This window comes from Lepidochelys kempii, chromosome 3 (genome assembly GCF_965140265.1).
Source record: "Lepidochelys kempii isolate rLepKem1 chromosome 3, rLepKem1.hap2, whole genome shotgun sequence".
Lineage (NCBI taxonomy): Eukaryota > Metazoa > Chordata > Testudines > Cheloniidae > Lepidochelys > Lepidochelys kempii.
The window spans coordinates 73,021,991-73,166,169 of NC_133258.1; the positions used below are offsets into that span (position 1 = coordinate 73,021,991).

Sequence of the window (144,179 nt, forward strand, 5' to 3'; positions counted from 1 at the left end):
TTGAGTGGCGTAGGAGAAGCATTCATGTAAGTGTAGCTGGCTGTGTCCCTGCCTATGTAAAAGTCTGGGTAAATACAGGATCAGGAGCGATCTGCAGCTTGTCACAGCCGCACAGTGTGAGAGGTGGCCTAGGCTTTTGAGAGAGACGGCTCAGCAGTACCGCAGTTCCAGGTTGCACCCAGAGGGGAGAGGGATGACCCGCCATACCACCATCTTGCCACCTCTAAAGAAAGAAAAATGGCTATTATTATTTTTATTTTTATATTTTTTATTATTATTATTTCTTTATTTACGTGTTTTATCAGAACACCTAGGAACTCTGTCATGGACCAGGACCCGTTTGCTAGGTGTTGTACAAACACAGAACAAAAACACAGTCCTTGGCCCAAAGACTTTACAATCTGAGATAAGAGAAAACCGATGGATGCAGACTGATAAATGGGGGAGAACAAGGAATCAATGAGACAATAGTGATCAGCATGCGAGGTATGCTGCACACCAGCAGCCTAACCACTAATTGTTGTAAGAAAATATACATTCCCCAAGAACTGTCAGTTCTTAAACTGGTCTGTCTGTAAGCCCTTTCTCTTATTTTTCAAGTTAATTTAATAAAGCTTCCCCAGCAATAAAGGCACAGAGCTAAATAAAGGATTAAAATAAGTATAAAACCTCAGGTTGACACAAGAAAATGCACCATAATTCACTCACATGATCCATGTCCTGTTAGGAGGTGTAAAGAGCATGCATTCTAAAGCTAATTTTGTTCATTTAATCCTCATATCAATCTCCGGCAGCAGCTTCCCCTATGCTTTTTCATTAGTCTGATACTGTATTAAAAAAAGATGAATGCCATAAAGAAAGAGTTAATTATGTAATGCCAAACATTCCCGCGGGGACGTGACATTATGTGTGAGAAACAGAGAGTAAAATGAAGATCTCTACAGATTAATTTTCTGAGATTCAAATCTTATAATATTGCTCACCAGAAATATTGTAATATTGTGCAGCATACAGTCATGGAGACCTTTAATGGTTATCTTTCTCACTTAAAGACCTGTTACAGTAGCTTGACTAACTACCACTCGGGAAGTATTTTGCGTTCCCAAAACTAATATTTGTCATCATAATTTTGGGAGAGGAGGGCATGAATTTATTTATTGACTTATTTGGTGAGTTTGTTTTTACAGAAGGATTAACTTGTTTCTCATCGTGAGTTGGCATTCCATAAAGATCCACCTAAAAACAAATTGCTTGCTAGAGTTGTTTTTTTATCCTAGCGCATCCGTGCTACTTGCAGTGTGTGTAACATGTAGGCACCCTTTAATAAAATGTTACAGAATGGAATGGGTTAATATGTTGGCTAAAATAGGAAGCTATTGTTCTGCTTGAGAATGTGCGTAATCCCAGAGAGTTGATACAGGATTGAAATGCAGCTACACAAAGAATGCCATGTAAAACTCGCATTAGCCCATTGGATGCTGCAGACACAATGCCCAAGTCCCTTCATGGATTCCACCCTAAGGCTACATCTACACTGGCTATGTCTACACTTGTGCAAATACCTGAGTACTGGATTATGTTCATGCTTGCATGTCTCCCAATACATGCACCCGAGAGTCCACATATGCTGGGCTGGACATGGGTATAATGCCATTTACATGCATATACCCACGTCTACACTGCCGCTGTAGGTACACAATTCTTAGAGCTCCATTTCAGGGGCTATATCCCAGGGCTCTGTGCATTTTAGGAAGATGTTCTAGGAATCATATTACTTTGTTTTGTTGGTACTATACCTGCCTTTACACATTTGTCTATAGCAGTTCCTGATCATGGTACCCCTCACTGTTATACCCAGGAAAATTGGGTGAAAGTCATGGAAAAAATGGGATGATGATCTGGTTCTTCTCCTGCTCCCTAGTGCAGGACAAATGCTTATGCGGTGGAGTAGGCAATCAGTGATATGCTGGATGGAATTTGGGCAGCATTTTCTAACAAGTCAAAGATGGCTGACCTCGAGGGTCTATGGCAATTTATTCAGCTCACACTGTGCAGATATAATGAATGCCAATATTGCCACAGTATGCCCTTGGGTGGACCATCACTTCTGGTGCAGGAGAACCAGCACTGTGTGGGGAGATCACATAATTTTGGAAATCTGGCAGGAGGAGCTTCCCTCACCACCAGACTCCATATCACCTACCTCACAGTTTGAGGGTTATCCCTCAGAAGAATTCATTTCAAAGATTCAATGGACTATAAAAGAAAGTGGTATGATTGAAACTGATCCCCAGTATAGTTGAAACTGCTTAAGGTTCCGGGGGGTGGGGATTCTGTACAGGGTACTGGTGGACGCTGTTATTGCTGGTATGTTCCCTCTTTCTTTGTTATTGTTCTTTGGTTTTGATTTTCAGCGTGTTTAATAAAGCCAGTAAGATACTAATTTAACCCTGTGTCAATCTGCTGTCCTGAAAAATAATGCTTTTTAAGGCATTTAACACATACACATACAGTTTTCCCATCCCTCCTGTGCATCTGTGGGACTTAAGATATTTCTGAATTTTAGGGGAGAAACTCAAACATATTTGCACTATGATGGCACCAGATTTTTACAGACCATTCCATTACAGGAGGAAGGAAGCTTGCAGACCATTCAAGAATGAAAAACCATGTTCAACTCATCATTAGGAAGGAGGACCAACACATAGTTAAAGCATAACATTTATTAAAAGTATGAGGTAGAAGGTTTAATGGGAAGATTTTGAACTCAGAACAATATATTGTTACCAAAGTAACTGTTCACAATGGAGAGTGCTGCCCACTGTTTAATAGCTTTGCACCCATCATCAGAACGGATGACTGATGAGAGACAATGGCTCTCTGTGACAACTGGGCGCATCTCCTCCAAGGGGTTTTGGGAGCCAGTACATGGTGGTGTTCCAAGACTCCTGGAACCTCAATGTTCTCATCCTGGTTGGTCAGTGGAGTTGTGATGCTGACAGAGCAGGTGCCAGCTCATGCCAAGTCCCCTCGGTCTCACTGCACACTGGCAAATGCATAGCTGGAAAGACTTGAAGAAGACCTGGAAGAGCTCTTTTCAGAGTAGCAGCCGTGTTAGTCTGTATTCGCAAAAAGAAAAGGAGTACTTGTGGCACCTTAGAGACTCTGTGTGGCTTTAAAGCTTGCCTCTCTCACCAACAAATGTTGGTCCAATAGAATATATTATCTCACCCACCTTGTCTACCTGGAAACCAGTGTGGCTCGTCTGTGTGTTAGTATTGTTAAGATAGATATTGGAGTGAAAAGAATGAGTTTAGCGTTTAGACTTTATGGAATGCTTGTAGGATGCTGCATATATTATTCTTATAATGTCTGTGTCCCATGTTGCAAGGTAATATTTAAGTGTTTGCTCTCTAAGTACAAAAATGTTTGCTAAGACTGGAAACCCCCACAGTCAGGGGACAAGCATTACCAAGTGTGAAATACTAGTTTACCACAAGAGGTGTTATCTACTCCCCCAAAAAGGCCTGTAGACCTCAGACAAGCCATTGTGGAACATCAATGGACAAAAGGCTTTAATTGCTTCCCCCATACCCCTGAAGAGGGTAAGTGCACAGAGCCCTCCTCCCATCACAGCCTGAATTCTGGGGGAAGGGAATAAAAATCCCCGTGAAGGAGAAATTGTATCCCTGTGCTGCTTGAACTCTAAAAGGTGATGATTTCTAAGCATAAGCAAGGGATCCCCAGTTGTTTAACTTGAGTTAGCCCTAAAGGACATATAAACGGTACATATTATAGCAGCTACCACTATCTTTTGGAACCTAAAACTGTATCTCATTTGTGTGTGTATGTTTTAACCTTGTAAATAGCTCTTTTATTTATTTTTTCTGGGTAATAAATCTTTAGTTAGTTTATTACAGGATTGGCTACAAGTGTTGTCTTTGATTTGAGACCTGGGGTACCATAGACCTGGGTTAAGTGACTGGTCCTTTGGGACTGGGAGTAATCTGAATATTGTTGTGATTTTTGGTTTAAGGGACCATTCAGCAAAAAGGTGAGCTTGCCTGGGTAGCAAGACAGACCAGCGTGCCCAAGGGGACTGTCTGTGACTCCATGTTAAGACTGTTAAGTGCTTGAGGAGTTCACACTTGATGCTTGGTTGGTGAAATCTAATGATAGAACACACAGCCAATTTGAGGTTTGTGCCCTGGTTTGTGGCAGTTTGAGTCACCCACATTCATGAGTCACTTCAGACAGCTTGACAAGGGTCACTGCAACAGGATCCTCAAGATCAGCAGCACCCCAGGAGGCAGCTGGAGGAGAAGCAGGAGGCAGTGGCAGTCGATGGGCTGGTTCTGGGCTTCAGCAGCAGCCAGCCACCAGTTCAATTAGCCTCTCTATTAGGAAATGCTCCCATTCTTTATGGTGTATCTCCATGTCCATGAAATGGTTCATAAGTGTCTCCTTCTGTAGAGGATACCACTCCCATTCCCTAAGGAATTCAAATTGTGCCCAGTTTCTCCTGTCCATCATTATGAGCATCTCCTCTAGGGTCCGTCTTTATCTACCTGTGCCCTCTCTGGGGGTCTGCTCCTCCTGTCCTCTTGGTGGCATGATTTCACTCTCAGGAGACATAGGTCCTACCAATTCAAAGAGAAGGAGAGCATTATATTTTGGACCTTTTTGCAGAAGCCAAGAAATCTCCATACAGAACATAACTGTTATACAAGGCCACAATTTTGATCCTTTTCAGCATTCCAGGAATGTAGCTGTCTTATTATCCTAGATTCTTAAACAAATTTTGTAGCCCATGAGAAAAGAGCAGAGGCTACTAAAGGTTTGAAGATTGGACCAGTGTCTTTAGCAATTTAAAATATTCATACTTTCTAATTGTTAGTGGAGAGCAGTAGATTAATTCTTGCCTGGGGCTTTGTTACAAGTTTATATTTTTTTCCCATACGGCTGGCCAAAATGTGGAGAACACTGAAGTTTTCAAAGTACCAGAGCAAAAAAAAAAAAAAAAAAAGTGGCATTCCAATCACGTGGAGGAGATGCCAAAGAGAAGTTTCTGCTAATGGTCACCCCTCTATATATTGCTGGATGGAGGGGTTTGGTCAGCTATGAAGGTAGACCAAGCAGATTTGCTCTGCCGGTGAACTTGAAGAACCAGCTGGAGTTTTTGCTGTGACAAAAATTTGCTGAAATATGCTTACAGGATTGGGAGGCAATTTGATTACTATTTTCTCAGCTTGCACACAGGAGATTTCATGCAAGAGGAAATCTGAACCACCAACCACAACCACCCAGCTTCACCAGAAAATCCTGCCCCTGTGCCTGCCTAACAACAGAGAAATGAGTAGGGAAAGAAACAGATACACTGTCACTTCATTAGGTTTCCTGATGATTTGGCTCAGCACCACAAGCCCCTTGCCTCATGCAAGTGGAAACAGACTCTGCACCATTTTTATCCAACTGCCAGACTGGATCCTTCTCCCACCCCCACATCTCCTGGCTTGTGCAGCATGAGTCTGTGCAGGGAGAGGGCAGACACCTGGGACAGACAGTGTAAAGACTTTGAAATCTTCCAAGGGAGAAAAGACTGCTATGACTAACTTTTCCTTAGACGACTGACCGTATATGTTCTGCAACCATGTTCTGGCACCTTCCCCATCAGAGACCTTCCTCCCCCAAACCCCTCCTCCACATGCTTCAAATGCTTCATGCATTCACGGAACCTGCTGAATGCCTTCTAGGTGTGTGAAATTTCCTGGTGCAGGTGGATGTTCTTGCTGTTCTGGCCAAACTCATGGAGGACAGTGTATTCAGTCCACACATTGATCAGCATCTGGGTATGCTTGGAGCTGGATCCCTTGTCACCTGTAAGAAATATAGCAGAAAGCTGCTCTGTTGCGGTCAGTGCTGCACACTGTACAGGTGCACTTGGGGGCAATGGCCTAGCTTGTGTAACAGTCAGGAAGGAAGGGGTTCAGTGTATTGGGAAAAAGGGGGTAGAGGACTATTGTAACTCCAGGTACACAACCCTTAACCCCCAATCCAACTGCAAACTGACACAGGTATGGGGCCATGCCACAGCTGGCTGTACTTACAAAACGATCTCAGATGTGCTAGCTTACTCTCCCTCCTCCCCTTGAGACGTGTTTCAGGGGTTTAAGTGTGGACAATAGGGAGGCTACGGCACAAGTCCACGCATGGGCATGTGTACAGTTGCGATTGTAGATGTACCCTAAGGGTATGTCTACACTGCAATTCAAAACCTGTGGCTGGCCTGTGCCAGCTGACTCAGGCTGATGGGGCTCCGACTGTGGGGCTATTTTACTGCAACTCTGGGACCCTCCCATCTTGCAAGGCCCTAGAGCCTGGGCTCCAGCCAGAGCTTGGAAGTCTAACTGCAATAAAACAGCCGTGCAGCAGGACCCCACGACCCCTAGTCAACTGCAGTGTAGACATACCCTATGTGACTTGCCCAAGGTCACATAGGAAGTCTGGGGCACTATACGGGCAATCCTCTAATGAAAGGTACAAATGCAATGTATTATTGTTAATTAGCAGTTTTATGGATGTGAGATGCATGCTGGAAATGACATGGAAAGGTTACAGCTGCAGCCAAAGGGAGTCAGATTTCTCCCAGGGGTTTAATAGGGTGTGTCCACCTCAGCAGTAGCAACACCATCCAGAGGAAGAGTGAAATCTGTTCCGCACCACACATCCAGCTCTGCTGGATGGTGCAGAAAAAAAGGCCATAAACCTGCCACCCCTGCCCTACCACCTTCAGACAGCTAGCATACAGGGGTATTTGCAAGGAGCAGAGCCTTCATCAAGGAGATTTTGACAGCCCTTGTCCAGGAGTGCAAGGTGAAGAGAAAATGTCTTGTCATGTTCCATTCCCTCTTGCAAACCCATAAAAGGGTAGGTCAGAATCTGGCCCTGCATATATATTGCAACAAATATTGGTAGGATTGCCAGGTTTCCGGTTTTTGACCGGAACACCCAGTCGAAAAGAGACCCTGGTGGCTCTGGTCAGCACTGCTGACCGGGCCATTAAAAGTCCAGTTGGCAACACAGGCAGGCTCCCTATCTGGCTCCATATGACTCGTGGGAATCTGCCGGCCTCTGGCTCCTAGGTGGAGGGATGGCCGCGGGGCTCTGTGCACTACCCCCACCCCCAGTACCAGCTCAGCAGCTCCAATTGGCCAGGAACCATGGCCAATGGAAGCTGAGGGGGTGGTGCCTGTAGGTGAAGGGCAGTGCACATAGCCACATGGTCATGCCTCCAACTAGCAGCTGGAGGGAGTTCTCACTGCTTCCCAGGAGACACCTGAGGTAATCGCCACCCGGAGTCCACACCCCGAACCCTCTCCCATGTCCCAACCCCTTGCCCCAGCCCTGAGCCCCGTCCTGCACATTGAGCCCTTCATTTCTGGCCCCATCCCGGAGCCCACACCCCCAGCCCAGAGCCTGTACCACCTCCCACATGCCAACCCCCTGCCCCAGCTGAGAGCCCCTTCCTGCACCCCAACCTCTGCCCCAGCCTGGAGCCCCCTCCTGTACCCAAACCCCTCATCCCCAGCCCCATCCTAGAGCCTGCAGCCAGAGCCCTCACCTGCTCTCGCACCCTGCCCCAGTCCAGTGAAAATGAGCAAATGAGCAAGAGTAGGAGAGAGCGAGTGACAGAGGGAGGGGGGATGGAGTGAGGGGGCGTGGCCTCAGAAAAGAGGCAGGCAGGGGGTGGGGTAAGGGTGTTCAGTTTTCTGCAAATAGAAACCCTAAATATTGGGCCAATTTTTTGGCTGTTGTAAAATGGTGCAGCCCTACTGAAGTTAATAAAGCTACACCTGTTTATATAAGCCAAAGATTGACCCAGGTTTCTTACACTGTCTTGTTTTAGATGCCTGAATAATCCATAATGTATGAATAATTGTTACATTTCATTTAGTATTTCTTCAGGTGCAGAGATTTGGGCAACAAATTGACTTGGATATTTCAGTTTTGAAAATTACACTGTACTAGTTATGAAGCAACAGAGAAACATATTATTAGCCCTTACAACACAATAAATAGAAAAAAATCATAAGAGTGTCTACTGTGAAGGAAGAGTGAGAGACATATTTGGAGAGAAATTGGTGTCCCTCTGTTGAAACTGGTGACTTGACTGTAAAATGTGTTCTAACATCACCGGTTTTAAATGTTACATTGGTATATAATATTGCATGGCTTGTCTTACTGCATATAAATGAAAACAAAACACATAAACAGATGCACAGAGGGATGTCATATACTAAACACAAATATTGGATTTAATTGGATGCATAACTGCAAAATATTGGAAGGCCATAAGCTATTTCATCTGCTGCTCCATACTAGAGAAAGCAAAAAATGAACCACTGGCACCACAAGTAATGATTCTTGGAATTACATTGGACGATTGAGCTAGCTCTTCTCTGGGCTTGTCTACACTTACTGGGGGATTGATAAGTGGAGATAGATGCATCAATGGTCTATTTAGTGAGTCTAGTGAAGACCCGCTAAATCAATAGCAGATCACTCTCCCATCGACTCCTGTACTCCATCAGATCGAGAAGAGTAGGGGGAGTTGATGGGAGAGCATTTCCCATTGACATTGTGTAATGTGGACCCCACGGCAAGTAGACCTAAGCTATGTTGATTTGAGTTATGCTATTAATATAACTCAAATTGCGTAGCTTAGATCGAATGTCCCCTTTAGTGTACTCAAGGCCTCAGTTGACAAATCTGATCTGCTTTCTAATCCCTTTTCAAGAGACTGGCATTACAACGCTATGGTAATCCCAAGTCCACTGCTGGTCTAAGACTATAAATGACATTTCAACTGTAACACAAATTTAAAATCAAAACCAATGAACTGAAACAACATTTAAAAACTATTGGGGAAAAGTATTCTTAGAACATAAATGTCTGAATTACATTGTGTGTGTGTGTGTAACTCAACTTTAAATTATATAAAAAAGAGAACCACACCTCTGTATCATCTTTACGAGCTGCATGTATTTCTATTATTTTTAGTTGCTATCCTAGTCCTTGCTTGATGTTGGATTTTGTGACTTTTACTTCTGAACATACCATTTTAAATAGTTGAACTATTACCTTCCATAGTACAAATGTATGTTCGTTTCAGCAACAGCACATATATATTGTTTGTAATATTATCTGAATGCTTGTGTTTTGTGTGAATAAAGCCTTTATAAATTTTTCAATGCTCTGTTTCATTGCAGCTAGTATCTAAGGGTAAGAAATATTTGATGTTTGCTGTAATGTAATCAAAGTTGTATCTCACCATGGTGACATGTTATGCCACAAATGATAGACTGGTCTTGCTTCTTACATAAGTCAAATATTCAGTTGCATGGCATGATGTGGGTAGTGTTGTATTTGTTTTGATGGAACAAAGGGTTAAAGTGTTAACATGACCCAGTCACTGTCCAACATTAGACAGAGTTAAGCAAAGCTTGGGGTTCAATGTACAGAGAACACAGCCTGCTCAGGACCATGGCAAACACACCATTAATAATCTTTTAAACTTTTTAGTAAAGATACAGAAAAGAAGGAAAAACAGTAAAAGCATTTGAAATATAGAATGTTAAATAAGGCTTTAATTAGCTTAGGGAGTCTTTAAAAGAAAACAATTCTACTGTTTGGCAGCCTTGTAGATGATAATAACTGTCCCTTTGGGAAAGAGAGAAAAAGTTAGTTAAGAGAGGCTGGAGCTTCTTTTGTTGCTGTTCTTGTTAAAGACCAATCCTGTTGCCTAGAAGCCCAAACTAGACAAACATGCACAAAAGGGGAAAGCAAAGAACAGCAAAGATAAAAAATTCAACTTCTGTCTCTTGTGTTGACTTTCACTTGCAGCCTCACAGATGGGAAAAAATAATGAGACCTGGCAAACTTGTACCAGTGTTGGGCTGCTTAGGGCATTGCTTCTAATTGCTTCCTGGTCACAGGTAGGGTTGCCAACTTTCTAATTGCACAAAATTGAACACCTTGCCCCACCCCTGCCCAGAGGCCCCACCCCTTATCTGAGGCCCTGCTCCCCACTCATTCCAACCCCCCTCCCCCCATCACTCACTTTCCCCCAGCCTCACTCACTTTCACTGGGCTGAGGGGGTGCAGACTCTGGGGTGGGGCCAGAAATGAGGGGTTCAGGGTGTGTAAGGGGACTCCGGGCTGGGGTAGGGGGTTGGAGTGTGGGAGGGGGTGTGGGTTGCAGGCTCCAGGAGGGAGTTTGGGTGCAGGAGGGAGTTCCAACCCGGGGCAGGGGATTGGGGTGCAGGTGGGGGTGCAGGCTCTGGGAGGGAGTTAGGGTGCCGGAGCAGGTTCCGACCTGGGATAGGGAGTTAGAGGTGTGGGCTCTGCCTGGGCAGTGCTTACCTCAGGCGGTTCCCAGTTGGCAGTGCAGTGGGGCTAAGGCAGGGTTCTGCCTGCCCTGGCTCCGCACTGCTCCTGAAAGCAGCCGGCATGTCTAGCTCCAGGCGGAGGCACCGTCAGGCAGCTCTGCGTTGTGGGACACTGCCCATGCCCACAGGTGCCACCCTTTCCCATTGTCCCCAACCAATGAGAGCTGTGGAGGCGGCTCTCGGGGTGGGGGCAGCACCAGAGCTTCCCTGATCGCCCCTGCCCCTAGGGGCTGATGAGACATGCTGGCCACTTCTGGGAGCTGTGCAGAGTCAGGGCAGGTAGGGAGCCTGCCTTACCCAACCAGACTTTTAATGGCTCGGTCAGTGGTGCTGACTGGAGCCGCCAGGGTCCCTTTTGACCAGGCATCCTGGTCAAAAGTCAGATGCCTGGCAACCCTAGTCACAGGCTTACAGCAGCATTGCAAAATATACAACATTGGGCAGCTAAGCAAGACTCTTATTAGACAGAAGGCAAAAGGAGAGAAATAGGAAAAAAGAAAGAAAGTGGGAAAGAAAAAAGACACTTTGGCAGGTGGGAGATGGGGTTTGACCTAGTCTCTCATCCCAGACGGGGCTGGATTTAGCTGGAGCCAGTGTAGGTGGAGGTAGTGATATCATCTAGGTTCCTCTCTTTCTGGCCTGCTGTGGTTAGGACATCTCTCAGGATCAGAATAATGAAGGCCTAACTTTGTTACAGTAGATCCCAGGGTGCCAGGAGATGACGAAGGTTGTAGCCATGATGGTAAAGCTTGCTGTAGCAGTTGTTGGCAGAGAGCTATTGCTTCTTCTTGATTTTCTCTCAGTCTTTTCTTTTAAGACCCCAAAAGAGAGTGATGGGTGGAATAGCCCATCCCCTCATTATTTTGTTTATCAGTTAGGTCTAATTTTCAAAACACCAATTTGGGTTAATTGATTTCAGGTCCCACACTTCTCTTGCTTACGAGGCAAGCTCTTAACACAGTCTTTGAGTTACATCAGTTGGCCTTTTGGGGAGACTAACTCAATCTTTGTCTGCCTTTTACACCTTTTCCCTTCAACATTTGTTGTAAGTTATTGTAACGTTTTATTGTAACGTTTTATGAACTTTCACTCACTTTTTACAATTCAGCTCACAATTAGAGTAAATTTGTCGGGCCAATTATTACAACAGTAGCTAATCTTCGATTCTGTTCAATTTGTCGTGCTACTATGTCAGTTCATTTGACTTAAAACTGAATAAGAGACTGAAAATGTTCAAAAATATGTCTCTCCTCCCCTCACATATTTTGCATGATATTCAAAGATTGGGTGAAACAAATGATTATAGCAAACCCCAGGTAGTATATTTCATAGTCTTCCTGAAGGAAGATCAAAGAGGCTTAATTCAACATACAGGGTGGGAGTTTATTCATTAAAATGCTTCAATATATTCAGTTTTCCAATTCAAATGGAGAAAAACATCATTCGCAAACAGGATAGAATTTGGTCTTCAATATTCTGAGATAGAAAAGAATAAATAATCCCTATTAGATGTAGCTACAAAATAAATTAATTGTTTAAAATAGTCATAGAGACATAAATAGGGTTATACTTTCAATTATAGGTGTCTAAATTACATACATAAACCATGTATTTGTGCACAAATCAGACAACTGCGCATGGAATTAGCATTTTACCCGGTACAATGTACAAATACAATTTCACATTTGTATGTGCTGTTGCAGGGATTGTACAATCATTAAAGCTTTGACCTAGAAAGGCATCATTATTGGAAAAGCCACATTCCCTGCTAAGGAAGGACTGAATCTGTTTTGTTTTTTGTTGTTGTTGTTGTTTTTTTCTTTCCACAGATAGGTAGGAAATCTGACTAATTAATTGCAGGTTTGCTGTTTAGTAACCAAAGAAGTTATGTTGAAAAGGCTACCCGAGGTTGAACTAAGTGCTGTCTCATTAGCATTCAGCACAGCTGCTAGCTCATGAAGGAAAGAGAAAAGCCAGAACATAAGAGGAGAAAAGTACAGTGAAAAGGAAAACATATTATTTATAATTTTGCCTTGATGAAGAACAGTGATGAAGAAAGGGACTGCATCTATTCATGACACACTCAGCCAGTGTAGTATGGTTGCATTAGGTGGAGGTATTAATGCATGTTCCATATCCCAATTAATATTTTTAAAAGCCTACTCAGAGCACACGTGAACACCATTTGTAGAATGCTCTGTATGCACAATCAGTACTGCCATCCTTTACATATTACGTTGACATTACTGATAAAATTTTTCCTTATCATCCTATGGACTTTTTCTTGCTAATGAATTAATCATCCATTTTACGATGTACAGTGTATATGTCAAGTCACACACAAACATTTCAGCTTATATTTCCTAGCTGTTCAACAGCCAAAATGTTACACACTAGTATTAATAACTCTTGTTCGTAACAGGTTCAATGCATGGGTCAAGCTACTTTCTTACCCTCCATATAACCGTAAGTAACTATTGTTACTTCTCATTTCTTGACAAATGAATGGCAGGATGGGTTGAAATTAGTTGAGCATAAGTGGTTTTGCATGTGTTAGCTTTTGTGCATAAATTATTTTAGTAGCACCCACATTATGCTAGACACTGTCTATATATACACAGTCTGTCCTGAAGAGGTCTTTCCCCCTTCTTCATTCTTCTGAAAGCTCACACTCTTGGTCTTGTTTTCTAACAGTTTGCTCAGTGGAGAATGAGACATTGGGACATTCTTGTTGGATCATAAATTATCTCAAACAGCCCCTATGGTTTGTTTGCATCAATATACTGCATCATTTTAATTATTTTTATGTAGTCCTTTTCAGTAATAAGAACATGAAAAAAGGGAACTACACTGAGGAATATAAAAGCACAGCTAAAGTGTGTGTGAATGCAGCAAACAGAAGGGAAAGTGGAAGAATGCAAACACACCTGATTTTGGATAGCTTCTGCATGGGTGTGGAAGGAAGAAGTAGCTTCCTCCTATGTAAGGTTGGCCAGAATTATAGTGAATGTTCCCCTGTAAATCCAAGGACGCCTCCTAGTTGTCAAAGTATGGAAAATATGGGGCCATGATCCTGCCCCTCTTTCTATCCAACCCAGCACAGCTGGCCAACCATGAAGAGATGTGTACACTGCATCCCTTTAAGGAACACCACAATGGACAATTTTGGGTGTAACATTAGTCTATCCCTGACTATTAGACTAGCTGTATTGTAATTAGTGCAGCAAGTGTTTTAGCTCTTTACAAGATGTGATTGTTCAATAGACTTATTATTGGCTATTAATTGTATAATTTCTTTTTCAGGCTGGCAGCCAGCAGTTACACTGTGCAGTTCTTCAGGGATTGTTCCTATGATAAATAATGCCTCAGTACCTCAGAGCAGCAGCAGCAGCAGCAAAAATGATGACATGTTCCTTTAACTCATGCTTGGTTGATGAACTAGAAGAACTTTCAACTCCTATAAGAATGGAATTTAGAGTAGTCACTATGAACTTTTCTGGGTATTATAATAGGAAACTTTCAAATGTATTTCATGTCACACGTACAGTATTGATTCATTTTGACAGCACTAATATCCCCCATCATTTGTTTTCATTGTTCATAATAAAGATGGGGATTTGATGCTCCCAAAGTGAATCAATAGGATACTGTTTGTGGATCATATAACACATTACAAACTTGCATTCATCATGAAATATGACCATCAATCCATATTACAATATTAATATAAAGAACTTTGAATCAATTACTTCCATTAAACCCATATAAATCTTTGTTTTGAGTGTACATTGCCTGAAACAATTGAATAAGTCAAATTTTGTGACATTCATGACTCTGGAATCAGTAAAGCTCAGAATAATAGAGAGAAATGAAATGTGTACCCAATAAACACTATCTATATCCTGTGTACCTACTGTATATGTCTCAGTTTCCAAGCAGCCTCTAATAATATCACAGTTCAATTCACTGTGGTTCTACTGTGTATATATGAGATAATTAAAGAAATTTTTACTACTTTTTCTTAACCATAAATAATTTTACTTGATTTGAATAACACCTTGACTTGTATAGTAGAAATACCTATGTTTATATAAATAACATTTAGATGTAGAAACTGTCAGGGGACAAACTGTGTATACACAGAGTTGTTGTAGGCATGTTTATCCCAGGATATTAGAAAGACAAGGTAGGTAACATAATATCTTTTATTGGACCAATTTCTGTTGGTGAGACAGAGACACTTTTGAGCTTACACAGAGTTCTTCTTCAGGTCTGGGAAACCTACTCAGCATGTCAGCTACATTTAAGGCATGCACACACATATACAAAAAGAGAAAGACATTTCTTGTTTAAAAAAAACTATCTTTGAGTAGCAAAGAGTCCTGTGGCACCTTTTAGACTAACAGACGTATTGGAGCATAAGCTTTTGTGGGTGAATACCCACTTCGTCGGATGCATGTAGTGGAAATTTCCAGAGGCAGGTATAAATATGCAAGCAAGAATCAAGCTAGGGATAACCAGGCTAGTTCAATCAGAGAGAATGAGGCCCTCTTCTAGCAGTTGAGGTGTGAACACCAAGGGAGGAGAAACTGCTTTTGTAGTTGGCTAGCCATTCACAGTCTTTGTTTAATCCTGAGCTGATGGTGTCAAATTTGCAAATGAACTGAAGCTCAGCAGTTTCTCTTTGAAGTCTGGTCCTGAAGTTTTTTTGCTGCAGGACGGCTACCTTTAAATCTGCTATTGTGTGTCCAGGGAGGTTGAAGTGTTCTCCTACAGGTTTTTGTATATTGCCATTCCTAATATCTGATTTGTGTCGATTTATCCTTTTACGTAGGGACTGTCCAGTTTGGCCGATGTGCATAGCAGAGGGGCATTGCTGGCACATGATGGAGTATAGTACATTGGTGGACGTGCGATGAATGAACCGGTGATGGTGTAGTGATCGGGTTAGGTCCTGTGATGGTGTCGCTGGTGTAGATATGTGGGCTGAGTTGGCATCGAGGTTTGTTGCATGGATTGGTTCCTGAGTTAGAGTTACTATGGTGCGGTGTGTAGTTGCTGGTGAGAATATGCTTCAGGTTGGCAGGTTGTCTGTGGGCGAGGACTGGCCTGCCTCCCAAAGCCTGTGAAAGTGAGGGATTGTTGTCCAGGCTGGGTTGTAGATCACTGATGATGCACTGGAGAGGTTTTAGCTGAGGACTGCATGTGATGGCCAGTGGAGTTTTGTTGGTTTCTTTCTTGGGCTTGTCTTGCAGCAGGAGGCTTCTGGGTACATGTCTGGCTCTGTTGATCTGTTTCCTTATTTCCTCGTGTGGGTATTGTGGTTTTGAGAATGCCTGGTGAAGATCTTGTAAGTGTTGGTCTCTGTCTGAGGGGTTGGAGCAAATGCGGTTGTACCTCAGTGCTTGGCTGTAGACAATGGATCGTGTGGAGTGTCCGGGATGGAAGCTGGAGGCATGAAGGTAGGCATAGCGGTCGGTGGGTTTTTGATATAGGGTGGTGTTAACGTGACCGTCATGGTGCAAATAAGTGATGGTCACGTTTACACCACCCTATACTGAAAAACCAGATCAGCCACACCATCACCGGTTCGTTCACCTGCACGTCCACCAATGTAATATAAGCCATCATGTGCCAGCAATGCCCCTCTGCTATGTACATTGGCCAAACTGGACAGTCCCTATGTAAATGGACACAAATCAGATATTAGGAATGGCAATATACAAAAACCTGTAGGAGAACACTTCAACCTCCCTGGACACACAATAGCAGATTTAAAGGTAGCCGTCCTGCAGCAAAAAAACTTCAGGACCAGACTTCAAAGAGAAACTGCTGAGCTTCAGTTCATTTGCAAATTTGACACCATCAGCTCAGGATTAAACAAAGACTGTGAATGGCTAGCCAACTACAAAAGCAGTTTCTCCTCCCTTGGTGTTCACACCTCAACTGCTAGAAGAGGGCCTCATTCTCTCTGATTGAACTAGCCTGGTTATCCCTAGCTTGATTCTTGCTTGCATATTTATACCTGCCTCTGGAAATTTCCACTACATGCATCCGACGAAGTGGGTATTCACCCACAAAAGCTTATGCTCCAATACGTCTGTTAGTCTATAAGGTGCCACAGGACTCTTTGCCGCTTTTACAGATCCAGACTAACACGGCTACCCCTCTGATGCTATCTTTGAGTGCTGACTCAACTGTACAACCTGGTATTTAGGAATTTTTTTTAAGTACTTATAAATCTCAAATATGTATGTTTATTTGCTTGCCCTGTCCCTCTCCTTATTTCCTCATTGCTTGGCATTTCTTCTTCTGCCTTTCTAAGACAGGGCTTGTTTGCACAGGGAAATTGACCAGCAGAGCTACAGGGACACAAGCTATACTGGAGCAAGTCACTTTCCCATACCTGAAGAAGTGTTCTGTGTAGTTCAAAAGCTTGCCTCTCTCACCAACAGAAGTTGGGCCAATAAATGATATTACTTCACCCACCTTGTCTCTCTAATATCCTGGGACCAACAGGGCCACAGCACCACTGCATACTTTTATTCCAGATACAAGGGGCAGTTCTGCTGGTCAATTTCTCAATGCAAACACACAGCCCAGTCCCACATCACCATGCTCTGAATGGAGAGTACTCTTCCTACTGAGCCCAGACTGCTGCTCTCTGCGCTCAAGCCGAACAAGCGAGCAAATCCCAATCACTCAACCTGAGCCAAGGCTTGTCTAGACTAGGGGTAAATGTGGTGTCTTTAAATGGGCTAGGGTAAGGTTTGTCTACACTTGAAAGGTCATTCGGATTAAGGTGGGGTGCGAATTTAGCTATTCCTGGATGACTCCAGTTTAATTCCATCCTGCACCTGAGAAACCTTCCCCACCAAGTGGCATTTCCTTGCCACCGTCACGTTCCTATGACAAGTGTCACCCCTGGCGGATGGTCGCCAGCCTGCAGGTACCGACGGGACGTGGCAGGTCGGGGGCTGGCAGCCCGGAGGAGGCTCCCACCTGGGGCCATGAGTTGCCCCAGGCAGGCTGGATAGGAGCCGGCCCTAGGCTGAGGGCTGGAGGGTATTTAACACGGCTCCTGTCCCGTTTCAGGCCCACGCGGGATCGAAGCCCCGCAAGTCCAGGGCTGGGCGGGCGCAGGGGAGCCCGTCTCCCACTCGGGGGCGGGAAGGGGAGCCGCTTTCCCTGCGCAACTGCTTCTCCTCTCTAGGGGGCGCTGTGGGGAGGCGAAGGCGATCGGTGACGCGCCGCAGCGGTCTGTCCCTGCTCCCGGTCCGTAGCCCGGCGGCTAGGCTGACGTGTGGCGGCGGAGGTAGCGATGGCGGCCGCCTGGGAGGAGATCCGGAGACTGGCTGCCGACTTCCAGCGGGCGCAGTTCGCCGAGGCAGCGCAGAGGTGACGGGACTGGGGTGCCTGACCCCCCCCGGCCGGGCAACCGAGAGGAGGCGCCCGGCCACGCCCCCCCCCCCCGAACTCGGCCCGGAGGCGGCGGCCCGCGGAACCCCGGGCGCTGGGAGGGGGCTGGGCAGCGCCGAGCACTGCGTGTTGGACAGTTGTGGGGAGGTCCAGTGTCCAGGGCTCTGTGGGGCGCAGCGGCGGCGGGGGTGCAGCACTCCGCCCGCTGGGGTGGGGGCGGCATGTAGCGCCCTGACCTGGGGGCGGTGACCAGCACACCGCGGCCCGGATCCTAACAAGGTTGCTGTAGCTGAAAGTGGAGTAGAAAATGTTTTTTCCTTTCTCTGATTTCAGAGTAGCAGCCGTGTTAGTCTGTAGCCGCAAAAAGAACAGGAGGACTTGTGGCACCTTAGAGACTAACACATTTATTTGAGCATAAGCTTTCCTGAGCTGTAGCTCAAATAAATTTGTTAGTCTCTAAGGTGCCACAAGTCCTCCTGTTCTTTTTCCTTTCTCTGTGGCCAGTGGGCCCTGCGCAGTCACTGCAGAGTCAGGAGTTCTTTGGGCCTGGCACCTTGGAGGGGAGAAATCCCATTTTTGAAATAGGAAAGCAGTGATTGTAAAACTACAGAAATGGGCAAGTGAAAATGTTAACTCACATTTTAAAGTTGATGGGGTTTCAAACTAACACCGCCCCTCTGAGTTCCTGCGTCCTATTTATCCACATCAGCAGATCAGCTAAATATTTAATCTTTTAGTAGTGCGTTGTCTTTATTTGTCTTGACAAACCATTTTACTTTGTTTAAGGGGGGGCAATCATTTATTCATTTAACTAATTTTAAAAATCAAGTTTCAAAGTAACAAACTACACTCATAGGACCTCATCCTGAAAAGGTGACAAAGAGTTTAACTTTGCTGATATGAGTGGTCTCATTGAAACATTGACTATTCATGAGAGCAAGAAAAATAACTTGATACTACTCACATGAATAAAGTTTAATCTTTTGTAGGAACGTATGCAGGTACTAAGACCACGTTTTTAAAATGAAAAGAGAATTAGGATTTTGTATGGAATTGACATTGAAAGTTGTGTGCAGAGAACAGCAAAATAATATTTCAGATTGTAAAACTCTAAAAGCTTCAGTTATTTATCCTAAAATTAGCAAATTCTCATTTTAAATGACCTTGTTACTCTTTATAATGTCCACAGGCTGTCTGAACGTAACTGCATAGAGATTGTTGCTAAACTGATTGCTGAAAAGCAGCTGGACGTAGTGCATACGCTTGATGGAAAGGAGTATATCACTCCAGCACAGATTAGCAGAGAAATACAGGATGAGCTTCATGTTTGTGGTGGTAAGAGTTACATTTGTTTTTCTTCACTTCAAGTAAATTAATAGCAAGATCATAGAAAATAATTTGGGGATTTGAAGATTGCTATTGTCCTTCAATAAACTTAATAAGAAAAGGAGTACTTGTGGCACCTTAGAGACTAACCAATTTATTTGAGCATGAGCTTTTGTGAGCTACAGCTCACTTCATCGGATGCATGCCGTGGAAAAATATGGCTTAAGTTTGCATTTCCCTGTTGCTTCACTGAGGATTAATTCCTCTACCCTTGTCTCCCTTCCAAACTCCGGCCACTGGCTGGTTGTGAACCAGAATTGTCAATGTTACCTTATTTTCTAGTATTAAGAATATAGAACAAAGATGTTACAACACACAAAAAGAAATCTTTTAGCACGCTTAATATATTGCTAGAATTATGATATATATAGAATATAAGCCAAAATATGTGCTTTGATATTTTATGGGAATTAATATTGTTTGTATCTTGTATGTATAGTAAATAAAATAGTGATTTTTATAAATTCAATAAATGTAGTGCTCTGTTTAATGATTGTTAATGACTCTGTTGCTATCACATTAAAAGTGTGATTAAGACTGAAGAAATTCATTGTACTTTTGTAGGCATTTAAAGCCTGATCTTGTAGTACAAAATAAGCATGTGCATATGGGTGGTTTTGTTTTGTACTGAATATTATTGCTTTACAGTCAGAAATGGTCTAAACATGACTGGTATATTTAGACAGTTTTCAAAGACAACTAAAAAAAGGTTGTTGAATCAGGCAAATCACTCAACTAACCAAACATTTTCCTCTGTGGAGGAATAAATGTATGTGCAGTTATAATCAGAAAAGTGGATCTAAAGGGCTCCATGATGAGGTTTGACTCACTTCACAAGTAGATTATTTTTGAGAGGCGTGTATCTGTTAGAAAACCTACGGTAATATAACTGTCAATTTAAAACCAATATAATTATACCAGTGAAAACCTCTAATATAGATGCATTACAGCCATGGGAATTGTAATTTAAACCAATTTAAGAACATCTGTATTGGACGTTTGCACTGGTGTAACTAGATTTGATGTTAAATTGACTTAGTTTCATCAGTGCAAATTTTCTGAAATAGAAGAGGCCTGAGAACGAAGCCTGCAACCTTGACTCAGAATCTGAAAATTGTATTTGAGACATTTTTATTGCTAGCGATGTTGTAAGAGGTAAAAACAATCACAATTTAGAATCAATTTTGTTGATGTAGAAAGTAGAATCATATCCAGCATGTTCTTCCATGTCTATATATCACAGCGAACAGTAGTAAAAGCTTTGCTGTATTTGGTATGGTTTAGATGCACAGGGAGCATATATGGCTTAAACTACCCATTTGTCTGTAGCAACATAACTATCAGTCAGAGGTGCAAAGAGGCACGATCTCTGACCAACAGCTGTGTCAACATAAGCCACTAATGCAGACACAGTTATACCAATAAAACTACACTTTTAAACAGTATAGCATGTTTTACCTGGGGGGAGTGGTTTTACTATTCCAATACAAACCTTTGCTTTCCCAGTATAGCTGCATCCACCCTAGGTGCTCTTTGCTGATTTAGTATACTCTGTTGGATAAGCATTCCTACTGTAGATATGGCCTAAATTAGAATGCGGAGAAACATATGGTACCTCTAGTTCAGGGGTGGCCAACCTGAGCCTGAGAAGGAGCCAGAATTTACCAATGTACATTGCCAAAGAGCCACAGTAATACGTCAGTAATATGCCACTCATCAGCTTCCCTCCCAACCCCCCAGTGCTCCTATTGCCTCCCTCCCACCCATCGGCAGCCCCACTGATCAGCGCCTCCCTCCCGTCCCCATACCTGCTGATCAGCTGTTTCGTGGCGTGCAGGAGGCTCTGGGGTGGAGGGGGGAGGAGCGAGGGCATGGCAGACTCAGGGGTGGGGGCGGAAAGGGGTGGAATGGGGGCAGTGCCTGTGGCAGAGTTGGGGGTTGAGCAGTGAGCATCCCTCAGCACATTGGAAAGTTGGCGCCTGTAACTCCAGCCCCAGAGTCGGTGCCTATACAAGGAGCCACATACGAACTTCTGAAGGGCCACGTGTGGCTCCAGAGCCACAGGTTGGCCATCCCTGCTCTAGTTAATCTAAAATCTTTCCCTCCTGTGTGAAGTTCATATCATCATATGGTTTGGAAAATAAGTTAACACACCTGCCACATTCATGCACTACAGCTGATTTTTTCCAAAGATTACCTTAATGTGTGCTGCATCAGTGTGTCCGCTTGGCAAAAGTTCAAAGTTGTTACTTTGATAGCAGTTTCTGGCACATGTAGAAAGAATTGGTGGTTTCAATTCCATCCCTAGTAAACTGGTGTTCCTCTTCTAGTAGTGTTCCTATGGGTGCTCCACTCTAGGTGCAGTTGCATCCCCTGCACCTTTGATTAAAGATTTCTCTAGTAGTGTCCATTTGGCCTGTGCATACATGTTATTCAGTCTCGTGCTCCATCCCATTGCTATATGGCACTGTGCGGGCTAACCATTCTCAGTTCTTTCTCAACTGTCCTGGCTTACGACAAAGCCTTAGCTAGTTGTTCAAGTTGAGTTTTGGCCGTAGGTGCTGGAACAAGGGGTGCTGGGAGTGTTGCTGCACCCCCTGGTTTGAAGTGGTTTCCACTGTATACAGGGTTTACAGTTTGATTCAATGGCTCTTGGCACTCCATTATACAAATTGTTCCAGCACCTCTGGTTTTGGCTCAGCTGTGTTCTCTTAGCTTTTGTACTTAGTCTATTAAAGTAATTAGTTGTATTTTTTTTAAAAAAAGGTGTTATATAGCTTTTTGATCATTCTCCTGCTCCCTGGGATCTTTTGCCCTTTCCAAGGTTATGCTTAGTTCTCCTGGATTCAGGGGTTGCCTGTCATGCTGGGAGGCAATCCCAGTGAGTGATGGACACTCCCACTGCATCCATTGCCTTGGGGAATCTCATAATTCCCAAAAGTGAAACTTCTGTCTGGCGTTAAAATCTAGAGCCAGAAAGAACAGGGAGATAAACTTTGACTCCTTATGATGGAGAACTTGCTGCGAATGGCCTCTGACCCAGATCAGGAACTCTTCACCCTCCTCCCCCTTGCATAAACCAGTCTCCGAGTAAGTCGGGTGCCTCTTCTGTCTCTGAACTACACTCCTCGAGGGCATCTAAGAGGAAGACCCACGATTCCTCTCATAAGTCTTCCAATGACTGTGCTCCAAGTTTTCCAGGTAGGGAACCTACGTCAAAGAAATCGAATACATCAGCTCCCTCGGATCCCATCAGTCTCAGACATGGTATCCCCGAGGCTGCTGATTTCTCAAGTACCGAGAGCTCTGCTAAGTGAAGAAACCCTAAAATATCGGGCTCCGAGAGACCTTTGATACTAGTAGGAGACCGCAGCGGCAAGAAGAGTTCTACAATGGTACTGGAAAAGATTCGTTGGGCTCTGTCTGGATTCCACCCAGAGCATTTGATACTCACAGTACCATCACTACTCTTACTTCAGCACAAGCCCTGGACACAATACCAACAATGCTGTCAGTACTATAAGATGCCTGGTTTCCCCAAGACCTCAGAGCGTCCGAGACTCCTGATTCACCATTGCTTAACGCCGATATCTTTTTGGCACCAAGAACTTCCAGATCTCTGGACACCTACCCGGTACTGATGGTGGTATCTCAAGCTGCTTCTGTTCTCTCACCATTACCAAGGACTTAAAGGAGGAGGATTCAGAGAAAAATTTTGCCTCAACCTCCCAAATATCTGTTCAAGGCTCTCCACTCCACCCCATGAGGATTCTTTTTCTGAGGAGCCTGAGCTCACTCATGACAGATGTCCACAGCTACTATCCCGCTGGGGTGAGCACTTGTGGATTCCACCACCCATGCCATATGTGCCACTCTTTTGGCCATGCTGGAATCCCTGGGTGGCTTATTGCCACCAATTGTCTAGAGCCTAAAGTTCAGCCATTCACAGAGAGAGACAACCCTCCTATCCTCCCTTTACTGGAGACTCAAGAAGAGACCTTTGAGGAATAGGAGGCCAGGGCTGATGATGCGGTTTCTCCAACCGCGAACATCTTTCTTCATCCCAGGATGAAGCTCCACCATCGCTGGCTGAAGATTTTTAAGCAGTTTCAGGATCTCATCAAGAGCATCGTGGATTCTTTACAGATCCCTCTTGAGGAGATTGAAGCAGTAGTTCTGAACCAGGGGTACACAGAGGTCTTCCGGGGGTACAGTAACTCATCTAGAGATTTGCCTAGTTTTACAAGAGGCTACATAAAAAGCGCTAGCAAAATCAGTACAAACTAAAATTTCATACAGCGAATGACTTGTTTATCCTTTTCTGTATACTGTACACTGAAATGTAAGTACAATATTTATATTCCAATTGATTTATTTTATAATTTATATGGTAAAAATGAGAAAGTAAGCAATTTTTCAGTAACTGTGTGCTGTGATACTCTTGTATTTTTGTCTGCTTTTGTAAGCAATTATTGTTTAAGTGAGGTGAAACTTGGGGGTACATTAGACAAAACAAACTCCTCAAAGTAGTCTGGAAAGGTTGAGGGTCGCTGCATTTGAAGAACCACATCAGAAGCTGCTTGACGTCCTCCATATAGCCTCTTATGCCCATGTTTTCCCTGCCAGTCAACAAGGCACTCCTGGATCCTACAAAGGTCATTTGGCATACTCTGGCGTCAATTTCTCCCACGTGCAAAAGGGCAGTCAAAAATATTTCCCTCTAAGGAGTCATAATTTTTTTCTCACCCATCTCTTAATTCCTTGGCAGTTGAGGCAGTTAACAAATGTGGTAGGCAGAACTACACTAAATCTACACTCTATGATAAAAATCATAAGCATCTCAACCTTCTTTGTAGAAAATCTGATTCTTTGACTACTTTATAGTTTAGAATCGCCAACTACATCTACACAAATTATACCAAGCTAAACTCCTTTATTGACCATCTGCCGACAGAACACAGAGAGCAGTTCCAGTCAATTATTGCAGAAAGCCAGCTCCTCACAGGCTATCTCTGCAGGTTTCTCTCAACACTGCTACTTATTCTATTTCTACAGCAGTAGTTATGAGGAGGGTCCCCTGGCTTCCCAAAGGAGATCCAGAATACGATAGAAGACCTTCCTTTTGACGGCATTAAGTTGTTTGCTGGTAATACGGACGAATCCTTGCATACATTAAAAGATTGCAGAGCCACTTTACAATCTCCAGGGAGCTACACACCTGCTCTGAAGAGAGAATTTACTAGGTCCCAGAAAGCACAGAGATCCATCCTGCACAGTTCCTGAGTTAGCAGAGGCCATAAAACCTCACCACAAGAGGCAGAGATTTCAGAGACGGAAACCACCCACCTCTCAGCCTTCAACTTCACAACTGTCCACTTCAAAGGATCAATTTTGATGGGATGGTTGAGATCCTGAGCTGCCATCCTCTTTCTTATCAGCTATAACGTTTCACATGCTTTCCTCCTTTCGGCAACTCTTTTCACCATAACTACTGACAAGTGGGTTTTAGAGATCATTTACACAGGGTACTCCATCCACTTCAGTTCTCTTCCGCTCACAACCCTCCTTCCCTATTCAGGGACTCCTCCCATGAGAACCTGCTATGGCAGGAAATAGACTCTCTTCTACACTTGTGTACTATAGAATCAGGTTTCGCACAGCTCAGAGGGAAGGGGTTTTATTCCAGGTATTTCCTGGTTCTGATAAAAAATGATGGTTGGAGACCCATCCTAGATTTAAGACTACTCAACACATTTGTGAAGGCACAAAAATTCAGAATGGTGACACTTGCAGTGATGATCCTATCACTCCTATCATTGTAGTATGTAAAGGCACAACTTGGACTTCTGTGCATACATTTGCTGTAATAATTTGTGATACTGCTTCTGATACCGTGTTTGGCTCAGCTGTACTTTCTTCCGTACTGAATGAGACTCTGAAGCTCCCTCCTCCTTAAAGGGGAACTGCTTGGTAGTCAGCTAGAGTGGAGCATTCATGGGGACACTACTCGAAGAAGAAGAAATGGTTATTCACCCTGTGCAGTAACTGTGGTTCTTTGAGGTGTGTGTTCCCATGTGTGCTCCACTACCCATTTTCCTTCCCCTCTGTCATGGGGCTTTGTGGAGGTTAGCCTGAACAATGCTATATAGCAACAGCATGGGGAATGAGGCTGAGTAACACGCATGTGCAGGCTGAATGGACACTGCTATGAGCAATCTCCTATCAAAAGCACAGGGTGCAAGTGCACTAGAGTGGAGCACTCATAGGGGGACAGGACACATCTTGAAGAACCACAGTTACTGCACAGGGTGAGTAACCATTTCTTCATGTTTTGTTGGCATCATAACATGACAGTTTCAGCACAGAGGTAAAGGGGGGAGAGTCTCAACAATTCTTCTACCTTTTATAGACTCTGTTAACGTTGTCTTTAGGCATATAGGGTGTCATGGGGAATCTTGCACTGTTGCTGCCATTATGTGGATTTTTTCCTCTGATTAAACAGATTTCAGCTTTAAATGCTGTCAATCACACTCCTTGTGATCACTTAAAAAAAATGAAATAGAGTTCATACTTGATTGGCTGTGCTGCATTATAAACCTGTTCAAAGCTTTTGATGTACTAAATACTTAAATTATATTTGTATTTTTTCAAAGGTCGAGTAAACATTGTTGACTTACAACAGGTAATTTTTTGTTATAAAAATACATATACTTTTTGTTTCTGTGTTTCTCTATTTGTACTGCATCAGTCAGTCTCAAAGTAAGTTACTATGCTGATATTGAAGTGCTGTATAGCAGTGGTTGCAAAACTGGTGGCACTTCTCACTAACTTTGACTACTTTGTCCATTTGTGTATCACTTCACAAATGTTGTATTCATGCGTATTCTGATTTTGAGATAAATAAGTACTCTGTAGTACTGTGACACTCTTTAAAATTGCCCCTAAAAAAAAGAAGCAGGTTTTTTTTGATGATTTGAATATTTCTGCTTTCTTAAACTGAGAAGTACAGGTGGATAAGAAAGGTCCGCCTTTGCTAAAATTTAGAGCTATTGGGTCATGCAGTGAAATATAATAAACTTTGCATGCCTCTCTGGGTCCTCTCTCTTTCTTCCTTAATCACTTGTCTCCACTAATCTCTATCCCCCAGTCATCTTCTGTGACTAATTTTTCCTTCTGTCTCAAGTAAAATTGCTTGAAATCAGAAAACTTTCTGGAAGACAAAGTGTTTCTTTTCAGAGCTTTACAAAAATCTTACTTTTCTAGGACCCTTTAACCTAGTTGTTATTAGAAGAGATGTTTTAAAAGCACAAACGCTTCTGTTCCAAGCCACAGACTTACTTGCACATAAATATGATAGAGCAAATAAAAAGCAGATATCCTTTTGAAAGGTTTCAGAGGAACAGCCGTGTTAGTCTGTATTCGCAAAAAGAAAAGGAGTACTTGTGGCACCTTAGAGACTAACCAATTTATTTGAGCATGAGCTTTCGTGAGCTACAGCTCACTTCATCAGATGTTTACCGTGGAAACTGCAGCAGACTTTATATACACACAGAAATCATGAAACAATACCTCCTCCCACCCCACTGTCCTGCTGGTAATAGAGATAAGCTATTACCAGCAGGACAGTGGGGTGGGAGGAGGTATTGTTTCATGATTTCTGTGTGTATATAAAGTCTGCTGCAGTTTCCACGGTAAACATCTGATGAAGTGAGCTGTAGCTCACGAAAGCTCATGCTCAAATAAATTGGTTAGTCTCTAAGGTGCCACAAGTACTCCTATCCTTTTGAAAGTATGTCTTAATGTCTGAAAGTTAATTTGAATTTAAGGGACTGATGGATTTTTTTTTTCCAGATAATAAATGTCGACCTGGTCCATATTGAAAGCCGAGCTAATGACATTGTTAAATCAGATAGAACTATTCAGCTGGTACTGGGACAGTTTATAAATGAGTGAGTATCTTCTGGAGAAATGTACAGTAAGTCCTCACTTAAAGTCATCCTGGTTAACGTTGTTTCGTTGTTACATTGCTGATCAATTAGGGAACATGCTTGTTTAAAGTTGCGAAATGCTCCCTTCTAACAAAGCAGGCAGTTGCCTGCTTTGTCCATGTCCACTGCTTGCAGAAAGAGCAGCCTGTTGCAGCTAGCTGGTGGGGGGCTTGGAACCAGGGTGGACCGGCAGCCTCCCTATCAACTCCCTGCTCCCCTAAGTTCCCTGTGCGGCAGGCAGCCGCCCAGCAGGCTACCAATTGCTAGCAGTTCAGCTGTCCCTCCCCCCCACTGCCATGTGCTGCTCCTGCCCTCTGCCTTGGAGCTGCTCCCCGAGCCTTCTGCTTTCTTGGGGGGGGGGGAAAGAGGGGGCCTAATGTCAGAGTGTCCCTCTCTCCCTTGCTCCTGCACCCCGCTTACCCCATCTCAGAGGGACACAGGACAGGGCTCAGGATGGAGGGAGCTTTCCTTCAGCAGTTGTGGTCTTAGCTTACTCATTAACTTAACAAGGCAGTGTACTTAAGAGTGGTTCAGGTACTTAAAGGGGAAATGCGCATCTCTCTCTCAGGCACACACTGTGTCTCCCTCTCTGTCTGCTATGCTGTCTACCCCGGTCCATTCCTGCTGCCTTGTAGAGTGTGAGGCTACATTAACAACTAGTTTCAGAGTAACAGCCGTGTTAGTCTGTATTCGCAAAAAGAAAAGGAGTACTTGTGGCACCTTAGAGACTAACCAATTTATTAGAGCATAAGCTTTCATGAGCTATAGCTCACTTCCTCAGATGCATATCGTGGAAACTGCAGCAGGCTTTATATATACACAGAGAATATGAAACAATACCTACTCCCACCCCACTGTCCTGCTGGTAATAGCTTATCTAAAGTGATCATCAGGTGGGCCATTTCCAGCACAAATCCAGGTTTTCTCACCCTCCACCCCCCCCACACAAATTCACTCTCCTGCTGGTGATAGCCCATCCAAAGTGACAACTCTTTACACAATGTGCATGACAATCAAGTTGGGCTATTTCATGCACAAATCCAGGTTTTCTCACATCCCCCCCCCACCCCCATACACACACAAACTCACTCTCCTGCTGGTAATAGCTCATCCAAACTGACCACTCTTCAAGTTAAAATCCAAGTTAAACCAGAACATCTGAGGGGGGGGGGGGGGTAGGAAAAAACAAGAGGAAACAGGCTACCTTGCATAATGACTTAGCCACTCCAAGTCTCTATTTAAGCCTAAATTAATAGTATCCAATTTGCAAATGAATTCCAATTCAGCAGTTTCTTGCTGGAGTCTGGATTTGAAGTTTTTTTGTTTTAAGATAGCGACCTTCATGTCTGTGATTGCGTGACCAGAGAGATTGAAGTGTTCTCCGACTGGTTTATGAATGTTATAATTCTTGACATCTGATTTGTGTCCATTTATTCTTTTACGTAGAGATTGTCCAGTTTGACCAATGTACATGGCAGAGGGGCATTGCTGGCACATTATGGCATATATCACATTGGTGGATGTGCAGGTGAACGAGCCTCTGATAGTGTGGTTGATGTTATTAGGCCCTGTGATGGTGTCCCCTGAATAGATATGTGGGCACAATTGGCAACGGGCTTTGTTGCAAGGATAAGTTCCTGGGTTAGTGGTTCTGTTGTGTGGTATGTGGTTGTTGGTGAGTATTTGCTTCAGGTTGCGGGGCTGTCTGTAGGCAAGGACTGGCCTGTCTCCCAAGATTTGTGAGAGTGTTGGGTCATCCTTTAGGATAGGTTGTAGATCCTTAATAATGCGTTGGAGGGGTTTTAGTTGGGGGCTGAAGGTGACGGCTAGTGGCGTTCTGTTATTTTCTTTGTTAGGCCTGTCCTGTAGTAGGTAACTTCTGGGAACTCTTCTGGCTCTATCAATCTGTTTCTTTACTTCTGCAGGTGGGTATTGTAGTTGTAAGAAAGCTTGACAGAGATCTTGTAGGTGTTTGTCTCTGTCTGAGGGGTTGGAGCAAATGCGGTTGTATCGCAGAGCTTGGCTGTAGACGATGGATCGTGTGGTGTGGTCAGGGTGAAAGCTGGAGGCATGCAGGTAGGAATAGCGGTCAGTAGGTTTCCGGTATAGGGTGGTGTTTATGTGACCATTGTTTATTAGCACTGTAGTGTCCAGGAAGTGGATCTCTTGTGTGGACTGGACCAGGCTGAGGTTGGTGGTGGGATGGATTTGTGCTGGAAATGGCCCACCTGATGATCACTTTAGATAAGCTATTACCAGCAGGACAGTGGGGTGGGAGTAGGTATTGTTTCATATTCTCTGTGTATATATAAAGCCTGCTGCAGTTTTCATGATATGCATCTGAGGAAGTGAGCTGTAGCTCACGAAAGCTTATGCTCTAATAAAATGGTTAGTCTCTAAGGTGCCACAAGTACTCCTTTTCTATTAACAACTAGTTAACCCCTTGAGGGCTCAGGCAATTGCTAGTTCATCATTTAGCAATATTCCCTGGGAAATATCCCATCCTCTGAATTCACCACCTCAACCAAGCTTCACAATCATCATTACTGTGTACAGTATTAAATTGTTTATTTAAAACTTGTACTGTGTGTGTATATATGTGCGTGTATATATAAAAAAAAATAGTCTTTTGCCTGGCAAAAAAAAAAAATTCCCTGGAACCTAACCCCCCTATTTACATTAATTCTTATGGGGAAATTGGATTTGCTTAACATTGTTTTGCTTAAAGTCGCGTTTTTCAGGAACATAACTACAGTGTTAAGTGAGGAGTTATTGTATACAGTGGTCAAGAGATACAACTTTAGATGTTATAGGTGCAATATAACTATAGTCTTCTATTATTTATTATGCTTCAGAACTTATTTTTGGGGCAGAGAATATACTTCCATGGACCAGAACCAGTGACATGCTGAGCACTCTCATCTCCCATAAAAATCCATGTTCAGGTTCCTTGGAGAGAAAAAAATGTGTGTGTTTTTTATGAGGGGGTTGTGAAATTACTTCTTATTGTTCCTTGTAAGGAAATAAATGAACAGGTTGCAAACTAGTGGGTTGGTTAGCATAATTTTAAAAATACAACCTTTTCCCTGTAATAGTTGTATTGAGCAAGATGAATTACCACAGCCCCTCTATTTCTGTTTTATAGTAAGTTCCCATGTATTTATGTATACCCTGGAAAAATGTTTACTCTGAACAAATAAATTTAATGAGGCAGAATAACTGTACGTAAAGAGATGCAAGTTGAATTGGGAATGTCACGCTAATGTCTTTTCTTCCTGGTTTTACATAAGGAGTTACCTAGACCAATTAGCAGAAGAAATAAATGATAAACTACAGGAAACTGGTCAGGTGACAATATCTGAACTCTGCAAGGCATACGACCTTCCAGGAGACTTCTTGATACAGGTTACTGCATGTTAACTACCCTTTCATATAGAAACATTGAATTCTGATTTGAAGAAATGTTTCCCTTTTATAGCAACTTTATTATCCAGGCAACAAAGATGATAGTTATATGAAGTCTTGGGTAGTGTCCTAAGCAGGTCAGTATTAAATCTCTCAGGTTTGCATTTTAGCGGCTATGAACCGATTTTAGATTAAAATTTGCCGGTACGGATTTCAGTATCTGAACTGAGCTAGGTTTCCTCTCAGCCATTGTGATACTTTAGGAGAAAGGAACGAACATACTTTAAGAGTGTAATCAAAGAATTTGAAAAACTGCCTTCAGGTGAAAGACTCAAGGGGATCAATCTAGTTAGCTTATAAAAGAGAAGATTCAGGGCTGAACTTGATCACAATCTATACCTGGGGAACAGAAATATGATAATAGGAGTGCCCTTCAATCTAGAGGAGAAAAATATAACAAGAACCACGGGCTGGAAGTTGAAACTAGACAAACTTAGACTATATATTAAGATCCACGTTTTTAACTGTAAGAGTAATTCAGCATTGGAACAACTTACCAAGAGTTGTGCAGTATATCCTTTATCCCTGGAAATTTTTAAATTAAAAATTAGGATGTTTTTTCAACACAGGCATAGGACTTCCCTTTCAATGAGAAAAGCTCTTGTTCAAAGGAAGTCCGCATTGAAAGGGAAGTCCTATGGCCTGTGTTATGCAGGAATTCAGACTAAATTATCACAACATTCATATCTTCATAAATGATCTGGAGGATGGTGTGGATTGCACTCTCAGCAAATTTGCGGATGATACTAAACTAGGAGGAGTGGTAGATACGGTGGCAGGTAAGGATAGGATACAGAGGGACCTAGACAAATTGGAGGATTGGGCCAAAAGAAATCTGATGAAGTTCAACAAGGATAAGTGCAGTGTCCTGCACGTAGGACGGAAGAATCCAATGCACCGCTACAGACTAGGGACCGAATGGCTAGACAGCAGTTCTGCGGAAAAGGACCTAGGGGTGACAGTAGACGAGAAGCTGAATATGAGTCAACAGTGTGCCCTTGTTGCCAAGAAGGCCAATGGCATTTTGGAATGTACAAGTAGGGGCATAGCCAGCAGATCGAGGGACGTGATCGTTCCCCTCTATTTGACATTGGTGAGGCCTCATCTGGAGTACTGTGTCCAGTTTTGGGCCCCACACTACAAGAAGGATGTGGAAAAATTGGAGAGAGTCCAGCGAAGGGCAACAAAAATGATTAGGAGTCTGGAACACATGACTTATGAGGAGAGGCTGAGGGAACTGGGATTGTTTAGTCTGCAGAAGAGAAGAATGAGGGGGGATTTGATAGCTGCTTTCAACTACCTGAGAGGTGGTTCCAAAGAGGATGGTTCTAGACTATTCTCAGTGGTAGAAGATGACAGGACAAGGAGTAATGGTCTCAAGTTGCAGAGGGGGAGGTTTAGGTTGGATATTAGCAAAAACTTTTTCATTAGGAGGGTGGTGAAACACTGGAATGCATTACCTAGGGAGGTGGTAGAATCTCCTTCCTGAGAGGTTTTTAAGGTCAGGCTTGACAAAGCCCTGGCTGGGATGATTTAGTTGGGGATTGGTCCTGCTTTGAGCAGGGGGTTGGACTAGATGACCTCCTGAGGTCCCTTCCAACCCTGATATTCTATGATTCTAATGGTCCCTTCTGGCTTTAATGTCTCTGGCATGATCATCTTCTAAACACATTGTCCAGAATATATACACAGTTTCTTTCTTTTTTTGTCCCAGACAATCTGAATGTTTTAAGTTACTAATTTGAATGCAGATTCCAATCTCTTTTTTCTTTTGTCAGGGGTTTTTTATTTCTTGCTGTTAACTTATACTCTGACATCTCAGAAGAGTGGTTCAGGGACTTCCTTTGTCACAGACACAAAGGATTTAACATGAACGTGCAACCTTAGAAATCCAAGGCCAAATGAGTTTCTTTCACAATGTGGTCGTTCTTCATTCACCTGTAAAGATTGTAATATGTGTGGGAGAGGGAATAGTCATTAAATAATTCAGGTCATTGTATGTATTATTGAGAAAGCTACTTTAACCTGGCGATTGCAGTTGGGTCAAAATAGCGTGACCTCACACATGCAATCTGTGTGTTTTTTATAGTATCTTAATATTCTTCAGTAATTATTACCATTTTAAATACATTCTTATTTCTGAATATGTTGATTATTTCGACAAATTAACTTTCTAATCTACAGTTTAAATATATTTTCTTCTTTGCTGTGTAACTGTAAACTCTCGTCCCAGCATTTATCATAACTTCTGTTCACAGGCATTGTCCCCCCGTCTTGGTAGAATTATTCATGGCCAGATAGATCAGGACAACAAAGGAGTGATTTTTACGGAGGCATTTGTAGCCCGGCATCGAGCACGCATTCGTGGTCTGTTCAGTGCAATTACTAGGTAAGCCCTAACACAAATATCTATATGTAGAAATGTGATTTACAGCATTATTTATGCATCTGATTTATTTGTAATATACAAAAAAGAAAATAAAGGCATATGTATGAGACTTTTGCAGTTACAATTCATTTTACAGTGAGAGAATTTTGTGTACTTTTTTGGAGAAACATGTAAAGTGAGCCCAGTCCTCTGCTGACGTACAAAGGTACTTGAGCAAGAGGAAAGGCTTATCGCTAGAAAAGGGAAGACTAGTTAGCTAAATTACAATGGGAAAATATTTTGAAAAACTGGCTAACACTGCTGGTCATGAATTCACTGTGAATTCTTAATTTTCTGGAAAGTGTCCCCTCACTGACATAATTACAGATTAATATCCACCAACCACACTTCATTTTTCAGAAATTTGGGTATCCGTTCAATAGCTATCTTAATGCTCTATCTTGAGCATGAACTTAGTTAGCAGAAGTTTGTTTGTGTGTGTGTGTGTGATATTTACAGTAGTACTAATACAGTTTTAAACCAATATGAATTTATTAAACAGTCTGGCTAATACACTTGATCGGTTTTTCAGAATATTCCTTTCTTGGGGGGGAAAGTCCAGAGGTACTTGTTTGTAGATTCTACTTCAATTTGGGAGTCTCCAGGTCTGTTTCCATGTTTATCCTTTTTATTCTTTATAGGCCTACTCCTGTAACTAACTTGATCACTCGGTATGGATTCCAGGAACAACTGCTTTACTGTGAGTTTGTTTCAGATTTTGTTTCATGTATTTAGATTCTTTATTGTTGGAATTAATCATTTCAATTAAACCTTTTAGTATTGTTTTTGAAATAAATAGCAATAAGTCTCCTTTCTAGTTTAACAAGTAGTAGACTTCTTGTGCTGTCTACAGCTCAGAAAAATGTCTATATCTGCAGCAATGAAAGATCATTGATGGAATACCTCTAAGGGAGTGGAATGATGCAAGAAGTGCAATGTTCATTTTTGTCTTCTGTTTCATTATGTGCTCTGGTATTTTTATCAATGGAGCATGCAAAAGGACACAGATTTCACATAGCTGAATGACTTTAACTGCATAGGATTTTTACTTATTGACTTTATTTTGATATTGCTGAGGCAGAGTTTTTGTTATGCTCATAACTAGAGGTCTTAGTAATCTGGGAGATAAATCGCACGCTTATTTGTTTATTTTTTCTTTTATTTAAAAAAGCCTTACAAAATTACAATCCATGAAGATTTCCTTTTGTAGTCCTTGATTTGCTCTCACCTCAACTATTGCAACTCTTTGACTATCCAGCTCTCATGTCTCCTCTATTCTATACAAAATGCTACCTCAAAGATCATGTGTCTTGTCTGTGGACTGACCACGTCCTCCTATGTTCATTTGCGGGCTTCTCATCTCTTATATAAAAGTTAATCTCCTTTTCTTTGCCTTCAGGGCCTCACATGACTTTGTTCTATTAATGTTCCTGTCTTCCCTTTCTTCTTTCATTCTACATGGTTAACTGCTCCTTTAGGCTCTCCCACTGGCATCTGAATCTAATTCCCTTATGCCTGCAATCCTCTCGCTGACCCTGACCCCAGGATTCTTCCACTCTCTTTCCTTAAAACTAAACAAGCCTGTCAAGGTTCCTCCCCCCACTCTGAACTCTAGGGTACAGATGTGGGGACCTGCATGAAAAACCTCCTAAGCTTATCTTTACCAGCTTAGGTCAAAACTTCCCCAAGGTACAAAATATTCCACCCTTTGTCCTTGGATTGGCCGCTACCACCACCAAACTAATACTGGTTACTGGGGAAGAGCTGTTTGGACGTGTCTTTCCCCCCAAAATACTTCCCAAAACCTTGCACCCCACTTCCTGGACAAGGTTTGGTAAAAAGCCTCACCAATTTGCCTAGGTGACTACAGACCCAGACCCTTGGATCTTAAGAACAATGAACAATCCTCCCAACACTTGCACCCCCCTTTCCTGGGAAATGTTGGATAAAAAGCCTCACCAATTTGCGTAGGTGACCACAGACCCAAACCCTTGGATCTGAGAACAATGAAAAAGCATTCAGTTTTCTTACAAGAAGACTTTTAATAAAAATAGAAGTAAATAGAAATAAAGAAATCCCCCCTGTAAAATCAGGATGGTAGATATCTTACAGGGTAATTAGATTCAAAAACATAGAGAACCCCTCTAGGCAAAACCTTAAGTTACAAAAAAGATACACAGACAGAAATAGTTATTCTATTCAGCACAATTATTTTCTCAGCCATTTAAAGAAATCATAATCTAACACATGCCTAGCTAGATTACTTACTAAAAGTTCTAAGACTCCATTCCTGGTCTATCCCCGGCAGAAAACCAGCATATAGACAGACACACAGACCCTTTGTTTCTCTCCCTCCTCCCAGCTTTTGAAAGTATCTTGTCTCCTCATTGGTCATTTTGGTCAGGTGCCAGCGAGGTTACCTTTAGCTTCTTAACCCTTTACAGGTGAGAGGAGCTTTCCCCTGGCCAGGAGGGATTTCAAAGGGGTTTACCCTTCCCTTTACTGTAGCCCAGCCACAACCGAAAATGAGCAGCTCTAACTCTAGTGATGCACACTAAATGTACTGAAAAATGGGGGGGGGAGAGGGTATTTATAAATAGCATTAGAAAGCCATGAGCTTAACTTCATTTAGTTATTCTACTTGTTCATTGCCTTCCATTTCCTTTTACTTTGAATGCTGTCTTTTTAGGCCCCAGTTCTGCAATGAGAACCTGTGGGCCCAGAGCTTGACCTGTGTAGTTCCCTTTGCAGATTTGGAGCAGGGACTTTGTCTTCATACCTGTGTGGAGATCAAAGTGGTATCTTAATGCAGGAATTAGGGTACCAAGCCCAAGTAATTTTATCCCCAAATTGCTAAGGCTTCTGTCTAGACCAGTGGTTCTCATACTTTTGTACTGGTGACCCCTTTCAAATAGCAAGCCTCTGAGTGTGACCCCTCCTTATAAATTAAAAACTTTTAAAAATATATTTAACACCATTATAAATGCTGGATGCAAAGCATGGTTTGGGGTGGAGGCTGACAGCTTGTGACTCCCCATGTAATAACCTCGCAACCCCCGAGGGGTCCCAACCCCCAGTTTGAGAACCCCTGGTCTAGACTGAGAAAGAAAGAGGCTGAATTAATCATTATTTCTTGTGATATAATTCAGAAATTTGACAGTGTTGCCTCATGAGGATTCTTATCATACATAAGGTACTTCTGGGGCAATTCTGTGCCTAAAAATTCTGTGTGCAATATTTTAAAATTATGCATATTTTATTTGTCAGAATAACACAATATAATTACACCATTTTCAATTAATTTAGTAATTTATTTCAAAATACTTGTCAGCAAGTATGTCTAACAACACAGACAACAAAAAGTTTCCCTGAGGAGCAGAGAGTTAAAGAAACTCCTATGACAATCCAGTTCCTGCTTCTGTTAGACTTTTGTTGGGTGCCTCAGTCTGGGTGTGTCACATGTGTCAGCTAGGCACATCTTGGGGGGAAAACTCTGCCCCTTTGGTCTCAGACACCCACACCCCCTCCCCATCAGACCCCAGCTGCAGGATGCCTCCCTAGCCCAGACACCACACCTCCTACCCCCCAGAGCCCAGCCGCAGGGCACCTCCCAATCCAGAGCCCTACCGTGGGGCAGCCCCCAACGCTACAGCTGTGGGGTGTGCCCCTAGCCCATTCACCCGCATCTCCTATCCCCCAGTGCCCTGCGGTGGGGTGTCCCCCTAGCTGTATCCCTTTGACCCCAGAACCCAGGGATCTAGAAAGAGAAACAGCCTGATGCTGGGTCCTGGGCTTGTATGGAGTTTCCTACACACTGCCTTCTTCCTTCACAATGTGCTGGAAACTGCAGGTGCCTGGAACTCTTTCTCCCTGTCCCTCCTCCCTCCCCAGCAGTGTCCTGTATTTGTGAGCTGCAGAGCAGGGCTTTGCTGGGTCTCGTGGCCCCTAGTGCTGGCCAGCAGCTCTGCAGCACCAGTTCTGCAAGGGAAAGTGAAATTCTGCACATAACATTAATTTTGCACAAATTCTGCATTGCGTGGTGGTACAGAATTCCCCCATGAATAATAAAGATGTCATAAGTTATACAAGCAAGAGAACTCGGTTATATAATTAGTCTATAAAGAAATTAAGAAAAACAATAAACAGTGTTTAGTTTAATTTGTTTCTTCAGTTGTGTCCTTTTTGAGAGTTCTCCAACAGAGGATTGTATCTTCTGTTACAGTCAGACTGTAGGATACACTCTCTCCTCTAGGCAAGCAAAAAGAGAAACTAATTAGGCTCCACCTATTCATTTTGGAACTATCTAATTATCCTAGGTAATCCAGGTAGTTTATTGGTGGCAAAGGGCAAAGTTCAAAAGTAGGTAATGTGAGAGATGTGGCAGTGTCCTGCAATATCCTGAACAAACCTTTTTGAATTACATTGAAGTATTTAGGAGTTCATTGTATTAAAAATAAAAATGTTTATGTATTATAGTGGGATGTATGTAACTTCTATGGGGGGAGACATGACTAATGTAAGCCCTTGGAAGTGTTATGTTCTTCAGAGGACTATTTGAAACAATGTACCAGAAAAGAATGAATTTTAAAAGTTGTGGGTTTCCCAGGAAATTTCTAGGGGCAGGTGTATGCAATTATACTCCTTTCAGTTATGCAAGAGCTCAGCCTTTGGAAGCTTTGCCCTGAGGAGGGGACCTTTGCTGATTAATTAGCTTTTAACATGAAGACAAGATCAGAAGCCCAAACTGTATAGAGGAAGGACACTTAGATTCAAGGGGGTGCTGGTTCTGAGCCAAGGCGATTATAAACTTGTAACCACAGAAAGCGCCCTTGATGGGGGATGAAGGACTGACTGGTACCAGAGTCCTTGTTAGAGTTGGGGTGATCTCTGGTAAACTTCTTGGTGTGTGTGTGTGTAGGTTCTTTTATTGTTTTCGTATGTTTTCTCTAACGCATTAACTTTAAGAATAAATGTTTAAAAACTGTGAGCAATTACACTGTTCGTTGATTCTGGGAAGAAAAGCAAAGCAGGCCTGCTTAAGCAGTCTGACTTGCTGGGGAATTCACATTATAGACAAGGAACTGTGAAGCCTGGAAACACCTCCATCAGGAGGGAGTGAGATGTGTGTCTCTGCACGTAAGAGATGATGGCTGGGGAGCTGTGAGCCTGAGAGTAGGTGCCCTTGGTGGAGCATAGTGTGGGAATACAGGTGCAGTTTCCCTGAACTGTGGCAGGTAAATCCTGTTTAGATTATCATAGTGAGGGAAAAAATTATAATTGGAAAAAGGTGTAAGTGATCTTTCAAATTCTGTACTGGAAGAGACCTTTAGTTCAGTTGCTTAAAGAAGCCCCTCAGCTATTATTCACTTTAAATCTATGTGGCTTTTTAGCCCACCAACTGACCCAAAGTGGTTTGAAGGAGGCAGATTAATAAAAATTAAAAATCTTAAATTCAAATTAAATCCCACAATCTCTGTTTTAACATAGTCAATGTATATATGCTGTCCAGGAATGCATTGTCCATCTATGCAGAGTTAAGCAGGAAAATCTGTTAAACGTTATGTTGCAATAATATTTGTGTCCAATGCAATTTCATTATGTATGTAAAATTGATTTCAATAATTCCTCATATAATACTTAGCAAGACTTTTTAGCCACTAAAGTTTGATTTTTGCTTCTGACAGCCACCTGCAGATCAACACTGGGGCTAACCGAGTTTGTTGCTGCTTCTCTCTTTGTTCAGTGAGCAGCGTTTGTTCTTCATGTTGTTCCAATGTTCCTTCCTATACTCTGTTTCTTGGCTCATTTTCATGAATTTCAAAGAGCGTTTTATTCATTTTGATAATTTCTTGTAAACTTTAAAAATAAAAGCTTTTTCTTTAATGTTGTCCATTTTCTGAATATAATTTCAGTTTCACAAATGTTTGAGTACTTGAAAATATTTTCCAAATTTAGTATAAATACAGGCTGTATCAGTGATTAGGGCTGTCAATTAATCGCAGTTAATTCACATGATTAACTCAAAAAAATTAATCGCAGTTTTAATTGCACTGTTAAACAATAGAATACCAATTGAAATTTATTAAATATTTTGGATGTTTTTCTATATTTTCATATATATCTTGTATTTTCTGTAGTAATTGAAATCGAAGTGTATATTTTGATTACAAATATTTTCACTGTAAAATGATGAACTGAAAAATACTATTTTTTGTTTACCTCATACAAGTGCTGCAGTGCAATCTCTTTATCATGAAAGTGCAACTTACAAATGTACGTTTTTTGCATAACTGCACTCAAAAATAAAACAATGTAAAACTTTAGAGCCTACAAGTCCACTCAGTCCTACCTCTTGTTCAGCCAATCGCTAAGACAAACAAGTTTGTTTACATTTACAGGAAGTAATGCCGCCCTCTTCTTATTTACAGTTTCACCAGAAAGTGAGAACAGGCATTTGCCTGACACTTTTGTAGCTGGCATTGCAAGGTATTTACTTGCCAGATATGCTAAACATTTGTATGCCCCTTCATGCTTCGGCCACCATTCCAGAGGACATGCTTCCATGCTGATGACGCTCGTTAAAAAAAATGCATTAATTATATTTGGAGCTGAACTCCTTGAGGGATAATTGTATGTCCCCTGTTCTGTTGTATCCGCATTCTGCCATATATTTCATGTTATAGCAATCTCAGATGATGACCGAACACATGTTGTTCATTTTAAGAACACTTCCACTGCAGATTTGACAAAACGCAAAGAAGGTACCAATGTGAGATTTCTAAAGACAGCTACAGCATACAACCCAAGGTTTAAGAATCTGAAGTGCCTTCCAAAATCTGAGAGGGACGAGATAGGGAGCATGCTTTCAGAAGTCTTAAAAGAGCAACACAAGGAAACTACAGAATCCAAACCACCTAAAAAGAAAATCAACCTTCTGCTGGTGGCATCTGACTCAAATGATGAAAATTCACATGTGTTGATCCTCACTGCTTTGGGTGGTTGTTGAGCAGAACCTGTCCTCAGCATGGACACATGTCCTGTGGAATGGTAGGCTGAAGCATGAAGGGACGTATGAATCTTTAGCGCATCTGGCATGTAAATTTCTTGTGATGCGGGCTACAACAGTGCTATGAGAGAGCCTGTTCTCACTTTCAGATGACCTTGTAAACAAGAACCAGGCAGCATTACCGCCTGCAAATGTAAACAAACTTGTTTGTCTGAGCGATTGGCTGAATAGGAAGTAGGACTGAGTGGACTTGCAAGCTCTAAAATTTTACTTTTTGTGTTTTAATGCTGTTTTTGTGCATAATTCTATATTCATAAGTTCTGCTTTCATGATCGAGATTGCACTACAGTACTTGTATTAAGTGAATTGAAAAATATTATTTCTTTTGTTTTATTACAGTGCAAATACTTGTAAAAAAATAAATATAAAGTGAGCACTGTACACTTTGTATTCCATGTTGTAATTGAAATCAATATATTTAAAATGTAGAAAACCTCAAAAAATTTTAAATAAATGGTATTACTAATGTTTACCCTTGCGAATAATCGCGATTAATTTTTTTAATAGCTTGACAGCCCTAAATATGACCATATATTATAATTATACTTAATTATATCTATTTTAATCAGTTTATGTATAGTTTAATTACTTTTATTTATATGTGGTACCTGTAGCAATATAAACTTTAAAAGCTTGATGTTTTTAAATTTCCTGGCTTCTTTCATTAAAAATCCTTTAGAAATTTCCTTCATGTTTCTAAGTCTGGTGAATAAGTTGTATAATTCCCCATTTAACAATTAGTCCAGCAGACATTAAAGTATTAAATAATGAAAATAACCATCTTTGATCCTATAATATTGCCATGCCATTGTTCACCTTAAGATGACATCAGGCTGTTTATAATAAGAATGCTTATATTTAGAAATGTAAAATAGTTTCAGTTAAGGAAGTAATAAATTTACAAAACTTAATAGAAAGCATCATGTTCCCTCACTTCTGAGCACTGTAGCCCTAATCGAAAGACCATTGCAGTCCATGGAAAAACTCTCATTAACATCAGTGGTCTTTGGATAAGATCTTATGGGACCTAAATTATTTTCACTTTTATTTAAAACTCTTTTGTAAATATTTCATTGTTTTTGTTGTTCTAGCATCCAAAGGGTCCAAATAGGATGAAGGCTCTTTTGTGCTGTAAAATCTCCTGTAAAGGCACAGTGCTTGTCCTGTAGGAATCTTGTAATTTTAGAAATATCATTTTTAACCAGTAATTTTTACATCTATTTTGAGAGCTTCACTTCCACGCCTGTCTGTAAAGCACCTGGCACACTGTTGGTGCTCTACCAATAATAATACTTCTAGTTTGGCTATATTTTAATTTTTGTGTCAAAATCTTATAAATCTTTTTTCCATGAACTTTGAATGGAAGTAAGATTGAGAATGTAAAATGAGTAATAAAATCAATGCAGTGCACATTCAATATGCTGTATTGTTTCTGTATGTTAGGTAGTATGGGTATGTAGAGTTTGTTTTCAAAAGTAGATAGTGTAAACTTCTGTTTTTCATGTTGTTATAAGTACTTACTTTTTTTATAATCTTCCGAAGTTGCCTGTTAAGCGCTGTCTAGGCTAGGTAATTGAACCATTGCTGAAAATGGTTTGTCCCTACACCAGTATGGAAAACAGCCTAGACTGGCCAAAACTATTTTTGTTTTTTTCCTACGAAAATTTTCCACTGTTGCTACCAGTTGCTTAGCTTTATTCGTCGCAGTCCTAGCTGGTTGTGTATATGGTCTTGTGTAAATAGGGAAGTTATTCTGGAATATAATAGGGTGTGAATTTAAAGTGCAAGCTACTTCAGAATAATATCCCATGTGGGCACTCGTATTTCAGAATAACGGTGTCCACATAGGGAGTTACTCCCACATAGCTGTTGCAAACTAGGTTATTCTGCAATAGCTATTCCAGTCAATTTTGCCAGGTTCACAAGCCCTAAATTTCAAGATGCTATAGTTCCCACTTTGGCAGTGTTTATCACTGCCCCTAATATTTTATTGTCCCATCCTGAGAGATTCAGTTCGCATGGCCACACACCCGTAGCTTATACTGTTGAGATGGGCATACCATGAGTAGTTGCATGATGACGACTTTCTCAGATGGCAGTTTCTATATTGTGTCCCCCAGCCCTCTTTTCTGTTTCAGTCCTGAGGATGATACACATCACTTGTTTATCCTTTTTTTGGATGGAAGGGGAAAAGTAATTTATCACCTGTTTGCTCGCCTGTCCATTTCTGTATTGTAGAGCTCCTGTCACAAATTCTCTAGTCATGACTTAGATTTAGTGGGTTTTTGCCATAGGGAAGGGTCTCTCTGTTTCTTTCTGGTTGTGTTCCCCTTGCTTTCTGTTCCCATTCTTGTTAGCCAGTTAATGAAGGAAGAGCTGTGATATGTGTTCCCACTTCGTGTTTTACTCCAGGGATAAACCCATGGCTAATCTGTCTTTTCTTTAATGAAGAACTCAACACATTCTGTAAAACAAAAACCTAGGATAAAAAATTCCATTAGAACAGTGGTTCTCACGCTGTGGGTCAGGACCCCCAACGTCAGTTGCAACCTTGTTTTAATGGGGTCGTCAGGGCTGGCATTAGACTTGCTGGGGGCCAAAGCCCAAACTTTACCACTTGGGGCTGAAGCCAAATCCCAAGGACTTCAACCCTGGGTGGCAGGGCTCAGGTAACAGTTTCCCCCACCTGGGGCTGAAGCCCTTGAGCTTCTGCTTTGGCCCCCCACCTCGGCCTGGGGCAGTGGGGCTTGGGCAGTCTCAGGCTTTGTTCCCTCCCCCCCCCCCGGGGTCATGTAGTAATTTTTGTTGTCAGAGGGAGGTCGCGGTGCAATAAAGTTTGAGAATCCCAGCAATAGGACCATAAAAAGTAGCAGAGCTTGATGCCTCCTTCATTTATAGAGTTTTATATAAGCTATGGCTTGTAAAGGGAGCAGTAACAGAATGCAGAAGGATTATGGGACCTGAACCTTCAATTGAATAAATTGAAAATAATATGTTTTGTGTTAAATTGGCCATAATAATTTAGTACCAGTGGTTGCCAATGTGTCCTTTGCCAGCAGTGTGTATTCCTATCAGTGGGCTGCTGATTCTTGGTGTCAAGGGGTTAATTGGAACTTTTGAAGATCAGGTATAGTCACCAACAGGGGGACAGGCTTTCGCATCTGACTTGTTATAGGCATCCATTCTTGCCATGATTTTAAAATGTTAAGATCACAACATTTTCAGCCTTGGTTCTGAAAAGTTAACACCCATCCAATGGGAAGTTAATAAAATCATAATGTATTTCATTTGCTACTAGGGAAGAGCAGCATTGTGACCAACTTTCTAGGTATGTTTTCAATAAAAAAGTAGTCTTATACTGTCACAGCAGCTTTCTCCCTTGGAACTGTATATTTGGCAGGAAATTATCAGAATTAAAAATTGTGGGAGCTTAGAATTGCTTCACTAAAACAAGTACCAGTAGTTTTGTGATTGGTTTCTTTCAGTTAGCAACTGGTAGTAAAAAGAGGCGGGGCGGAAATACAAGAAGAGAGAATGAAAATAGGAGGGAAATAATTCCAAAATTTTTGATGTATGTATTTTACTGAAACTGTTGCTTCATTTATTTTATTCTTTCAGCTGTGTTAGAAGAACTAGTTAACACTGGACGTCTAAAAGGCACAGTGGTTGGTGGGAGGCAGGATAAGGCTGTGTTTGTTCCAGACATCTATGCCAGAACACAGAGCAACTGGGTGGACTCCTTTTTCAAGCAAAATGGTTACCTAGGTAACTGATCTTATTCTTTATGAATAAAAGGTCTTTTTGGAAATTGATCTAGGTAACTAAAAGAGCCAAGTGAATCCAGTGTCTGAGACTTATAAGAATAATTGAAGTGCTACTACTGTAGTTGGTATTTCTTTGGTAAAGGCTTGTTACTGTCTTCCAAAATACATGCATACAGTATATATCTGCATAATTGCAGTGCCTAGATTTGCAAGCTGTTCTTCATCACAGAATATCAGGGTTGGAAGGGACCTCAAGAGATCATCTTGTCTAACCCCCTGCTCAAAGCAGGACCAATCCTCAATTTTTTGCCCCAGATCCCTAAATGGCCCCCTTAAGGATTGAACTCACAACCGTGGGTTTAGCAGGCCAATGCTCAAACCACTGAGCTATTCCTCCCTCACTGTGTTTGTACTTTCCCACATAGAAAGCGTAGTTGAGCTAAAGTCCTGCACATTACTTTAATTATGAGCGAACGCTTTGAATGTTTTAAACGCCAACAGATACCCTGTAAATGTATCTTTATTTATCAGGAGGATAGTTGATGACACTTCTGTTGTTCTGATGACACAAATGTGGATCAAGTGTAAACCAGTGCATCTAGGTCTGCAGAAAGATTACCCCAATGCCTCTGCCGCAGCAGATATACGAAAAAGAAAAAGAAGCTGCAGAATGAAAACTGACCAGCTTTTATACCTTTAAATTGAATGAGTTGTGGCAGCATGGGTATTTTTCACCCTGGCTGAGTAGACTTAGCCTATATGCTACTTATGTTTAGGTTACATTTCTCAGATACTCTCCTTACATGTACAAAGTAAGGTTTGAAATTGTATTACTGGGGTTCATGGGCATCCAATCAGTGGAATAGTTTCTAAGTACAATGTTTTTTTCATGAGGCACTGTTGTCTCTTCAAGAGTTTAGTATCTTCTCTGTGTGTGTATTTGTTCTTGGAAATGTTGATTTCTTGAAGGCCCAATGAATGGGTAAAACTTAACAAACTTTTTACGGTTTTACAGAATTTGATGCGTTGTCCAGACTTGGCATCCCAGACCCTGTGAACTACATAAAGAAAAGATACAAGTCCACAAAACTCCTATTTCTGAAAGCAGCCTGTGTTGGTCAGGAAATTGTGGATCAGGTAGAGGCTTCGGTCGATGAAGCCATCAGCTCTGGAACGTGGGTGGATATAGCGGTATGCTTCCCCCCCTCCACCCCCCAGTGGAATGTATTTCTTCCGTTTTTTGTCCGATGTTATCCAATAATGTTACTTTAAAGCAGAATTTTCAAGTCACTTAGATCTAATAACCAGGGAAACACACAACTGCTGCTTCACCATCTTAAACTTGCCTGAAGCTCAGTCAGGCTTTGTTGGTAGACTTCTAAGGCAAACTCATTTTTCTTAATCAGTACAGAGCCATTGCTCCAGTATTGTATTAGGGAACACTTTACTTCTGGAGGTGCCATTTGTCAGATGAGATTTTTAAAACAGACTGTTTGTTATACTTTTCACCAAAATAAGGGGATGTTAGACATTGTGTTCTAGCTAAATTCTTATTTTAGCAATAATATGCTGCCTTATTTTCTGTCCTAGTCTATTGGGATGCACTTTTTAGTTGCCGTCTTCCATTACAGAGGCAGCTGTATATCATTGCTGGGTGAAATTAATTAGTGTTCCTAAACCACTTTGGGATCTTTCATGATTAAAGATCCATTTAAAATAGAAGGACACATCTAGCTCAGATTTAGCACAGTATATTTTAAACTGTTACCATATATTTGTAATTCCTCCTAATACATGTAAAAGTGGCCTTTTCTGTTCTTCAAAATGTAATATTATGTGCAGTAGATATAAATGATTTTGTTTTTTAATCTTAGACTCTTCTGCCCAGTTCATTATCCATAGAAGATTCTGGAATTTTGCTTCAGCAAGTGATGAGATCTTTCAACAAACATTTGTCAACTATAATCTTCAGTGACACTATTGTAGTCAGCGAGAAATTTATAAACAGTTGTACTGATCTGTTCACGGAGCTGATGCACCACAAAGCTGAAAAGGTATATTGTCCTTGTCAAGGTTCCTTCCCCACTCTGAACTCTAGGATACAGACGTGGGGACCTGCATGAAAACCTCCTAAGCTTACTTTTACCAGCTTAAGTTAAAACTTCCCCAAGGTACAAATTTAATTTTACCCTTTGCCCTTGGATTTCCACTGCCACCTCCAAACTTTATCTGGGTTTACTGGGAAACGTAGTTTAGACACATCTTTTCCCCCCAAATCCTCCCAACCCTTGCACCCCACTTCCTGGGGAAGGTTTGGTAAAAATCCTCACCAATTTGCATAGGTGACCAGAGACCCAAACCCTTGGATCTTAGAACAATGAAAAAGCATTCAGTTTTCTTACAAGAAGACTTTTAATAGAAGTAAAGGAATCCCCTCTGTAAAATCAGGATGGTAGATGCCCTACAGGGTAACTAGATTTAAAACATAGAGAATCCCTCTAGGCAAAACCTTAAGTTACAAAAAAGACACACAGACAGGAATAGTCATTCTATTCAGCACAGTTCTTTTCTCAGCCATTTAAAGAAATCTTAATCTAACACGTACCTAGCTAGATTACTTACTAAAAGTTCTAAGACTCCATTCCTGTTCTGTCCCCGGCAAAAGCATCATACAGACAGACACAGACCCTTTGTTTTTCTCCCTCCTCCCAGCTTTTGAAATTATCTTGTCTCCTCATTGGTCATTTTGGTCAGGTGCCAGGGAGGTTACCTTAGCTTCTTAACCCTTTACAGGTGAGAGGATTTTTCCTCTGTCCAGGAGGGATTTTAAAGGGGTTTACCCTTCCCTTTATATTTATGACAGTCCTGTATATCTGGATGTGTGTATATGAATTTCCTAGTCTGCAGTTTTTTATCCTTTATATTTCTTGTGATTTAGGTCCGAAAACTTATTCGTGTAAAAATGGCATCATCCGATTCCATGTGTGTGTGTTATTGTCTTCAAAGCAAATCTTGTGTAAAGTAAAAATGTTTTCTCCAATGCTCTCTCTCTCTCAAGCTTCAGATCTGAGAGTGTGTTCTTTCTACCTAACATATCACCAGTATAGAGAATTTAATTAAGTTCTGTTGATGTTGTCAGTAAAGCATCTGGCTAATTTTGAGATCTGAAGTAATGACATGAGGAAAATTTATTTTAGGACCAAGTTCTATTGTTGGATGCATTTGTACAGCTCTCCCTGAAGTCCTAAGTGGTAAATTAAGTTGATATGATTAAGAATACATGCTGAAGGAAATCTCGGCAACTGAAGGTGCCATTTTTACATAGCCAGTTTTCTGATCTTGACCACATGTTCCTAAAGCACTAGATAATTTTATATTTATCATTCATTATTGAACTTTTTGTAAGGATAAGTTGAAAGATCTGTTACTCAACCTGATTTAAAGCGTCTATCAGATCAGTCCATAGACATCAAAGTTGCACAGCTGCACTGTACATCTCAGCATGTTTTACAGCCTCAGCCTTATTCTGATATCACCCACATCCAGAGTAAATGAGAACTTCATTGAAATCACTGGCATAAAACTGGTATGTGGGATCAGGCCCTATTTTAGTTTTTGTTGAAATTTATATGGTTTATAAATAAAGGAAAATGACCACTTCCTTTGTTTAGAAATTCAAGTGTGTCCTTATTAATAAGTTGAGGAAATACAAGAAAAATCTGAAAACTATATTTTCACAGTGTTTCAGGGTCAGTAATTGATTTGTTTTTATTACAACAAATTTGAGAAATACTTTTATGCACACTTACACTAGCAGAACTAGGAATCTAGGTATTATCTGATATTTTAAGATCAGGGAAATCAAAAGGTGTTGACCAAGGCTGATTTAGTGAATGATTTATCTGGGAAATTTCTAAGTATCTTATACAATAATAAAGAGATGATTTTAAGTAGGGCTGACAAGCAATTACAAAAATTAATCTCACGATTAATTGCGCAATTAAACAATAATAGAATACCATTTATTTAAATATTTTTGGATGTTTTCTACATTTTCAAATATATTGATTTCACTTACAACACAAAGTGTGCAGTTCTCACTTTATATTTTTATTACAAATATTTGTACTGTAAAAGACAAGAATATTTTTCAATTCACCTAATACAAGTATTGTAGCGCAGTCTCTTTATCATGAATTTGAACTTACAAATGTAGAATTTTGTACAAAAAAAACCTGCTTTTAAAAATAAAACAATGTAAAATTTTAGCCTACAAGTCTAATCATGCCTACTTCTTGTTCAACCAATCTCTTAGACAAACAAGTTTGTTTATATTTGCAGAAGATAATGCTGCCCTCTTGTTTACAATGTCACCTGAAGGTAAGAACAGGCATTTGCAGGGCACTGTTGTAACCAGCGTCACAAGATATTTACATGCCAGATGCGCTAAAGATTCATATGTCCCGTAATGCTTCAACCACCATTCCAGGGGACATGCGTCCATGCTGATGACAGGTTCTGCTCAATAATGATCCAAAGCAGTGCAGACTGATGCATGCTCATTTTCATCACCTGAGTCAGATGCCACCAGATTCTTCAACCTTGGGTCAAGTGCTGTAGTTATCTTTAGAAATTTCACATTGGTATCTTCTTTGCATTTTGTCAAATTTCAAGCGAAAGTGTTCTTAAAACGAACATATGCTGGGTCATCAGCTGAGACTACTATAACATGAAATATATGGCAAAATGCAGGTGAAACAGAGCAGGAGACTTACAAGTCTCCATCAAGGAGTTCCATCATAAATGTAATTAATGCATTATATTTTAACAAGAGTCATCAGCATGGACACGTGGAACCATGGCCGAAGCATGAAGAGCTATATGAATCTGTAGTACATCTGGCACATAAATATCTTGCAACGCCAGCTACAAAAGTGCCATGTAAATGCCTTTTCTCACTTTCAGGTGACGTAATTAAGAAGTGGTCATCGTTATCTCCTGTAAATGTAAACAAACTTGTTTCTCTCAGCGATTGGCTGCACAAGAAGTAGGACCGAGTGGACTTGTAGGATCTAAAGTTTTACATTGTTTTGTTTTTTAATGCAATTATGTAACAAAAAATACTATATTTGTAAGTTGCACTTTCACGATAAAGAAATTGTACAGTACTTGTGTGAGGTGAATGGAAAAATACTATTTCTTTTATCATTACAAATATTTGCACTGTAAAATCAAAAATAATAAGTGAGCACTGTACACTTGGTATTCTGTGTTGTAATTGAAATCCATATATTTTAAAATGTCGAAAAACATCCAAAATATTTAATAAATTTCAATTAATATTCTATTATTTAACAGTGTGATTAATCGTGATTAATTTTTTCAAGCGCGATTGATTTTTTTGAGATAATCATGTGAGTTAACTGCAATGAATCGACAGCCCTAATTTTAAGTGACTTTTTGCCGTGTTACTTCAACACTCTGGTTTGTTTAATAGAAAATTTCACTTGATGAAAAACTTCTTGTATTTTCCCATGCTATTTATTGACCAATTTTTAAAAAGTATGTTTGTTCTCAGTTTTGCTTGTGTAAGGTCTTATTTTTCCATAAGCAATTTTAACCACACAGAGAAAAGCAAGAGTAAATTGAAACCCTTCCAGCCATCTTGATTTGTCCAGGACCATCCCCATATTCTTAAATCAGTTTGAGTAAAAGAGTCCCAAACAGTTTCCCAGCTCCTCTGTTGGACCAGCATATACTCCCCTCCCCCATTAATCTCTTACTTCTGGGGGCCCTCCTTCCCAGCTGCTGGGCTGGATGGCTGCTTGTTCCCTCCACCCGCTCTCAGTGCCTTGGACTGCCATCTGCTTTCACCAGTGTCTCTTATAGCAAATCTTAGAGCAGCTGGTGCCAAGCAGTATCAGATCCCCCATCTTAACGCAGTGGAAAGCAGGATAGCTAAACCGAGAGGGTTTAGAAGGCCAGTTTTCCCATTGATCTTGTAACTACAAAAAGAGAAACCAGGGATTAGGGAGGCAGAGAAATGTCATGTGTTTTTTCCATGGTGTAAAGTTGTGATGAGGAACCAGCCTCACCTATTAGGCAGATATAAAGAGTTCAGGATATTCACGTGCACTGTTACCTTAGATTCAGTAAAATGCACACACAAACCTCTGGTGACTGAGACCCCTCCCCCCGTGAACCCCAGATTCTTTGGAGAGTTATGTTTTGGAAGATAATGTTGGTAATAGAATTAGGTTACAAAATTCAGTGCTGTAATTCTACCCAATCTATTTCAATCGTTGTAGGTGACATACTTAAACACTGTTTAGGCGTCAGGATTTATGAAAATATTTGAGACGCGCACTGTCTTTACGTTTCTTGACTGAATACATTACTGTAAAATAAATGGAATTTTTTACTCTATTTGTTTTACAGTTCTGTTGTTCATTGATTACCTTTGTCACATTAAGCTTGCAGGACAGGTGGTTGGGTTTGGAGGAGGAAAATAAGTGTCTTTTTTCCTGTGCTGCATGTAGAACACATTCTGTGATTAAGACCATATGTTTTAAAATATCTAGACTGCATGAATGGTGCTTTATTAGTCACATTCTGCATTTATATTTTGAAATTAAATGAATTCTCTTCATTCCAGGAAATGAAAAATAACCCTGTTAATTTACTCACCGAAGAGGATCTGAAACAAGCTTCTATTTTAGAAAATTCATCTGCTAACAAAAAAGACAGAAAGGATGAAAGAAGGAAGAAAGCAACAGGTAAGGTACTCAGAATTATTTTTATTTATATAAAAGAGCACCTGTCTTCCCTTGGCTATACTTATTTATAAAAGTACTCCCATTTACAACTCCACCGGTTTCACCTAACCCTCTAACTGACGATAGTTAGTCAAAAAGTAAGCAATGAAAAATCCCCACCCCGACTCACCATCCTCCTGCTTCCTACTTTCCAAATGGCAGGGGAAATTGATGGGCTTTGCAGTGTACTCCAAAACTCATCAAATCCAGACCCTTTCAGATGAAGCTGGAGTGAGTTTTAAAGTCAGAGTCTATTATACTGCTAGATCATAATTATTTGAAGGTTCACAAGGTTGTTGGTTTTTAATACGTTCTGGGCCAAATTCATACTGGGTCTAAGCATGCATAGTTCTATTTAGTAATAAAATTTCTTACAATAGATCTCAATTTGCTCCAGAATGTAAATATATATAAAATCCTTCTGAATCTTCACAGTTTTCAGTAATCTTTAATCAGGGTAAACATAATGCAATAAGTCCTAAAGACTTTAATAAGGTAATTTAGAAATTTGTTTCAGTCCCGCAGTTTTGTGTCCTATTACAAGCAACAGAATCAAAATACTGATATATTTAGCTTAATTGGATACACAGTATAACCGTATCTTTAAATAGAACATTAGTTTCTACTCTAAAGAGATCAGGACTGAGTTGGCATGGAAACCAAACTTATTCTCACCACAATAGACAGCAGATCTTTCTAGGGTATAGTTAGAGAGGAGCCTGAACTTTAATAGAAACTGTCATAAATAGAATGACTTCCAGCCTTGCTGGTGTTTTACTCTTCATAAGCATAAACTGTGTGTGTGTGTGTAAATATACATAATATATCTTGCACCCTGGCAAATTGGCTTCAGTGATGTGGTGTTTTCTTTTTGGCCATTATGTAGCATGCATGACGATGACCCACATCACCATGGTTTAAGATTCCAGATAGTGTTGTTACATGTACTGGAAATAATGACAGATACCACTTATCACCTGTTTCGATGCTCTTAATGGTGGACAGTTTAATATGTATGAAAGTCTAAAATATATCCATGGTGTGTCTTTGCATCGAAACTGAAAACAGACAATAAAATAACAAATAAAATAATAACAAATAAAATAACAAATAAAATAGTAATGGTAGTTTTTTTACAGGTCCATTTAAAAAAAAAAAGGCTGAAAAACGTGCAGTGTTATAGTTCCTCTAACCAGGCTTTCATTGGATTTACGACCCATTCACCCTGTCATCTGTAAATTACAGCCTGCATGCTGTCTTGTTTGTGCTCTCCACAGATCAGATCTTGGTTGCACATGTCAACAATATAAGCAGCTTGTTTTGTGTGCTGATGCACAGTGTGAAAGAGAGGATGCAAATCATTAAAGAGCTTCTTTTAAAAAAGCTTTTTATCATTTCTGCTTATTGTACTGTTAATTAAACAACCGTTTCCTGCTCAACTTAATTGAGTCACAGTTCAAATAAACCTACGAAAAGCCTGTTTTTTTCCTAGGAAGTTACAAGGTGCCAGGGCTTACCCAAATATACAGCTGTTCCTAACCTACAGTTTAAGTATCACAAGTATCGCTACTATGATCCCAGGACATGACTGAGCAGCAGGGCTTGGGAATTCATATTAAATAAATAGCCAGCAAGTTGTACGGTACAAGCATTTGAATATTGCCTTTGTATGTTTTTTGTTAAGCAATAGTAGAATTAATCCATTGTTTAGCCACTTGAGAATGTAATTATTTTTACATTAAAATTTGAGGCCTAAGACTTCAAAGTTATTTCTTATATGGAATCCAAATATTACAGAATAAAATTTTGCAAATGAAAGAAGCAGAAACAAGGGCAGAGGAACTTACACAGTGGCAAAGGAACATACTGAAAATTGAGGTGCTACCAGCAATTGGGTAAATGCTTATAGTGCAGGATTCTGTCCTCGTAATGTAGAGTATTCATGTTAATGACATGTTAAATACAACTGCAAAAATTTTGTTCAGTAGTTTAATGGTTCAGCAGCATTGACCTGCATTAATAAAAATCTTATTTTCAGCCATCAGGTTACCTTTCTTGTGTTTTGAGCAATGGTATCTGGTTTTGTTGTCTATCGGGAACGGTTATTTTACTAATGTTGTTTACATGTTATATATCATTTGATATGCGGAGTAGTCACATGTTTACTAAAATAAAATTTTCTAATGAAGTGACAATTAATAAAAGTTGTGAATCAGTATGTTTTCATGTTCTTTAGTGACAGTTTGATATTTAAATAATCTGCAATATGTAATGTAGGTTCCATTCATGATAGGTTGATAAGATTATTTCACTAGTATCTTTAACAGATAGTTTGGCCTCATTTGTTACCATAACTCTGGAAAAACATCATATTAAGGGACAATTCTTCTCTATGTACTAAACACATAATTTGTCACCAGAGGGCAGTGGAAGTGTGAGAGGAGGAGGTGGTGGAAATGCCAGAGAGATCAGGATTAAGAAAACTAAGAAGAAAGGAAGAAAGGATGCTGAGAGTGATGAGGAATCACAAGCAAGTAGCACAAGTTCGTAATTTTGTTTTAGGCAGTATCCACTTACACTGGCATGCTTTATCTTCTGCTTTTATAAGTCTTTCTGTGTTTCTCCCCATTATAGCTATCTGCCCAGATAAAATATCAAAAGATACTAGTGTGTTGATCAGGTTACATTTTCATTTATACAATTTATCTCAATATAAATTGTGGTATTTCAATAAGCATTCATAGTGAACATTGTAAGCAACTCTTAAAGAAATCAAAATAAAGGGAATTAGAGCAGAATTTTTACTAAATTCAGAAAATATAGAAAATAAACAACCTTGATTTCAAGATGCAGATCATACTTAATCTTTAAATATCTGCTGAATAATGTATGATAAACCCAGCAATTCTTACCTAATTCCAAGGTTTAACTAGCTTAAATTAGGAAATCCTAGTGATGACTAGAAATAACTGATCCTTTTTCCCTTAAAAAGGAAAACTTCCAGCCAAAAGTTTTAACTTTGATTCAGTGACCTATAGTGGTTGCAACTGAAAAATGAGCACAATTACAACACTTCTGTTCTTTTCTAAATAAAGGGGGAAACTTGCTGGGCTATAAATGTTGGTAAATTCTAACTTTTTAAAGGTGACTGTTATAATTGAAATATGAATGAAAACAATCTCTCAGAAGTTTTATGGTTAATCCTGCTAATTTCTCTTGTATAAGTCTCTTGAATCCCTAACAGTAACTAAAAGCAATTTCAATAGATTTGGATAGTTCACATAAGTATGTTTTATATTATAGCTGCTAGAATGCTTCTGTATCTGTGCCGCTATAGCCCCATAGTGTAGACACCTCTTCATCAGCAAAAGGGGTTTTTCTATCAATATAGTTAATCCACCTCTCCAAGAGACAATTAATGGAAGAATTTTTCCATCAACTTAGCTGCGTCTACACAGGGGGTTAGATCGACCTAAATACGGCACTCAGGGTGTGAAATTTTCATAGTCCTGAGTGACATAGCTAGATCATTTTTAAATGTAAACCAGGCCATAGTGCAGAGGTGGGCAAACTGTGGCTCGTGAACCACAAGTGGCTCTTTTACCATTAAAGTGCGGTTCGCAAGCCTCCTCCGCCCTTTCTCCCCCATTCTCCACCTACCAGACTGGGGTGGGGGTGGCGGGGAATGCTCAGGACCTCTGCCTTGCAGTGGAGTGGTGAGGTAGGAACTTCTGTCCAGCAGGAGGGAGGGTCTTGGGGCTTCAGGCCGCACCAGCTCTGGGCAGGTGTGCTCCGACTCTCGAACTTCTGAAGATTGTCATATGTGGCTTGGAGGGCCAGTAAGTTTTTCCACCCCTACCATAGTACAGTAATTCTTCAGACTGCTCATTTACTGGGTGAAATACTATCAAGGTGGGTTTTTAAGTATAAGCCTCCATAGTTTCGTTTAAAATCAATCATTGCGTATATTAATATGTTGTAATAAATGTGTTGAGTTTAATAGCATTTGGTGAGTGCTGTTTGGCAAACTTTTATTTACTGAGCTTTTTTTCCGATGCTCAACCAGCTTGACTAACAGAAAACCCCAATATAAATTCAAGTCTAACCATTTCCTCACTTCCATGTCCTTAAAAAGTAGCTCCACCTCACCTGTTCATCCAACCTTGTCTTTTATTTCTTCATCACCTCTACCCCATCACTCTCAATGTTGCCATTCTTGATGCTTCATTTGTTTCTTCTTCAAGCAGGTCTGCATCTCTCTTTATGTTGCACCTTACACATGAAATCCCTTTCCTACTCTGCTTCTCCAAGTCACTCTCTTGCACTCCTTTTAATCCCCCTGAAAACTCATTTCTTCTGCAGTGTCCACAATTAAGGTAATGCTAAATTAAAAAGAAAAAATACAAAACCTCCAAAATATGTGTAAGTATAAGCGGAGTATCCATGTGATTGTATTGCTATAAACCCCCATTCCCTCCGTAATGCTTCTTGTACTCATTCATTGTGTTTTGAAATTTAGGTGAGAACCTGGCCTAAAGGGTGCTCTGTCATTTTATGTCTTGCTTTTGAGTGCTAAAACAAAAATTCTCTGCTCCAAGTAACAAATATGAGAAAAATCTAGAACTGACATTTTTATCTTTTGTGGATAATTTATTAAATATACAGTAGTAGTTTTCAAGTCATCCGAACAGAAAAATCAGTCAGTTGTAACTGCATCGGTAGCAAAAGTCATACGGCTTAGCATTCACTGCTAATCCATTTCATGTTAGGGGTTAGAGCTACCTGACATTGCAATATCCTGTTCCACAGGGTATCTGTAACTAAAAACATCTCAATGTTCTGCCATTAAAATGCTCATGATCATTACAGGTAGGAATAAGCATCTGGAGATTCCTTTCATGTCACAGGAAGAGATTCAAGATGTTTTAAGGAGCCATATACAGGACTGCCCTGAAGAGCTTATTACAGAACTTGCCGAACATTTAATACGGTAAGAGCACTAATTCATCTTTGTAAAATTAGGTGTTTAATGATTCATTCTAAATGAATCTCCTCCTGCTTGCTTTGACTAGAAGAATAGTACTTTTGAGAGAGAGTGAGAGCAGAATTGTAGTGCTTGCTAATTGGTGTGGCTGTCTAATATTGCAAACCTCCTGGTATATCAGAAATCTGTGCTGATACGACATTCTAGGAAATGCTGCTTCTATACTGTGAGAATGACGTGAGGAAAAACCCCATACTATTTTAAGTGCATCTTAACGGTCTTATCTGAAATCAGTTCAGTGGCCATTTGGAACAGTTTATAAATAGCATCGTCACTGGACATCTTATACCCTTTTTTCCCCTCTTGTTTGGATTTAGGACAAGTTTTATAGGCCTGTGAAATTGAAAACATTGACAAGGACTTAACTATATCATAACAAATTGTGTTGCTATAAGTATGAGAAATACATAATATGTGTACATTTTAATAATCTATCATCACTTACGTGTTATTACTTTTAGATACACTTTTATCGCATTCTGGAATCTACATGTGGAACAGGAGTATAACAACTTTCTCATTAATAATGAATGTATTTGGATAAACCCTACTTTTTTAAATAGTTGTAAGATCTTCCTTTTTTTCCTGTTCTGAGGTCCCTAACAAAGAGCTACCAGGAAGTGGTACGTTCAGTATTCGTGTCTTCAACCTCTTCTTCGTCTGGAGCTAGCAGGAGGCGGACCATCAAGGATTTGCAGGAAGAGGTTTCAAATTTGTACAATAATATCAGATTATTTGAAAAGGGAACAAAGCATTTTACAGGTACAACAAATATTTCCTTAAAAAAAAAAATATGAACACCTCAGTACTAGAAAGGTGATGACATTTGAATATATTAAGAAAAGTGACAAATTATTAAGGATGAAGAACTATGCTGTCATTGAGTAGAGTCTGTTTTAGCTAAATCTAGTTGTATTTAAATGATATAAATGCCAAGGAGGGAGCGGAATTACGGTGGTACTGTAAGGATGTAATCTGTATCTATGGGAAGTTGAGGATGAAACTAAGAACTGGGAAATTATGCTGAATATGAGGAAAAGTATCCTGATTGTGACATTTGTTTGATTATGGAATAGTCTCCCAAATGAAGTAGCAGAACCCTCATCACTTGAATCACTTAAAACATGGATGAACAAACCACTAGGCAATATACTGTAGTCAACACTTCTCAAATTTCTTCACATTATGGGCAACATCTTAATTTAGAGGGTCTCCCTTGCCATTCACACTTGCATAGCATCACTGTGGCAACTACAGTTCTTGCTTACATGTAAAAAGTAGCATTAGAGGAAACATGAAATATTTCTAACTGTCTCTAAAGCAGTAAGTTGTCTGCCTTTGTAACATATATTAATCATACTGTCTCTTTTTGTCTTTCATTACATTTACCCCTAGTATCTGTTCCTCTTCATCCTGCATGTGTATCTCTGCACCTCCTTCCTGTTTTTTCTGTTTAGTTCTCTGAAGGTGCTGCCTCTTTGCCTTGTCCCTGGAACCCTGCTGCTTTAGTCCCTTTTCTCCTGCTCTTTGGGATAGTTCTCTGGTGCGGTGGCTGGCAGCTCCAGTCTCATTTGTGGTTCAGGAGCTGTCCTCAGGCACCAGTTTCTTCTCCTCCTTCTGTAGCTGCATCCCCTAGTAGTATCAGCTGCTCTGACTCCTCCATTCCAGTTGCATTTTTCAGGCCTCCAGGCTCATGCTTGTCGTGAGGAACATTGGACTCCTATAGAAGCAGCTGGAAACAAGGAGAGCTTGCACCACATGTCCAGCTACCTTTCTGTGGACCATCGGTAGTCCTTAGCTCACTGCATGGGAGCCACTGCTATAGGGAAATCTGAACTGTCATGTGGGTGGATTAGACAACATAATAAGTTACTTTCTTACTCTGCTTTTACTTACAGAAATTATATCTTACAGATGAAACACAAACTAATCTTGCCAAACACATGCTGAAGACCATTTGTACAGACATCACAAATCTTATTTTCAACTTCCTTGCTGCCGATGTAATGATGGCAGCAGAAGATCGTACTGCCATTACAAGTGAGGTATGTAGATACCACTTTTATTCCTCTTTAAGGCAATTTCATTTTAATAATTGCAATATTAATACTCTTTCCTAACTCTTTGTAACAGCTTCTCAGTTATAAAGTATTGACATGAAGATAAACCTGAAATTTATTTGTAAAACAATATTACGTTTTTTTTCCAATAGGTCAGGAAAAAGATTTTAGGTAAATTACCTGAAGAGACCAGAGGTCCTTTAACTAAGCTACATACTTCTCTGAATGGCAAGGTAAATTTCTCCAAAAACTTCCAGAGTTCCGATTATCCATTCTACTAATGTAATGCTAGTTAAAGATTCTGATAGGTGATTACTGTTGCTGGAAAGGCTGCATACAAATATCCTCAATCTGAATTCTTGTAAATCAATAAGAATAAGTAAATCTTCATCCCATAAACATTTTTTAAGGGGCTAGCGGGTAATCTCAATTTATCATGTTGGCAGTAGACATAAAAATGCAGTTTCTTAACCTTTATTTAGAACACTTAATGTTTCATGTATTCTCCCCCTAAAATTCTTGAGCCCTTACCTTTATAGGCATTTAACCATCATAATCATTAAATTGTGGACTATAGCAGCTGTAAAACAAAACTGGAAAGAACCAGTTACTGCCTAATCTTTTCTTAAGAAAAGTAGATAATATTGCAAAACCTTGTAGAAGATATCCTATTGTATACTTTTTTCCACAATGTATTAGCATTAGAAATGGATTGCATTCAGTTACTTAATTTTGTTCCGTTTACTATTTAAATATATAAACTTTTTTAAAGGTTTAGTAACATTTTATTTTAAACAGAATCCTTTCCCCTGTCTTACATTGTTGATTATTTTACATCTCTATGATCTGAATGCCATAATTTTGAACAGGGAAAAACGATGTGCTATAAACTAGGGTTTTTAGCCACTAGCACAAATTAAGTGTCTATATACCTGGGTCTAATTTTTTTTTATAGAGTTTAGAAGACTTTCTTTTGTGCCTTGATTCTTCAGCAGATGCTTGTGATATCATGGTGAAAAAAGGGGACAAAAAGAAGGAAAGGTAACTTTTAAATTGTATAGCATTATATTTGCACACATTTTAGATAATTAACTTGGTAGCAGTGGAACATGTAGCTAAATAAAGGGTGGAGGGGGAGATAAATTCAGGGGTCTTCTTTTTAGACAAAGTTTAGGCATCTTTCCAAACATCAGATATTTAATTCGCAGAGAGCGTACCAAGTTTGAAGCTAATTTTTCTGATAGTGGAGATGGCTGCTTTATATCATTTTTTACAGAGATGTAATTTTAAAAGTTCAGGATGGCATTTTTCAACAGCTTTGAGCTTGGCCTATGGCGAGCACTTCTGAAAATGCCACCCATTAATACTAAGTATCAGTCTGTTGGGAGGAAAAAAGTTAATATCCATCAAATCTAAATACATATTATAAATTCCAACCAGATAAAGAACAAAACAGAAAAAAAATGTTTTCTCTATGCACTTTTTGTTTTCTTAGGCAAATTCTGTTTCAGCATAGACAGGCTCTGATTGAACAGTTGAAAGTTACAGAAGATCCAGCTCTTGTTTTACACCTGATATCGATCCTGTTGTTTCAGTTTTCAACACAGTGCATGCTTCATGCACCAGGAAGATGTGTACCACAAATCATTACTTTCCTAACTACTAAGATCCCAGAGGTATCTTACTTACGAAATAGCATCCTGTAGTGTCTGACTGTTTTAAGGAAAGCATGGAACTGTCCAGCACTGAATAGTTCTAGGTGTAGAATATAAAGTTATAGAATCTATAGGCCTAGAATATAAAACATATAAATATATAGATATAAAATATCTATAGGTGTAGAATATAAAAGTTCTCTCTATTTTATCTGACTCAATCTGTTTATTGGCGTTAGCACTCTAGCACAGGGATTGGCAACCTTTGGCACGCGGCCCGCCAGGGTAAGCCCCCTGGCGAGCCAGGCTGGTTTGTTTACCTGCCGCATCCGCAGATTCGGCCGATCGCGGCTCCCACTGGCCGCAGTTTGCCATTCCAGGCCAATGTGGGCTACGGGAAGCAGCAGCCAGCATGTCCCTCGGCCCGCGCCACTTCCCGCAGCCCCCATTGGCCTGGAACGGTGAACTGTGGCCAGTGGGAGCCGCGATTGGCCGAACCTGCGGACGCGGTAGGTAAACAAACTGGCCCGTCCCGTCAGGGGGCTTATCCTGGCGGGCCACATGCCAAAGGTTGCCGATCCCTGCTCTAGCACTTCCATGTGGCTTCATCTGTCACACGTCATCTGTAAATTATAGTGATCTGTGAGGATGATTCAGAGCTATGAGGTGTCTCTATGTCCAACTCTTGATTGTAGTTTAAAGGTTGTAATTTCACTGAGCCGTTGATGGGGTGGTTCCATGGGATCAACAACGTAAATGTTCACCAGAGTCTACAGCAGGGATGGGCAAACTTTTGGCACAAGGGCCATATCTGGGTATGGAAATTGTATGGTGGGCCATGAATGCTCATGAAATTGGGGGTTGGGTACAGGAGGGGATGCGGACTCCGGCGGGGGGTGCGGGCTCTGGGGTGCAGGAGGGTGGGACTGAGGGGTTCGGAGGGACATGCCACTGCTTCTGGGAGCCGCACGGAGCAACCCCTGGAGCTTGAGGGGTAGATGAAAACCTCTGAAGGGCTGGATGTGGCTCTCAAGCCATAGTTTGCCCACCCCTGGTCTGCAGGTATCTGCAAACTTTATTGGATTCACCTTCCAAGGGCGGATCATTGAACAGGTCCTCATTCTCTAACCGTTACCTCTCCCCAAAGAAGTGAGAGTAAATCCTGACTTCTTTCAATTAAATTTTAAAGAAAATCCAAGGTATACCCAAAAATGTGCTTCAAACTGCTGTTAATTACTGCATAGCGCTCCCTCCTCCAGTGGCTAAACGTGCTGTTTCTGCAGTATAGATGCCTGTTCATTACTACAGACATTTAATTTTTGATATGCTATAAAATATTCATGTGACAATTTAGATTGTAAAATGTCTTGATGAAAAAATATTGGCTGACTTTAATCTCAAAGTCAGCTGTGCTCCTTTAAATAACCTTAACCCATTTCTTTAATGTTTTCCCCCCTCAGGATCAACATTCTCTTCTGGTCAAATACCAGGGATTAGTGGTGAAACAGTTGATCAGTCAGAATTATAAGATTGGACAAGGGGATGATGACACAGTGGATGATAACCTAGGGGAGAAAGAAAGTGCAGACACTATTCGAAAAGAACTCCAAGAAATCACCGCCTCTCTCAAAGATCTTGTTCTCAGACCCAGAAAATCTTCTGTAACAGAGGAGTGAAGGTCTAATTAAATTTAAATCCAGGGAACAGTCAGAATATTTTTTTTCTGAAAGGAGAAAGAAGTTCACTGTGTTGGGGTCATGGAGAATGGTTGGTTGAAATAGCCTTGGCTTCCAAAACTTTGCATATAGAATTGCAGCCTGAAGGGTAACAGGAAGTGGTGGATACGAATTTCGTTTTATGTTCTTTTAAAAAAAATAAATATTACCATAGTGCATGCATTGTTACAGAAGACATTAATAGCAACACTTACATTGGCTATGTAACTAAAATTCTAAGATGGAGGCTTTATGTAGTATCTCAGGAAATATTTCCTCTTTGCAATGGTTAAGAATTCTTAGACGTATATCCATAAGTTTATAATTTGCTTTTAAGTTGTGAATTCTCGCCTCCCCCCCCCCTTTTTTTTTTACCTGTATAGTAATTATCAAAATGTAAATGTTTGTCTGTATTCCATAGCTACATTTTTAAATTAAGGTTATAGGTATGTAATAGCATGAAATGAGAGGTCATCTTTACTTTTTTGATCTCATGAGGTGAAACTTTTTCAGGAGTGCATATCCTCCCTCCCTCCTCACCCCCCAGCAGTGCAGAGGTTGAAAATAAAATGGTCAGGCACACCTGCACAAAATGGTAAAAATATCTGATCAGTTCAAGTAAGGTTATTAACCAAGGAGGTTATGGTGCTGAATTAAGGATGAATTTCTAGAACCTTTTTCAGTGAATTCCAGTGAATTCTGTGCACGCTATTATTTTTCATTTCATGTCCCTTAGCTAATGATTTGTCATAAAACTGTTAAGGGATACAAGTGACCTGCATTGGGTTTTTGTTGGTTGGGTTTTTTTGAGGGAGTGAGGTGGGGGATTTCTGTAGTTAGTATACAAGTTAGCTTGTTCATTTAACTGAAGGGCACTCTTACTACAACAGTTTCAGATATGATTCCTAGAGAGGTTTCTTAAGGAGCAAACATCCCTTATATATGCCATTTTTATTTGAGAGAGTTTGGTTCAGAATTCTGTTCACTTTACAGTATGTTTCTTAAAAGAAATTCTGAAAATGTTAACCATTTTGGATATCTGCTACAGTGTTTTTTCTAGTGTTAACCTATTCCCAGAGGTATTTGATATTATTTAGCAATATTTTTGTCATGTCCATTGTAATTTACATCATTTATACATGGGGTATATTATATGTCTTAGAGAAAATGTGTAAAGTATACCAACTAGAATCCTTTCAATATTGGTTAATTACATAATTTTTGTGTGTCTGTTGTGTATATTTTTTTATTTGTTTTGGAGCCAGTGCAATTTTAATTTATCAGATCAGTTTCAGCTCGTTATTATTGGAGTATGCAACGATTATATATACTTGTAATGTTACCTAGTTGCTTGCATAAAATCAAGTCTGAATAGCAAGGTAATAGACATTGCTGTCCAGTGAAAATAATAGTTGTTCTAAGTAATCTCTCTCTCTTGTCAAAACTGTTTTGGCACTGAGAAAAACCTACTGTAGGGATGTTACCAAGTGGCATTGTCTGTTAAATTCCTGCAGGTCGTGTGCAGTGGTGTACACTGGGTGGAAGTCAACCAAAAATGTCCCAAAAACTGTAATTGCAACAAAAGAAAGGTGACTTGAGATTTGAGTTTTTGTCCTACTGCATTTAGGCTTGTTTTTAGAATGCAGTTTAAAAAACAGAATCGCGTATACAAAATCACTAAATTACTGTACTAAATTCAATAATACCTTTACAAAACAGCAGTGATTCTGTACAAACCATAATACAAAAGAGCAGCTCCACTCTCTGCCCTCCAGACTTAGAGGCAGAGACAGTTGTGTCCATCATCCTAGCTGGAAGCCCCCATGCAAAAATGTCGCCTGAAAAGAAGGGTCAGAGAAAAGCAAAAGGGGAAAATATTCTGACTGCTTTAACTTTGTTTAAAAAAAAAAAAATGGTTTGCTTACAGTAAACCTACTTAGTCTCTTATTGACTCAAAATAATTCTAATTTTCCTATATTAAATCTCCACACTTTTAAATGGCATTGGTGATTTTGTAAATAATACTCTACAGTCTGATCTTCTTTATGCAAATATAATTATTTTAATAAAGTTAATGATTAAGTGGATAAAATAGTTTCTGCTGTTGACTTAACCACTGATATATTGATTGGATTTGCACTTGTTGCTTAAAGTGCAGTTGTTAATGTGCTCCATTTGATTTGTTATACTTGCAATTTTGAGTGCTTCTCTTTTTTGCTTAATACTGTTATAAGACATCATAATAATGAACTTGTTATAAGTCTCCTACGTAATGCAACAGATTTTTTAAATTACAGGCCACATGATGAGAATAATACAACATTATTTTAAAAGGCTAGGAAAGAAGTACTAACACTCCAGTAGTGGTCTCTTCCTGGAATGTTCAGTGGCTAATTTCAGCACGAGTAACCTTCACCAGTGTATCCATGCCAGAAAAAACAAGTATTAGCTGGCTGGCTGTCAAGTGCAGAAGTTAACATTCCTAGTTAAAGGGGTCTTAATTATGAGAGAGAGAAATGGAATATTGTTTCCCCAAATACTTTGCTAATGAATTTTTTTTCCTATGTATGATGGACTTGGAAAAGGATTCCTATTCGTCTTAGGCCTCTTATCCTAATGATCAGATGTTCAGTTCACAAAGTAAGGCTGCCTGTTTCTTTTTCAGATACATGTACATTGTCGCTTCATTTAAATTACTCTGTAGAAAAAGGCTGGAAAGCAGCATTACTGTGGCCAACTTGCCCCCTCATTCCACTCACTAACAATACAATGCTCCATAAAATTCTTGTATATAGTCTCTTCCAAAGTTTCTTTAAAAAAAGAAAATGTGCGATTACTTAGGGTAACTCTTGAGGTTAGCCTTTGACAAGTGGTGGCATTTGAAGACTATTGTAATATGTTGTGTACTCACAACTTAAATGACTTGCATGAGTGCAGTCTAAGATTGGTGGTGTAATCTAACAGAGGCTGTCCGGAGTTTCTGATAGGTATTTAGAACTTCTGTTAAAGCTTTCTGTATACCTTTTGGTTAATGTTTTAAATGGCTTCATGTTTTTGATCTTAACATTTTCTTCACAGTAAGGGTCTGTGGGAGCTGTAGACTTTTTGAAGGAAGTTTACTCCTGTCATGGAAAGCATGGTTGTAACTAAAACATACTAGTGATGGTCATTTGAAGTTTTGGGATTATTAAAATGCTTTATTGTGAGAGCAGAAATCTTTCTCTCTGATATTTTAAATAACTGCTCATTTTTTGTAAGTGTAATTTGAAGAATACATTCAAAAAGAATACATTCAATGTAGTAGTGAAATGGGATTTTAAATTTATTTTTATGAATGATGAGGGATTTAAACCTTGGTTAAAAAGAGAAATTTGAGTGAACTGACCTGAGCGAAATGAAAGGGGGGGGAAGAGATGTCTTCAAAAGGCTCATGTTAATGACAAACACCATGCTGATATTAGTGAGGGTAGAAGTGGAAGTTTAGGTCAAATCAGGGTGGTCTGGTTACACCCGTGAAGTAGGTTGCTTTGAAGGACTGTGTGTGGCAATAGCTCATTTTGGGTTCCGAGGAAAGGGCAGCTGGCTTTTAATCTCCATATTATCCTCCAATTCAGTGGTCTCCCAACTTTTTTGATCGCACACCCCCAGGAAAAAAAAAGATTGCCGAAAGCGTGCCGCCGAAGAAAAGAAAAGGGAGGGGCTGCCGCAGGCGTGCCGCCGAAGGCAAAAAAGAGAAGAGCTGGTCTGTAGAAGAGCTGCCGCAGGCATGCTTCCGCTGCCGCTGCACAATCAAAGGTAGAAGAGCTGCCGGTGGCGTGCCGGCGATGCTCCTCCTGCCGTGCACCCCCAGGGATCGTCTTGCACCCCACTTTGGAGACCACTGCTCTAATTAACCCCTTATTAGTGAAGGTTTTCACTTTGCTTTAAATGCTTAAAGCAAGTCTGGCAGGTTATAGAGACATAGTATCCCTTCTGCAAGTTCCTTCCGAGAATCAGGGAAGAACACTTCCATTTGAAGTTTGGAGAAGGTAACATGCAGGGGAAAGTGAGCATATATTTCATACTTTCCCTGAAAAGAACATACTGCTTGTGTAATGTGCATACCACACAGAAGGCAGCAAGTACACGTGGTATGGGCCTTAACCAGGCCACAGCTTTGAGTCAAATTACATCCAAGCTTCCTGTCGGATAGCCCAGGGGTCCGTTGCCAATTATTGGGGTGTTTGCACCACAGGGGAGCCAATCTGCGGTTTTCTGGGCACCTCCACACCCCCCCCCCCACTAGCATCCCTCTCCCTTTTGTGAGTTGAAGCGAGAGGGGACCTTGACGCCCACCAGCACCACTATAGCAGGGTACTCCCCCCAGGATAGTGTCCTAGCCCCTGGTTCACATTTGATCCCGAGGATGTTAGATACATCTTGTAAGGAGATGCCCTTGGGGTGCCCATTATTTTACCTTTTGGTAGCTGGAGCCTAGATCAGCCAGTTCCTGCACTGAGCACTTGCGACAAGGAGAGGGCAGCATGAGGTCGGCTGCCTCCACTCCATCCCCATATGGGCTACCTAGGAGTTCATCCAGCCCGACACTGAGATTATCCAGGAAAAAGTTGACACCTATATGAGTTGCACCTTAATCTGTAAAGCCACCATTTGATGAACTGGTGGCTGAAGGACCGGCAGCTGGAGGAGCCCAGGCGTTGGGTGCCCTCCCATCCCACACCTGCAGACACCCAGCATCTTCTGTGATCCTACATTCATGTCCCCCTTGTACTTCTCCTCAGGCCTGACCCTGGAGCCCCTACCATCGCTCCCATCAGTACTGCCCACCTGAGATCATGTGGCCATACTAGGGGGAGTCTGCTGAACCCCAAACACATGCAGAGGGGGTTAGAACACTGGAGCTCTTCCAGTGGGCCCTAACTGTTCATGACTTCACCCTGTTGTGCCTGACCATTGTTTTACAGTACTCCAAGCTGATCTAAAATGGACTGCATCAGCACAACAGGACAAGCTAAATACAGCTAATGACTCAGATAACTAATAGGAGAGAACTTAAGTTCACCAGAGTCGATGAGACACCGTATGTTTTCACACATTTAATAAAGCAGTCAGTCACCGGGCAATGGACCTGATAAAAATCCTGGCAGTAGTGATCAAGAGAATGATTAAAGAGTTTAACTAATTGAAATGAATTAGGCATAGATCACCTAGAGAATTTATTGCCTGGAATTGGCAAATTTTACCAAAGTCTTCTGACTGCCTAGTACAAATAGCCAACATAATATGTATCTAAACAGAGTAACAGAATTCTTTTGGCAATGACATAAACAGCACTTCTGTCCACTTGACATGCAAGGCTTGATTCAGCACTGAAATATGTTGGTTCCTGGTGGTGTAATCCCGGGAATATAATGGTAGAAAGTCAGCATTGCCTTGGGTCTGCAGTGGCTCAAGCCACAACCAGCCATTCTTGTTTTAAGTTGCTTAATTTCAGCCTATAGTTTCAACTGGATATAATAATTCACTGAAGGCCTGCACAAGGCCCTATGCAATGAGTAAGCCGTTCTGTAGTCCCATGTGGTGGATAGAGTGACCATAGCCCAAGCACTGGAGAGGTTGCCTCTGCTCCAATTCTAATGAGGCCAACACTGAGATGAGCCTTGGGAGGGGTCCAGAGAGAAGCCATTCACTTCCACTGATGTGGATCCAGTCGCCAGGAACCCCTGCCTAGAGGGACAGCACAACCCTTCCAGTCTATAAACTGGACTAGCAGCAAGAAGTGGTGTTGTATGGAGTCTCAAAGCCTTTCCCTAAATTGGAAGAGTATAGAATTTTAACCTCTCCCTTCTACCCCTACCCACAGACCCCATGCAGAATACCCCAAAGACTGTGTAATCATGGTTTTTAATGTTAGTTCTGAGTTTTATCAAATGTCTTGGATGCACTTTTCAAAGAATATGTGCATAAACTATCTGAGGATGAACATGTTCAGTCTTTCTCCTCCGCCCTCCCCCCCCCACTAAATTTTTACTAAAGCTCCTCTTTCTTTCTGGCTAGATCTTTGAAACTCTGTCTCTGAAATATGCTCCTTTAAGGACCTCCTATGTGGTATGTTTTTGTCTATCGTTTGTAAACACAATACGACAAAGAATGATTTTGGTTCAGTGACAAGGGAACTAGCTATTTGCATGTCATGAGGTCTAAGGGAAACAAACTGACCCTCAACCTTCTTCTGCAGAGCCAAAATCTGATGGGATCCTCAAATAGCTTTGGCAGATTATTCTGTTTATTTTGGATTTAATGAATGCTTATTTCTGTGAAAGCTAATCTATTTTCCCCCTTTATTATGCTACACAAGTCATAAGAAGCAGCAGCTTGAAACCAAATGTGAGTATTGTAGTAACTCCTTTCCCTTATTATTTACCTTTCCACTGTTTTATTTGATAGTTTTTAAATATTTAAGTTGATATACCAGGTAACCAATTTAAAGTTTATGAACAACTAAGCAAGAACCTTTTCTCTTTGGTCATAGATTAATTGACTTTTTTGTTCAGTTTCTAGTAGTGTTTTGTTTTAATTACTTTTATATAACTGATGGGATTTGTGACAGAGACATGAAAGTACATTTTTCTTAAGAATAGTACTACATTTTCCTTTAAATTGGCTGAGCTCGTATACTTTAGATGCATCTTCCTAGGACTGCCTACAGAATTCCATGAACGTATTCAAACAATCTTGGTTGTATGTGCCATGAAGCACTCCCAAGATTTTTGCTGGTTTAACTGTTATCAATTTATTAATTTTTAAAAATTAGATAACTAGGATTTACTGTGCTAACTCCCAAGAAACCAACCAATAAACTGTAGATGCTGTTTTCTTCTATACATACATACAATATGATGGGGGCTAATTTAGCTACAACTAATCAGGAGAAAGATCTTGGAGTCATCGTATATAGTTCTCTGAAGACGTCCATGCAGTGTGCAGCGGCAGTCAAAAAAGCAAACGGGATGTTTGGAATCATTAAAAAAGGGAGAGAGAATAAGACGGAGAATATCTTATTGCCCTTATATAAATCCATGGTATGCCCACATCTTGAATACTGCGTACAGATGTGGTCCCGTCATCTCAAAAAAGATATACTGGCTTTAGAAAAGGGCAACTCAAATGATTAGGGGTTTGGAACGGGTCCCATATGAGGAGAGATTAAAGAGGCTAGGACTTTTCATCATGGAAAAGAGACTAAGGGGGGATATGATAGAGGTATATAAAATCAGGAGTGGTGTGGAGAAAGTGAAGAAGGAAAAGTTATTTACTTGTTCCCATAATATAAGAACTAGAGGCCACCAAATGAAATTAATGGGTAGCAGGTTTAAAACAAATAAAAGGAAGTTCTTCTTCACTCAGCACACAGTCAACCTGTGGAACTCCTTGCCTGAGGAGGTTGTGAAGGCTAGGACTATAACAGGGTTTAAAAGAGAACTAGATAAGTTCATGGAGGTTAAGTTCATTAATGGCTATTAGCCTGGATGGGGAAGGAATGGTGTTCCTAGCCTCTGTTTGTCAAAGGGTGGAGATGGATGGCAGGAGAGAGATCACTAGATCATTACCTTTATGTTCACACCCTCTAGGGCACCTGGCATTGGCCACTGTCGGTAGACAGGATACTGGGCTGGATGGACCTTTGGTCTGACCCAGTATGGCCGTTCTTATGTTCTACTAGCCAACTTTCATAGTACCTGCCAGTGAGAGCAAGCGCTCAAATGTACCTTTACGATGAGGTAGATCACTTTTTTAGACCCAAAGTTACTTTCATCGCATATAGTGGAATGTTCTTGTTGTATATTTAATGTAAAATTAACTCTAAAATTTAGAGTTTAGACAAAGTTTAGACATGATATAAATCTACATCAAACATTATTTCATCCTTTTTCCTCCACTATTATGTTATGTCTGAGTCTCAGCTTTTTAAAGTTCTCTGCCACAGATTTGGGACTTGAAGTGTTAAGAACTATATTGAAAGGACATGCCAGTGCTTAGTAAAAAGTGTTCTTTTCACACTGTCTGTTCACACTGTCACATTAAAAAGCTTTATGGATAATGAGATTAAATTTTTCCGTAATTTTAAAGTCAACTTATATTAATCGCTGTACTATCAGATTTTATGTATGTAGTACATTCAGTCAATTTTTCTTTTACTAATAAGTCCCAAAATCATACTTTGATAAAACTGTCAAACGCAATTTAGATTGTAATCAAATGACTTTTCTAAAATACACTATTTTTGTAGCTTTCCTTATTTTCAGCAGATCTGTTACGTGCCTAAAGCTTAACACAGAACCTCTTATATTAAGAAAACAACTTTGTGCTGTCTGTTTTGTTCACATCTAATATTCATTCCCACATTTGTCTTCATTATGTATGATTACTTGACATTTCTTGAAATATTTTAACAGAACAGGCTGGAACAGATTTATATATTAACATTATCACATTGCTGACAGTCTTGCCATATAATTTTATTGCACTGTCACAAAAGTCACTTAGATTTAAGACTGCATAATTTGTAGAAATTTAAGATGGCATGTGAACCTTCTTGAAAGAGTAAAGAGAAATGAAATAATATGCTGTTTGAAAGAGACTCTGACCAGTTTTGACCCATGGTGTCTCAACGTTATTTGCAGGCAGACAAGTTTAAAGATTTTATTGATTGATTGGTGGACATTGTAAGGTTCAGAGTCAGTTGTCCTTTTGGCCACAGTTTTCCTTTTGCTGATAAATCCAGTTTTCTTTCAATTTCTTGGCTTTTACTTTTATGGTTGAATTTTACTTCTCATAAAAGTTGAAGTCTAACAGCATTGGCTAACTGTGGATAAAAAGAGGGAAAAATGCGAACTCTCCAGAAGAGTTCTTCCAATAATGTAAAGTTTTAAGTCAAGGGGTGAAATCCTAGCCCCATTCAAATCAATACAAAACTCCCATTGACTTCAATAGGGCCAAGATTTCATCTGAGGGTTGGGGCCAAGAGCCTTAGGAATGGGATCATCCTTAATTCTTGTAGACATTTCCCTGCTGGTTGGCTGAGAAATGAGATTGTGTAGAACTCCCATTGAATCAATTCCCTTCCAGTCTAGCTATCCTATGGAGCCCCAAACACTGAGTTTGCAGAGTGGAATGATGCATTGCATCTTATGTTCTACTTGTCTCTCTCTCGGGGGGGGGGGGGGGGGAACTGGGCATCCAAAAATATTTAGGTGGCTTTTGAAAATCTCAGCCCATATATTTAAACTTTACCTTCTTGAAAAATCCTGTAGAATTGAAGAGGGGTAAAATTATTAAGGTTTCACAGAAATGTAATAGGGCAGCATAGAAGTTACTCCACAAATAGAGGGAATTTAATGGAGAATTATATAAACTATCCCACAGAATTCTATAGCAGGGATATAGTCTTCTATGAAATTGTACAGTGTGGTCCAAAAAAGTAGTGGCTGAATCTCCCCATTGTTTCCAGTTTCCTTTTCTTAGAGCTAAAGCTTTTATTTGACTCTAGTTAATATGACTTCTTCAAAACTTTCCTTCTATTTGCATCTTGCTTTGTCCCACCTTTCGCAGGCCTCTGCCCTTGAGTTGTGTTGTTTTTAAATTTTCCCTCGTCAGGTTCTTCATTACTTCAGTGTTCCTTCCTACTCCCCACACCAGCTAAAATTCTAGACCTTGTCATTTCAGTAGGTTTTCTGAAATACAGCAGTGTTGTCCTGTGGTTTATAACTCTTTAAGCAACTTAATGGTTACCACTAAAATGGTGTTTGTAACTCTCCATTTACTCTCGCAGTGCAAGGGTACTTCTCTCTCCACCACCTGTGGAGTGCATTTTTACTTTTGTGTTTTAATTTGTCCTATTTAATTTTTAAATAGGTCCATCTGAATTTGTTTTACATCCATCTAAGTATGAATAAGTTCTTCTGGTTCCATTAGGTATGGGACTCTGGTTCTCCTTTCTCATTTGATCTCTTAGTTGAGGTATTGTGTGTTAATTATCTATGTTCTGATTAAATTTGCTGAATTAAGGTCAAATGCCTGCCATAATTAAATTTCTGTACCTGAATTCTGTACTCTCCAACTAGCACCACCCCACAGTTGCTGTGTACATGGGGCTGTGGTATGTATCCTGTTATGCAGCTCCAGTGTAGCAATGTTCTTAAAATAAATATGGGGTCAAGAGCAACATTACACCCTGCTGTAAGCCCACATATTTAGTTACATTTATCCAAGGGCCAAACTTCACCATTTGCTTTGTGAAAAGCTGGTGGAAATGATGTTTCACCATAGAATAAAATCAGGAATATCAGTGTTTTGCATATGATACACATACTCTTAAACTAGCAAATGCTGATGTGCACAACTCTATTCCCATGTCCACTTAGGATTACTATTAAGAGGCAACAGGATGAGTAGGATTTCCAGCACCTCCGCAGGACAGGAAGCTCAGTTGACTGAGTTTCTTACACTATTTTCTGTGGTAACGAGGTTAGGTCATGTAGTACAGGAAAGAAACATATTTTGAACTTAGGTTCTCAAAGTTAAGTCCTTTCAAGGCAGTTTGTTTCATGTACCAGAGTGGAATGCAGAGTATTATATTCCTATTTGGGAAAAAATATTTCTTTTGATCTACATTTCAGAAAGACTCTGGGAATGGGTGCCTCATTAAGAAGCAGAAAAATAGTGCTTTAGGCCCCCTTCTACACTGGTGGTGGTTTTAAATCTCCCATCATTGTTTTAGCTCTGGGTGAACCTTCTATTTCTACCAGTCTGTCTGTCTGGGCTGATACCAAAAAAAAAATAAAAAGCACCTTCTCTTCTTCTTCGAGTGATTGCTCATGTGTATTCCACAATAGGAGTGCGTACTCGCCACGTGCACCAGTGCTGGAAGTTTTTCCCCTAGCAGTACCTCCAAGGGGAGCACCCCCGGCGACTCCTGGAGTGGCGCCTGCCTGGCGCAGTATAAGGGGAGCGGAGTGCTCCCCCCACCCTCAGTTCCTTTTTGCTGCCAGTGAAGGTGCGTTGGAACTACTCTGCTTCAGCTTTGCTGTCGCTTGTCCCCAGAACCGTTCGTTAGTACCTGTAGTTAGTTAGCTGTTTAGTTCATCACTGACACTGGGCCAGGGCATGCCCCAGGGTTTAAGTCGTGCAGCTCTTGTAGGCGTTCTATTCCATATCAGTGAAAGATGCAAGATTTGCAAGTCGTTTAAGCCTCAGACCAAGAGAAAGGGACATTAGGCTCCGGCCCATCCTGATGGAGTCGGCGCTGACCCCGGCACACCGCTCTGAACTGGCACCACGGTGTCAGTACGTGGCGACCCTCCAGTGCCATCGACCAGTCAGCACCGCTTCCCATCCACAGGGCATGCCAAGAGCGCCAGGAAGACTCCCGCTTCCCAGCAGCACCAAGGGAAGTCTGGGACAGAGGCTAGGCCCATGTCGGGCAGTCCTCGATCCCCACCAGGCCCCAGGCCTCCAACTCACATTGAGCGGAGTAGCCCGGCTCCTTCAGAACAGGCCTCTCTGGATGCCATCCACGCCTGAAGACCTCCAGGTGGCCCGGGACGTTATGTCCAAGCCGATGCCTGGAGCGCTGCTGATGTCGGCCCTGCACTCCAGAGGCAAGCCGCCACTGGGATCTCCGCAGTTGCCTCTAGCCCGGTACCAGTCTCCATCGAGGGAACATTCCCAATGCTGATCACCACCCAGAGATCACTCGGTGCAGAGTCCCTAGTGGATCGCCCTCGATGCTGACCAGACCTGGCTGGGTTCTGTCCAGCCGGGACTCGTGGCACCGCTCGTACTTAAGGAGCGAATATTGGCGGGACTGTGGTGGGTGTTGCTATCGGTCCTCATCTCGGAGAGGGTACTGCAGTTGATCACAGCATGGTCGTCGATGCTGTTCCCGCTTGGACTCCCACTCCAAGTCTCCGCCAAGACATCATAGCTCCTGGCATCGATCGCCGGCGTTTCACCATCGCAGGTCCACCCGTCGAGGCCGTTCGCGGAGCAGCTGTTACTGCTGGTACCAGTCCTCCACGTCAAGATTGCAGTCCCGTGGCTGTTGTGGATCCCAGCACCGCCGCTTCTCTCGGTCCAGAGACAGCAGCAGATCTTATGCCAGCCCAGTCTCCATTCGTAGCCATCCTTCGATGGGCCAGGCCAGCCAACTCGAACAGCCGGCCCCGCCGGTGCCACGGCAGGTGCAGTGGCACTGAGCATCGTGGCCGGCCCAATGGTACCAGTGGGCACTGTGGCCTCCAGTGCAGCCCCCAGCGGGAGCTCGCTTGGTGGCCAGAGCTTCGGAGGCACCATCAGCCTCCCTCTCCAGACCCCCGAGAAAGGAGGCGGCGGAACATGCATCCTCGGCACCATGCCCAGAGTCCAACCAGGTGGTGGACCCTCTGGTGCTGGCCGATACCGCACCGGCCTCTTCGCCCCGCCCAGAGGAGGCGATTGTGGCCCCGCCCCCCTCCATCCAGCAGGAGGACTTCAGGGCCCACCAAGAACTCTTAAAGAGGGTGGCAGCAAGCCTCCACCTCCATGCAGAGGAGATGGAGGAGCCCTCAGACTCCCTGTTTAACGTGTTGTCCCCATGGGTAGGGTGGTCTTGCCTCTCCATGAAGGGGTGGCTAAGATTTCAAATGCCCTGTGGCAAACTCCAGCCTTGCTAGCCCCCATCTCTAAAAAGGCGGAACGCAAATACTTTGTACCCACTAAGGGGCATGAGTACTTGTATACCCACCCGGCACCCAACTCCCTGGTGGTCGAGTTGGTCAACCACAGGGAACGGCAGGGTCAGCCAGCCCCGACGCCAAAGAACAAAGACTCTCGGAGACTGGACTCTTTCAGAAGGAAAGTTTATTTGTCTTTGAGCTTCCAGTTACGAGTGGCAAACCATCAGGCTCTCCTGGGCCAGTATGAATTCAATCTGTGGGGCTCCCTGTCCAAGTTTGAGGACTCCCTCCAGAAGCATGATAGGAAGGAGTTCAAGGCTCTAGTGGAGGAAGGGGCAGCAGCCGCTAGGGCCTCCGTGCAGGCAGCCTCGGATGCTGTGGACACAGCCACACCATCGGTGGCCTCCGCGGTGTCCATGAGACAGGCGTCATGGCTCCTGCTCTCTGGGCTGTCCAGCGAGGCAGTCTTCCATGCAGGATCTCCCATTTGATGGGAAAGCTCTGTTTGCGAAGGAAAGAGATACAAGGCTGCATGGCATGAAAGACTCCTGCACGACCCTCCAGATTCGGGGCCTCTATGTCCTGGCTCCGGCAAAACCTAAGTTCAAGCCGCAGCAGACTCCCACCCAGGCTGCCCTCCCGAAGTATGAGGCTGTCCATAAGAAGAAGCGGGACTATAAGAGACGCCCTCAGAGGAAGTCTGGGCCTGCCCCCCCAAGCCTGGGTCTTCCAAGGGCAAGCAGGAAGGGAAAAGGCATTTTTGATGGGACGCTCGGACACACCTCACCAGTCCTCCTCAGGGATCCATACCCAATAAAGCTTCCCTTCTCCAACTGGTTGTGTGCTTTCCTCCCGGAATGGTTGCAGCTAACCTCGGATCGATGGGTCTTCAACAACATCTCCCGAGGTTACACCCTCCAGTTTACTTCCTCCCCACCTAACCACCCCCCACCCCAGTCCCCCTTGGGGGACCCCTTGCACGTAGCTCTGCTCAAGCAGGAGGTGGGGTGGCTCCTAGGTCTAGGAGCGATTGAGGCGGTGCCTGAGGAGTTCATGAGCAAGGGCTATTACTCCCGTTATTTCCTTATCCCGAAGGCAAAGCGGGGCACAGGCCCATCCTGGACCTCCAAGTTCTGAACCAGTACAGGGTGAAGCTCAAGTTCCTCATGGTCTCCCTGGCCTCCATCATCCCCTCCCTGGATCCCGGGGACTGGTACACTGCCCTCGATCTATAAGACGCGTACTTCCACATCCACATATTCGAGGGGCACAGGCGCTTCCTCCATTTCGTGGTGGGACAGAGTCATTACCAATTCACGGTCCTCCCATTTGGTCTGTCCACTGCCCCCAGGGTGTTTACAAAATGCATGTCGGTGGTAGCCTACCACAGGCGGCAGAGGGGTCCAGATATTTCCCTATCTGGATGATTGGCTTGTCAAGGGCACATCCCGGTCGCAGGTGAGGGATCACGTGGCGCTCCTCTTGTCCACGTGCACTGCCTTGGGCCTGTTGGTAAACAACACCAAGTCCACGTTAGTCCTGGTCCAACGCATAGAGTTTATTGGGGCACTCCTGGATGCAGTGTTGGCCAGGGCCCCTCTCCCGCCAGACAGATTCGAGACCCTGAAAGGTCTCCTCAATTCAGTCACAAGGTTCCCGGTGACAACAGCCAGGATTTGCCTACAATGCTTGGGTCACATGTTGGTGTGCACGTACGTGATCTGTCACGCCAGACTCTGGATGAGGCCTCTCTAGCTCTGGTTGGTCTCAAAGTTCTCCCAGGCCACAGACAGGATGGACAAGGTCTTCACCATGCCAGAGTCTGTGATCACCTCCCTATGGTGGTGGTCCACCACAAACAACATGCTCCAAGGGGTCCCATTCAAGGACAGGGCCCTGTCATTGGAGCTGGTGTCCGATGCATCAGACCTGGGTTGGGGGGCCGATGTGGGGAACTTTCAGACCCAAGGCCTGTGGTCGGCTCAAGATCTGACCAGACCTTACATATAAACGTCAAGGTGCGGCTGGCGTGTATGGCCTTCCGCTCACACCTGGAGGGTAAGGTAGTCAGGGTCCTCACAGACAACACAGCCTCAATGTTCTATATCAACAGGCAAGGCGGGGCCTGATCCTCTGCCGCAAAGCCCTTAGGCTGTGGGACTTCTGTATATTCCATGACATCCACCTGAAGGCTTTCCACCTACCGGGCGCCCAGAACAAGAGGGCGGATCGCTTGAGCAGGGACTTTTCCTTGCAATACGAGTGGTCCCTCAACCCAGAAGTGGCCCATTGGCTCTTCTGAAGGTGCAGAACTCCCCAGGTGGACCTGTTCACAACTCGGCAGAACCGGCTATGCCCCCAGTTCTGCTCTGGGGGGGCCAGGGGAGGGGCGCTATCTCCGATGCCTTTCTCCTATCCTGGTCAGGCTGGCTTCTCTATGCCTTTCCCGCTTTCCCTCTAATTGGCAGGGTCCTGGAGAAGATAAAGATGGACAAGGCCCAGTTCCTCCTGATTGCCCCAGCGTGGCCCAGGCAGCATTGTTACGGGACCCTCACGGGCCTGGCAGTAGCTCCGCCATGGCCGTTGCCACTCCACCCGGACCTGCTCCCTCAGGACCAGGGCCGCCTCCTCCACCCCAACCTGATGGCTCTTCACCTCGCAGCATGGCTGCTCAGTGGTTCAGTGGAGAGGAAAGCACGTACTCAGAGCAGGATCAGTGCATCCTCCTCAAAAGTAGACAGCCCTCCACTCGCCACGCTTATTTGGTGAAGTGGTCCCAGTTTTCTAGGTGGACGGCAGACCAGGGTGTCTCCCCGGTGACCGCCCCAATCCATCTTATCCTTGATTATCTCCTCCACCTGAGGGCCCAGGCCCTGGCACCCTCGTCAGTCAAGGTGCACCTGGCAGCCATGTCGGCCTTCCATCCGCCGGTGCAAGGGCACATGGTATTTTCCCATGCTATGACTGGCTGGTTCCTTAAGAGTTTGGACCATCTTTTTCCATATTCTAGACCCCCGGTCCCGCAGTGTGACCTAAACCTGGTGTTGGCTCATCTCACGGGGCCCCCGTTTGAACCACTGGCCATGTGCTCCTGGTCTCACCTCTCGTGGAAGGTGGCCTTCCTGGTTGCAATCATGTCGGCCAGGCGAGTCTCGGAGCTCAGGGCCCTGACCTTTGAGCCGCCGTACATGGTCTTTCATAAAGACAAGGTCCAACTCCGCCCACGCCCCGCGTTCCTCCCGAAGGTGGTCTCCGCCTGCCACATGGGTCAGGACATTTTTCTACTGGTCCTCTGCCCCAAACCTCACGCATCCAGTGAGGAGTGCCATCTCCACATGCTCGACGTGTGGCAGGCTCTGGCTCTCTATCTCGAGCAGACCAGGCCCTTCAGAAAGTCCTTGCAACTGTTCGTCGCCGCAGCTGAGTCCGCGAGGGGCCAGCCGATTTCCACTCAGCGGCTTTCCAATCGGATCACTTTGTGTATCCATTCCTGTTATGAGTTGGTGGGTGTCCCCCCCCACCACCCATTGTGAGGGCACACTCGTCTCGAGTGCAGGCCTCGTCAGCTGCCTTTGTGGCCTACGTCCCCATCCAGGACATTTGTACGGCTGCCACGTGGTCTTCGGTTCACACATTCACGTCGAACTATGCAATCATTCCCCAAACCAGGGATGACGCCGGGTTTGGCAGGGCTGTCCTCCGTCCTGGGAACTTGTAAACTCCTATCAACCTCCAACAGATAGCTTGGAATCACCTATTGTGGAACACACATGAGCAATCACTCGAAGAAGAAAAAACAGTTACCTTTTCCATAACTGGTGTTCTTCGAGATGTGTTGCTCATATCTATTCCACATCCCACCCTCCTTCACCTCTTTCAGAGTTGTCTGGCAAGTAGGAACTGAGGGTGGGGGAAGCGCGCAGCTCCCCTTATATCGTGCCAGGCAGGCGCCACTCCAGGGGTTGTGGGGAGCGCTCCCCCCTACGGGTACTGCTAGGGGAAAAGCTTCCAGCACCAGTGCATGTTGCAAGCACGCACACCTATTGTGGAATAGACATGAGCAACACATCTCGAAGAACACCAGTTATGGAAAAGGTAACGGTCTTTTTTTCTCATTGGAGCGATGCAGCTCAGTCTTTGCTCTGTCCCTGTATAGTCACATGCCAAAAATAAATTATTAATTCTGTAATCATTAGAGAGGGAGGGACTAGTAATTACTGCAGTGTTAGTTGTGTTGTGATCGGATGCAGGGTTCCAGTTGGGATTGAGACCCCATTGTGCTTGGTGCTATACTGAAATGTAGGAAAACATGGTCCTTAATATGAAGAGTTTACAAAGTAAGGCCAAATTCAGCAAATGCTCACATATATCATTTGACCCCTATAAAGTCAATGGGATTACTCACATCAGTAAAGTTACATGTGCATAAGGGTTTCTCAGGGCCTAATTTTCCACAAGGCACATCAAGTGAGTGTAACGTACAGTCAGAAGGGTTGGCAGGAGATCGCGGTTAATAATCATAGGAGTGCATGTTTACCTCAGCTTGAACTCCCACCCAAAAAGTTATTTTTGTTTAATTGCTTGTGGAGTTTTTTCCTGAAAATCCTGGGTTTCTTTCATCTTTGTTAATCTCTAGTTTTTCACCATTCTTGGTGTGGAGTCTCATAACCAGTCAATTCAATAATGGGAGAGTGGGACACAGAGAGTCTCTCCAAAGCACTCCCCATGCAGAACAGACCTGCCATGGCCCACCTAGCAATCTCCACCTAGCAATCTGTTTATAAACTGTGTGAAATATATATATGGGTTGTTGATTAATCACAGTTAACTCGTGATTAACTCATTTGATTATCTCAAAAAAATGAATTGCGTTTAAAAAAATTAATTGCGATTAATCAGTTTTAATCGCACTGTTAAACAATAGAATACCAATTGAAATTTATTAAATATTTTGTATGTTTTTCTACATTTTCATATATGTTGTATTCTGTGTTGTAATTGAAATCAGTGTATATTATTTTTGATTAACATTTTTACAGTTCAAATATTTATAAACAAAAGTATTTTTCAATTCACCTCATACAAGTACTGTAGTGCAATCTCTTTGTTGTGAAAGTGCAACTTACAAATGTAGATTTTTTTTTTGTTACGTAACTGCACTCAAAAACAAAACCGTGTAAAACTTCAGAGCCTACAAGTCCACTCAGTCCTAATTCTTGTTCAGCCAATTGCTAAGACAAACCTTGCAATGCCAGCTACAACAATGCCATGAGAACACCTGTTCTCACTTTAAGGTGACATTGTGAACAAGAAGCGGGTAGCATTATCCCTGCAAATGTAAACACACTTGTTTGTCTGAGTGATTGGCTGAACAAGAAGTAGGACTGAGTAGACTTGTAGGCTCTACAATTTTACATTTGTTTTATTTTTGAAATGCAGGTTTTTTGTACATAATTCTACATTTGTAAGTTCAGCTTTCATGATAGAGATTGCACTACGGTACCTGTATTAGGTGAATTGAAAAATATTATTTCTTTTGTTTTTTACAATGCAAATACTTGTAATCAAATAAATATAAAGTGAGCACAGTACACTTTGTATTCTGTGCTGTAATTGAAATCAATATATTTTTAAAAGTAGAAAACATCAAAAATATTTAAATGGTATGTTATTATTGCTTAACGGTGCGATTAATCGTGATTACATTTTTTTAATCACTTGACAGCCCTAATATATATAGTTTGTTCATGTGTCCCACACACAGCTTTTCTGGCCCATTTAACTCTCCTCTCCACCACATACAGGACAGGATCCTATGACCGACTATTCTAATATTCACCTATATAAGCCAGTCTTTGTCATTGTTTATTTCCTGAAATGTCACCTCACTGGTTGCAACCATCTAACTGGGATTGAAATCACAAAGCTTTGTATCTGATTCATTTTTATTTGCAAAATATCTTTTTTTTTTTTAAGCGAACCATTTCTTTTTTCCTGAGAAAACTAGGTCAAGCCATCATAATGCAGCAGGGAGGGGAAAAATGAGTAAAAAGACCAGACAACTCCAGTACAGTAGGTGTTTTTGGTTTTGTTCTTTAGCTTTGTTTTTGTAGAGAATTACTTTCTATTTTTTGTACTTCATGGTGATTGTTTTTTTTCTATGGGGTAACCAAAGTGACTTTCAGCTATGACTTGCTTTAAGATATGCATGGTGTTTATCTTTTTTTCTTATTGTTGTTTTCAAAGCTGCTTTGCTGTGTGGCATTGGTTTTTAGAGAACCACCTCGGGGAAAAAAGTGAATCTTATAGTCACTTGCTTACTTTTTAAAAAAGGTTTTAACTAGCTTTGCACTCTCTGTTCTCAGGAGTTAGGGTACTTTTCATATTCCTGTTTATCCCTGAACTAAAATGAAGATTTTTGTCTCTGTAGCAGACGTTGCTGCACAGTGAAAGACACGGCTTATTTGGGGGTAAGGTTTTAAAGGTTGCATTCCCCTTCAGTGCCATCTACTGAGGTTCTGTTGCTTCTCATCAGTGGCAAAGGCTGTTTCACTTCATTGTCTGTAAACTTGTTGCTCCTCTCTGTATCTGAGGCGTTTTCTAGTTTCTCCCCAAGAAGGCTTCCAGTCCTGAAGGCAAGGCTGATTCTTGTTTTGGCAGATGTGTTCCTGCCAAGTAGCATTAGGACCTTGTTAACAAGCTGCCATTTCCTCAGTGGGGTTTCCCTGGTTTGTGCTGGCATTTTTTACCTTTCTTTATACCATTCTCACAATGGATTGTACAATGGACAGTCAGGTCACGGATATTGCTTATACTTTTTTAGAAGTGGGACTTCTTTGGGTGAAGGGGTTGTTCTTACAAACATCTCTGGATATTTCTCTGGTTTATGTACTATGGGTGAAATTCTAGCCCCACTGAGATCAGTGGCAAAACTCCCAGGTCAGGATTTCACCCAGTAAGTCTTCCTGTGCAACTTTTGCCTCGGTTTGATCTCTGGTTGAATGCTTTTGCTTTAGTAATTCCTAAATTTTGAGGGAGCTTTTCTTTGATTCGTCTCAGAAGGCTTGTTCTGATGATACCAATAGACTATTGATAAAGGATTACTCATGTAAAACTTTCAATTGGGCCCAAAATTGTTAACCTTTCCCACTCCCTCTTCTTTATATCCTGGAGTTCAATTTGATAGATATAAAAGTTGCATTGTTTTCTCCAAATCAATATGATGCATCAATTTTTTAATTCTTTTTAGCCATCTGTGAGCCAAATAAACACCCATTTACTGCTGGGTACTCATCTCAAAAATATCAGTTGCCTTATCTGATCTCTTCAGGTATGTCTACACAGCAAAGAAAAACCTGCAGCTGGCCCATTTCAGCCATGTTTTTTCTTTGCTGTGTAGACATACACATAGACTGCAAAGTAAAGCTTGCCAGAAAATTTTTTTTTTACATAGGAATTTTTCACTTTTCATTAAACACAAAAACCTGAAAACCAAAAATGTTCTGATTTTGGCAACGAAAAATAAAAAATTTCAGCTGAAAGATGAAAACTTTTTGGGCAAAAATATCTTTTATTATTGAATTTTTCATTTTCCATTTTCCAATGAAGACACTTTCCATTATGATTTTTGTTTAGTCAAAAATCCAAATTTCCAAAGGAGAAAAGTGACAGAAAAATTTCAACGGCCCTACTACAAAAAGACGTCTTTCTTCCAAGAATATTGAAAGCATGATTTTTTTTATCTAAAAGTATTTAAATTTCAGAAGACAAATTCTGGAGAAATTTCCCCCATGGACAGGTTATTGCAGAGCAGGTTACTGCCAGATAGTTTCTTGCATTTGGGGGGGCGGGGGAAGGGATAGTTTTAGCCATTGTTGAAGACCAAATACTGGACCTGATGGATGTTATGGCAAGTCCTACTTTCTTCTGGCAGATTTTGAGCCAGTGTTGCCTAAGTGTTAGATCTGTTGCCCTACTGGATACTTTGGTATCTAACATGAGTGAGTTTAGCGCAGACTGACTTTTATCCATCATTGCTCATGAAAACCTCTTTATTGCTCTGTTCTGTCTCTGGAAAAGTTGAGAGCTGAAGCAGAGCTCTGAATAGATTGCCTCTTGCTGGAGCAAAGTCACTGAAATAATGCTGGGGTGAACTGAATTTGTTTAGAATTTGAGAGTAGCAAATAAGGGGAGGGCTTCAAAACTTTTTCAAACTGTATCCATTTTAAAAAAAATTCTTTGTCCTGATAAAATGAGCCAACCAGCCAGAAATTCTTCTTCCAGCAACGAAGGTTAAACCCTTAGTCTAAAGCCATATTTAGTGTATAACTGGCAAAAGACATATCTGTGGATGATATTCCACCTGAAGTAACAATGCAGAATGTAGTGAAACTAGAGTTCTCTCAATTTCTCAGATGATTAGGACTACAGCTGGTTGAAAAATGGGGGAGTTCTGCATGAAAAATTTTGATTGTGTCAAAAACCCAAAATTTTTTGGCTCAAACCAGCCAAAACCAAAAAAATTTCAGTTTGGGGGATTTTTGGTTTTTTTTGTTTTTTTTTTTATGAAAAATTGCACATTTTCAAGGAAAGCAAGAGGACACTTTCCACTAAATTTTCACTGAATTGAAAACCCAATTCTCCATTGAAGGAAAAAGTTTTGAGGAATGTTTTCACCTCAGCCTACTTACACCTCCTTATTAATTTGAAATAAAAGAGATTTTCAGACCTTTAGATTCTTGAAAAATTGTCAGTGTATGCAAACATCCATTCTAGTTAAAAATTGAGAATGAAAAAGTAGTCTGAATGCCTCTAGGTTATGTGATAAATTAGGTATTGACATTCAAATGGAATGCAACTGAGTTTTTAAAAAACAGATTTTCTTTGTGAATGATCAGTGCCATAACCTTCCACGTTTCAGTAAACTACCACACAACCTGCTTCTTTAACAACGGGATACCAATGGGATTGCCTTTCCTCCTAAAAGAATCTAGTCCACACTATGGACTAAAGGCCAGATTTTCAAAGGTATTTAGGTGCCTAAAGATCCAGATAGATGCCCAGTGGGATTTTTAGAAGTGCCTAAGCAGGTTAGATGCCTGCTGAAAATGTGACCTTAAGACCCTGGTCCTGTAGCGCACTTAAGCAAGTGCTTAACTTTAAGTCAGTGAGCAGTCCTATTGAAATCAATAGGACTACTTACATCTATAAAGTTGAGTATATACTTAAGCACTTTGCTGCATCAGGGCCAAAGTAGGTTGCACAAGTCCTATTTTTGTTATAGGAATAGCACGCACACACACACACCCCTGCCTCCCCAAACGAAAGAAATAGTTGAGTTTTGTACAAGTGATTTTTTTAATATTTCACTTACCAGCTTCATGTCAGATTTTATCCTGGAACAATGTTTTATGGTTTTCAAAACATAATACGGACCCTTCTCTACAGAGATACAATAATACATGATTGAAGCACTTTTATTATTTCATTTACCTGTTGATGGTCATAAATCATAAATGTGCTATATAACGAGTGCCCGTGCTAGAAAATGTGACCGATACATAAAGTAGGCAAGACAAGCTATAGATAAATGAAAGCAATGAAATAAGATTGAACATTAAATTATGCAAGTCTTTCCTTGTTTTATTGCTGCTGTTTAAGATATTGGGAGTACAGCTGAGTGAAAATTTTGTAGATGAAGTTTATTCATTGAAAAATGCAGTTTTGGTCACCCTGAAACTATTTGTGAATTTGAAACAAATTTACCAAATAGTTTTGATGACTACGTCAACCACAACAAAGGTAAAGTCGAGTCACAAAGCAAGTTAGGCGCTATTCAGAAATGGCGGCGGAGGGGATGTGCCACCACCACAAGTCCCCTTATAACCTTTAGCCCAGTAATTAGTGTACTCACCTGGGATGCAAGAGACTCAGGTTTGAACCTAGATGGAACAGTTTGAACAGGAGAGATTGAGAGAGATCCAGCCCAGGATAGGCTAATGGTTAAGGCCCTCACCTGTGAGGGAGGAGACCTGGGATTAAATGGGGGTCTCCCACATCCCAAGTGAGTGCCCTGACCATTGAGATAAAGGCTATTATGGGGGCTTCTTAGAATCATAGAATATCAGGGTTGGAAGGGACCTCAGGAGGTCATCTAGTCCAACCCCCTGCTCAAAGCAGGACCCATTCCCAGTTAAATCATCCCAGCCAGGGCTTTGTCAAGCCTGACCTTAAAAACTTCTAAGGAAGGAGATTCCACCACCTCCCTAGGTAACGCATTCCAGTGCTTCACCACCCTCCTAGTGAAAAAGTTTTTCCTAATATCCAACCTAAATCTCCCCCACTGCAACTTGAGACCATTACTCCTCGTTCTGTCATCTGCTACCACTGAGAACAGTCTAGAGCCATCCTCTTTGGAACCCCCTTTCAGGCAGTTGAAAGCAGCTATCAAATCCTCCCTATTCTTCTCTTCTTAAGACTAAACACCCCCAGTTCCCTCAGCCTCTCCTCATAAGTCATGTGTTCCAGTCCCCTAATCATTTTTGTTGCCCTCCGCTGGACTCTTTCCAATTTATCCACATCCTTCTTGTAGTGTGGGGCCCAAAACTGGACACAGTACTCCAGATGAGACCTCACCAATGTCGAATAGAGGGAAACGAGCACGTCCCTTGATCGGCTGGCAATGCCCCTACTTATACATCACAAAATGTCATTTGCCTTCTTGGCAACAAGGGCACACTGTTGACTCATATCCAACTTCTCGTCCACTGTAACCCCTAGGTCCTTTTCTGTAGAACTGCTGCCGAGCCATTCGGTCCCTAGTCTGTAGCGGTGCATTGGATTCTTCCGTCCTAAGTGCAGGACTCTGCACTTGTCCTTGTTGAACCTCATCAGATTTCTTTCGGCCCAATCCTCCAATTTGTCTAGGTCCCTCTGTATCCTATCCCTACTCTCCAGCGTATCTATCACTCCTCCCAGTTTAGTGTCATCTGCAAACTTGCTGAGGGTGCAATCCACACCATCCTCCAGATCATTTATGAAGATATTGAACAAAACAGGCCCCAGGACCGACCCCTGGGGCACTCCACTTGATACCAGCTGCCAACTAGACATGGAGCCATTGATCACTACCCGTTGAGCCCGACAATCTAGCCAGCTTTCTATCCACCTTCTTCGTTGTTCCTCTTCTCCCATCCCTGTTCTATGAATCTAGCCCTTTAAAAATGCCCAGGAACTAAATGTTTTGTCCAACCTAAAATGGACTTTTTGGTGTCTTTCAATTCACCAAAAACTGTATGCACGCTCCTAAAAATAGAGATCACTTATTTAATATCAATTGAAATCCTCAACATTATTTGCACAGCAGGTAAAATTCATATTGGATAGGCTGGTGAAATCTCTAGAGGAAGAATTAAGGGAACAATAGCTTGTTGCACAGGCAATGGGAGGCAGGTTACTCCATCTTGCCTTCTCACTCGTAGGGAGAACGGTTGTAGGTACATTGGACACCCATGCCTTGTCTCTGCTGTGGTTTCAGTGTAGCTGCAGTCCTGAAAACTTTTAACATCGACATGTTTACATGTTTTAGACCAAGAGTTCTTTCCTTTTCCACTTACACGCAGCCTGAAATATGTGCTGCTTTTAGTTTTCATTTCTTCTCATGCTACGTTTGGAAAAGCATGGGCCTGGAATCCATGCACAGAGCATAACTCAGGAGTACAGCTGCTTGACATGTCCAGATTTTGAGTTTTAAACAAGTTTCTTTTTCAAACACTTAATTTTCAATTTTAAAAGATTAAGTGAAATGGTGGAGGTTTTTTGGGGAGGGATGCTTTTGGTTTGTCAATATATTGATATTCTACGTTTTGAAAAACCAGTGAACAGTTTCAAAATTCCCTTCCATTTCTTTTAACTCTCCTTTTTTTTTTTTTTTTTGAGCAGCTTTGGTGAAGAGGAAATAACTCCTTTCTAGACAGACAATTAGTCTACAAAGAAAGGGAGAGGTTCAAGTTAACCTCTGAAATCAGGAAAGGACAAGCAGTCCTTTGCCTGCTCCTTGCAGTAGGTTTTTAGAAACCTTAACTTAAGAGGATGACGTTTGCTTCAAGGTGGGGTACCCCCCAACACCCCAAATTTTCTGATGACTTTTGCTACAATTCTTTGAGCTGGTGAAATGCTCAGAGACCTTCATCTAGAGAATAAGGAAAATAAACTCAGGGTGAATATGCAAAAGAGAAAAATTATGTTTCAAGCAAGTATGCAAGAAAACACACAATCCACTGGAAATGATGTAGGTAAATTATGTTGTCTGGGTTATCTCAGACACGTCCAGACATGGCCCTCGTAAAAGGTTTTTTCCCCTCTCAAGAGTGTTTGTTATGATGATTAATGCCACCATTGCTCTTTTTTGTTTATACCTGTTCAGAGCTGAGTAGAGAACCCTGCTTCATGCATTGTATTTGTTTGTTTGTTTGTTTTTTAAGATGTAATTCAAGGGCTACCTGTTTAAGGCAGATTAGAAAATAATCCTCTAGGGGAGCATAAAACAAATTAAACTATCATCATGTATGTACATTAATTTCTATATAATTAGGAATAAGGTACAAAACCCCAAAACATCATGTACTCTAAACAGGAACAATATATTTACAGGAAACATCAAAGTAATATTAGACATTAAAATGGTAACTTGTCTCTGCACTACGTAAACAATGACAGAAGAGAATAAGATACCTTTGTAGTTGATTCTATGCTGACCAGATTTGTGTAGTCCTCAAAAAAACTTCGGGTTAGTGAATGTCACTTCTCTGTAACTTTATGCGTTTTTTGGACTTTTAAGTCTGCACCCTTTACATAGAACATTTCCACTATGTGGAAATTCCCAGGCACATTTGCATGAGTTGTGTTCTACCTTCTGGTGAAACTGTTGGCAGAACAGCCTGCCCATGTTGTGTCCTGCTTTCATCTGCTTTATAATTTGTACTCTGACTACATTCTCAACTCTAACCCCAAAGACACCAATGCTGAAACCTTGTGAGTTACCATGGTAACTCCTCTGATTCCTCATTTAGCATATACTAGAGCTACTGTTCTTATTACTGTCGCTTACATTATACGTGCCTATTGTATAGATTAAAATGAACTGCATTTTACCTTTGTCCCCATAATAGCTGGAAAACAATATTTTCCCCAAGAAATACATAAAACTCAACATTTTACTGTGTCAAGGAAACAAGTAACCAGAGGATGGAATGCTGGAGTCAGCGTTTTTCGTTCCATGAGAGTGCAAAACATCAGATCTCCAGAGAATGCCAATCTGACCTCCCAAAACACAAAGCCTAGCTTCCAACTAACTTCAAGTAAACAAATTACTGTAGAGATTAAGATCAAAGCACCAGAAAAATATTCCATTTCAACTACATGATGCTCATAACATTATTTATTTATTGGACTGAGGCAAGCGATGGTTCAGGGAGACAGGATTTAGTTATTTTTTTATGTTGTCTTACGGTAAAAGTACTTCACAAAGATCATCCACATCTTTGTCATGAGATCTGAAAAGTCTGTCATTCTTTGTCATATCATTCCTGCTTCGTGTCCAAACATGGTATCAGTTTATCATGGGCCATATCCTGAAGTCCTTACCCAGGCAAACTCTTAGTGACATCAATGAGAGTTTTGTTTGAGGAAAAGCTGTAAGATGTGGCCCCTGCTGCTTAATTATTGTTGTGTGTGTAGGTGATATGTTGCCTTCAGCATTTTCCCAAGCAGATATGAGTTCACCCATAAAGTCTCTCTATTGCTTATGGAGGAAGGATAGTCCAGTGGTAGGGCACTGGTATTAGACTTAAAGAGATTTGGGTACAAGTCCCTCCTTGTCCATGGCCTTTGTGTGTGATCAGAAGCAGATTACAGCCACTCTGTGCCTCAGTTTCCCATGTGTAAAATAGGGATAAGAGTAATTGACTACCAGACAGGCTTAATGTGATAAATATATTAAAATACTACGGTGATGGGTGCCATATAAGTACATTAGAGAGAGAAATTTACAGCATAGATTAACCCTAAAAATCTAGTGAACCACTCCTTGAAGAAAACTAAAGCGGGGGGGGGGAGGATTTTATTTTACAGTAACGTAATAGCTGAATGCCATTTATTTGAACAGATGTGCATTCATATCATTTTGTGCATGACTGAAATTATTTGTCTATGCACATTGTGCTTCACAAAGCAGTGCAAGTGTGCATTAATAGCTCATCAGTGCATGCCCTGTTGTTTCTTTGTTAGCTGATGGACTGACTTAGCAGAAACAAATCGGAAATATAGCCAAGTAAGGGTGTACTTCAAAGGATGTGTATAGCTGTGACTCAGACAAAAACAATCTGACTGAGGTTCAAACCAATCCCATGTCCTTGGGAGTAGAGTCCTGCCATTCCACAGGCATGTCTCCTCCCAAGTAAGTGTGCAAGAAGTCAGGGAAGATCATCTAAATTTAACTAACCTTTGCCTTAATGAGGACTCTGTCATGGTCCTGCACCCAGTTATTATGGTGTGCATGTTTCTGTGTGTCAGTCTCTAGTGGTATGAGTACATAAGATGATCGACTTTATATACTCCTGTACTTAAGTTCATTTTTAGTAAAGCATAACAATATCCTATGTGATTCCTATTAATATTAAGGGAAGTCATGCATGTGAACCAACAGAAGAATAGGCATAAAAGGTCAGAATTTTGTAAAACAGAGTAAGTAGTACCTTTGCAGGTCTACATTTCCACTGACACATCCAATAAAGGTACATGCAAAGGGAGCCTTTGTGCATAAGATGGCCATTTAGATCCATTTGTTTGTGCAAACGCCCAATATACCTATATGGTTTCAGTAATTGTTAGTGCAAGGAGAACTAAGATCTAGGGTGATAAGTTATGAAAACCATACTCAAAGTATTTAACCTGTTGTTAAGTTTAGTGATCCAGGCAAGTTGTCTTCCTTTTCTTACATGTTACATAGTTTTAGCTTTGAGAGTTAAGTATTCCTCTACTCGTAAACCCTTTTGATCAGGAAGCTTCAGCTATGATTTTTCTTGGGACTTTATTTATTACCTTCTGGCCTAAATTAGCTCTAAATCCTCTCATTGTCAAACTAAATACCTAAATAAAAATTCAACAGCACTTTATGAGCCAGATCCACAAGACCTACATTGATTTATAGCAGCCCAGGGTCTGGTAAATGATATTAATAACAATAATGTCTTTGCTGTGAGTACTATCTATATTTCATATGTTTGGATCACATTAATGGCGCAGAACACAACATATTTCATGTTTGGTTGGACGGGAGTGTAAGTTGAGATCAGTTTTGAGTGAATCTGTGTTGATGTATGTCCAGAGGTGGTGGTAAATAAACTCCCTCCATTATCTACAGAATCGTTCCCACTTCCCCCAAATTTATGTTTGCTATAGTATTGTTAGGATAATAGGCTGCACTACATGCAAAAGCAGATGACACATCTTAAAAAATTGCAACATGGCAGTTTTTACAGTTGAACTATTGCTTGGTGTGCTAAAAGAGGATGTTGATGAGACCAAAGTATGTGGAAGTCCGGCTTCAGACTCCTGTTATATGATGATCCAAGGACAGGAAACAAAATAAATCTGTAATATTATTAAGGGAGCACTTGATTCCCACTGATATGAGTTATAGATGATTTGACTTTTTTATTGCACACTGTCCTGTCTAGTGCAATGATTTAGTGGTGTTAGAAAAATAGTAAATCAATTCAGCTAAAAATGTTTTCAATTCTCAGGGACAACAAGTTTTCCACAGCTTGTGCCAAATGAACAAGCCATTATTTTTGGTCTAAGATAAGCATTCCATCTTCTTCCCCTGCCCCTTCTTCACAATCCTTGGGGAACAGAATAAAAACAGAGTCCTTGACTTTGAGTTTACTAGTGGGTATAGACAGTAGTTGTGCATTCTTGTAGTTTAAAATATTCTTTTGGATTATGTCTAACAGCCCTCAAGAAGGGAGAAAAAAGCAACAGCACTCCTGTAAACTGTAGTGTGGATTTGAGCTGCACAGTGGGTGCATGAGAGAGTATAGGAGTGAGCACCACAGCATAGAATAGATCCAGTTCTAATGTTAACTGTTTCCCCAAATGTTATTTCTTTTTGTTCTTTCTTTGTTACTTTCACCCTTTGCATTTTGTTCATCTAAGCCAGTGGTTCCCAAACTTTAACAGCCCGCGAACCCCTTTCACTAAATTGTGAAATCTCGTGAACCCCCTCCTAAAAATGAATATTTCCGGGGATTTAAGTTTAAATTTCCTCAGTGTGATGGATGCACTTTCTTTGCTCTGCATAGCTCTTGGAATTCGGGAACCACTGGAGAAAGATAGTCTCAGGTCTGGTTCAGCATCAAGTCTGTTTCTGTATTTGGTTTTCAGATGTGCATACGAGGAAAACGCTTTCTCGATTAAGTATGTTGTTAAAAATGGTAACAAAACTGCAGCAGCTTTTTCTGCTAGAAGGGAGTGCTCGTTTCTTAAACTCAGCCAAAAGTTGATCAATGACAGATTTCTGAAACTCCTTTTCAGTTCGTAATTACAGGAGATCTCAATCAATTTCTCTTTTTCCTCAGTGTTCAATATCTGTGTTGAGAAAGTGGTATCATCAGAAGGGTTGTGAATCCAGTCATTATCGCCTGACATAGCTGGAAAGTATTCCCTGAAAGTTGTGCAAAGTCCTTTTAGGTGTGCAATTATATTGGTTTTAGTGCATTGATCTGCTCTCCCTGGGGCTCAGGCTGTCAGCCCTGCGCGGAGCGCTGGAGTTTGGGGTGCCGGCTCCCCCGCTCATGGGGGCACGGCTCAGGTTGCCAGCCCCAGCTGCCCTGTCCCGCTCTTCCTGGGCTCAGGCTGTCCGCCCTGCAACCAGGTCCCACCTGCTGCCTCCAATGCCCAGGATCCTCTGGCAGCTGTTAGTGAAATTTTACTGGCGAACCCCCTGTAAAGTTCGGCGAACCCCAGTTTGGGAACCACTGATCTAAGCTGTAACTTACTCCTCACTTCACTCATGCAAGAGCTCAGTTTCTGCTGCCCGAAGTCAATGAGATGTAAATACTTTGAGACCTAGTTTTCTTAAGTCCGCTGTAACTCTTTATGATTGTTGACATTAACTGCAGAATGGCCCTTAGTCATGAGCTAATCAAATGTGCAATTCAACAAGTCTAGCAGATGTGTCTGAGTTTTGCTTCACTGTGAACTTTTTGGAGTCTCTTTCCCTCATTCCCAGGAACCATGACCCAATTTTAGTAAAATATTGCTGATCCAACTAGTAATAACAAGACTGAAATAAGACTCCTTCCCCACAAGCCTCCAAAGGTTCAGCGTTTCAGATACCAAAGCTTCTATGCTTATTCAAACCCCCTTTGGCTTGTAAAACTGAGGGAAGAGAAGTGCATGAGATTGGGCTCTCAGAAGATTTATGGTATTTCCTGCATCTGGTTGACATGGAAATATTATTTTTCTCACGGTATTCTGACACTTCCAGGTCATGTTCTGGGTGGGACCTGGCAATACAGATGCATGTAAGAAAAACGGAAGACTTTTCTTCTAACAACAAAAATAAACTTGGTTTGATTCAAGGTTTATGTTGGTTTATCCCTGGTTTATACCTGGTTTATCCCTCTCGCTCTTCTTTTAAGATATCCAAGGGAAGAAGGCTGCTCAAATCTCCCTGCAGTGTCACTGATTTTATTATTACAGCGATAATCTTCACAGTGGCCAGCTAACCTGCAGTTCCTTGTCCATCTTCTATCTGTACATGGGGTTTTCCAAAAGGAAGACACATCGCAGAAAGAAAGGAACTGCCAAGGAGATTGGGGACATTCTGATGTTGGGCAGGAAAACTCTGAAAACTCATAGCACAAACCTACTTTCTCTTTGGCTTATTATCTACATAGTCATTTTGATTTGAGAGTATAGCTTTTATCCACATTGTGTGAATTTTCTGGATAATCTACTCCTCACAATGCAGTACATAAAAACATTTTATCCAATATGGTTTGGTGGTTGGGGGGAACCTCACAAACCTAGTTACTTTCTGTATGAGGCTTTGTGTCTTTATGGTCCACCTATTTTCTTCTTAATTAAATCTTCTGACTATGGCTAGTGTGGGGATAAACTCACTTTCAAATTTGATTGATTTTCCTGATATAATTCTGACATCCCAAATTACATTCAGTATGCAGGAGTGTGTTCCACCTTTTTGTGTCTCCTTGATTTTCTTTTGACTAATACCACTGAGCAAATGCGAAGGTTTATTCATTTTCTGCAAGAATAGTTCTCTCTTAGGAGTAAAGGGGAGTGGGGCAAGAAATTTAAATTGATTTCTTTCCACTCGTCTTGCCTGATCCATTTTGGCACTAACAGCAGAGGACGTGAAGGCAACAGATTTCAGGCACCAAGATTATCAGTATAAATACTAACCGACTAAACTGAAGCAATCTTCTTGTTTGGAGTTATGAAGGCAACCACTTCCTGAATATTACACATTGCTAAAGACTGCCATTTTTGTTCCCGGCTTCCAACATTAGGAATCCCAAGCATTGCAAGTAACCGAGGCAATCGCTTCCCTAAGTTGCCCCAGAAATACATTACTATCCACAGAATGATATTGTTTGGTCCTGAACTGTTTCATTCCTGTTTGTTAATTTTCCTTTCTCCCAGAACAGCTGAAGAACCAAAAAATGACAAGTAATCACTGCCATTACTGCATGGAATCCCTTCTTGGCAGGAAGTATGTATTTAGAGAAGAAAATTCTTACTGTGTTACATGTTATGATGACCTATTCGCTAACTCCTGTGAAGAATGCAAGAAGCCCATTGAATGTGATGCCAAGGTAAGCATTTAGTTCATTTTTCTGTATTTATTGAGATTGTTCATTCACAGCGCATGAAATCCGCCTCTTTGGGAGTGGGTTCCACCCAAGGCTCTCTGTGCCACAGAAGTCTTCAGAATCCCTGCACAGGTGTGAAGACCTGGATTTAGTTGTTGTACAAAGGGGAGCTGGAGCCTCTGCATGCCTGCACACCAAGGAGGGGGGCTCTATGCTGACTGGAAATATGCTGCTGCAGAAGGAAGTGTTGGGGGCAGGGACCAGAGGACCTACACTTATGTGGATGCAGTGGTGGAGAAGTCTTGAATAGAGTCTGTAGTGTAGTGGTGATCTATGGTCTACCCTCATATTAATAAGTTGATTCCATCCCTCACTGCCACTTAGTTTCCTGCATAAAGACCGCACAGTTTGGTGGGTGGGACTGGCGAGAGGGTCCACACAGTAAGCAATAGAACTACTTAATTCACTTCCACAATATTTTGTAGTATCGTCAACTTCTGATGAAAAGCATTACCTTGCTTAACAATTTTAGGATTTTATACCTCTGTCCTTTATTGTAGGACCTGAGTGCCTTCCTTATAAAATCAGTTAGCAATGCCAAAGTCCCTAGTGGACCTCCTTGAGTCTCTGGCTTTTCTCCCTTTTGGAGAGTATAAAAACTCTGGGGTTGTGTGTTTGCTTGTTGTGAGTGTTATTCCTGTTGTGGCAGAAAGGCTTGGTTATTGTAGAGAGATACCTTGGGTTGTTTAAATTTACCTAGCGCTCTCAGTAGTTGCAATCTCTCACTCTCTCCCTGCTCTACTCTCTCTTGCTGTCCCTGTAATTCAACAGATAAGATCACAGGAAACTTTAAAATAAATACTTCCAAGAGATGTCAAGTGAAAAACAACTTCACTTTGTCTGTAAATCATTTCTATTGCAAATGTTTAGTCAACACACAAGAGTTCAGCTGGAAGGCAACAATATTTATCATTTTTATGTAATGCTGTCTGTCTTTGTAGACAAGATGCCTTGAGAGGGCATATTTTGATTAAAATACCTTACTTGCAGTATGACAGCTTAATTTCTTATTTATCTCACAATGCCTGGCTTGTGAAATCTCCGTGATGGATGCAATCAGACATAACAAGCTTCAGCTTTCTGGACTTTGCTTTCCTTGAATCTAGGCCCCTTGTAGACCTTTCATTAGAACTGTGAGAGCCCGAGTAGATGCAGTTAGCTGGCATCTGTCAGCTTTTATCTTTTGGCTCTGACTCACAACCCTGCATTTCACTTTGAATTTCATATTCACATGAACCCAGAAACTTAAAGACTATCAAAACATCTGTGTTTCACACAGTTTCAGAACTCAGTCAGAAATTTGCCCAGGCTCACTTGTACCATAAACCAGGTTTGCTCACAAAGTTTGGAAAAAAGGTATTCTGCTTAGCAGGAGATCTGAGTTTAGGAATCACATCAGGATTAGTGGTGCAAGTTTAGTGCATAACAATATTTAATTACAGAGATGGACCCAAGCTACAATATTTGGAGCCAGATCTGGGTTTGTGGTTCTGATCGTTACAGGAATAAAATCAAGCTGCAATCTCCTAATCCAGATCTTCCTCATAATTAGGTGTGCTTGGATCTGGAACAGTGTTGGTTTGCCATAAAGTAACTTGAGATCTGGATCCACCTCCTATTGCATCTGGTGACATTTGGGTCCAGGGTTTTAGGCCCAGTTTTAAATAACAACATAAAGCACTTCAAAAACATTAATCTTCTCAACATACCCATAACCAGTGCTTAATTTGTGCCACGGCTTGCCGGGGCTGAGCCCCAGAACCTCTAGGTTTGCCGTGTCACTTATGAAAGTAAAAAGATGGCTTGAGCCCCAGCACCTCTTTCATTACAAATTTAAGCACTGCCCTTAACAGAGGTAAGTAACTATTATTCCCAATTTACAGCTGAAGAAATTAAGGCTGAGATTTGGGTACACCTATGCTGGAGCTGTAAGATATAAATTTCAGCTCAGGGAGACATACCTGTGCTAGGTCTGATTGAGCTAGTGCACTAAAACTAGAAGTGTAGCTGTAGAGGCATGAGTGGCTAGCCATCCCAAGTACAATCCCATCCAAGACCATAGATAGCCCTTCATGCTGTTTGCGCCACCGTGGCTATACTTCTATTTTTAGCATGCTTGCTGGATCATAGCTAGTGTGAGTACGTCTCCTCAAGCTGGAATTTACACATTCCAGCTCTAATGTAGACATACCTTTAGAGAGCGGTCCAGACCCAAAGAGGAATCAGTGTCTGATCCACGATTTGAGCTCAGGAATTCCCAGACCATGCACTTAGCATATATCGTGTTCTCAGGGCCCAGTTAATCCTTTGTGGAAGCTGACCTTGGCACAGGGCTTGGGGTTGAGTGGAAGTTTCTTTACTTCAGCTTTAAGCCTGTCCTATCCTGGGCTGCCTTGGTGATGGTTTAGCCCCAAGTACAGGGTAGAACTGCCTGAGAGCTGCCTGAACTTGTGATTCCTGTCTGTAGCCCTAAAAGGCCACTGCAGCAGCTCAGACTAGCCAGGGCACAGTAGAAGCCCAGCCAACATCTCTGTCTCTGCATCAGTGCCACAGCATTTCCCCTATGCCAAAGGTATCTGCAATGGATGATCTAGGGGTGTTATATCAGCCTGCGGCAGCACCCTACATTGGGAGGAAATCCCTAGAGGTCTGGGTCTGATGGCTTTATGGCCCAGTTACATTAGCAGAGCCAACTCAAAGGGCCAGAAGATAAAGGGAGGGTAATGGTGGGCAGGGCCCTCCGTCTTCAGGGAAGGGGTCAATGGCCCTTGTGGAGGTTAAAGATAGGGCCCAGCTGTGTTTCATACAGAAATTGTGAAGGAAAAACTGCTGATTTGGGGTGAAAACTGTCCCAAAACTCTGACCTGCATTTTCAACAGCAAATTCTTCTATGTGGCCAAGAAAGCCTGTGTTTTCAAGCCCAACCAACCTGCCTAATCTAAAATTTAAATGTAAAACAAACTAAGCAGCAGGATCTTTTCATACTAATGATTTTGTCCCCTAGATGAATGGTTGAATCATAGACTCATAGACTATCAGGGTTGGAAGGGACCCCAGAAAGTCATCTAGTCCAACCCCCTGCTCGAAGCAGGACCAATTCCCAGTTAAATCATCCCAGCCAGGGCTTTGTCAAGCCTGACCTTAAAAACCTCTAAGGAAGGAGATTCTACCACCTCCCTAGGTAACGCATTCCAGTGTTTCACCACCCTCTTAGTGAAAAAGTTTTTCCTAATATCCAATCTAAACCTCCCCCACTGCAACTTGAGACCATTACTCCTCGTTCTGTCATCTGCTACCATTGAGAACAGTCTAGAGCCATCCTCTTTGGAACCCCCTTTCAGGTAGTTGAAAGCAGCTATCAAATCCCCCCTCATTCTTCTCTTCTGCAGGCTAAACAATCCCAGCTCCCTCAGCCTCTCCTCATAACTCATGTGTTCCAGTCCCCTAATCATTTTTGTTGCCCTTCGCTGGACTCTCTCCAATTTATCCACATCCTTCTTGAAGTGTGGGGCCCAAAACTGGACACAGTACTCCAGATGAGGCCTCACCAATGTCGAATAGAGGGGAACGATCACGTCCCTCGATCTGCTCGCTATGCCCCTACTTATACATCTCAAAATGCCATTGGCCTTCTTGGCAACAAGGGCACACTGCTGACTCATATCCAGCTTCTTGTCCACTGTCACCCCTAGGTCCTTTTCCGCAGAACTGCTGCCTAGCCATTCGGTCCCTAGTCTGTAGCTGTGCATTGGGTTCTTCCGTCCTAAGTGCAGGACCCTGCACTTATCCTTATGGAACCTCATCAGATTTCTTTTGGCCCAATCCTCCAATTTGTCTAGGTCCTTCTGTATCCTATCCCTCCCCTCCAGCGTATCTACCACTCCTCCCAGTTTAGTATCATCCGCAAATTTGCTGAGAGTGCAATCCACACCATCCTCCAGATCATTTATGAAGATATTGAACAAAACCGGCCCCAGGACCGACCCTTGGGGTACTCCACTTGATACCGGCTGCCAACTAGACATGGAGCCATTGATCACTACCCGTTGAGCCCGACAATCTAGCCAGCTTTCTACCCACCTTATAGTGCATTCATCCAGCCCATACTTCCTTAACTTGCTGACAAGAATACTGTGGGAGACCGTGTCAAAAGCTTTGCTAAAGTCAAGAAACAATACATCCACTGTTTTCCCTTCATCCACAGAACCAGTAATCTCATCATAAAAGGTGATTAGATTAGTCAGGCATGACTTTCCCTTGGTGAAATTATGCTGGCTGTTCCTGATCACTTTCCTCTCATGCAAGTGCTTCAGGATTGATTCTTTGAGGACCTGCTCCATGATTTTTCCAGGGACTGAGAATCATCTCCCTAGGACTATGGAGTGTCTACATTAAAAGCGCTGCAGCTATGCCACTCTAGCGCTATAGTGTACAGAGTGCTATAGAGACAAAAGGGGTTTTTTTCAATTGCTGTAGTAAATCCACAGGGAGGTAGCTAGGTGGATGGAAGAATTCTATACCAGGACTTAGGTTGCCTTAACAGAAAGTTTCTTAGCAGTGTAAATTTTTCACACTTCTGAGTTACATAGCTAAGTTGGTCTAAGTTTTAGGCATAGAGAAGGCCTGAGAGACAGGAAAAGCCAAGATGAAAATATAATAGGAGTGAAATGAAACGCGTACAACAGTCAGCTAAAAGCATTGCCCCCTTAGGTTGACAGTTGGTTGTTCCTCACAGAATTAAGGGGTCAGCTGTCTGCCTTCTTCTCTCCTTTGTATATTTTTTTGCCTCAGGCTACTCTTTGACAACAGTTTTTGTTTTATAGGCACTCAGAGAGAGAGGTAGTTTCAGCACCTCTTAAAATCAAGTCTTATGTATTTTATTTCCCCTTTTATTACTTTAAGGGGGACTGTCAAGGTTCCTCCCCCACTCTGAACTCTAGGGTACAGATGTGGGGACCTGCATGAAAAACCTCCTAAGCTTATCTTTACCAGCTTAGGTCAAAACTTCCCCAAGGTACAAAATATTACCCCCGTTATCCTTGGACTGGCCGCTACCACCACCAAACTAATGCTGGTTACTGGGGAAGAGCTGTTCGGACGCGTCCTTCCCCCCAAAATACTTCCCAAAACCTTGCACCCCACTTCCTGGACAAGGTTTGGTAAAAAGCCTCACCAATTTGCCTAGGTGACTACAGACCCAGACCCTTGGATCTTAAGAACAATGAACAATCCTCCCAACACTTGCACCCCCCCTTTCCTGGGAAATGTTGGATAAAAAGCCTCACCAATTTGCATAGGTGACCACAGACCCAAACCCTTGGATCTGAGAACAATGAAAAAGCATTCAGTTTTTTACAAGAAGACTTTTAATAAAAAATAGACGTAAATAGAAATAAAGAAATCCCCCCTGTAAAATCAGGATGGTAGATATCTTACAGGGTAATTAGATTCAAAAACATAGAGAACCCCTCTAGGCAAAACCTTAAGTTACAAAAAAGATACACAGACAGAAATAGTCATTCTATTCAGCACAATTCTTTTCTCAGCCATTTAAAGAAATCATAATCTAACACATACCTAGCTAGATTACTTACTAAAAGTTCTAAGACTCTATCCCCGGTAAAGACCAGCATATAGACAGACACAGACCCTTTGTTTCTCTCCCTCCTCCCAGCTTTTGAAAGTATCTTGTCTCCTCATTGGTCATTTTGGTCAGGTGCCAGTGAGGTTACCTTTAGCTTCTTAACCCTTTACAGGTGAGAGGAGCTTTCCCCTGGCCAGGAGGGATTTCAAAGGGGTTTACCTTTCCCTTTATATTTATGACAGGGACTGACAAGGGCAATGAAAGGGATAGAATTTGTGCCCTTTTGTGCTTCTTTCATTAGAAAGAAGACCTGGAAGGATTTGGTTTATTTCTTATAGTATAGTATTTTTTATGGTATATTTCTTATATGTTGGTGTTTAGTTGTTCGTGGGTTTTTTTGCTGGTTTTTTTAACCTTAAAAATATCAGGAGTGTTAAACCATATCTTCCTTGTTTTTAATGAAACAAAGTGAAAACCTTGTATTTATCTTCTTAGATTTCTCAGCGCTTAAGCATGTTGAATTATTAAAAGAAAATCTTTCCTTGGAGCTTTTTAGAGGGTGATTGAGTTAAATGGGTGTTAACAAAGAAAAACAAACAAAAGCAAAGGGTTTAATAGTCTGAATAAAAATCACTTCACCCCTCAGTTAAGCAGATTTCACCTGCTTGCTACATGTGAGGCCATAACCCTTTCAGTTCTTCAGTTGTCCATAGAGTCTTCCAGGGGAAAAAAGGTTAAAAAAAAAAAAAAAAAAGCCTGGTGGCTTTTATTAAAAGCCCATTTGTTTCCCAGGAAGGTTGTCTTTAAAATACAAAGTCCTCCTTTAAATTAAACAAAAAATACTTCTTAAGTGTGGGGGCATGGAGTATTAACTATAGCCTGAGCCAGAGTAGCTCTTTGTGGCCAGTAGAAGTGGACTGCAGAATATCCCGACAGTCTTTCCACTCTGGGTAGATTTTGTTTGTCATCTTTGACAATTACCCTCCAGCCAGTGGCACAAGCCACTGGTCCAATCACTCTCCAAGTGTTTTTTATTTGGCTTTATATATTTAAAAAAAAAAGGGAGGGGGGCTGTGGGGGTAAACAAATGCTTTCCATTAACATGTATTTACTCTCTCAAAGGATCTCGCCTATAAAGGCCACCACTGGCATGAAGCGTGCTTCAAGTGTGCCAAATGCAATCACTCTTTAGTGGAAAATCCTTTTGCTGCCAAGGATGAGCTCTTGCTGTGTACTCAGTGTTATTCTAATGAGTATTCATCAAAGTGCTTTCATTGTCAGAAGGCCATTATGCCCGGTAAGATAACCAGGACTTTTTGCTACCTCGATGAAATGGTTATATTGCACTTGGATAGTTAAGCTACAAAGTATAATTTCTTGGCTTTCAGTACAGCATGCAGGGGATTATCTCCCCTCGTTTAATCCTTCTGCATGCTCATCTTCTGTGATCTAACATTGCATGTGTAATTATATTACACCCCACAAGGAATAATATTACAGTCTTGAAACAGAATCAGATTTGCTCACATAGACTCAATGACATCGCCTAAACTGGCAATTTTCAGGAAAATCACAATTAGACTTGCTACAGTGGGAGTGCTACTATGGGCGTAGGGAACACAACTATCTGTATTTTTCCATTATGTCATCTAGACCGTCAGGGACCAGACTTGGTTACAGGGGGATTTGGGGATGGAAATTTTTGTTTGTTGAAAAATGGCTTCTTCAAAGATGAAACTGTTCTTTAAAAAAAATTGTCAAGATGTTTTGGTTTTGTGATGTTTTCTATGATTAGTTTTAACTTGAATTTCTATCAGATTAAATTCCTTAAAATTATCAACATTTTTAATTTACCAAACATTGGGTTTAGTTTAGTTTTGGTTTTTTTTACTGAAAACCAGTTCAAAAATGATTTCTGACAGCTTTGTGGGGGAAAAAATCATAAAAAAACACAGGAAATTAGTCTGATTTTGAACGCTGTGAAACTTAAACCACTTTGGAATTAAAATTTGTCACTAAATCACTTTCTGGTTTTTGTAACCAGCTCTGTTCGGGATTTGCCATGGTGGTGTTTCTGCATCAGTTGGGCAGATTCAATCCTAACGCAATAGTGGGAGATTCCCTGAAAATATCATGCAACTGAAGAGACCATGGCAGCCCATATGTGGCAAGATGAACTGGCTTGTCTAGGGCATTGTGTCTCAACCTTTTTGATAGCAGGGACAGCTTGCTCCCTTCCTAAACTGTGTTAGGGAAATCTTGGGGACTGGTCCTTGAGAACACTGGTCTAGGGCATTAACAAATAGGATCTGGCAAACATTAAGAGAACCCAATGGGAAAGGAGGGTTGGCTAATTTTTCAGGAGACCTTGGTTCCAAAATACTTAGGCCTGGTCTACACATAGTTTTTGTATTGGTATGGCTCTTTTGGTTAGGGATGTAATTTTTTTTTAACTGGTAAAACCCAGAGTGTGGATGAAGTTATACCACTGTAAAGGTGCTATGGTTCATTCCCCTTCCCTTACAGACATAAGCTATACCAAGGCCTGGTCTACACTAAAAAGTTAAGTTGGAGTATCTACATAGGTCAGAGATGAACAAAATCCACACCTGTGACCAACATACCTAGGCAAAGCTAGGCCCCCGTGTAGACACAGTGAGGTCAACAGAAGACTTCTGTCAACCTAGCTACCATCCTTCAGGAAGGTGGTGTTCAGGAAGGCTATGTCTATACTATCACTTATGCTGGCGAAACTTGTATCGCTTGGGTATGAAGAAACACCCCCTAAGCAACATACGTTTCACCGGCATAAGCGCTCGTCTGCGCAGTGATATGTTGGCAGGAGAGCTTCTCCCGCCAACATAGTTACCAACAATCCTTTAGGTGAATTTATTATGTTGAAGGGAGAGCTCTCTCCCATCAGTATACAGTGGCTACACAAGCGATTTTACCGTTGCATGACTGCATTGGTTCAGCTGTACCGCTATAAGCTTACTAGTGTAGACATGGCCTTACAGTGACAGAAAAAACCCATCCATTAGTGTAGGCTGCATCTACACTTCAGGGTTGTATTGGCATACAGTGATGTAGCTACCAATATAGTCTCCCTAGTGTAGACATACTCCAAAATAAGCACATTTTATGCCAGTATAATCGCCTCTATACAGAGGTTTTATACCGCTTTAACTACACCAGTATAAATAAATGACCAGGATGATGTCTAAACACTTTTCTGCACTATAATGTAGTTACAGTGCTGTAGCTATGCCTCTGTGACCCTGTAGTGTAGACACACATAACAGAGACAGAAGGAGTTTTTTCTGTTGGTGTACTAACTCCATCTCCCCTGAGCAGCAGTAGCCCCATTGACAAATGTATTCTTCCATCAGCCTAGCCATGTGTACACCAATGGGTAGGTTGGCATAGCTACATCTCTCAGGGGCATGTAATTTTTACACCCCCTGAGTGATGTAGCTATGTTGATTTACACTTTCGGTGTAGTCCAGGGCTGACTTTAGTGGCCTTGCCATGATTGTCCTTTATTATTGCTTATTTCTCCACACTACAAACTACCCTATAGTTTGGCATAAAGAAATGGCATGAGTGTTATCAGTCTCTGCTCCATTTGGGAATAGTAGAGAAAAGTTGAAGTACACTGGAACGGTGACAAGCTGAAGCTTGCCTTTTTATGCCTTGTATACCATTAACATCTCTTATTTTTCTGATTACTAACTTCAAGATAAGCCCCAATTGCCAGGGTTACCAAGTCCTGTTCTCTTACCCACTCTGCTGAGTGCTCAGTGCTCAGGGGAAACTCCAACCCAATGATGTTAAAGCAAAACTGACTCAGCAGCTTCTCTGCCCATCCAGAATGTGGGCACTCTCCTCCCTGCAGGATCACCTGCTGTTGGAGCACGCAGCCTCCTCCTCCCCTGCGATGGGGAATAATTAGAGGTCCCGGATCTCTCAGCACTGAGGCACTGCCAGAGAAGAAGGGGGAAATTGCAATGTGGAGTCACTGAAAGAAGCATTATAGTACATGGGTGTATACAGGTTATGACTTTGTAGATGAATTGGGCATGGGAGGCAATGGTAATCATGGGCTCAAAGGCAAGGGTTTTGGCAGATCTGACTCAACAAACAAAGTGCAAAACTCCGAGCTTCCAAATCTCCTTTGATAGATATTTATATAGGCAGCTTCCTTTGGGGATTGCCTCAGTACCTGAGATGTACCAGACCATCATGCCCTGGACCTTTGACAATCTGTATAGGGTAGAAGTAATCATTAGTGATCTGTGGTGAAAATGATCAGCAACTCTAAGATACTGTGTCATTTCCTGCATCGTTCTAAAGAAATTAAATTGAATTTGAAGAGAAACTAATGCCAGCTGGATTGAATGAAATTACTTATTCAGGACTTGTATTCATTAGCAAAGGAGTTTGTCCTGCCATAAGAAAGTTGCAGGAAATTTGTGTAAGTGAAAAGACCTCAAGAGTAGGAGAATTCATGGGCATGTTTAAATATCTAAGCAAATTAATCCCCAGTTTGTGAAAGTGACATGCTCAATCCAGTGTGCTGCTTGACCACAGGATTGAAGGGCACTGGGATGCAGAAGAACCTGTCCTAAAATATTTTAATACAAGAAAAAAATCTAAAATCTCAGTTTATGCAAGTTCACCTGGATGGGGGATGAGTGGGAGGTGCTGTCCTTCTGCAAGATGATCACTTAACTTCAGTGGGACGCACATGCTTGTTTTGTTTTTCAGGTTCTCGTAAAATGGAATTTAAAGGGAGTTGCTGGCATGAAACCTGTTTTGTTTGTCAATACTGCCGGCAACCATTAGGAACAAAGCCTTTGATTACCAAAGACAATGAGAATTATTGTGTGCCATGTTTTGAGAAGCAGTTTGCTCACCACTGCTACTCCTGCAAGAAGGTAATTGATCAAACATAACCAAAGGGAAGATTTAGAACACTATATGACGCTACTAAGCTCTTTTTAATGCAATTCTGGACAAGGTAGCTCAATGTCAAAATGCATGCACAGTAGGACACTATAGTCAGAGTTTGATTACAGAAACTACAAGGTTAAAATAACCTCTGTAAATGCCATACATTATACACACCTAGAGGTTTTACAGCTGAACCTACATGAAACAGCAGGAAGTGCAGAGCGTAGCCACATGGCATACAAGTGACCTTTTCACAGGATGGCACCAAGGGAGTTAATCTAAATACAAAGATAAAGTTGATAGTTTCATATCCGAGCATACGAGGACAACTGGTGTAGCAGAATGGAAGCTCATACTCTGTGCTTTGCTCTGCTAAAGAGTGTAAGAACATTTTACGATAATGTTTACTTATTCTGTCTACTGCTTACTTCGTTAATATAAAATATTTTTGAAAATGTTTTAAAAGTTGCCCAAGAGCTGCTCAGGGGTTGAAAATGAGCTTGTAATGAACAGAATTCTTATACCATCCCAACCTCAGGTCCTCCTTGCTTCTGCTGTTGTTAATTATTGGTATTACAGTAACACCCTAGAGCTCCCAATCAAGAAGTAGCTCCATTGTTTCAGCACCATACAAACCCAAGTTAGGATATGTCTGCACTGCATCCGGGAGGTATGATTCCCAACCAATGTAGCTAGACTTGACTAGCTCTGCTTAAACTAGTGTGCTGCAAATAGTAGTGAAGACTTTGGAGCACAGACAGTGGTTCAGGCTAGCCATAGCGGCTTAGACAGGCTTGGACATGGGCACCTAGGGGTGACAGTGGACGAGAAGCTGGATATGAGTCAGCAGTGTGCCCTTGTTGCCAAGAAGGCCAATGGCATTTTGGGATGTATAAGTAGGGGCATAGCGAGCAGATCGAGGGACGTGATCGTTCCCCTCTATTCGACATTGGTGAGGCCTCATCTGGAGTACTGTGTCCAGTTTTGGGCCCCACACTACAAGAAGGATGTGGATAAACTGGAGAGAGTCCAGTGAAGGGCAACAAAAATGATTAGGGGTCTGGAACACATGACTTATGAGGAGAGGCTGAGGGAGCTGGGATTGTTTAGCCTGCAGAAGAGAAGAATGAGGGGGGATTTGATAGCTGCTTTCAACTACCTGAAAGGGGGTTCCAAAGAGGATGGCTCTAGACTGTTCTCAATGGTAGCAGATGACAGAACAAGGAGTAATGGTCTCAAGTTGCAGTGGGGGAGGTTTAGATTGGATATTAGGAAAAACTTTTTCACTGAGAGGGTGGTGAAACACTGGAATGCGTTGCCTAGGGAGGTGGTAGAATCTCCTTCCTTAGAGGTTTTTAAGGTCAGGCTTGACAAAGCCCTGGCTGGGATGATTTAACTGGGAATTGTTTCCTGCTTCAAGCAGGGGGTTGGACTAGATGACCTTCAGGGGTCCCTTCCAACCCTGATATTCTATGATTCTATGAACTAGCAGAAGCTGCACTCATGCCATAATGTGCACAGTGCTATCTTTAGCAGCCTAGCTTGAGCAGAGCTAGTGTAAGTCTGTCTACCTGTGCTGGGCATCACCCTTCTCTGTTGCAGTGTAGACCTATTCCGAGAGACATGGGAGGTCCATGAACCCCCCATTTGGGGAGGCTATCCCCCGGCTCCATCCCTTATTCCTCTCTTCCCCTGCTGGATCTCCGAGTCCCCCACTGTGGCTGGAGGATCCCTGCCCTAGCCACCCCACGTCTCAGCCGCCGCCCGTCCCAGGCCACAGCCAACCTGCCCTGATCTGCCGGCTGGCCCAAGCTCTGGCCCTCCTGCCTGCAGCCCACCCCAGCTGGCCTGAGCACTGGCCCTCTAGCTGACCAGCCCCAGCTCCCCGGATCCCGCCCAGCTGCCCCAGGCTGCCAGCCAGTCCGCCCCCACCGCCCCGCCCCGAGCGCTAGCCCACCCGCCAGCTCAGCCACCCTAGATCTCACCGGCTTCAGGGGAGAGGCTGGGCAAGGGCAGGAAGAGGAGCAGCATGGGCGGGGCCACGGGGGAAGAGGAACATGGGAGCGGAGCACAGGAGGGGCCACAGCCTAGCTGTTTGGGGAGGCTTAGCCTCCCCTGACCTACTATATCCACCACCCATGCTTTGGAGATGTTCCCTGCCCTGAAGAGTTTATACTCTAAATACAAAAGGGATGGTCCAGTGGTTATGGTACTAGCCTGGGAGTTATGGTACTAGCCTGGGAGTTGGAGAACTTGGATTCTATTGCCTGCTGTTCCACAGATTTCTTGTGTGGCCTTGGACAAGTCACTTAGTGTCTGTGTAAAATGAGGATAACAGCTCTCCCCTACCTCACACGCTGTTGTGATAATAAATGCACCAGAAATGGTGAGGTGCACAGATACTACTGCAATTGGGGCCCATATAAGTACCTGCAATGGAACCAACATGAATAACTTATGCAGCTGCATGTTCATATCAATCAGTCCCAGTCAAGATTAAAAATCAAACTGAAAACAATTGAGACACTCTCTCTATATCTATCTATATGGCAGAGAGAAAAGAAATAAGAGGATTTATTTAAAAAATACCACACACCTTGGGAATTCCTAGTTTTGACTAGAGCTCAAATGTTATCTGAATGTTTGGTTTTGCAGCTGATTGCTATCGATTGTTGTTCACGCTTTCATTCCTTTGTTTGTTTGCTTTTTGTTGCTGCATCAGATGATAACTACTGGTGGAGTGACGTACCACGACCAGCCATGGCACAAAGAATGTTTTCTGTGTGCTGGATGTAAGAAGCAGCTGTCTGGGCAGCGGTTTATTTCCAAAGATGACCATCCATACTGCCTAGACTGCTTCCGAAAGCTTTATGCAAAGATGTGTGCGGTCTGCAACAAACCCATTACTGGTGAGTCTAACCGTTTAAAGTAGACCAGCCACTAAAAAGTTATCAGTGCTGTCTCAGGTCAGATGTCTATTAACTGTCACAAAATATTCTACTTGTAATTATATAATTGCACTTACTGTGAATTTTAATTATCAGTTTGCTTAAAAAACACTTCCTGGGTATGACTACACTGTTAGTAGAACTTGTGTTACCAGACCCTGGGTTTGTTATCCTAGGGTTTGAGGTTAATTTAGATTAGAAATTATTGAACCCTGAGTCCCAATCTGGGGCTCCAACTCTACATGACATCATATGGGCCTGCCTATATCCCAGACTTCCTAGTGCTCTCCCAAAATGCGGCCACTCTAGTCCTTCATTCATGGTGCAGTGTATGAAAATTTGACTGTCCACCAAAATTAACTGTTTAGAGGACAAAGAAATTCGGCCTATGGGATTATGGAATACTTTTGGTGGACTCACAGAACACAAGTCCGGCAAGGGCTACCCTGCAAAGCAGTAGGGTGTGAACCATGGGTCCCAGCTTGACTCACGCTAAGATTGTCTGCCCCCATAAGGTCCTGGGATCCTGGGTCTAAGCCCTGTTTTAGCGTGATTTGTGTGTGGACAGAAGGGGGGTTAGGCTTGAGCCTGAGTTCAAACCCTGGGCTTACATTGCAGAGTAGAGATACACACTGATAACTGATTTTTTTAGACAAGGGACATGCAGTAAATTTATTCTACAAGGATTTCAGTAAGGCATTTGATACAATTCCACATGGGAAATTATTAGTTAAATTGGACAAGATGGGGATTAATCCAACTGAAAGTTAGATAAGGAACTGGGTAAAGGGGAGACTACAGTGGGTCATACTGAAAGCTGAACTGTCAGCCTTCCAAGGGGAGCAGTGGGGGCAAAAAACCTAACCGGCCTCAAGACTGAGCTTGATAAGCTTATGGAGGCGTTGGTATGAGGAGACTGCCTACAATGATACATAGCTGATCTGCAACTGCTAGTAGTAAATATCCCCAATGGTCAGTGATGGGTGACTACATTGAGAAGGCTTTGAGTTACTACAGAGAATTGTTTCCTAGGTGCCTGGCTGGTGCATCTTGCCGAAATGCTCAGGCAAGACCCTGAGGGCTTTTTGCCTTCCTCTGTAGCATGGGCTATTGGTCACTTGCACATTTCAACTAGAGTAAATGGTGGATTTACAGAGACCATCCTTTCCTCCCTATTTAGTGGAGGAGTAAGAAAAACTATCATTTCTAAGGGTACAGCTACGCTCCATTTTTAACCCTGCAGCTTGAGCCCCACAAGCCCAAGTCAGTTGACCAGGGCTCTGAGACCCAGCGTCACAAGTTGTTCTTTGCAATGTAGACATAGCCGTAGAGATTATCATTTTTCTTACTCCTCTGCTAAATAGGGAGGAAAGGATGGTCTTGTGGTTAAAGCACTGGACTGAGACATGGGAGATTTTGATTCTGTTCCTGGTTCTGACAGGCTTCCTGTGTGATATTGGGTAAGCCACTTATTCTCTCTAGGCCTCAATTGCCCATTTGCAAAATTAGGATAGTAATAACCCTTTCCTCTCAGTGGTGTTGTAAGGATAAATTAATTCACGTTTGTAAGGTACTGAGGTGGCCATATAAGTACCTACATATATACACACGGGGCAGATCCTTAGCTAGTGTAAATTATCATAGCTCCATTGACTTCAGTGATGGGAAGACTATTTCAGTGAAGCCAGGGCAATGTACATCAGCTGAAGATCTGTCCCATGGTGTCTTGTGACAGAAAAGGGGCCCTCCTGTATTCATCCTCCAATGCACTCAAAAAGAAGAAACAAAATCTATTTGATTCTTTGTTATAAAACTTACCCCATTGAAGGGACAGTCTGTAGGCTCACAGCCATATGAAAGTGAGCTCCATGAACCAAATTCTGTTCTTAGCTAAGTAAATGCAACCCCATCCAGTTAAACCTCCTTACTACTAAACAGAGTGACACAGATGTAAATGAAGACAGAATCTAGCTCCCCTCCATATTACATGCACTATATCTTGTTGGAACATATAAATCACGTGTCATTCAGTACAAGCTAAGCATTACATTATTTTTATGTACTAAAAGAGCTTCTCTTGTGGTTTATGTAAATGTCTTGTACATTCTTGGCCCTGGTCTACACTAGGACTTTAGGTCGAATTTAGCAGCGTTAAATCGATGTAAACCTGCACCTGTCCACACGATGAAGCCCTTTATTTCGACTTAAAGAGCTCTTAAAAGCGATTTCCTTACTCCACCCCTGACAAATGGATTAGTGCTTAAATCGGCCTTGCCGGGTCGAATTTGGGGTACTGTGGACACAATTCGACGGTATTGGCCTCCGGGAGCTATCCCAGAGTGCTCCGTTGTGACTGCTCTGGACAGCACTCTCAACTCAGATGCACAATTGTTTGCCGTTGCTCTGACGCAGGGAGGGGCGACTGACGACACGGCTTACAGGGTTGGCTTACAGGGAGCTAAAATCAACAAAGGGGGTGGCTTTACATCAAGGAGTATTTCAGGCAGGACTTCACGGAGGGTTCCAATAAGAAATGGTGCACCTAACTTATTGTTCTTATTGGAACAAGCAGGTTGGTCTGGCCTCTGATTGATACATGACTAGATTTACCTCACTGCACCTTCTCTGTGAGTGACTGCAGTGTGACCTAGAGGAATGAGTCCCCTAGACGGGGGGCGGGGGAGGGGTTTGCAAATGAGTACAAAACAAATCTGGTCTATTTCTTGTTTTGATCCACTCCATCTATCTTTTACATCTTTGGCTGGCAGCAGATGGTGCAGAAGGACTGCATGCCATCCACACCTCATGGCTGCTCGGCAGAAGATGGTACAATAGGACTGCTAGCCATCCTCATCTCTTGCCTGCCCGGCAGAAGATGATGCAATAGGACTGTTAGTAATCCGTATCACCTGCCTGCTCACCATAAGATGGTTCAATAGGACTGACTGCAGGACTAAAGAGAATGACTTGATCAAGTCACTCCAAATTTAGTCCCTGCGCCCATGTCTGCCCAGGCGCTTCTGATCGACCTCACACAGGTGACCAGGAGCACCTCGGACATGACGATGACGGCTACCAGTCCTATTGCACCGTCTGCTGCCACAAGGCAATGGGTTGCTGCTTCTGTGTAGCAATGCAGTACCGCGTCTGCCAGCACCCAGGAGACATATGGTGACAGTGAGCTGAGCGGGCTCCATGCTTGCCGTGGTATGGCGTCTGCACAGGTAACTCAGGTAAAAAGGCGTGAAACGATTGTCTGCCGTTGCTTTCACAGAGGGGGGGAGGGAACGGGGGCCTGACTATATGTACCCAGAGCCACCCGCGACAAAGTTTTAGCCCCATCAGGCATTGGGATCTCAACCCAGAATTCCAATGGGCGGCGGAGACTGCGGGAACTGTGGGATAGCTACCCACAGTGCAACGCTCCGGAAGTCGACTCTAGCCTCGGTACTGTGGAAGCGCTCCGCCGAGTTAATGCACTTAATGCACTTAGAGCATTTTCTGTGGGGACACACACACTCGAATATATAAAACCGATTTCTAAAAAACCGACTTCTATAAATTCGACCTAATTCCGTAGTGTAGACATACCCTTGGAGTGGAAAAAGCTGCAAAGTGAAGTTGAGTGACTCAGGTCCCGAAGGATACATGAAGAGACACTTAATAGTATCCTACCTCTAGTAGGCACACAAACATATCAGACATTATTTCAGTAATCAGGTTTTTTCAGACATAAAACTAGTACAATTGTAGGTTAATTAGATTTAACTGTTCTGTGCAGCTAAGGCACATTTATCAAATTAAGAGATCTTGCCACTCATGGAAAACTTGTATCATGATTTGGCCCTGTGTGCTTAAATCATTAATAATTCAATGCCAGGTTAACACTCTGACTGTTCTGAGACCATTAGTTGAGACTATTAATAGTGAATCTATTACTCCTCTAGCCCAATGATGAAGTGTAATGGAGCCAGCTAATTACAGATGTCTGATCCTCATATATAAATCAAGGAAAGTGAGGGAAATTCAGTCACCTATGATAAGATTACAAGGTGGGGGGCACGAACAGATTCAGGAATATCTGAGACAGAAAAAAATCTTAATTAACATTAATTTATAGAGTTCCACAATTACACCAGTATACCTGAGGGTTTGCTTTTTCTGGGAGCTTGTGTTTCACACAGCTCAAATCTAGTGACTTTCAGTTTGAGTGCTGGAGTATGAAAATCCCTAAATCTCAGAGATACTAAATTGAAATGTCTGAATAGCACTTGGTTTTGCACTTGAACCACACAACCCACACACTACCCACGATTTCTACCATAGATGACTCATGACTCCCCATACTGGGGGGCAAAAATCCAAGGGGGGGGACATGTGAACACCCCACATGTCTCCTCCCCCGCCCTGTACCCAGCCCGGGGCCACTGCACTCTCCCTGCCCATGTTACCTGAAGGGAGAGGGGGCTCTGTCCCTCTCCCACTGCACCTCCCCCTGGCATGTTTGGCTGCTGTCCCTGGCAGGTGGGCCCAAGCACTTAACCCCACATGCCTCATGTACATGTTGCCTCTGATTTCTATGGCAGTTTGCTGGAAGCTGGGTGCAGGGTAGTTGGAAAGATTTGTAAACCTTAGTGGATGTTTTGATGAGCCAGGTCCATGTTTAGAGGTCGTAATGGGATATGAAAACAGCCAGGTGTCTCACAGCTGGGGCTTTGCTGCAAACGTTTTTCCCAGCTCTAATTTTTAGTTCCTACGATGCATATGTTGGGCAAATCTATTTCTACAGGCTGTTTCAAACTATAGGATTTCAAACTTGTGGATTTCAGTGTGACAGAAGACAACATGCTACATTCAAAAACAATCTATTTCTGATCTCTTCTAAAGTCTACTGAATTCCCTTTTTTCTCATTTCTTTTCCAGCGCTCGGAGGTGCCAAATTTATCTCATTTGAAGAGCGCCAGTGGCACAGTGCCTGCTTTAACTGTGTGAAATGTTCCATTTCGCTGGTGGGACAAGGATTCCTCACCCAGCAAGATGACATCCTCTGTTGTGAATGCGGCTCTGCTGCATAGTTAGGGGGAGAGAGACGTCAGCCATGCATGCTGTAACCAAGTACTTCCTTACCTTGCGGTCAGGAATTCATTTAAAGGCCATTAAGAGTTATTTAGTCATTCAAGTTGCTTTCCAACAGCAGTTCAGTTCTATCACAGTGCTCAGCTGCTACATGCATGCCTTATATCTTGTAAAAAGATTTTTACACAGTTCTGGTTAAGAAAACCTTTCCAAAGAAATTTCTATATATATTTTAATGGAAATACAGTATGTTTGTCCTGGTAAAACAGTGCACTCTGCTGTTGGGAGCTTTAGAATTTGATATTACATAATCCAAGAATGACTATGAAAAATCTATATTTGGAAGACATAATAGATTACCTCAATGAAGAAAACTTATACTAGTAGTCTACTGATGCAGACGCTCAGGTGTAAAGTGGTGGTGGTGCATTCCACACTGGGCCACAATATTTAATCAGAACAATGTTCCACAGTATTAGAAAGTCATCAAACATTACATGTTAACCATGGCAAAAGAAGTAATAATATTTCTTTTATATTGTTGTGCAGATAGGAGTTCGATAGATATCTCTGGCATCTCATTACGTATGTCCTTTATTAGTTGCTACTTACGTTCTTCAAGTCTTAAGACACAAGTACACTTTCACAATTACACAATAACACAAGGTTCATAATATCGCAGCTAGGCCCGCAGTTCACTTCACTTTGTTCTTATATCTCGCTGACTGACTGGCAATGCCCCACCCCTTATATGCTCCCAAGGGCATGGCTGACAACATTCTAGGAGGTTCAAGGAAAATGTAGTTCTCCGAAAGTCTGGAAGGTTCCATGAGATTCTACAAAGGTCCAGAAGAGTCTAGAAGATTAGTGAATCCACATATGAAATACCTGAAACATTTTACTTCAAACATTCTATTTTTCCTTCTGTTTCTAAAAACAAAAACAGCACCCACCCAAGCCTGGTGCCCCCAAGCCTGGGTTGCCTGCACCTAAATCTGGCGCTGCCTACCACTGAGAGTTGGTTTATGCTCTGAAGCATCAAAGCCTATATCCGTTCTTAACAAACAAACAAATAAAAATCTGTTCCAAGACTAGTGATTTGCAGAGCTGAACTACAGCCCCTTTACCAAAATTAGCCAGTTTTAGTTAAACTTTTTTTTTGCTTCGTCAACTTTTCAGGACATAAATAAATAAATAAATAAAACTACACTTTAATCTGCCATCAAAATCAATTAGCTCCCTCAATCAGAGCGCTAATTTATAATTTACAACTAGCTAACGTCTTAAAACTGCAACTGCCTTGTCTGCACTAGGATTTTAGTACATATTAAACATACACCCTTTTTCCTAGTGTAGATATGGCTTGAGAGTCACCTTCGTGTCTGCCAAGCCACCTCTCTCTCCTCCTGAAACCCATTTTCCAGAAACCCAACCATCTTTCTCATCATGAATAGTTTCTCCTTGCTCTCACTTCTTTGAGCTGTGATCTAATATCTTTTCTTATGTGTTTGCCTTGTCTATATTAAGACTGTCAGTGCTTTAGAACAAGGAGCGTGTCCTACTCATTTTGTTAAGAGCCATGTACATTTACCAGCATTATAGCAAGGATTTTTAATATTATTTTCATTACAATCGATAGGCCAACAGAACAATGTAGGTTTGTTCCTATATCTCATTTATGTCACTTGGAGAGGATTTCATCTGCTTGCTGAGCTTTTAAAGTAAAAGTGTCTATATTAAAGGCCATCTAGATTAGTGTTACAAATGGTTCTTCCCTTTGTTGTTCCACGCTTTCAGGTAATTAAACTATCATTATACTGCGCCATTGAGAATGGTGCACTGAAATACTCAAGGGCAGGTTTTGTACCATTTACCACGCTCTTGATGTGTTTTAAAAAACATCTTACTCACATTAACTTCAGGAGCACGTGTGTCCTTTTAGGCACTGATCCAAAGTCTATTGCCATTAATAGGAGTCTTTTCTTTGACCTCAGTTGCAGTAAGATCTCATTCCCTTATTTAATTGAAAGTGGTAATTACATTAAGAAGACATAAAAAGAAAAGTACACTATATGAAAATAGGCCAGTGCCAAACTGCAATAGCATAAAATCTATGTGGATAATAACTAACCACAAGCTCTCTGTTTTCTAGTCAATAAAATATTGATTTGTTTGCTTAATGTGGTGTTGGTTTAGATTTTTAGTCTCTTCTGCTAGGAGAGCTTTTATCAAAGTTTATTTTCTGATTTGCTTCTGGCTTTACTCTAGCTGCTTGCCTTTCCTTTCTTTTCTCATAGATCAGATAGAGAATATTGATCAGAGTCAGGATACCATAAATAGAACTAGGTAGTGTAGCCTAAAAAAGGAATATAGCAATGGACATGTATGCAGAGAGATTCTAAAAATGTGCAATGACTGATTAGAAATTAGCTCACTGGTAAATGTCAACTGACCCCCAGAATCTTAAAATAAAAATTGACAAATCACCTGATGTGACCATTGCCACTGGATATGGGATCTGCACATTATTTAGTTATGTTAATTCACTTTGTGGGTGGGGAAGGGGGGGGACTCTAATGATGTGGTTTAGGCCCATCTATTCAACCCCGTCTGAACAATGCTCTTGTTCAACCGCAAATTGATGCAGGGTGAAATTCTATGGCATGAGATATGCAGAAAATCACACTAGATCAGTGGTTCTCAAACTGTGGGTCCCAAAGTGGGTCCCACTTTGTGTTTTAATGGGGTCGCTAGGGCTGGTGTTAGACTTGCTGGGCCCCGGGGCCAAAGCCAAAGCCCCACTGCCCAGAGCTGAAGCCGAAGCCAGAGAGCCTCAGCCCTGGGTGGCGAGGCTCAGGTTACAGGCCTCCTACCTGGGGTTATGTAGTAATTTTCGTTGTCAGAAGGGTGTCGCTATGCAATGAAGTTTGAGAACCCCTGCACTAGATTATCACAGTGGTCCCTCTTTTCTGGCCCGATCATCTGTGAAACCAAATTTCTGCCATGACTCCTCCAATATTTTTTTAGAAATGTAAGTTAAATTGTTTGACTATTTTTCACAGAATATACCATTGTCAAGTCTGAAGATCTGAATGCTTTCACATTACATACATGGATGCTAAGAAACAACAAACTAAACTACAACTACAATGAGGAGTCCTTGTGGCACCTTAGAGACTAACAAATTTATTTGGGCATAAGCTTTCGTGGGCTGGAACCCACTTCATCAGATGCATGGAGTGGAAAATACAGTAGCAGGTATAAATACACAGCCCATGAAAAGATAGGAGTTGCCTTTTCCCCACGGGGAAAAATTAGCAGGTGCTCTGCACCCACCAGCAGCCAAGCTCCCCCTCCTTGCCTCCTTCTCCCTCCCCAGCGTGCCGTGTTTCTGCTCCTCCCCTTCCCTCCCAGTGCTTCCAGCCCCACCCCACCCCCACCACCTAACAGCTGTTTGGCGGCACTTAGGACTTTCCAGGAGGGAGGAGGATGAGCGGGGACACGGCGCGCTCAGAGGAGGAGGCGAAGAAATGGCGGGGCAGGGGGTGGGGACTAGGGAGAAGAGGGTAGAATAGGGGAAGGGCGAGGGCAGGGCCCACCGGGCAGAGGGGAAGTAGGCACCTATGATGTATTCTGATACACTATGCCCTGTTCACTTCAGTTCAGAAAACTTTATAGCTATAAGACAACCTAGCAGGGAAGGGGGGAAAAAATTTGGAGGGTGTACATTTTTCACTCCTTTTGGGATATATAAAGGTGGCTTGAAATAGATTAGATTTGTTGGTTTTGGTCTTTTTAAAGTATTTTTTTTTCCCTTGCTTATTTTTTACGTTAGAAATTCTGATCACATCTATCGAGAACTCTGTGGGTAACTAGAGAAGTTAGTGGGATTATAAATTCATAAGAAACGTTCAGCAGAGTAATTGCAAAGTGGAGACTATTCAGACTATAAAACTTGGGGGGGAGGACTGTTGTAGGGTTTTTTTTTTAATTAGATTATGGACTGGGACTCAGGCTAGCTGGGCTTTGTTACCAGTTCTGCTGCTGGGTGACTTTGGGCAAGTCACTGCCCTGCTCTGTGCCTCAGTTTCCCCACCTGTAAAATGGGGACCTCCTTTGTAAAGCACTTTGAGATCTACTGATGAAAAGCTCTAGATAAGAGCTATGTATTATTATGAACATCTATTTTGCCTAATGCCTAATAAACACTTAGGGTATTTTTGTTAACGATTGGCCATCCCTTCACATGAGGGATGAGCAGGCTCCCAAAAGTCCTCCAGCAAAACTAGGAAAAACAAGACTTGATCATTCTAGTGCTTCAAAAAATTAAAACTTTCAACCTTCTTGACACATCCTGGAATGGATGGAAAGGCATCACAAACATGAGATGAAGAGAGAGGGGCTTATTCTTATTTTTCACAATTAGTATTTTGGGTGTACAAGATTCATTTCTCCAGTGAAACCCTCACACTCACTGCCCACCCCCACGTCAGACTGGAAAAGCAGTGATAGCTCATGACAAACAAAACTGTATATGATTTAAATAGCATCTTTTAAACAAAATTTGGCATCCCATGTGCATGGAGAAGTATAGCTTTTAATTGTGCTTTTGATTATGCTGAGGCAAGACTTGGTCACAAGCATCTCATGACCTAGGTGAATGTTCATAAAGAAATGGGTGTAGGCTAGTAGTACTTCAACTTTAAGATCTGCTGGTGATGGCCTGATGTTGAGCCCTAGATTTGTAGCACCCAAGGGCATGTCTTCGTTGCAGAATTAACTCGGGTGTTGCCCCTAACCCAGCTCCCCTACACACACAAAACCCTCCAGCCTAGTGTATTTGTGTTCTATGTCTGGGCTAGCTGGCCTGCCCTGGGGTATAGGCTAAAGCCCCTGTGCTGAATTCACTCAGGTTGGTAACCCACCCCCTTTATAGAGAGGAGACAGACTAAACAACTCAAGTGTGACTAGCCCTGCAGTGCCTTCTCATTATTACCCCCAAGTGCCCAAAGGACAGAAGTTTTCCCACAAATCAATGGGAAGAATCATGGAGCGACTCAACTTGCTGCAGCACAAGAAGCCTGGGATGTGCCCCCCTGAAGTCCTAGTGATATACATAGGTGAGTGCAGCACCTTTGGGGACCATAACTCTGAGATGGATTTATAGTGTGGCTGCTCACACCCGGGCTCGGCTAACCCAGGTGCTTAGTCCCTGATGCCAATCACCAAGGTTAACTCTGCAGTGAAGACATACCCCAAATATCTTTAAGCCATTGTTGGGGGAAGACCCTCACCTGACCACTCCAAGCCTCAAGGAATTCAGCCAGAATCTGGGCTTAGAATTCAGAAAAGCCACTGGAAATCAGCTGCTGTAAGTGTTCCCCCGTAACTCTCAGTCTGAGGAGGGTGAAGATGGAGTTGCTCCCTTCTCCCCAGCCTGGGAGAGATGGGCAAATGAAGAGCCATGGGGGTGCACTGGTGAGGTTGGGGAAGCAGAATCGATGGGTGAAAGGGAGCGGTGGCTGGAGAGGTTGGATAAGTGTGGGCAGGGGGGAGAACTGATGGGGAGTTGGAGACAAGACCTCCTGCAGCAGGGACCAAAATCAGCTTCATAAATTTGGGTATGTTGGTAATGCTAATTCACACAGTCTGTCTCTGGAGGAGGCGGAGATCAAAAGATAAAATGAAAACATAATATAATCTTTTTTAAATCCCATGACTTTGGGGCCAGTCTGATGAATTTCAGGGTCTGAGTGATTTTTTTAACCTTTGGGGTTGGCAGTACTGCTTACTACTTGAGAACACAATCTTCATTTATTTAAAAAAACAAAACAAAACAAAAACCACAAAGACAAAGCAAGAATTTAGTCAACCATTTTTCCAGGAAGGGTAACAGTCTTGGAGTAGTAAGCTCTAGCTAGCAATCCAGATGGCCATAAAAGGTTGTTAGTATGAGGAATAGTACTGACCTCAACAGATACCAAATGTGTAACCCAAACGATGGACTAGATTGTGCCCTGTGGGTTTCTGCGCACAGAGGACCTCTGCATGCTGATCTCTCTTTTCCAGCTCAAGAGGCAGGGTCAGCCAGCTCTATTTATGGACATAGAGATAAGGTTGCTTGGATGACCTTTATGCATTCCTACACTTCCAAAGGTTGGGGTTTCTTTAAGTTTGATCTTAACTCTTGAATTTCTGGGCTTTCTAATGATGGAGGTTTTGTTTGCTTTATTTTTTTTTTTTAAATCACAACAGCCTTGTTTCTTATTTTAATCCTTAAATTACTGATCGGCAGTCTCAGCCTTACTGACTTTTTTTCCCCTGAGAATGTGTATTATTGAAGTGACAAGCTGCGTGAGGGAATATCTTTTATTGGACCAGCTTCTGTTGGGGAAAGACACAAGCTCTCGAGCTACCCAGAGCTCTTCTTCAGTTGCCCACCACTTCCTATTAGAAGACTCTCTTTTTTTTTTCAGTTGCTTATAACTTTGCCAAAATCTAACCACTGGGGCTGAAATTTCCCACGCTGAGTACCTGCCTCAGGCTGATGTGGGGGGAAATATTTCAGACAAAATGGTTCAGCACTTCTGAGAATGAGGCTACCACCAAAAATACAATGATTTATCTGTGTTAAAAAAAATTCTGGTGATTTTTTTTTTTTTTTTTTTGGAAAAGCTCTTGTGCCCCGATGCTTTGGATCATGGACTTGAAATTTGCCAGGGGTTGGCCTTTGTGCCTTTTGCCATGCCTGTGAAAATCCATACAAATTTGGCCAAGTAATAAGCCTTTGAAAAGCAGCAGTGCACACAGGCTCAGTAGAGACTTAGGAAATTAGCTAAAATCTCCAAAGATTCCATGCACAGTGAGCATGCTTGAACCTTCCACAGCTCCTATTGTTGACTTGACTGCACATGTGCCATCCCCACAAAGCAAGTGAGCATGCTGCAACCCAGGGCTATGGGATGAGCACTGTCCCTGTAATGGCTGCTCCAGGCTCTGCACCAGAATTGACATCAGGGAGCCTGTCTCTCCCGGACTCTTAGCAACTCTTTCTGCTGATGCCTAGGCAGCACAGAGAAAGAAGCCATCTGCTTCAAATTCAGAGAGAACAAAAGGCTGACTCAGAGAAGACAACCTTGTGCATACTCATTGTGATGCAGTCTTCAGTTACACAATCACATACTGTGTTTTCCACAGGACCCCTGGCTTATTCAGTGCAGTGGATGGACCTGCTCTGGGGATGAATCAGGGTTGTGTCGTGAAGGAGGCTGTTGTCTGTGGGTCCCCTGTCTTGTTTGTTCCAGAGGTGGGAAGGCATGTACCTATTGCACACACTGGGAGGCATGGGTTGAAAGATGTGCAGTGAATGAGGCAGGGGATTGCAGAAAGAGAGGGGCTGCTCTCATGACTATGGCAGCTGACTGCTTCGCTGGAGAACTAGATTATATCTCTGGCTCTGCCACGGAGGCCCAAATCCTCCAAGGTATTTCGGCATCTAATTCCCACTGAAATGTTTTGAGTGCTTGACTTTGCAGCCTTAGTAATGTTCTTTAAACATGATTAGTTGGTTGTAACTGAAGAGGGTGATCAGGTCCCTTTAAGGGCTCAGGGCCAGCCAATCCTGTTCCATGACATGGCCCCTTTAAGGGAATAGGTGTTTAAGAGAGCAGCAGACCAAGCTGGAGGATGGTGCTCTGTGTAAAGCAGGGAGCTAACTCCTGAACAGGATAAAATCTAGCAGTTAGTTTCTTTTTTTTTTTTTTTTTTTTTTTTTGGTCGTGTCTTCGTACTGCTTCCCACCACATCAGGCCCATGTGATTTCTGGATCGTTGCACTCCACCACAGGTCACTAAAAGAGCAATTGCGCTCAAGCAACTGCATCGCAGCCAGATGCTTCTCGCTTTGAGGAACTCTGCCACAATCCCAGGCAATAAGGCCAGCGATGTAGTCCCACTTGAGCATCACGTCTCTAGACTGGTCAATTCCAACGTGGACTTGATTGAGGCAGTGCCATATAGTCCAGGGCTGATCGGCACTGGGTGTCAGTGCTTGACTGAGGGGAGCCAGAGAGCACAGGCTACAGAGTCATTCTCGACTCCTGTTTGCCATAGCTGAACCCTAGTCTGTTTGGGTGACAATATTGGAGGTTTAAAGGTGACAAGAAAACTTCATCGTGCCTTCAGCTAACTCAACATTTGTATTATATCACATAGCGGACGGATCTGTGCATTGCCTTGAGTGCTTGACTCTACTAGCAACTTCCTGGCATATAGCAGGAGAAGTAATATTTAAGGCATCCTGTAAGATAGCAGCAGGCGGTGTTAAGTACATGGTCTACCTTCTTTGAGTGAGGAGATTGTGCCCTCACCGCACAGATGTATTCAGCAAAGGAGTAGCCAGTGCTGTTGCTCACAGAGTGGCTGGATCTACACCCCACTTTGATGTAACCAGCTTGCTGAGAATGTTTCATATCCTAACCTTGGCTTTAGCTACTTCAGGATGCAAACAAGTTATGGGGGGAACTAAAAGGGAACTGAGGATGGCACACCTGCAATGCCACAAAAAGGAGTGCTCCAAGGATGGCAATCTGCCACAGTAACTCTGTGTGTGTGTGTGCACATGTGTATTAAAATTCTGCCTCCTGCCTCAGTCCATATTTAGGTATAACTGCCAAACTTTTCAAAAGGGGAAATAATTTAAAGGATTTACATTAGCTATCCAGTCACTTTGCTAAGGAACAAAGTGATGAGGAGCTAAGTGGCCCTGTGATACATTTGTATTCTGTTTTGAATATACATCTGGTATATTCTATCAATTACCCACTAGATGGCACAAAACTGCTGCTGTCCAAGTGGTAAACAATGCAAAAATATGTTTTCTTCTTCCATTAAGTAACTGCAATGTTGCAAACCTGATACTGACAAGAAAACTTCATACAAACTTGCAGATGTGCAAATCAACATAGCTCTGACTTCAACAAAGCTACACAGATTTACACCAGTGGAGGATATAACCGGTCACTTTAATTTACTACAAACTGGCATCTTTGACTATTCAGTTATGTATGTAGAAATGTATTAACCCTCAGATGAATTGCCCAGATTTACACATTAGCAAAGTTGTGCTTAGAAACTAGGCTAATAGGTGTGTGACAGGGTGAACTCACCCCACACTGGAGGGAGAAGGGTTAACGCATCACAGTGAGTAGAGGAAGCCATGCCCCCACCTCCCCAATGGGTACACTCCAAGTGTAGCAGCAGTATAAGAGGGAGCAGCCCGGCTCAGTCTGGGCTGACCACCGGAGAGGTAGGATGCTCCTTGCTGGTTCCTGCCTAGGAACCACTGGAGCCTCGGATCATGGAAGCCAGAGGCGCCGAGACCCACACGGACACCCAGCTACCTGTGGACACCCCAGGGAAGTCCAAGCTACAGGAAATTGCACCAGCCAAAGAACCCAGAGACCCCCAAAGATGCACAGATCACAGACTGGAGTGGCAAGGTAGGAAGTAGCCCGGGGAGGACAAGCCATTGTCCCGCGGCCGGTCAGCGTGTTGTGGACGAATCCCCACTGACTCAGTGGTGGACTCACTTGCCACTGCAAGGGCTCTGGGCTGGGACCCAGTGGAGCAGGGAAGGCCCGGGTCCCCCTACCTGGCCGACCCCTCGGGTGTGGCCAATACCTCCCCCCAGCCCCCCCCCCCCCCCAAGCGGCTGCTTGACCATACAGCCCTGCTCAGAGGGCAACTTTGACTCTGGCCGTTAGGCCGTACAGCCCCACCCAGAGGATGACTTTATTGCTCTGTCTGCTAGGCCATACAGCTGTGCCCAGAAGGTGACCCTATTAGCTCTGGCTGCTAGGCCATACAGCCCCATCCGGAGTGTGACTTTATGGATTCTAGCCACTGGGCCATACAGCCATGCCCGGAGGGGTATCTCCATTGATGCTGGCAGCTAGGTCATACAGCCATGCCCAGAAAGTGACCCTATTGGTTCCAACTGCTAGGCCATACAGCTCCTCCTGGAGTGTGACTTTATGGACTCTGGTTGCTAGGCCATACAGCCCAGAGGTGTATCTCTATCAACTCGGGCTGCTAGACCTGGCTGCCGGTGAACCCAGTGGATCATTAATGACTCTGGACGCTATCCCTTACTGCCCTGTAGATGCAGGGTATCTTTATTGACTCTGGCCACTAGGCCTTACTGCCCAGCAAACCCCGGGATACCCATATGGACTCTGACCATATGGACTAGGCCTTACTGCCCAGCAGAGAGGGCTATCCACCAGATGTGGGTCACGTGACCCTATTGCCATGTGGAGCAAGGAGATTCCATAGACTGGCCAGTAGGCCTTAAAGCCCTGTGGATCAGGGCATCTCTATGGACTCCTGCCCTTAGGTCTCACGGCCAGCTTGAAGACTGAGGGCAGCTTGAAGGATGGGGTGAACTCACCCTGCACTGGATGGCAGTCTCCCCCACCCCATCACAGGATGCTAAAGAAAATCCTAAATTAGAGCCTGATTCTGCCACCCATACTCACATTGAATAGGACCATATTGCTTGAGTAGTCCCACTGACTTCAAAAGAACTATTTCCTGAGTCTGGAGCTACTCAGCATAAGTTAGATTTGGCCCACTAACTTTGGGACCATTGACCTTTTATGGTAGGTTTGGTGGAAATATATAGTTGTGATACTGTTCTTTGTGCCTAGCTAATTGATTTTGTATTACTGAAAATAGAGTGAAGTCACTTTGTACAGTGGTGCAAAACAGTGGTCAATGGTGGAAATTCAACAATGACACCAGGCTGATTGCAAGCCCAAAGAAATACTGTTAAAACTGAAAAATAAATAAATCTGCAACCGTGAGCCTCAGAGCCCAGGTCAGCTGATTCAGGTGCATGATACAGGGTTAAAAATAGCAGTGTAGATGTTCCTTCTTGGGCTCTGAAATTCAGCGAGAGGGGTGAGTCTCAGAGCCCAAGTTTGGGGTTTGTCAGGCAATGTGGCGAGTTGTTTGGCAGAACCCAGATTGAAATTCAGAAGTTCACTGAACAAATCATTGTGATATAAATGTAGCATTAATAGCCATATTATAGCTATAACTGCTCTGCGCTGTTCCTACCCTGTTTGTCTCTTGCTCAGGGATGGGCAGGAAGGAAGTTGCTGGTGCCCTTAAAAGGATGCAGGTTACTTTTCTCCTTGCTGACCAGAGAGGCTAATCAGGTGCAAGTTGGAAGGATGGAACAAAGACCCTGCTCCTCCCTTCAGCTCTTTCCGCCCACTTGTTTGCAGTGAGGAGCATCCAGCAAACAGAGACTGGTGCTCCACACTGAATATAAGATCTAGACCAAGCCAGGTCTAGGTAAGGGATTTGCTCCCTTTTATTACCATGCTCAGGTGAGTAAGACAAAGACATAGTGTAGCCCTTCATGAACAGCCACAGAACAGCATTGGCATTGTTCTCATCAATGATCTGGCCCAGAGCACAACTCAGACTGTACTTTGACCAGCCAGCCAATGTAATTCTAGCATACCTTAAATGTAGTAGGGAACCTGCAACATCATACTGAACGTGAGGAAGAAATACACACACTTGCCACTGACACAGCATCCCTATTTCAGAGATTGCTTTACATATAGAGTGAGGCTAATGCATCCAGAAACCCAATCTATGTTACCTGATCTGTTTTCAGTTAAACCAGATTGTGTCATTGGTACAAACTCATGTAGTACTATTGGAGAACCTCAAGCAGGTACCATCACAATCTCTTTCATGTTGTGATGGGGCATTGGACCCACACTGGCCTCCAAGAGATTAATAGGGAGGCTGCACAGAAAGCAACCAATAGAAGAGGGGCTACAAGGAACAACCAATTGGGGCCTGGCAGGCCCATATAAGAAGAGCTGCAGGGCACAGCATGGTCAGTGACTTCCTAGAGCTTAAGGAGGGAGAACTGGGTGCCTGGCAGGCAGAAAGAAGCTAGCATCCTGGACAGAGCAGTGATGCTAGCAGGGACTGGGGGAACTAAAGGGAGCTCCTGGCTGGCTGCTGGGATTTGCAGACTGAGACCATGAGGCAAGGGTAAAGAGGGTGCTGAGGCTGCAGGGAAGTGACCAGACAATTGGCTACAGTTGCCAATGGAGAAGTAGCAGGAAAGTTGGACTGCAGCACTTTCCCCACCTCCCACATCTCCCGGAATGGGAAGCACGGATTGTGACATGTCTGGAGTGCTGTGTCATAAAGAGGATGCCGTGATCCTTGGAGTCATGTGGGTCCAGGAGCAGAAGTGACAGCGGATGGTGCACAATCGGGAGGGTGTATTGACCTTTGGAACTAATCCCCAAGACAGCCATCAGGAGGCACCAGTGTGGTGAGTGGAACCTGTTGCACTTGCCAAGGTAGCACTCAGAACGTGGCATTCATTAGCTTGTTCAATTCCAATCTTCTAAAGTATGGATCCTGAAATTAATATTCAGAGAAAAAATAACCTAGGAAGTCACCCTTTCCATTGACTTTTGTCTATAGTCTAAAGATTTCAAATGCTGGTGTTACTAAGGTCTGTCTACCTCCTGGTGAGCAATGTTATATAGGTTATTTTCAAACACTATGGGATACACAGGATTTGGGTCAGGGAATGGAGAGATATCATCACTGATAGGAGTGGAAATTCTAATATAGTTCTACCTTGGCAGCACATTTCCAGTGTCAGTCTGGAAGGGCAATTCATGCATTTTATCAGGTAATTGGGAAACCGTTCAAACAGCATCTGCTCTTTGCCACTCATATTTTTATGTAGTGGAATGGCAATTTTGCTATTGGACAAAGTCGTATTGAACAACTGAGGATGACTCCTTTTAGCAATCTCTCTTTTATGAGATGGTGTTGTGGTAAGGAGAATTATCTGTACAGTGTTGTAAAAATGCAGATAAAATAGAACTTCCTTCATAACACGCTTGGTGGTGGCTAGGATATTACTGGCTAACTGATGGAAGAAAAGAAAACCTCTTCTAAATATTAGTGAATGGTAATATAGGATATGGGAAGGAGTGGTAATGGAAAAATAAACTCGCCAAGTATGAAAATAGTAAGACAGACTGAAAACAAATTATCTCATTTAGCTGGCTCCCATTTATTGATTAAAATTATCTTCACAAGCAGTAAAACCAAAGCATTCATGTAATTCATTTGGCTATCAAATATTAAACATGTAAACAGAGTTCCAGAAACGGTGAGCCCGGCAAGCTTGAAAGGCAATTGGGTAAAGCATAAAAAAAGACTGTGTTTATGCTGACAATTTTATGGAATAGTATTAACCACAAGGGCAACAAAAGTTTATTGCATTCAAATGCAATAGTACAATGTAATTATGGAAAGGAAATATTGACTGATTCATGTAACAAACTTATTATGTTTGGAATTTAATATTAACAAGAAAGATTTGTTTCCAGAATGGATATTCTGGAAAAATCTGAAGACAAAGTCCCACCGCTTGTGTTACTACCACATGACCTTTTAAACTGTATTGTACAGGAGTGTCCCAAAGGCTACGTCTACCCTGCAGTTGGAGGTGTGATTGCAGCCCAGGTAGATTTATTCATGCTAGTTTAATCTAAGAAGCACACCTAAAAATAGCAGTGAAGACATGGTGGCACAGGCTTCAGCCTGGGCTGTCCACGCTCTCCCAGAACTGTGGGTACACACTCACAATCCTGCCACGTCTTCACTGCTATTTTGAGCCACGCGAGCCAGATTAAAGCTTGCATGCATGCCTAGGCAGCCAGCAATCACACCTTGAATTGCAGTGTAAATATATCCTAGGTGATAAGTGAATGCAGTGAAAGAACATGACTCTCTCTGCATTTTCTCCTTTCAAACTCTCGTGCATTTTCAATATGGTTAATAGTTGGTCAGATTAGAGATGTAAAGCAGTGACGGCTGGAGATGTTGATCTTTATAAACCATTCTAGTCCATTAAGATGGCTGTCAGAGAACCCAAAGGAAGGTGAGTGTCTTGTCTTATAATGGACAAGAAATAAATATGAATTTACAGTTTTTCACACAAAAAAGGGCTATTCACCATCCTGTTATCACAAACTGCTTTTTAATTATTTCAGTAATCAAAATATATTTTGGCTAGAGCATTTCCTCTGTTCCAGAGTAGACACACAAATCGGTGCCTTTAGTTTTCTACTATTACACTTAATATAAAAGGCCTTTTCATCCTTTACAAATTCAGACCTTACTGAGTAGAGAGATGGGAAAAGTGGGCTATTAGATATGGTTAAATGCGTTGTAGTCTGCTTTCATACAACGTTGTATGAACGTTGTACAATGTTGTAGTCTGCTTTCATAGTGTTGGTACTTTTTTGCCTCAGTGTCATGAATAGGCGGTGATAACCATCACTTTTGGTTGTCTCATGGAACCCACCTGCTACCCTCAACCCACTACAGCTAAGTCATGTCCACTTAATCGGGATTTCCACTTACAAATCACAAACACAAAGGTGTGTGCCACTTTCTTTTCATGGCATGCAAGATGTCACAAAATCTTACCATTGTGACAGCTTTCCTTTGAAATCTAATGCCTTGGCATCCCTAAATATGACTTGACAGATGGCCTGGCAAAGAAATTGCATGATGGTTGGGCTCTGTGTAATCAGGGTCCAGAGGAATCAATGTGCATTGGGGTTCCTGTCTCAGTGGAGCCCCTGACTGCTGGAGGAATGGGGCAGGGGAGCAGAAGAGAGGGAACAACCCACACACACACACTAATCAAGCCAGGGCCAGGAAAGGGGGCATCATGAGTAGAGGGCCCCGCCTTCACGCTGTGGCAAGAGCCAATGGCCCAGATCAGGGAGCTTGGCCAGCCCTGCAGCACAGGAGCCCTTGAGGGGGTCAGTGTGCAAGTTGGGCTCACTCTCCAACCCCTCCCTCACCCAACCGCCCCCCACCCAGGGGCAGGACCTGAACTCCCTCCCCAATGCCTCCCACCCATGGGGGCAGGATCTGTGCACCTCCACACGCTGTGGCCTCCCACCCACCCCTCAGGCAGGGAAGTTGGGAGGCCCCCCAATTGCCATAGTGCAGAGGGTCCCAAAATCTTTTTATCCAGCATCATGTGTAGTCCCAGCATGATGAGCACCATCTGACACTTTGCCACATGCTATTGTTTATAATTTAACGGAAATGGGGGTGGGGTGCAGACTAGAAAGGTGTGAGAGCAGGCATGAAGCCGGGGCATAGCTCAGGGATTAGCCCAGTTCATAGCGCAGACTCCACGAGTGTTCCAGCCCTGGAGCACCCACAGGGAAAAAAATAGTAGGTGCTCAGCACCCAAAGGCCACCCACTGATCAGCTGCTCCCCCTCCCCCCAGTGCCTCTCGCCTGCCACCAATCAGCTTTTGGGCGGTGGAAGGGAGGTGCTGAGGGGGGAGAAGTGGGGGCAGGAAGAGGCGAAGCGAGGAAAGGTGCACTTGGGGGGGAGGGGCAGAGCGGGGGCGGGAAGAGGTGGGGCAATGGTGGGGCATTGTGGGAAGCAGTGGAGTGGGGTAGGGCCTCAGGGCGGAGCGGGGGTGAAAGCTGAAAGCAGGCACCAGTGGCCCAGTCTCAAATAAGGCGAGAAAGCAAAAGGCACAAAGGAAGGGCCAGTGGGATATTGGCAGGTGCTAACTCATGCCAAGGTCCCTAGGCTTCAGCCGAACACTGACCAATGCATAGCTGGACACCAGTCTGGCTCCCCTATGTTAGTACTGTTAAAAGTGGTGTTATGTTTGTAAGAATGTGTTTAGTCTTTATGAAATGCTTGTAGGATGTTGCAAGTTTTAATCTCACTTATTACATCTGTACCCCATGTTATAAGGTTATATTAAGTATTTGCATTGTAATCCTCTGTAATTGTGTAAGTCCTCAAACAGGAAAGGTGCATCAATTAATGTAAAATGCTGGCTTCCTACAGAAGGCATTAGGTCCTACCCACCAAGAAGGCCCTACTGAAACCAAATGAATCATTGTGAAATATCAAAGAACAAAGACTTTGTTGCTTGCTCCCCACACACACACACACCCACCCACGAAGGGGAAACATGCAGGTGGACTCGTTCCATGAACTTGAACTATGGAAGAAGGGGAAAAAGTCCTTGACAAGAGGGACCTGCATGTTTATGCTGCTTGGACTTTGTGAGGGCAAGATAGACCGGAGTACCCAAGGGGACTGTCTGTGACTCCATGTTAAGACTGCTGTAGTGCCTGAGGAGTTCACATCTGATACTTGGTTGGTGAAATCTAAGTATGGAACTCTCTACCAATTTGGGGTCCGTGTCCTGCTTCTTTACAGTCTGCCTGAGGTTGGTACCCACACTCCTGAGCTACTCTTGACAGCCAGATCCTCAAAAGTGCTTAACTCCTATTGAAATGAATGGGAGTTAGGCACTTAAATACCTCTAAGTAGCTGGCCAAAGTAGTCGGTGCAATGTCTATACCACCAAGCAATTCTGAACTAGAGGGGTAGGGCTTGTCAAAATCTTTTGAAAGAATAGATTTTTTTTTTCCGATTGAAAATTTGCCTTTTTTTCTAAAATAATAAAAAACTGTGCGTTGTTTCTTTTTTTCACTCTAAAACATTCCTGTGCTTTTTTATTTATTGAAATCCAGATTTTCCGCACATGAGAAAAGTTTGATAAACGTCATCCAAGCATATCATCATTGCTTCCATAAGGATTTTTTTGGAGGGAAATATAGGAAATAATTAAAAGGGTCAGTTTCACACACTTCATAACTAAAACAACCACCAATGGCTTTGTGAAAATAGGCATTTATTTTTCATCCAGCTTTACATGTCACCTTCCCTGATGCTACTGTCCTGTGTCACTGACAAACAGCACAGCAAGAACTCCTCCTGCCAGCAGTGTGTATACAAGCAAGAAGAGTACACTAATAGTATCAATTACACCTGATCACTACCTCTTGCTCATGATCTCCTATGCTGAGAAACGTGAATCTTTGCAATGAGACAGCTGAACAGAAGGGATTCACTCTTCTTCCTACACTGACCCTGGCTGAGTTTTCATAGAATCATAGAATATCAGGGTTGGAAGGGACCTCAGGAGGTCATCTGGTCCAACCCCCTGCTCAAAGCAGGACCAATCCCCAATTAAATCATCCCAGCCAGGGCTCTGTCAAGCCTGACCTTAAAAACTTCTAAGGAAGGAGATTCTACCGCCTCCCAAGGTAACGCATTCCAGTGTTTCACCACCCTCCTAGTGAAAAAGTTTTTCCAAATATCCAACCTAAACCTCCCCCACTGCAACTTGAGACCATTACTCCTTGTCCTGTCCTCTTCTACCACTGAGAATACTCTAGAACCATCCTCTCTGGAACCACCTCTCAGGTAGTTGAAAGCAGCTATCAAATCCCCCCTCATTATTCTCTTCTGCAGACTAAACAATCCCAGGTCCCTAGCCTCTCTTCTTAAGTCATGTGTTCCAGACCCCTAATCATTTTTGTTGCCCTTCGCTGGACTCTCTCCAATTTATCCACATCCTTCTTGTAGTGTGGGGCCCAAAACTGGACACAGTACTCCAGATGAGGCCTCACCAATGTCAAATAGAGGGGGACGATCACGTCCCTCGATCTGCTCGCTATGCCCCTACTTATACATCCCAAAATGCCATTGGCCTTCTTGGCAACAAGGGTACACTGCTGACTCATATCCAGGTTCTCGTCCACTGTCACCCCTAGGTCCTTTTCCGCAGAACTGCTGCCTAGCCATTCGGTCCCTAGTCTGTAGCTGTGCATTGGGTTCTTCCGTCCTAAGTGCAGGACCCTGCACTTATCCTTATGGAACCTCATCAGATTTCTTTTGGCCCAATCCTCCAATTTGTCTAGGTCCCTCTGCATCCTATCCCTGCCCTCCAGCGTATCTACCACTCCTCCCAGTTTAGTATCATCTGCAAATTTGCTGAGAGTGCAATCCACACCATCCTCCAGATCATTTATGAAGATATTGAACAAAACCGGCCCCAGGACCGACCCCTGGGGCACTCCACTTGACACCGGCTGCCAACTAGACATGGAGCCATTGATCACTATCCGTTGAGCCCGACAATCTAGCCAACTTTCTACCCACCTTATAGTGCATTCATCCAGCCCACACTTCTTTAACTTGCTGACAAGAATACTGTGGGAGACCGTGTCAAAAGCTTTGCTGAAGTCAAGAAACAATATATCCACTGCTTTCCCTTCATCCACAGAACCAGTAATCTCATCATAGAAGGCGATTAGATTAGTCAGGCATGACCTTCCCTTGGTGAATCCATGCTGACTGTTCCTGATCACTTTCCTCTCATGTAAGTGCTTCAGGATTGATTCTTTGAGGACCTGCTCCATGATTTTTCCAGGGACTGAGGTGAGGCTGACTGGCCTGTAGTTCCCAGGATCCTCCTTCTTCCCTTTTTTAAAGATTGGCACTACATTAGCCTTTTTCCAGTCATCTGGGACTTCCCCCGTTCGCCACGAGTTTTCAAAGATAATGGCCAATGGCTCTGCAATCGCAGCCGCCAATTCCTTTAGCACTCTCGGATGCAACTCGTCCGGCCCCATGGACTTTTCTAAAGTTCTAAAGCTTTTCTAAATAGTCCCTAACCACCTCTTTCTCCATAGAGGGCTGGCCATCTATTCCCCATGTTGTGATGCCCGGCGCAGCAGTCTGGGAGCTGACCTTGTTCGTGAAGACAGAGGCAAAAAAGCATTGAGTACATTAGCTTTTTCCACATCCTCTGTCACTAGGTTGCCTCCCTCATTCAGTAAGGGGCCCACACTTTCCTTGGCTTTCTTCTTGTTGCCAACAAACCTGAAGAAACCCTTCTTGTTACTCTTGACATCACTCGCTAGCTGCAGCTCCAGGTGCGATTTGGCCCTCCTGATTTCATTCCTACATGCCCGAGCAATATTTTTATACTCTTCCCTGATCATATGTCCAACCTTCCACTTCTTGTAAGCTTCTTTTTTATGTTTAAGATCCGCTAGGATTTCACCGTTAAGCCAAGCTGGTCGCCTGCCATATTTACTATTCTTTCGACACATCGGGATGGTTTGTCCCTGTAACCTCAACAGGGATTCCTTGAAATACAGCCAGCTCTCCTGGACTCCTTTCCCCTTCATGTTAGTCCCCCAGGGGATCCTACCCATCTGTTCCCTTAGGGAGTCGAAGTCTGCTTTCCTGAAGTCCAGGGTCCGTATCCTGCTGCTTACCTTTCTGACCCTTTAATTACCATTTTTGACAGCTGAATCTGATTTTCATATTTATCTTTCAGACTGGTTGCTGATTTCTGTGTCAGGAAGCTCACAGTTTGTCAGAGGTCCTAACAAATGCATCCGTCTCAACTACGGTGAGATTGACACTGCTGCAATCGATGCAGCAGGGATCAATTTAGCCGGTCTAGTGAAGCCAGTACTCCAGCTCTCAGAGAAAAGTAAGGTAAGTTGACCAGAGAGCGTCTCCCATCAACTCAGTGCAGTGAAGACACCCCGGTACATCCACCTAAGCTACGTCGAATCCAGCTACGTTATTCATGTACCTGGAGTAGCATAACTTAGGTCGACTTACCCTGGTAGTCGAGACAAGCCCAAAGGAATACCAATGAACAGAAATAAAAGTAAAACTAGAGTCACAAATAGGAGAATAATGGCAATTCACTGCATCTTTTTATTATTATAGTAAGAAATTCAGTAGCTAGTATAGGAAAGTAGGCATTTATTAGACCACTTAGGACATGTTACACTGGCTTAAAACTGGTGAATCACAGATGATAAGCCCAGTGTCTCTTATCAAATTTTAAAATCTTGGAGTGAAATTTTTTCCATTACAAGGAAAGTCCAGATTTTACTATACCACAGTTCCATAGGAGGAGGTCCCATTTTTCCAATAATGTGCAATACCAAGTCTTGCTGCTAATAATAAAAAAGAAATTAATGTATCTTTCTGTTTAAAATGTAGATCCTTTATTGGAGCAATAAGTAAGCAGATCAGGGGATCTTTAGGAAGCCAGCATTTTGTCATAAGATGAGCTATTTAATAATTTAATCTAATTCCTGGTCTAAACCACAAATGCATAAACAAGATACGTGCCAAAAACATTTTTAAATATATAGGTAAATAAACAATAGTGAAATTGGTCATTTCTGCCAACTATCAGCATAGCCATTTTTAGCATAGAAAAAAACAATATGAAGAATTAAAATGCAGCTCCGAAAGGATTTGAAATACAAAGCAGATGCCTAAAATGAGTGCACACAAAATGTGACTACACATGAAGTGAAATCCACAAAATGGATAACTACCTGTGCAATGGGATGTTTGCATACACAATTACCAGGATCACAAGCTGGGAATCTGGAGTCTTCAACAGTGACTCCGGTTTAAAACACTCACACACAAAAAACCTTTCTGGAGATTCAGGTTTATTGTGGCGGGGTGGGGGTGGAGGCTAGTTAACAAAACTGAGACATTCTTGGTTCTATTCTTTCCATCACAAAATCAATAAAGAAATCAACAAACAGGGTATGTCTTATGTTTCCTTACAGCACCACGTCCTGGCTTCCAGTCAGCAAAACCCGTCTCAAGTTCTCTTCCCCCTTCCCCGCCACCCCCAACTCTCCCAGTGGAACTAATCCAGCCTCTCTCTATTGTGTGAAGCCTAGCTAAGACAGGGTGACCAGATGGCCTGATTTCATGGTGACAGTCATGATATTCAGGACTTTGTCTCATATAGACACCTACTGCCCCCTCACTCCCCTCCCAATTTTTCACAGTTGCTATCTGTCACCCTAAGCTAGGATCATAAGGACCTAATTGGCAGCCAGGTGGGAATGTCATGCTGAGCTGACTATGAATTTGTACTGGAACTCCTTCAAAGGGTACCACTGAAGCAGGGGCTCCAGGGACCACTGAAAGACACATGTATCCCACATCAGCACCTATGTGCCCAGTCTCTTCTTACACACAATTTAGACATGGTTTTCTGAAAGCATGGCCCTTCACTAGGTTATACTTTCTTTGTTACTGGGAATTTACAATTATTAAAATCACTGGAGTGCACCCATATTGCAACAGGAATGCTATATAGGAGGGGTTCTCAAACTGGGATTCCTGACCTGTCAGGAGGTTGTGAGGTTATTACGTTGGGGTCATGAATACATGCCTTCCAGCTAGCTAGTAAGTCTGCTGGGAAAAGAGATATTAACAAACATACAAATATCACTTTAAATATAAAAATGTGTTTTATAAGAGGAAGTCACACTCAGAGGGGTCGCCAGTACAAAAAGTTTGAGAAGCACTGCTATATAGCAAAATGAATATAACAAAAACATTCAAGAATAAAAATAGCAATTATAGCATTTAAGGTGTGCTCACTAGCTAACCCCAAAATGCAAAAATATTACAAGCATGCACAATTGAATACTAGTTACACTTCTGAGTTCTTTGCTGCATGGAGATCAGACTGCCTGTTTTGTATGACATTAAATATCATGTGGAATTTTTCATAAGAGATGGTGTTCCCTATATCTCCTTGGCATGGATTTTCCCCTCCCTGCCAAATGCAGCTGTGTTTTGTGCCATTTGAGTATTGTCCTTCACTGCAGTACTGTCTGCATTTCAGTTTTACTCTCTCTGTCTAGGTGAAAAGAGCTTTAGCTTTATTTTATGCAATAAAGCACACTATAAAATGTAAAATATATCATTGTGTGTTTTGTTTCTTCAACCGACAAAAAGATAAAACAATAATGCTCCTACATTCTGACTATAATTTTACTCCATAAATAAGGTCTATATGTGATTATAGGACAATAAAAACTATCCAAAAGCAGTAAGAGTAAAATTTCAGTGCTTTGTACTGTCAGGATGATAACCCTGATATTCCATCTAGTTCTGTGCACTATAGAAATATAATGGTGGTGCTCGTTTTTTGGTCTAAAGTGTGGTGTTGTGAAATCAGCTAGTTTATTGTGAGTCTCACAATATTTGGTGTTTTTCTTAAAGCCTCCATTATAGACTCGTGATTATTTGAAACTCTCACTTCTTTTTGTATAAAAAAGCATATTTCTAGCCCTCCTGGAAGCAGAGAAAAGCTTGAATGTGTGACCCCTCAAAGCTAAATATAAAGAATAAAGAGAGAAATAAAAAGAATCCAAAGTATATTATACAAAAAACCCTAGACTCATCATGTTTGGGGCCTAACTAGGACTGCCAATTTTGGTTGGCTATATTCCTGGAGTTATCACATGACAATCTTTAATTCAAAATTAATCTTTAATTCCTGGAGACTCCAGGCCAACCCTGGAGGTTGGTAACTGTAGGCCTAGCTCATGATTTTTGAATGTTTGGGTTGGCAATACTAGGGTTGCCATTTTTCTAATTGCTGGTAACTGGTCCCCTGAGGCCCTGCCCCCTGCTCCACCTCTTCCCTCAACACCCTGCTCCAATGACTCACTCCTCTCCACCTCCCCCCGTCACTTGCTGGATCTTCTCAAGGAACCTGCCTACAGGTAGGAGGTGGCCCCAGCTGAGCAGGGGCTAGCAAATGTTAATGACCCAATGCCTCCCCCACCCCACAGCACCAGAACCAAAAGTCTGGTTACCATTTAGTGTTGCCAGGTCCCCTTTTCAACTGGAAATTCTGGGGACTCATGGCAACCCTAAATGGCCCCGAGACACAGAAGCCAAAAACTGGAGTGTCTGGGTAAAACCCTGACAGGTAGCAACCCTACTGTAGCCACCATGATATTCACTTCAGTACATGCTCTGAGCTTCAGGGATTGTAATTATTTTGCATATCTAGAAAAAAAATTACAAACTAACAACAAAATTCTGGAAATGCTTTACTTCACAAATCTCAGAGGTATCAAAGCACTTAATAGTCTAAAAATAGGTTATTTACAAAAATTACAGCAATACACAGGCAAACATTTCTTCAGTCCCTCTATTTTCAAACTGGTTTGAAAGCATGCAACCCAGTGATCCATCAAACTTTTTATAGACCAGTCTTGTCAGACTTAGTAAGTGCCATTCAAAATTCATGACGCAGAAGTCAAACTAATGAAAGTTTCAAAAAGAAAAATGAAAGTCGTTCTGCCTAAGGTTAATAATAAAACAAACCTAGCTAAAACCTAAAGACTCAAGATTTTTGACAGTGCCTTTTTTTGTCTTTCATGTCAGTTAGGTGCTAAGACACCACAGTTTTGGGCCCATATAAGAACCAAGAAGTTTGGGTGCATTGTTAAGGCACTAGTCTGAAACTCAGAAGATCTGAATTCAATTTCTAGCTTTGTATAACCTTGGACAACTGTGTGCTTCAGCTATCCAGCTGTAAAATGGTGAAAACAGTGCTTCCTTTCTCCTACCCATTGTCTAGCTTATCTATTTAAATATTGAGGTCTTCAGGACAGGAATTGTTTGTTACCATCTCATTGTACAGCACCTAGCACAATGACACCTCACCTCAGTTGAGACTTCTAGATGCTTCTGTAACACAATTAATAATGGAGGATTAGACTAGATATAAAATGTACCTTCAGCAAAACTAGCTTGATTAGTAAAAGGAACTGAATCCCTGTTTAATTTGTACAATTGTTAAGGGTGCTTTAAAAAAATATATGGAGTTCTGGTTACCATTGTTGCATGGCATACAATATTGATTTCTTTACGAAGGTGAGACTTCTATTTATTTCAATTGAAGTTTTTCCTGATTGAAAATTGCAGCTTTGGACCCATCTTCTCCTCAGTTCCAACACACACACTCTCTCTCTCTGTCACTCACTTCTATGAGAGAGACAGCACAATGATCCTGTATTTATTTCAGTGCATGTATTCATCTCATACTGCGCAGTCAAGGAATTATGTTAATTACTGTTTATTCAACACTTTGAAAATGTTGAACTGCTGTAGTGAATAACTACTAAGTATACTGTTAACTATAAACCTGTGCTTTTTTAATTTAAAATTTAAACCCAAATGCCTTTTAAATTATGAAAAAAGGGAAGTCAGTGAAAAGGGGTAAGTTTGTATGACATCATGATTACAATTCTGAGTTCTCCACAGTCAGAAAAGTCTTAGCCATCCTTTCTCTAATGGTTCCGAAAACAATGACATCCCAGCATGTGCCACCAGTTAAACTGTTCTCATCACTGATTCACAGGAACCCGTTCCTGACCGCCCTTAGCAGCAGCCGCTCAACGGGCTAGTGCTAACAGCGTGAAGTCCCCCAGTCCCCAGTGGCGCTTATGAGCTAGCTCATGCTCTTGCAGAGGAGCCAGTTGAACACCCCTGTTTCAGTGAATGTCAACATTTTGCGGGGGGGGGGGGGAGGAGGATAAATTCAGCTGAAAAGCAAAGGAGAAAGGGTGGGGTATGTGTGAAAATAGATGATACGCAGAAGCCTTTTTGCCAGAAAGATTCCCCACCCTCACTAGCCAAGGAGCCTAAAGGTGTGATGACTATGAGATATTTTAAAAGAAAAGTATTGCACATTTAATAAGCTTCGGCTTGAAGCTATCTATTCTTGTTTTAATTGGTGGTTTCCAGCATTCGAGGGGATTACTTATTGCTCTCAACCTTATCCCCTATCAAGAGGCCTTTGGTGCGAGTTCTAATGCCACAAAAACAAATACCCCACTGAGGTTTGAGGAATATCAGAGTTTTCTGATTGCATAGCTTTCTTGTAGGAAATTACTGCTAAGGACCACTATGCTCAGTTGACAAAGAAAAATGGACAGCCCATTTGTTAAGGCCCTGGGAGTCTCGAGACCTTGACAAATGAAAATGAACTTACTGATTTGCCGCATGCAGTAGCTTGATAAAGCAGAATTACAAATGACTAAAACGGTCAATTTCAAATACAGAGTCAGTCACACATTAGTTTACGTTTCTTCCCAGTAAGTATGCCCTTGTGTGGCCTTTGTCAGAATGTAAGTGGACTGTATTGTCACACTTAAAGGTGAACTAAAATCATTTCTAAAAATACAGAAATAAGAACTACAGTGTCAGACTTAAATAGTGGAAGCAAATGCATGAGTGGTAAGACTGACTGACTTCCTGTGGGCTTCTCTGAAGCTCACTTCTATTAGCAGTCAGCACAGATTCTTGACTGAGACATTTTTTAAAAAAACTCTCCTGAAACAAATAGGTATCAGGAAAAGAAATATCAAAGAATGGAAGTAGAGCCTTTGTGTCACAATAGTATCCGACCACTTCAAAAACATATCCTCACAACAACCCTGTGAGGCTGGGAAGTATTAGCCCACTTTAAAATGAGGAAATGGGGTGTTAACTCTGAAACATAATGAAGCGGCTTTAAGTGTCTGTATTGTTCTCTGTTTCACTGCTAGTCTGATATTATCAGAAACATCTAATGCAGTCGTTCTCAACCTATTTACCATTGTCGGCCACATATGCAGCTCTCTCTACATTATATGGCCGCATCCACACAATATGAGACTACCTGTATGGCCCTGAGGATGTCACATGGGCCGCAACTGTGTACTGATTGGGCTCCAAGCAGCCCATGGCCACAGGTTGAGAACCACTGATCTAACTAATGTAATGAGCCATAATTGGATGCAGAAGTGGATTATAACTCTGGGGCTAGCTGATTACTTGAAAAAAGTTCAAGTTTTCTTACCAAACGTTTCACAGGGTCTCTAATTCTGCCTCCAAAAAGGAGGGAAAGAAGAGATTCACTGCCAAAAGCCTCAACTGTCTCCTAGGTACCAGTAACCTGAAGCATTTAATACCATCTCAGGTTCCAAAGCCCAAATTACTCCCTACCCAGATGATAAAATCTCCATTTTCTTCTAGCCAATTTCTACAATGCTGCAGGAAGTGGTCTCTCTCTCTAACCTCTTGTGCATTTGCATTGCAATAGTTTTTAATTATATGGTCACATATGCTATCTCTCAGATAATACCCTTTAATGTCATGCATTATTTTCTAAAGCACTTGCAAGGTGCAGCTTGTAAGTTGTTCAGTGAATGAACCAAGATTCTACAGAAGTCCCTTCCCTATTTACTGCATATTTGGTGTATAAATGGCTTTTATGGGAGTTCACTGTCAGGCAAAGAGAGAGTAATAAATATTTGAAGTAATGCTCAGTCTGAGGATGTAGAATGAACAATACAAAAAAAGCACCCTGCTCAAACGCTTTACAGGGCAGGTGGGTCTTGCACTACTATCGTGTGTGTTTATCTAGTGGACACCTGAGAAACACCATTAGAGCCTGCAGTGGAATGCCTGTATGGCCACTCTTGCTGTTGTAGGTAACATGCTATTATGACAACCACCCTTCTTCTCTGACCCACTGGCTTGAACTGGAGACCCTCAGTCCTAAAAGCATAAGCTGATATAGTTTGAGCTAAAGTTCCCTAGGTAGGGGGTTGTAAAAATTCATATCCTCTGCAGATGGTGCACAAAGGAGGCTATTGAAATACACACCAATGGAGTATTCTGTTAACACTACATGGGACAGCCTAGGGTGATGCAGGGAATTTTCTCTATTTTGTTGGTGTTTTTAAATTTTCGAAAATACTTTCTAAAAATTTGTCTGAAAAACAAAACATCCTGCTTTTTTGGGGGATGGAATTTATTTTCCCTTTAAACAATACCATTACCAACTCTTGTGAATTTATCACACATCACTTGCAGTTTAGTTTTTCTCTTAAAGCCCCAGCTCTAGGAGTCATGTTATTTCATGACAATCTTGGCTCTTAAAATGTAAATTACTAGCAGACAAAAGCTAAGAGACATGACCCAAATGCACCCTAAAGGCTCAAAACCCAGAAGGAAATGAAAAAAAACAACATCCATTAGTTATTTATCAACATCTATATGACGTGCATGTCCTGGTGCCATTTGACAAGCTCTGAAATCCAGTTTGTTTTTTTGTCTGGGAGGCGGAGCAGAGAGGTGGAGTAGGGGCACAGAGCCCCGAAAGAAGAGGCAGCGAAGGGGGCAGGGGCTTGAGGGAAAAGGCGGAGAAGGGGGTGGGGCCTTGAGGGAAGAGGCAGGGTAGGCCGGGGCCTTGCAGGTCAGGTTACCAGCCGTTAGAAAGGCAGCAACCCTACACTTAACCAAGAAGTTGAGCCAAAGAGTTTAGAGAGAGCTGAGTTTGAAAAAGTGGGGAATGTCCTGCCGGGAGCTCCTGTTAACTGCAGATTTCTTAATTCACCTGCTGATCAGAACAATGGTCTCTGATGACTGAGAGGAGCAAAGAGAGAAGGGAAAGCAGGAATTCACAGGAGGAGTGGTAAAAGCTCACATATGGTACTGCAAGCCCCTTAGTTTCTCCCCCTCCCCCCATAAGAGTTCTGCTTCCTACTCCCACTTTTCCAGGAAGTTGGTGTGGGTGCCACATGCCACCCAGTCCCCATTTTTGTAGTAGGATGTGACTTATCAGAGGGCAGGTATACACGTAAAATGCTCCATCAGGGCAGCTGCATGGATGCACTAAGTTTAAAGACATGGCACTGAGGAGAGCAAGGAAGAGACGGTTCGTTCAGTTTGGAAAGAAATTCAAGTCCTTGGGCCAGCAGGAGGTGTCAGCCCTGGGGAGCGAACACCTGTGCTGTCCTGATGAATAGGAGCTTTAAAATGTCTTTTTATAACCTAGTGCTAGCTCTGTGTGTACCTTTGGGAGATCAGATGTCCCCATTGTCTAGGGACAGTCCCGATTTTTGGGTCTTTCTTATATAGGCTCCTATTACCCCCCACCCCCATTCCAATTTTTCACATTTGCTGTCTGGTCACCCTAGTGTACCAGCAGTTCCTTCTGTGAACTTACATGTAAGGCTGGGAGTGTCTCCTCAGTGAATGTTTTATATCTGAAGTATATTTTTTAAAAAATGCTAAAACAGCATTAAGTTTGCAAAGTCAAGGATTCAAATGTTAGGAAGAATATATAGAGCCTACATCCCTGTATGGAGGAAGGAAAGAGCCTCATCATGCTAGTGAGGTATAGTCATGTTTGTGCGACTGATTGAAGAAGCAATGGTTTAGGAAGAGAACCACACTCAGCTCTCCTCTCAGAGAAGAAGGATTCCCACCCAGACAGGATTCTGAAGGGAAGAAGCAAAAAGAGGAGAGGAATGGGGATACTGGAAAACCACCTCCCAAAACACATGAGCGCAGAACTTCAAACCAAAACGGGGTAGAAATCAGACAAAGTGGAACGATCTACAGGAAAAAAAGGAGCGTGTCAGAAATAAGGGAAAGGTAAGAAATTGAAACCCAAAAGGGTCAGTGGAGAGAAGAGAACCCCAAGGAGAAAAAAAACTGTCTACAGTTAGACTGGTTGCTTTAAAAAAAAAAAAACTAGAAAAACAAATTTCACACCCCCCACCTCCTGCCAATACTCTTTCACACCCACTCACAAGAGAAAATATATTAAACCCTGTCAGAGACAAGGGTTCCCCTAGGATATTGAGGAGGATTGTAGGTAGAGAGCCAACAGCATATGGAAACATTTAATGAGGCTCAGGGTAATGACATCTCACACTCCCCTCTTCCATTTCCCATTCTTAATTGAATGGCAGTCCAGTGGGTACCAAGGCACACATGTTGATAACTACTTTTAGATTATCCTACTTGCCTACTTTTTTCCCCTCTCTCTCCTTCTCTCCCACAGGTTTCCTTTTTCTTCTATTTTCTGACAAGCGGACAACAGCGACACTTAAAATGGTTCTCTAGTACAGAAAGGCTTTACATGCCCAGAATTGGCTGCAATATGAAATTGGCAAAGAGTGTTTGCACATCTTATGGCTGCTGACACTTGTTAAGCTACAGTAATCCATGGATTTGAGAGAACGGGGGCAACATGTTCTATATCACTGAGTGTTTTAGAGGAAATGTCAAAAGGTCTGAGTCTGGAGGAAAAGCAAGATTTTTCCCCACTCCTCCCCCTGTACCAAAGAAAAATTTTGTGCACGTCTCTATATTTTATAAAAAGTAAATGAAATTGATGAGCTATTAGACCATAAGCTAAAACTTCGGAGTATTTTAAAAGTTGGGGAAATAAAATAGCAGTTAACTAATGTTCCTTTTATTTTTCCTTCAGCATGACTGCTGTTTTGGTAAGTGACCGCATTAGACACTCTTGAAGAATTATCGCCTCAAAGTGAAAGCATCATGACTTCAAAGACAGCAAAATCACAAGCTGCTTCTTGATACTGCCCGCCTTGAAACATAATGTCACTGTTCACTGACATTAAGGCCATTTGTGAGTCAACTAAAATCAATGTGACTAATGGCACTAGAGCAGAACATAGAGGTGGAACCTGGTGGGAGAGTTACTTAAGGAAAGAATAGCTGGAAACGTCTCAGTGATTGGGATTTCTCTTTGCTTAAGAGGAGAATTGCACCCTCTGGAGTGTCTTTTTATGTGGCTCTCTATTACTGCTTTTATTTTCCAAAATCTTTCTGCAGTCCGAAGAGTCATTAAGACTGGAAGAAATCCATGTTCTGTTAGGTCATCCAGCTCAGTTAAAACAGACTCAATGGACAATGCCTGCCTTTCAGACAGAGGTACATAGTGATGCCCAAGACAGAAGCACTGGAAGCACCGTAAAAGGGGGGGGGCTATCAGCACCCGAACCATGGCCTCACCCCTTCTCCCTGAGCCACTGCTGTCACACCGCGCCTTCTCCCCGAGGCCCTGCCCTTGTGCCGCCCCTGTCCACAAGGCCCCACTCCCGTGCCACCTCTTCCCCCCAAGACTCCATCCCCCTTCTTGCTTCTCTCCACCTCCTCTCCTCTGTCACTTGCTCTTATGGCCAGTAAAAAGTGGGAGGGCTATGGCCCCTTCCCCCACTTCCAGCACCCCAGCCCAAGATAATGGCAATCAGGGGTGAAAGTAACTTAAATTTCTGGGCAAGGTGGTGAGGGGGGGAGGCTCCAGACCCCCAGAAGGGGTGGGGCCAGTGTTTCTGGGACAATTTTTAGGGTGGGGTGCCGAGCTGCACCCCCCTTTGCCCCTGTCTGATCCCCTCACTGCCCCAGGCTAGGACCACAGCTAGGGACAGCTGCGAAGCCCTGGGCGTGGGCTGGCAGCCGGGACCCCGGCACAGAGCCACACTGTGTGCAAAGCCTATGGGTGGGGGTCTGGGGGCCACTCTCCCCTGCCAGCCCTTCAGCGCTGCCCAGCCTGTGCCGCACAGGGCTCCAGCAGCGATTTAAAGGGCCTGGGGCTCCAGCTGCTGCCACAGCAGTGGCCAGGAGCCCTGGGCCCTTTTAAATCACCGGGCCCCAGGGCTACTGCTGCTTTTACTCCCTCCCCTCCCCCCAAAACCACCCCCCCTCCCCGTATGGTTGTTAAAGTGCTGCTGCAGCTGTGTACCAGATCGTACCAGGGGCCACTTTCTTACCGGTACACCGTACCAGCCCGTACCGGCCCACTTTCACCTCTGATGGCCAATGGAAGGAATGTTGGAGTGTTTCACAATATACTTCAAGACAGGAATAGCTGGCTGGTGCCCAAAGTTACACTGAGCAAGCCAATCTGCCAGGAAGCCAAAAGTCTGTCTGCACATCCCATGCTGAGAATGAAATGACAGCTTTCCAGTGAATGTATGCTGGGGACAACTTGTACACTTGGGAAGAGCACATCAAAAAGGCAACCATCATTTGCGGAAGTTGTTTGGACATAAATAATCTAGTGCTCACTGTGAAGCTATCAAGTTCTAAAACACAATAAAGCAGAGACTTTAAAGCCGGATGAGGATTTACTTAGTAGAAGAAAATATGCCATCAGGACTGCAAAGTGCTTTTTAAACTGCTTTAAAAAAAATCTCCTCAGGTAGTGAGTATATTCATCTTACGATAATGCAGAAAATAAAGAGCCTTAACAGAGAAGTTCTGCAGTTGGATGTCATGTGTACTGAAACCATAGATATTTCTGGCCAAGCAGATCAATTTAAAACCGACTGACAACATCAAATAAACTTGTCCTCTAGTCTGTCTTTCCAGATGAGAAAATAAATTGGACTGCAGAACCATACCTGTTCATAAACTACAGTGTTCAGTTGGTGAAAAGCAGCCATTTACATTTTTCTTGAACCTTTATAGGTTCGGAGATTACAATAGCTGGTGAAGCCAGCTCTGCATAGTTGGCTTGTCTTTTAGCTCATGGACTAGATGAACTTTTCCTGGCACAGCACTTAATTGGGTTTTGCTTGGATGGTTCTTCTGTAACATTGAGTGATCAATCCAGCATATTCACTAAACTGAAAGAACAATTCCCTTGACTAATTGGACAGCACTGCTCAAATCACAAGTTGGAGCCATCAGTAGATGTCATGCAAAACTGCACAGCAATAAACCACTTCGCAAGTTTTATAAACAGATTGTCTGGGGATTTATAGCAAGTCAGCCAAAAACCAGAGAGGGCTTGCAAAGGCATTTGCTGAACTAGGGGTATGCATTTAAAAAAAAAAAAAGCAGCAAGGAAGACATCTGGTATGACATGGATTAGCTCCAGCTTCAAAATTGTAAATGCTGCTTGGTAGTCATATCCAGTTCTCTAGAAGCATATCCAGTTCTCTAGATGACACAAGTCAGAAGAAAGGCACCACTGCAGGTTGGCGGAAGGGCTATCCTCCAAGACTTCTTAAATCTAGGCTTGACATTGGATTCTCTGGAAGAATTGAAAGGTCACTGTGAGGCTTTGCGGGCAAGAGACCTAACACTGACAACTATATGTAAATTTATCCAAGACAAACTGATGCTTTTGAAGGGTGAAAAGAAAACATGGACTCTCATCAGCAACAAGCAGTTGCTAAGGAGGAACTACCTGGAGTTGGACTGCACAAATGCCAAAAAAGAAATGAATGTAGGAGAGTTGTACCAGGCTTGAATTAAGGCTATGCACATTAGGATAATAAACCCTAATACGCAACCACACCTGTGACCAAATAAGTTGCCATGATTCTTTGGAGAAGTGGACCTGCAAGATCTGTGTAATCTCTTCTGTGACAAGTGATCTAAAAGAAGACAGGACTCATCCCTTGGGAAGCAAACTGAGAAAACTGGTATATGCCATCAACTGTATTATATACAGTCAGTGGACCCAAACTTGCTCTTCAGCACATACTTCATGCATGCAAAAATATGGCAGACTTCCAGAGGCCTGGATGATCATATGACATTCTAGTCAAGAGGAAAAGAGGGAAGGTCTGGTTAAAAAGACCTGTGGGAAATGGTATAGCAAATGCTTCCCAGGACTTCTCTGCACCAACAGGAACAATTACACCCTTGCAAACTGGAGAGTAAATCTAGCCCACACTAGCCTGCCAGGATCTAACTTTTTGTGTTGCTCTACAGTTCATTAGAGTGCTTTGAGCTATTCCTCTTTGAAGCTTCAAAGCACATTAGTGTACTGTTTATGTGCATCAACAAGGTGCACCCAAGCAGGCAGACTATGGCAGGCTACTGTGGGCTAGACTCACACTCCAGCTTGCTGCAAGCTAAATATTTTTGTAAAGACAAGCCCTTAACCATTGAAGCCTAGATTTTTCTCCTTCAGATTCTGATGTAACTAATGCTCCCCTGGAATCCTTGAATTAAGTAGAAAAACGAATATTGTAGATGATAAAGCATCCTTTAGCAATGGGAGTCTTCTGCACCTAACTACGTGGGTTTTCCATGTTTTAAATTGA

The 144,179-nt window shown here is 42.3% G+C and overlaps 2 protein-coding genes across 8 annotated transcripts; both read left to right on the forward strand.

The window, feature by feature from the left end:
* The first annotated feature begins 17,700 nt into the window (after positions 1-17,700).
* Positions 17,701-68,532, forward strand: UFL1 (UFM1 specific ligase 1). Of its 3 annotated transcripts, XM_073336789.1 has the most exons (19): positions 17,702-17,846; positions 19,057-19,202; positions 25,907-25,935; positions 27,105-27,202; positions 30,532-30,646; positions 32,965-33,095; positions 33,776-33,834; positions 43,819-43,965; positions 44,980-45,155; positions 45,839-46,018; positions 50,620-50,740; positions 53,200-53,322; positions 55,649-55,769; positions 56,419-56,585; positions 57,738-57,868; positions 58,036-58,116; positions 58,839-58,924; positions 59,379-59,559; positions 60,999-68,532. In XM_073336789.1, exons 1-19 carry the CDS (start codon positions 17,770-17,772, stop codon positions 61,212-61,214), a joined length of 2,385 nt encoding a protein of 794 aa, XP_073192890.1. In that variant the 5' UTR covers positions 17,702-17,769; the 3' UTR covers positions 61,215-68,532. The 3 variants fall into 3 exon arrangements, with proteins under 3 accessions (XP_073192892.1, XP_073192890.1, XP_073192891.1); XM_073336790.1 differs by lacking the exon at positions 25,907-25,935 and having other exon boundaries at positions 17,757-17,846; XM_073336791.1 differs by lacking the exons at positions 58,839-58,924; positions 59,379-59,559 and having other exon boundaries at positions 17,701-17,846.
* On the forward strand, positions 67,306-113,666 carry FHL5 (four and a half LIM domains 5). Of its 5 annotated transcripts, none has more exons than XM_073336798.1 (6): positions 67,306-67,361; positions 92,696-92,868; positions 99,632-99,806; positions 103,277-103,446; positions 106,185-106,371; positions 111,334-113,666. In XM_073336798.1, exons 2-6 carry the CDS (start codon positions 92,716-92,718, stop codon positions 111,483-111,485), a joined length of 837 nt encoding a protein of 278 aa, XP_073192899.1. In that variant the 5' UTR covers positions 67,306-67,361; positions 92,696-92,715; the 3' UTR covers positions 111,486-113,666. The 5 variants fall into 5 exon arrangements, with proteins under 5 accessions (XP_073192899.1, XP_073192896.1, XP_073192898.1 ...); XM_073336795.1 differs by lacking the exon at positions 67,306-67,361 and adding an exon at positions 67,581-67,640; XM_073336797.1 differs by lacking the exon at positions 67,306-67,361 and adding an exon at positions 67,581-67,640 and having other exon boundaries at positions 92,701-92,868.
* The last annotated feature ends 30,513 nt before the right edge of the window (positions 113,667-144,179 follow it).

What these genes read in the sequence shown, in the direction of transcription:
- UFL1 (XM_073336789.1), top strand. Translation starts at nt 17,770, where the DNA reads ATGGCGGCCGCCTGGGAGGAGATCCGGAGACTGGCTGCCGACTTCCAG. An exon ending in TGAGCTTCATGTTTGTGGTG is followed by an intron (nt 19,203 to 25,906) that starts GTAAGAGTTACA and finishes ATTTTTTCAAAG; the next exon opens with GTCGAGTAAACATTGTTGAC. An exon ending in CAGGAGACTTCTTGATACAG is followed by an intron (nt 30,647 to 32,964) that starts GTTACTGCATGT and finishes TTCTGTTCACAG; the next exon opens with GCATTGTCCCCCCGTCTTGG.
- FHL5 (XM_073336794.1), top strand. Translation starts at nt 80,011, where the DNA reads ATGAGTAAAAAGACCAGACAACTCCAGTACA. An exon ending in ACTGCTACTCCTGCAAGAAG is followed by an intron (nt 103,447 to 106,184) that starts GTAATTGATCAA and finishes TTGCTGCATCAG; the next exon opens with ATGATAACTACTGGTGGAGT. An exon ending in CTGCAACAAACCCATTACTG is followed by an intron (nt 106,372 to 111,333) that starts GTGAGTCTAACC and finishes TTTCTTTTCCAG; the next exon opens with CGCTCGGAGGTGCCAAATTT.